The following is a 134,590-nucleotide window of genomic DNA, read 5'->3' on the forward strand; positions in this document are numbered from 1 at the left end:
TTATTATTTGACAGCCATCCTCATGTATGAAAGCCTCTTCTTTAGGATTTGGAAACTTAGTTTTGTTTTCTCTTTCAGTTTATATTTTATCCCTCTTTCTATATTTTTATCCTAATATATTTTATGCTTCTACAATTGTATTATCATTGGATGCTTGTCTACAACAACCAAAAAAATGTACTTAATTTGAAATTTTAAATAGAAATGTGAACGTTTTATTTCCTGTGACCATAAATATTTTTCGGACTGAGTTATGTTTGTAGTTATTAGTAGTCTGTAATTGAGCAGAACTACGTGCAATATTAAATATTTTATATATAATTACTAAACATAAAAAGTAAAATTTTAATGGATATTTATCTCTGTGGTGGGCAGGGTAATAACCTCACAGAAATATCCTCACCCTAATACCTGAAACTGCTGAATGTGATTCATTACATGGAAAAAGTAACACAGCAAATAGAATTAATCTTATGGACCTTAAAATAGGAAGAATATCCTGCATTATTTAGGTAGGCCCAATCTAATCACATAAATCCTTACCAGTAGAAAGGGAAGGCAGAAGAATTGGTCAAACAACAGAAATTTGTTTTCTCATAGTTCTGGAGGTTAGAAGTCCAAGATCAAGGTTCTGGTTAATTTGGTTTCTGGTGAGGGCTCTCTTCCCGGTTTGCAGATGGCCTCCTTATTGCTGTCTTCACAATAACCTTTCTCATTTCTCTTTCAGAGACAGAGACAGAGAGATAGAGAGAGAGATTTGCTCTCTCTTATCATAAGAACACTGGTTCTATCAGATCAGGGCTCACCACCATGATCTCATCTAACCTTAATTACTTCCTTGGTGGCCCCATCTCCAAATATCGCCACACTGGGACTTAGGGTTTCAGCATGTGAATTTAGGGGGGAACAGAAATGTTCAATCTATAACATTCTGCCCCAGGCCCTCAAAATCCATGTCTTTCTCACATACAAAATATATTTATTCTATCCCAACAGCCCCCAAAGTTTTACTTCATTCCTGCATTAAGTCTAAAGTCTAAAGACCAAAGTCTCATCTACATATCTGGCCAGGCCCTGTGGTTCATGCCTGTAATCCCAGGACTTTGGAAGACCAAGGTGGATCACTTGAGGGTAGGAGTTCAAGACCAGCCTGGCCAACATGGTGAAACCCTGTCTCTATGAAAAATACAAAAATTAGCTGGGCAACCTTCGGCCTCCCAGGTTCAAGCAATTCTCCTACCTCAGCCTCCCGAGCAGCTGGGATTACAGTCATGCACCACCATGCCGTTAATTTTGTATTTTTAGTAGAGATGGGGTTTCTCCATGTTGGCCAGGCTGGTCTTGAACTCCTGACCTCAGGTGATCTGCCCACCTTGGCCTCCAAAAGTGCTGGGATTACAGGTGTGAGCCACCACACCCGGCCACCAAATGCCTTTTAAATGTCCCCTCCAGGAAGTTTGCAGACATTTTGGAATAAATATGTCTAAACACAGTGAACCATACTCCCCAGGAACACCTACAAGGTGACAGTCACATTAGTAGACATTCTGCTCAACACTAGAGGGGTAATTTCAGAGAATCATCACAAGCCAGGTTCTGTTATTATCATCTCCATTTTACAAATGAAGAACCCCAAAACCATTTGGATGTTGAAGATATTCATGCAAAGGGGTTGAGATGGGTTTGAACCTGGGTGGTCAGAGCCACGGGAATGTTCTCTCTCAACCACAGTGGTACAGACATTTACCTGGGGACCTGTTCCTGCTTCAGGCCACCCTCCCATTCTACCCCCCACTCAGGGTTCATTATCTCAGAAAATGACACCACCATTCAGCCACCTCAAGCAATGGCCAGGCGTCAAAGATTCTCTCTCCCAAATGTCTCTAAATCACTTCCTTGCTCTCTCTTGTGTCTACTCAAAACCTTGGGTTGCTTCTCGATGTCGTCAAGATGCAACCCTTAATTGCTACAGGAGTCTACTCTACCCTGTCGACCTGGCCTCTTCCTCTCTCTCCAATGACATTCTGAGGCTACTTTCCTTCTCGCTTTCTAAACTCTAGCTCCACCTGCCTTCATTTCTTCCAGAGTATCAGGCTCCTCTGTGCCTCAAAGACTTTACACGTACCTTTTCCTTTATTCTTACCTCTATGGATTTAAATAACCCCTACACTTCATTTGGATCAAGTGACCCTAACCTACAAGACTAGTTTATGTCCTCTCTTATGCTCTGATAGCACATTGTATTTAATACTTATATCAAGATGACAGGAATTTGCCATGGTTTCCCTAGTGCCGAATGATAGTAGCTGAACAGCAGTCACACTCAACAATGTTTCTTGAATAAATTAAAGAACATATGAAATAATGAGTGTCTTCTAAAATCAACAGGATATGTCTTTGGTGTATAGGTATATTGATTCTGAAGAGAAAAAAACTAGGTGAATAAAACACAGATTTCCAATGAGATCATGTTTTCCCTCCATTATTATTGCTTTCTAAAAACATTATTGCAATACAGACAGAAGGACAATTAATTCTGTATATTTAAAATGAATTCTCCCCATATTTTTGTTTCACTTTTTAATTGAATCATGTTTACCTAAATAATCACCTCATCCACAAATAATCATTCCTTTGTTTTCTCCTTTTACACATTTGTACCTGGACCAGGAGACTGAAGAGTCTGAGGCAGAAGAATCGCTTGAACCTAGGAGTCAGAGTTTGTAATTAGACGAGTTTATGCCACTGCACTCCAGCCTGGGTGACAGAGTGAGACACCATCTCAAAAAATAAATAAATGTCATCTGAAGCAAATATGCAAGGTACGATTTATCCTGGGGCAAACAAAATTCCTCTCCAGCTGTGAACTTGTGAAACCAACAAGTTACGTGCTTCCAAAATCTAGTAGTGGACAGGAATAGAATAGACGTTTCCATTCCAAAAGGAAGAAATCAGAAGAAATAAAGTGGTGATGGGACTCAAGAAAAGTTCAAAACCTGACAAGGCAAATTTCATTAGATCTTGAGGCTTGAGAATAATCCTCTTTGGTTCTATGCTCTGCCCTCCAGTACCACTGGAGTGACAGTGTCACCCCACTGGCTCCATAGAACAGCCACCCCCTTTGGCTCTGCAAGGAGGCCTCAACCCCACACCTGGCCCACTGAAGTCAAGGAGGAATCAGACTTACCCCCAGGCCTGTGGGGGCAGCGGAAGTTCTATGGTTTCCACTGAATTGCCTTAAAGGTCATTCTTCCCTTTTCTTAAAGGACAATGTATGTTCAAAGCCAGATAGCTCTATGGACCTGTCTTGTAGAATCTCAGAAGTCTGACCGTCTCCCTTCATTCTGTTCTACTTTCTCTGTCCTTTTTAGTTCCAACTGGAGTTTCTCTGCTGTTATGATTGCATCTGTTTCTGGCTTCTGCTGCAATGGCTGCTTAGACCTGTGGGTCACACCCATGCTAATATCCTTATCAAATGGTTATTCAGCCACACCCTTACTGCTCTCTTCAGAACATACTCTATTGTTTTCTGCAACATAGGCTGAAAATTTTCCAAAATTTCAAGTACTGGTTCCTTTTTGCCTAACAGTGCTTTCAATATATCTCCCTCCTCTCACATTTTCCTCTAAGCTGTAAGGAGAAACAAAGCCAATCCAATACTTTGCTTAGGAATCTCCTCAGCTCAATACCCAGTTCTATCACTTGCAAGTTTTACCTTCCACAAAACATGAGAATACAATTCAGCCAAATCTGTTGACACCTATAACCACTTTATGGGACAGGTGGAATAGCTGTCTGCTCTCTTTTCTAATTGTATCCAATTCACACAGGAGTCCCCTAATTCTCCCACTGATTTCTGAATTCAATTTTAGAATGTCTGATGTAAAGGCAACACAGTTCTGTGGGTTTCTAATGTTTCTCTACCTATGAGAGAAACTTACCACAAAGAAAATCGCCTTTCCTCCAGCTTCCAAAAACACATTCTTCATTTCCGTCTGAGATCTCCCCAGAATGGCCTTTACCGTCCACGTTTCTAGCAGCATCCCATGCATGGTGACAGATGTATTTTCTAAGATGATAGAGCCTTCCTCCATACCTCCCCTTTTCTTCCTGAGTGTTCACCAGAATCACCTTGAATAGTCTTTAGTTAAGCTATGTTGCCACCCAATGAAATGCTACATAGAAGGCATCTCAAGATCAAGAGCAGTTTAAATTGTAAACAGGTAAATAAAGTGACCAAGGACTTCTCCATGGCTGACTTTTTCACTGGTTTGGAAAAAAGTCCTTAAGAGTATTGGTTCAGGTGGAATCGCCATCTGCTCTCTTACTTCTCTAATTTTATTAGATTCATGTAGGAGGCTCCTAATTCTCCCACTGAGTTCTGAATTCAATTTTAGCATGTCTGATATAAAAGGCAACACAGTTGTGTGTGTTGCTAATGTATTTCTACCTGGGAGAGCAGAGATGACAACTCCGATGGAAGCTTCTTTTTTAAAAAAAAGTGCAGAGAAGTAAGTTTTGCATTTTTTTTTTTTTTTTTTTTTTTTTTTGGTAATGAGAAGACAGAACCTTCTGAGGCACAGAACACACTGAAGAAAAGGCCATGTGGATGAGCCATGGAGAGAGGCTAAGCTCCCAGAGCAGGGAAGGGAGGACGACATTCAGAGCCCGTAAGACTAATACAGAGAGAACATAGCGTTGCCAGGACACCTGGAGTCTAGCCTTGCTTCCCCAATAGTTAACTGTGTGACTTAAGCAAGTCACTTAACTTCCCGTTTTTATTCCTTCTTCTATTAAAAAAAAAAAAAAAAAAAAAAAAACCCAAGGATTAGATTAGATGGCTTTTAAAGATTTTATTTCTAGTTCTAAAATTCTACAGTTCTTACTATGTTCAGACATTCTTTCACATGCTCTGACTACTAGAAGCTCCACCTTCTTTTAATAAATTCTATTTACTTGCAGGTGGTTGAACTATTAAGAAAAGCAAATTGTTTAAATAATGTCTGACTTTTTGACTGACTTGACTCTCTTAACAGGCTATATATATATATATACACACACACACACACACACACATATATATATAATTTTTTTTTTCTGGGTAACAAATTTTTAGGTACATCAATCAAGCAACCAGTATTTATTGCATGGAGCTAATTAACTTTCAAAATGACATTTTCATTTGTAACATTGGTTGAGATTTGAACTCAGATCTCATCAATGAAAAGCAGCTGCACTAATAACCCAAGTCCCAACGAGCCCCCTAATTCTCCCAGCTTACCCTCACCATAAATGTGTGATTAATTGCAGGTTTATGGGAGCTCTCAGTTACTGTGAAAACAAATCATTACCAGAAACTGGCATTCCCAATTTATTTTATTTATTTTATTTTTATTTTTATTACTTATACACTATTCTCCATATTTTCCATATGTTTTGGGTCCTTCTCATCCATTCAGGACCTTATGGAAAGCTCAGCTCACCCCCATCTCCTGATAAACAAGAACATCTTGTCATTCTTTCTTCACTCTTTCATTCTTAAGGTGTAGAAATAATGGCACTTTGCAGGAAGAGGTGAGGGAACAATGCAGTTGAGAGCTGGACAGAGTGAAGACAAAGATGTATGTGGTTGTTCCTCACTTCAGGTCAGTACAGCAAACACAAAACTTCATCCATCTATAAGATTCAGGCATGCAAAAGGTTAGGAAGTTGGAAGTGGGCAGAGGGATCTGATAGTGGCTTCTCTTTACTAAATTCTCATTCACTTTGTTACTATTATGGTAAAACAAAAACAAAAACAAAACAAAAAACTATATAAGGAAATCTAGAAAAACAATTTAACCTCTTTCCTCTAGTTTTCAAGCCCCCCAAATAGTTAGATTGAATCACGTTTGCTTTGAGGGATCTGTAACATACATTAAGACATGTAGCAGGAACTACCCTGAAAACCCGATGGAAAGAGACACATCTTACTAAGATGCCAGGAACAGAGAAAACAACCAATGCAGTCAAATATAACCCTAAAGCTGAAGTCCTAGAGGGCAGTCTCTACTACCAGTCCTTAGTGTCCAGTGGAGTCATCTCTTAACTCTGCAACTCTGTACATATCAGCATTTCTGGTTGAGTAGCAGCAGGAATCAACTTATTTGGCAACAGTGAATAAGACTCCCCATCAATATCAGGTCAGTTGTTTAATAAGAATGTGTTTATGAGTGTGTGTGTGTGTGTGTGTGTGTGTGTATGTGTGAGAGAGAGAGAGAGAGAGAGAGAGAGAGAGAGAGAGAGAGAGAGAGACTTATGCCTTAGACTCTCAGATCTCCCAAGTCCTTCAGCTTTGTCAACTGTGACAAAGGTGTAAAGCCAACCTTTCCATGAGTATCTACATAAGTTGCCTTGATACCCTACCTTCAGAGACAGGCAAGGGACCTCTTTCCTAAAATATGTGGGCTTTCTAAAGGAACTTAAGCTTCTCATAGTCACTTCTTTCTCCAAGTTCCTGATCTTGCAGAATGTTCCATTTCATTTACGTCTCATATGGGTGTTCTCCTGTCCCCGCCCCATATAAACCTAGAACCTCTTGACTTGACTTTCTCCAACTACCACTATCTGGAGCCAGTTCTGTATGATCAGTGCATACAGAAGTTTGAAGTTAAACAAGTTTGCAACAGTGAAACAAAGTAGTTTCATCACAGGGTATCAGAGTAACCCACTGAGCACTTCACTTCATTAAAATTCCACTGGCTGTCAGGGGTGGGGTGGTGGGGTGCAGTGGCTTATGCCTGTAATCCCAGCACTTTGGGAGTCTGAGACGGGCAGATCACTTGAGGCTAGGAGTTCAAGACTAGCCTGGCCAACATAGTGAAACCCTATCTCTACTAAAAATACAAAAATTAGCTGGGCATGGTGGTGCACTCCTATAGTTCCAGCTACTCGGGAGGCTGAGGCAGGAGAATCACTTGAACCTGGGAAGCAGAGGTTGCAGTGAGTCGGGATCACGCCACTGCACTCCAGCCTGGACAACAGAGCAAGACTCCATCTCAAAAACAAAACCAAAAATAATTCCATTGGCCGATCCACATTCGGAAGTTTCTCACTGGCTGTCTCTTTGCCTTGTGCCTCTGATTTTGACTTCCTTCTTTTTCTCATGGCCAGCCTAAAGCTTCCTCTTCTTCATGGCTGGCCATTCATTTCTTCTGCAAAACACTGCAGCCCTCCATCCCCTACTTCAAAGGCACCTGGCCCACTTTAGCTGTCCCAACACTCACTAAGGTTGTTCTAGAAAACAAAGGTGGTGTTACTTTCTACCATGGTCAAATTCTTAGGTTGGCCAAAACTTCCCCAGCAGTCTTTGTAAGCAAAGAGGAATGATATGAAAATGTTATCTCCCCAACGTAAATAATATGAGCATCCTTGGAAGGTGGAACTGCCAATAGGACCATTTCCCTTTTGTTTTCTTTTCTTTTCTTTTCTTTTCTTTTTAAGATGGAGTCTCGCTCTGTCGCCCGGGAGTGCAGTGGCGCCAAACCCGGCTCACTGCAACCTCCGCCTCCTGGGTTCAAGCAATTCTCCTGCCTCAGCCTCCCGAGTAGCTGGGACTACAGTAGTATGCCACTATGCCCGGCTAATTTTTTGTATTTTTAGTGGAGACGGGTTTCACTGTGTTAGCAAGGATGGTCTCGATCTCCTGACCTTGTGATCTGCCCACCGCAGCTTCCCAAAGTTCTAGGATTATAGGCATGAGCCACCGCGCCCAGGCTGTTTCTAATAGTATATTTTGTTTGCCACTTAACATCTCTCAGAAGCACTCACACTCTTATGATCTCTCTTTCTTGTACACATGCGTGCACATACACACACACACACGCTTTAACTCACATTCTTTTTAAAACCCACACACAGGTAAGCAACAGAAATCGATGCACTACTCAGGTCATTCATACTCTTTCAGTGTCTACACTAAGAGGACAGGGGAAGGCAGGAAAGAGGAAAGTAAAAAAAAAAAAAAAAAAGCAACAGGAAATGCAATAAATGGAGGCAAAAATGGAAGTAGGAAGAGAAAGGAAGGAAGGAAGGAAAGAAGTAGTGTGTTAGTGCGTTTGACAGCAGAGGATCAAGGAGTCATGGGAAAGTGAGGTTTTTTGTGTGTTTGTTTGAGACAGAGTCTTGCTCTGTTACCAGCCTGGAGTGCAATGGTGCAATCTCAGCTCACTGCAACCTCCACCTCCCGGGTTCAAGTGATTCCCCTGCCTCAGCATCCTGAGTAGCTGGGACTACAGGCGTGCACCACCAAGCCCGGCTAATTTTTTGTATTTGAGTAGAGATGGGGTTTCACCATGTTGGCCAGGATCGTCTTTATCTCCTGACCTTGTGATCCACCCACCTCGGCCTCCCAAAGTGCTGGGATCATAGGCGTCAGCCACCGCTCCCGGCCACAAAAGTGAGTTCTAAGTGGGTGGGATGACTGCCCTGTCAGCTGTTTCTCCCTGCCACCCATCTGGATCCTGGCATCATCCCTAGTGTTGGGCCAATGTGTTGACATAAAGCCACATGCAAAGGGAACATATCCTTGCAGAGGCGTCACATGGACACACATATGGGGCTCCCCCTCTTCCCCTGCAAAGGAAGACAACCAGAGGGGAGCGAGCTTCCTGGGATGCAGAAACAAAACACACACAGCACCAATAACTGACCTTTTTAAATAAATTGTTTGGCCTATGTTAAAAGGTCATAAGGCATTCAGCTGATTCTCTATAATAAAGAAAAGCTTTATTTTTATGTTTTCCCTGTCGTTCAGGCACAACATAGACCAGAAGTTGGGACTGCACAAAAGAAATTCAACACATCCAGATCAGGGTCTGCGCGTACAGGCGAGGAATGGGAAGCTACGTCTCCAGGAGGTCTCTTCTTATACTATTTCCAGCCTTCTAATTCACCCTTTTGAGGTTTAGTAAAGTAACCACAGTAGCCAAAACTGAGGGTGTTAACACAAACTAAACCTCAGCCCCCTTCAAAGCTTCCTCCTTGTGACTCCAGAGCTCCCTGTAAGTCCTCCACTAAGCCACCACCACCCGCATTGAGACCAGGACTTTGGAGAGGATCATGCCACAGACACGTCTTTCTATGTGTGTGACACAGCCTCTGCCAACTTGCAGTGAGACCTTGGAGGCCAAATATAACCAGTTACAGGAGTCCCCATCCTGTGTCTAAGGCATCTGTGTGTGTGGCGGGGAGGTTATTCCCTGGATGCTGTTACAACTGGGGTTAGAGACCGCTGGGCTCTGGAAACCTGGAAGGCATCTTATTCAAGCTGGCATTTGCTCCCAGTATGCGTGATCCTTCCCTCCCACCAAAATATACAACTGTATCTCTCAGGCTTTTGGGCCACTCATTATTCTCACAGTAAAATTTCTTTAATCTATTGGATACCACAGCCTCCAAAAAAACTCAGACAAAAGGGAAAATGATAGAGTAGACACAAAAACCAAAATTGAGAAATCACTTGAAAACTGTCAAATTACAGGGGAACATTTTTTTTTCAAGTTCATCCTTGTGAAGTGTGAATTGCATCAATTTCTTCTCCAATTTCATGACACTTTCACCTGGATTCTTAAGAAATCTTTGCCATGTTCTAGTTTCCTCTAATATCCCTGTCTTTCATGTTATCAAGTTACCATTCTGCAAACAAACATCTAATTATATTCATACCTTTTGTCTTTAGTGGTTCCCTATTCTCTGTACAGGGGTCCCCAACCCCCCGGGGCCGCAGAGTAGGAGATGATGGCAGGCAAGTGAGCATTACCGCCTAAGCTCCTCCTCCTGTTAGATCAGAGGCCAGCAGCATTACATTCTCAGAGGAGCACGAACCCTGTTGTGACCCATGCATGGGAAGGATCTAAGTTGTGCACTCCTTATGAAATCTAATGCCTAATGGTGGAAAAATTATCCTCCATGAAACCAGTCCCTGGTGCCAAAAAGGTGGGGGAGCCCTGCTCTGTAGCATGAAATATAAAATTTTAAACAAATGCTTTTCACAGACATTAGAATATTTACATGTTCCCACCCAGGCTATGAACATCCATGTCACTATTCCATTACACGGTCTATATGACTCCTTCCAGAATGTTCTTCTTCCATTTCTGGTATTGACAAAGTGTTACTGCTTCAAAGGTCAACCTGTTTGGCCATCTGCTCTGTAAAGTATTCCATAATCCTTCAAATAGAGATACTTCTTCCTCTCCTTTTTTCCTTGATGTTTGCCTATATGTATCCTATTGTGAACTCTTGTAATTTTAGCTAATAGTTTGGTTCCTGTAATATAAAGTAAGCTCAAGGTGAGCATAAACCGCATTTTTAGGTCCCAGTGTAAGACATGGCATATAAAAGATGTTCAATAAATATATGATACATATCAGAGGAAAATGAACAAATCCATAAACAAATGCCTCATTCAGTGGCCCTAAAGAAAAACACACTTGATCTGGAAAATGTTAAAGAGTGGCTAATCCACATGTAATTCTGTGTATTTACATACATATGTAAAATAAGACAGTTAGTGTAAAAACTAATGTACAGACACACATCAGATTCAGTGCTTTATATATTCTGTGGGCACATGCATGCAACTTGAATGTTTCAGTGAAAAAAGAATGTACCCCAAAGGTCTTTCAGAGTCAGGTCTTTCTGTGCTGTTTTGGTTTTTCTTTTTGATTTTCTAATTACTACTAGGGATTCAATGACAAGCTATATTCCATTTTTTAGCTATCCTCCTTGGCTGAAAGATAGCTTAAAATTTTTTTTCCTATTAGGAACAATTGCTGCTATGAAATCCTTGGGCTTTCTACATCCTTGTGCAAATATGCATGTTTTTCTTTTATTTTCTTTTTTTTTTAGACAGAGTCTCACTCTGTCGCCAGGCTGGAGTGCGGTGGTGAGATCTCCGCTCATTGCAACCTTCGCCTCCTGTGTTCAAGCGATTCTCCTGCCTCAGCCTCCTGAGTAGCTGGGACTACAGGCATGTGCCACCACGCCTAGCTAATTTTTGTATTTTCTTTTTTTTTAGTAGAGGCGAGGTCTCACCACGTTGGCCAGGCTGGTCCCGACCTCTTGATCTCGTGGCATGCCCACCTCGGCCTCCCAAAGTGCTGGGATTACAGGCATGAGCCAGCGCACCTGGCCATAGGCATGTTTTTCTTAAGGGTAACTAACATCTGAGAAAAAGAGTTGCTAGTTCATAGGAAATGTCCATTTTAAATGTTAATAATGTCCACAAATTTACCCTACAAATTGGTTTACAAATGTAGCTACTTCAATCTTTCTACTCTTTCATACTGCCATTTTACCCTTCAGTAAATTCCTCATTGATATCTTCTGAAAATGTAGTTCCAGATTTTTTTCAATGAATGCTTATTAAACTTAACATCGCATTTTCCTAGTATCATTGCTTACCTTTAGTTCTTCTATCTCATTAGTTTCTCTTGGATTCACCTTTCTTGTTGTTGGTACATATCTTCTTATAATACCTTCGGAGTGTTTGCAGGAGTTTGTCTTCTTACTCATATGTAGAAAGCTACCTTCCTTTCAAACTCATGCTTGAATAATAGCACTAGGTAGAGAATTACAGCCTAAAATAAATTTTCCTGTAGCATTTTAAAATTTAAATTTCTTCCGGCATTTAAAGTGCTTACTGTATTCTTCTGTCCAATATTGATGAGGACTCATATGTCAATATGATTTCTCTTCTATTATAGGTAATCTTTATTTTTTTTCTTATCTGATAGCTTTGGATATTTTTCTCTTGATTCTTTCTAAAATTTTACTACAATATGTCTAGATGAAATGGTAAAGGTTGGTAAATAAGAAACTTTGAAATATTTGGATGTTTTATATTAGGTGGATGTATAAATGACTAAATACATACTTACTAGCTATTATTTTATTAAAAGGACAATATAAAAGGGCATAGAATAACAGCAGAATGGAGCTCTGATTTTAGCTCGGCAGTAATAGGCTGTGACCACTATCTGGATTTATAACCGCTCTAGGTATCACTGTCTTTGTGGGTGAAATGAGGGGGTTATAGGAAGTACCTCCAAGATGATTTTCAGTCATAAAATGGTGTGCTAGGGGCTCTGAGTTTTTAGAAACTCTAAGCGTTTTTATGTGGTTATTTCTTTTTTCTCAAGACAATATGGAACCTAAACGATCTCAGTGATGTTGCTGTTTGTTAGAGCTATTTCCTTGAAATGATTTCCAGAAATCAAACATCTCTTAACTCTCTTCTCTTGTGTCTCTTTTGTATGATTTTTCTTAAGTACAATAGATAAAATCAGGAGAATACATGAGTATAAAAATGTTGTTAAATGTTTCTTTTAATCTTAGAGCTGAAGTAAAAGGGAGTGTGTATAGGTGAGTGAATTAAAAGATTCTGTATGAGATACTTTATATATTCAAACTTTTGCCAAAAGGATACTTAAAACAGTCACAAAGGGAATTCTAAGAAGCCAAAAGATTTCTCCCTCCAAAAAGGCACAGGACCCCATTGAATTAAAGCTTCCGACCTCTGAGTACCAGGCTGCCCCTGATTAAAAACAAATGGAACACGTGCTATGGACCATAAGTTTACCTGATTTATGGCTTGGAAAATTAAGTTACTATTACTTATGGGGCTTGGAAGCAAAGGCTCAATGCAATAGCTAATTGAGAGTAGAGAAGGGGTATATGCTGAAATTGGGAAAATATATTTTAGGGAATGGCTGAGTGAAGACATCAGGGTATGTAATTAAATGGCTTTAAAAAAAAAAAAAAGTCACACTCCCAACAACCTCTTATATCAAACAATTGGAATGTGTTAGTTTTATTAACTGGTCTTCTGCCATTAGCTCCATCAAGCTGGGTATTACAGAGTTCACTTTCTTCATGGCCTATAGTAAACATATTAAAACTTGCATTACCAGGTGTCTCATAATAATGGAGTATTCGTTTAGGAGAAAAATTTGTGGTAGTTCTCCAATAATTAAATGCAATTTGAAATGCAAGCAATTACTGGGTTTTGGTAAACTACCCAAATGACTAGGTAGTTTCTAGGTTCTTCATAGTCATAACGGTAAATTTTGATAAGTTTTCTAATTCATCAAAGGAATCACCATTTAATCTCAAGAAGAAATGTTTTTTTCTTAGGAGTTAGGGATCAGGAAGTTCTGGTTATGAAAGGTCAAATGCAGGAAGACAAGAGAAAGAATAAGACTATGCACAGGACCCTTGCTATCAACTCTCATTCCAGTGTAAGTCTACTTTCCAAGCCATTCAGAAAGTTGCGTGGTAGGGAACTAAAAATCTCATTATTTCTTACAGTTGGGCTGTGACTATTTGAATGATAAAATTGATGACACATGGAGGGAGTTTTTGTTTTTATTAGACGATCAATTATTCTAGACTGATGGCCGTAATTTGTTCAAATAACTACTGAATGTTTTTTGAAATTGAAGGGTGATGCTGTATAATACAAACTGATTTTGCTATCATTGAACTTCGTTACTGAGGAAATATGAATACATACTTATTTAGTTGCAGTGAAAGAAAATTTTGGCAATTGAGAGTTATTTTACTCATTAAGACACTAAAAGAGTATTTCTCTTACCTAATCTCGCTTTTAAAATTTATACACTTTATCCTATAGTCGTGGTTCTTATCTGGGGGTGATTTTGCCCTCCAGGAGACGTTCAGCAATATCTGGAGACATTTTTGGTAGAGGCCAGGGATGCCGCTAGCCATCTTACAGTACACAAGACAACCCCTATGATAAAAAATAATTTGTCAACCCAAAATATTGGTAGTACCAAAGGTGAGAAACTCCAAAGGAACTTTTAACCATTCAGTATATAGTTCATTAACTCAATAACTGAAAAGTCACATAAATGCAAATTGATTACTATTACTCTAAATGGACTCCATTTTTTAAAATGCAATTTACATACAATTTTTCAGGAGCACATTATTGTTGAACATGAGATACAGCTGTACACATTTAAACCCAACAAACACCAAAAAGAAAACCCACTCACCATACCGTCTACTGCGGGGAGGAACTTGTCCTAAGCCTGACCTGGTACTCTGCCCACAATAAGATCTCAATAAATGCTTGCTGAAAGAGTTTTTAAATAATCAATTATTTGTTCAAAATATAAGGATAGGCTTTCTTAAGAATGTCTATACTTTCTTTTTAATAAAGATCTAAAATGTCCAACGGGAGAAAAATTCATTCCTAAAGAAACTAGATTTGTATCTTAATTTAAAATAAAATTATTTTTTAAAAATTGTTTGGTTTTAAGATTGTTGACTTGGTTGAAACAGAAGGTAGCTCCGTGGCTATTTTAATCACAGCTCTGGTTCTGTTTCCATAAAAAACACTGACTGTTTCCAGATATAGAAATATTTGAATGACCTTCGGAAGGACGTTCCAGAGTAGCTTTCTGCTGTCCGCAAGCCAGGCTGTGCCCAGGGATGCACTTTTCTCTATCAATCTCTAGCAAGAATCAAGTCTTCACTTTAGCTCAGTAGCCTGGGGAAGCAAAGATGTGTCACACCCACTAATTAGGGGCTGTCAGGTAACCCAGGTGACCCCCGAGATGCCAAGCACATGGGTAATGAATTGTTTGGTCACGCTTCCTGCCACTCTGACTCAGAGGTGCTCACACACCAACCGCCCATCCATGAGTCTCTAACATTTTGCAGGTTTTCTGATCATGAATTTTGAGGAGTAGGAGAAGCCAGAGAAACAGTGACAAACACAAAGAGATCCTGAAAGGCCTGAAACCAGAGATCAAGAGCCACAGACAGCTGATTTGGGATGGAAGTTTTCAGCCTTTCACTGAAGTATCTCTCACACACGTGTAAGCACAAAAACTGAAATGTCCTTAAGCAACGATCTATTAGTTTAGTGTATCTAGCTGTGTGTAAACATATCTAGAAACCATGCATCCCATTTTCTTGATCACCTGACTTAAAAAATTGGCTCCAGACTAGTATAAGCAATTTTTCTTTATGACAAAGGATTTAAAAAGACTATAAGAAATAAAGGTAGAATTAAATATTAGGATAACAAGGTTTGGAGTGGAAGTTAAAGATGTAACAACCCCTCCCTCCCTCCCTATTCCTAATCTATAAAGTAGAAAAAAAGTATACTAACATTTCTTCCCATGTGCAATGATACTAGTAATATTTTATTTCTGGCCATTTTATCTGTACTTGAAAATAAATTAATGGCTCCCCGATGAAAGTCAAGTACAAGTTAAAGATGGAAAATAATTGTATTAAGAAAAATGTATCATACAGACTTAGCGAATTTTTAAAAGATGTTTTCCCAAAAAACCACTGAACCTAACTTCACTTGTGAGTCATGGCATAGAGCACAGGGAAAGGTCAGTCAGTATTTATTTATCAAAAGTGAGTAATTAAGGTCGATGCCATGAGATGTTCAGTCGTTTGAAAAGAAATCCAGCCTAATGTTTGCTTGTGTAACGACTTTAACCATGTGAAATTGATGAGTTTTTAGGCCAACAGTAAATATCAACAATTTTACACAATGTAGCTTTGTAGCATCATGGTTTTTTTTTTAATTATTAAACAACATTTTAAATCTCCCTTCTTACTTTCGAAATCATCTGCGAAAGGAATCTTCAAAGCTAAATTCTGTCTTCCCCTACTGTTGGCATGGAAGGAAATCTTAGAAATAATTTTCTCCTCCCTAGGCATCTAAAATGAATTTTATTTCGAGAAAGAACCAATTATTTCTGGATAAATTGGGATTATGTAGGAAATGGGCCTGTGGGTCCGCAGCCACGTTGAGCAGAGTAGGCAGAGGGCAAGGAGAATGAGAAACGGCTAACACAGAGCCAGACCTGATTCTCACTTTTTGACGTATATTTACTCATCTAAATCTCACAACAAACCAATAAAATGGTATCATTATTGGCCCCATTTTATGGATGTAGTAACAGAGGCACAAGCAAGTTAATTCTTCTAAAGTCACACATTAGTGGATATTGAGACAAGATTCAAACCTAGGCAGTCTAGCTTCAGAACCCACGTACTTAACCCAGGCACTGTATTTTTCCCCAAACAATACCCTGTCCTCCTTCTATATCCCCTTCCTCTGATTTGTGTTTCTTTTTTTCACCTATCTCCACCTGGTGAATAAATTTGCATGGGCTCATACAATTATTCTTTGTCTCTTGCTGCTGCAATGTCACGTTTCTGACAATATGCACTGTGTCTGTCTCACTTGTTAAGGCATCTTCTTCTGGGTCTAGATGTGGGAGATGCTAAATCATTAGTTGTTGGGGTAAATTATTGTGTGAATGAATGAATGGTGTACTCCACCCTAGGCTAAGGAACAAGGGAAGATTTAAAGCATCAAGTCATTAAATTGAAGCATACAGTGCCAATCATAGGCAAGACACAACAAAAGGGTTTGGGGGCCAGACTTAAAGACATTCTTAGGGCCAGTCTCTGGGGTGAGACTGCGGAGGGCACATTTTATACCCTGCCTTGGAACGAGCACATGATATCAAGCCAGTTGGGTCAAAAATGTGTTCCATTCTTTCCTGTGTGCCTGGTCCCCACCGCCAACACCATGAAAGCAGCTTTCCTTTTCAGCTGCTTCCCAGCAGAGCCAAAGCACTGAGTCATGCACACTCTCCTTCTGATGCATTTCCAAGAAGATTGACCAATATTCAGATTTTGCCCTGTGGCCCCCACCCCAGAAAATTTCTCCATGCAATCCAAATGGCCAAAACAAGAACTGAACCTGTGCCTTGGTCTTGATTAGCACCAAAAGGTGGCCAAAGTTCCCACTGTGGAGAGTGGAAATAGAAACAAGCAAGGTATTGCATAATTGAATGTGAAATGTTTTCATGAATTTAAATGAGAACTATTTAAACGAATTTACACTTTTCTGGATATGATTCTGACTGCTTACTGAAGTTGCAGAAAAAGGCCAGGAGCAGTGGCTCATTCCTATAATCCCAGCCCTTTGGGAGGTTGAGGCAGAAGGATTGCCTAAGACCAGGAGTTCAAGACCAGCCTGGGCAACACAGCAAGATCCCAGCTGTACAGGAAATTTAAAAATTAGCTGGGTGTGGTGGTGCGCTGTTAGAGCCCAGGAGTTCAAGGTTGCAGTGAGCCATGATCACACCATTGAATTTCAGCTTGGGCGACAGAGTAAAACCTTGTCTCTTAAAGAAAGGTACAGAAAAAGACAACAAGATTAATGTTACACAAAATAGGATGATGGACAGCCAGGACCCAAGGAGACGCAGATGAACACATTCCTACGGATGCTTTTGTAGGAAGAGAGGAGAAGAACGTTGAGTGTTTGTGCTCATTTTCACACAGCCCTTTCTTTATCCCCAAGAAAAATAAATATTATAGCTGGAGCATTTCTTATTCTTCTCTTGGTTCAGAGTAAGGATGCTTTCATGTGTACATGCACACACAAGCATATGTGAAAGTTGGGGTCTATTAAGTATGGAGACCCCATATGGTTCCTTCATACCTCCCCCTATTCCAGGGTTGAAGCAATCATGGAAATGGACGGAGTCCAGAGTTTATTCCTCAAACTACATGTCCAGTCTTGAGCTTTATTTCTTTAACCAAAGAGTCCTAATAAGCAATAATTATGATTAAAGGGTAATTAGATACAGATTTAAAGATAAACCACAAGGAAACACAGTGAATCCTCTGCAATTTATTTTTAAGTCTACGTGCACTAATTCAAATGTTACATATTTCAATTAAAAAATAATTCCTGCTGCTCTATCTCCAAAGGCCATTTTGGATGGCATACTGCCTGCCAGTGTTTGGAGAACTCTGCTACTGAGGGTGGTTAGGTGGGTGTATTAGTCAGTTCTCATGCTGCTAATGAAGACATATCCAAGACTGGGTAATTTATAAAGGAAAGTGGTTTAACGGACTCACAGTTCCACATGGTTGGGGAGGCCTCACAATCATGGCAGAAGGCAAAGGAAGAGCAAAGTCACACCTTGCATTGTGGCAAGCAAGAGAGAGCGTGTGCAGGGGAATTCCCCTTAGTAAAACCATCAGCTCTCGTGAGACTTACTATCACGAGAACAGCACGGGAAAGACCCACCCCCATGATTCAATTACCTCCCATCAGGCCCCTCCCATGACACGTGGGAATTATGGGAGCTACAATTCAAGATGAGATTTAGGTGGGGACACAGCCAAACCCTATCAGTGGGTGTGGACTTTCCGCAGCTGTCACAGCATTTACCCCAGGAAAACGTGTGCCTGTGCGTCGCTCTGTGTGTTCAGGTGGTTTTCATTCGTCATTACACATTCTCATAGATTGCCTCTCTTCTCCTTAGGTACTGCTGGAGGATTGTCAAATATAAGCTAATTCCTTACTCACCCATCCGTTGAGGCCCTGTTAGATCCCAAGCAAGCATGTCCTACTCTCTTAGGATACAAAGATGACTCAGGCAGGGTCCCTGTCCTCAAAATTTTACAGTAACATGGAGGAAACCAGGCCGGGTGCGGTGGCTCACACCCCTAATCCCAGCACTTTGGGAGGCCAAGGTGGGCAGATCATGAGGTCAGGGGATCAAGACCATCCTGGCCAACATAGTGAAATCCCATCTCTACTAAAAATACAAAAATTAGCGGGGAGTGGTAACACATACCTGTAATCCCAGTTACTCAGGAGGCTGAGGCAGGAGAATCACTTGAACCCAGGAGACAGAGGTTGTGATGAGCCAAGATCATGCCACTGCACTCCACAAAAAAAAAAAAAAAAAAGGGAAACTAACCAGTTATGAAATATGATCAAGTCTGGCAAGTACCACAATAAAAAAAAACATGAGATTGCATGGGAACACAAAAGGATGTGGACTGCAGAAGCTGGGTGGAGATTGACAGCCTTAGAGCCACAGGGGGTCTGAAACTTGTTTGGCCTGGACGCTGCATATAATATACATATACCTGAATTTGAAGACACTTAGGGCTTTGAACTCAACAATTTGCCACAGTCCCCATCCTGCCTAATTGCCTTCATTTACTTGGGTGGCCACTGGTGGTGACAGAATGAGAAAACGGGCTGAGTTCACAAGGGAATGAAGAAGTGATATTCAAGCTGGCTAACCCTAGGCTCTACATTAGCCACAAGGAGGAAGGCATGGAACTTGTGAAGAGCAAACGTTCTGTGAAATGGAGTGTGAGTGTAAATGGGACCCACTGCTGGAAAAGTCACATGGAGTTCCATATTTCTGAAGAGGGACAGTGGAGAACACTTTAAAGGACCACTAAAAATTCAGAGTAACTTTGGAAATTAATTAGATATAGAACTACAATTAACATATATAATTAAATCGTATAACATATATAACGATTTAATGTATATTAAATATAATTATATAATATATTACATATAATTATAATATATTAAATAGAAATATATAATTAATATATAAATTAATATATAATTATATATTAAATATTCTTTATATCATATATTAAAATTAATATGAGTCATATATTAATTAATTAATATAATTAATATATAAATATAAATTAATATAATATAAATTAATATAATATATAAATAATATAATTAATATAATATATAAATGATATAAATTAATATTAATATATAAACAATATGATTTAATATAATTATATAATTATATTAAATATTATATTTATATAATTATAATGTATATATTATATGTATTTCCTATAAATATTATTTACAAATATAATATATATTTACCTCTTCATAGCCATTTGTTATAAATCTCAAACAAGGCTTTTGTTTAATTTTGTTGTGTTTTCCCTTTTGAGTACAGGGTCTGGATTGGGGTCACCAAATCAAATACAGGATGCCCAAATTTGAATTCCAAATCAACAATGAATTTTTAAAATAAAAGTATGTCCCAAGTATTTACATAGGAACATACACTAGGAAAAAAATAGGCCCTAAATATTACACGGGACATACTTATACTGAAAAAAATGTTGCTTCTCTGAAATTCAGAATTCACTGGATGCCCTTTATTCTTGTCTGCGGAGTCTGGCAGCCCTGGCATTCATACTGGAGAGCCCCTCAGGGCGGTCCTGTTTCCATGACGTAGCTTGCAATTGGACAGACATTCAGATGCTTTCAAAAAGCCTAGGGAGTCTGGTGAGCACACATTAACTTCTTTTAGCCCACAAACGGCTCCCTGTTCAGTCTGTAACCTCTTTCCTCCCTCTGATATCACTCCCTATCCTTGGGCCACACTCCCAGACATCCTGAGAGCAGTTAGGAGGAGAGTGGGTGTGGACAGGTAACCCTGAGAATTTGGAGGCTGAGTGGGAGAGAGTAGGTAAGGAAGAGGGTAGATTGTCAACAAAATGTCAGCAGCCTGCTGGTGGAAGTTCAACAATGACCATGTTGCTTTAATACAAAGTGTGGGCTGGGCGCGGCCGCTCACACTTATAAGCCCAGCACTTTGAGAGGCTGAAGTGGGCAGATCACCTGAGGTCAAGAGTTCAAGACCAGCCTGGCCCACATGATGGAACCCCATCTCTACTAAAAATACAAAAATTAGCCAGGCATGGTGGCTGCATGCCTATAATTCCAGCTACTCAGGAGGCTGCGGCAGGAGAATTGCTTGAACTTGGGAGGCAGAGGTTGCAGTGAGCCGAGGTTGCACCACTGCACTCCAGCCTGGGCAACAGAGTGAGACATGAGACTCTGTCTCAAAAACAACAACAACAACAAGAACAACAACAACAACAAAAAAAAACAATGTGTGGCCCAGATCCTGCAAAGCCATCCATGCTTTGGCCTATCAAGGGTTCCATACAGAGGAAAGCTGGCCAAAGAGTCTGTTCTTCTAGATGCAACTCAATCCCAACACAGATGAGATGGCTCCTTTGGCGATACTTCCCCGAAATGCAGGCACATCAGTCCCCAAGCACTGGTTACCAACCTCAGAACCCGGTTGCCAGCAGCATTGCAAGCAGTTGACACCCTTGCAACAACCGTTTTCCATTTTTTCTCTAATCCAGACACTGATCCTTGAATTCGTGTCATAGGAGCTGTCTTCAGAAAAGATCGAGAAGGGACTCTGAAATCGCCAGAGGCATTTTGACTCAATCTTCCAAAGTGGAATTAAAATTTTAATCTAATTTGAGACAGTTATTTGGTGAATCTGCGGACTTGTCATAAGGCAGATGATTAAAGCAGAACTAAGGGATTTGAGCCTTTCTTTGTGAGGAAAATGTAAACATGTTGGAGGAATTTGTTTTGTTTCTCTTTTTATACATCCCATACAAGAAAATTACATGATAGACACCAGGCAATGTACTTGGTCTCAGTAACCAGGCTGGGCATGGGGGAAAAAGGAAGAAAATAAAAGATTCTTTTTCATCAAGTTGTTAGTAATAATGCTTTTTAATTAATTAATTAATTTTGCCTTTGTCACTAGCCAACTTGCCAAAACACACTACAGAATACAGTGAAATGGATTTACTTTATTTCTTTTAACCAAAGAGTTCTTATAGCTTATAAACAATAATTATGATAAAAGGTCAATAGATACAGCTTTAAGGATAAACCACAAGGAAATACATTCATTCATTCATTCATTTTGAGACAGGGTCTCATTCTGTCACCCAGGCTGGGTGCAGTAGCACAATCACAGCTCACTGCAGCCTCGACCTCCTGAGCTCAAATGATCCTCCTACCTCAGCCTTCCAAGTAGCTAGGACCACAGGCACACACCACCACATCTGGCTAATTCATTATTATTGTTTTGTAGAGATGAGGTCTCACTATGTTGCCCATGCTGGTCATGAACTCCTGGGCTCAAGTGATCCTCCTACCTCAGCTTCCCAAAGTGTTGGGATTACAGACATGAACCACCTTCCCTAGCCAATGATTTCTTTTTAAACCCATGTGCACTAATTCAACTTTTACATATTTCAGTTAAAAAACAAAAAAACTCATGCTGCTCTATCTCCAAAAGGCCATTTCAGATGGCATGCTGCCTGACAGTTTTAGGAGAACTCTGCTACTCAGGGTGGTTAGATGGGTGTGGACCTTCCCCCAGTGTGAGGCCCAGAGCAGCTTACCTGTCATAGCATTTAACTCAGGGGAATGTGTGTCTGTGCATTGCTCTGTGTATTCAGGTGGTTTTCATTTGTCATGACATATTCCCATGATTCCTTATCTTCTCTTTCGGTATACTGCAGGAGGATCATTAGATAAAAGCAAATTCCTTACTCAGATGAGGACAGGACTAACCATTTTGGACATCTAAATAATTTTTTGGCTCCAAGGCCAGGCAAACACCAATGTTCAAGGATCAGAGAATCATCATCTTTCCTTCCACTATTCATCAACATTAAGAAACAAGAATGTTATGTGTGAGGAACAACTGTTCTCATTTGGGATGCCAGCAGAGGACTTGAGGTTCCTAAGGAGAGAGTCAGTAGTTTCATGTAACTCACACAGGGGACATGGGATGGGGTGGAGGTGGCACTTCCTGAGGTCCTGACATCACATCACTGTTTTTATTGAAGTCTTCCCACTCTTTGTCTGAGAACTTCATTATGTCCCCTTCTGGAGAGGCCCTAAAGACCAACAGAGAGGTGTTGTTCTTCCCTGGGTACAGAGACTCCAAGACCTTGTTTTGACCTTGAGCAAATCCCATAAAGTCTTGGGACTCCATTTTACCATCTATAAAATAGAAATAATTCTACCTGCTCCTCCCAACTTCACAGGGTTGTTTTAAGGGCAAAATGTTGAGATCATCAATTTTAAAGCATTCAGAAGTCACAATTAATGCAGCTTAGCATTCATGTAAAACTGGTTGTTATTATTCTGACAAAAGTATCAGCGTTCATCGATTTTGTCAATGGACAGCTATTGTATAATCCCCTGAAGATATGCCTAGTCCCATTATACAACAGATTGCTTTTATCTTCTCACTAACTGGTCCTTCTGCCTGGGATATTCTTCTGTCATGTAGCATCATGGTAAGTTTCCTCACCTTCTTCAAGATTTGCTGAAATGCCATCTTCTCAATCTCAACCTTATCTTCTGCTCTAACTATTCTACTTAAATTACAACCCATCCCTCCACTCCTGGCATCCCTGATACTCCATGCACTGCTACATATTTTTCCATAGAACTGATTTCTTCCAACACACTATGTAATATATTGTGCTTAATATAATTATGATTGAAATAATACATTAATTTGTATCATAAACACGTCACTTATTATGTAGATGATCTATTGCCTGTCTCTGTTTCACAAGAGCAGAGACGTCTGACTGCTTTATTAAAGTACTCCAAGCTTATTAAGGCCAGTACCTGGCACAAAGCAGACACTTAACAAATATTTGTTAACTAATAAATTAAAAGTAAACCCAAGGACATCCTGTGCACACTAACTATATGAACTCCGTGTTCCTTGGCTTAGAATCCAAGGCCATCTACAATGTAGTCTAAATGACCTTTTCAGTACCATCTTCCTCTTCCCACTCTTTGGTTTCCTTCTTTTATAAGCACACATCCCAGCTAATCTGGTTTGTTCCAAATATCCTATGGAATTACGTAAACATTTAAAATCTTGTTTCTTTTGCTTAGAATGCCTACTCCCCAAATGTTCTCATTTCAAATCCTATTTATCTTTCAAGTTCAAATGCCTTTTCGTCTATGCAGCCCTTCTGGATTTTCAAACAAGGACATCATCTTCCCCTCCTCTTAACTCAGTGCCTCTAGTATGGCCCTTATATTTACATTGCACTGTAGTTATTTGGAGACATATGAGTCTGCTGAGGCTGCCATAACAAATGCCACTGGGCTTAAACAACATACATATATTTCCTCACAATTATGAAGGCTGGAATTCTGAGATCGAGCTGCTGGCAGGGCTGGTTTCCTCTGAAGCCTGTCTTTTTTGCTTGAAAATGGCCGTCTTCTCCCTCTGCCTTCACATTGCCTTCCCTCTGTGTGTGCCTGGGTTCAAATTTCTACTTCTCACAAGGACACCAGTCATATTGGAGTAGGGCCCCTCAAAGGACCTCATTTTAACTTAATTACCTATTTGAGGTCCTATCTCCAAATACAGTCACATTCTGAGGTACTGGAGGTTAGGACTTCAACATATGAATTTGCAGGGAACATCATTCAGCTCCTAATGGGCACCTATCCCTTACTCAAGGAGCTGTGAGTTCCTTTAGGATAGGCCCTTGGTCTCATCTATTTTTGTAACTCACAAGCAATCTAGCACAGTTTCAGATCTAATTATTTCACAAAAACTGTTGAGTGAGCCATGTTTCCCAGCACGATCTTACAGACACCAGAGTATATGATGAAGATTATCTTGACTCCTTCATTTCGTGCTCTCGGCACCACCTGTCAGATCAACAGGATCTTCCTGAGTTCCTCTCAACTTAGTTCTTTATCAATTTTCCTTTCCTCCAAGTTTGCTCCCCTAAAGATCCATTCCCAGCTGAGGAACTATTTGCTTCTTCAATTGCTTTTTTGCAAATGAGAATAAATTAAGCATTTGTTTTAACTAAGCACTCACACAGCTTTCAATGAGGGCAAATTTTATGTGAATGGGCTCACGTCATAGTAGACAGAATATGGTTAAAATTTAGGGAAAACTTCTACCTGAACAATGTTATAACTAAACATTCTAAGAAAAGTTAGAACCTGTCTGTTTTGTATTTAGTACTTGTTGACTTGGAAGCACCTTGACAACCTTTAGTTTAACTGTAGGATTTCTGAAGTTCTAATTAGAACTTTCGAATTGTGCATTTCAGTCAAAACGTGAAATGCCATTAGCTAATACAGGATTCCATCTTGTGAAAACATTCGTTGAAAGAACTCTAAAAACCTGTGTTTGGTGATTTACAGTATGACTACTGTGAGACTGGAAACACAGAGAATACTTGATTTTCTGGAAAATAGTTGACTTTTTATAGCACAAGTTAAAGATCTCATGTAGAAGTTCAGTTATTTATACATTAAACACTCCAGTTAGCATTTACAAACAAAACTGTGACTCCCAATTTTCTGTTACTGAAACAAACATACAGCCCCTCAGTAGTACTGAGGCCACGGAAGTAATTTCTTGGTTTTTAAAAAAAGCATATCATTTGGAAGTTTATGCTGAAAAACAAGAGTACCCAAAGCTCTGAAATTAAACAAAATAATCCCTGCAATAACACTGAAGACTAGAAAGTAGTGTTTACAGGGAAAAGAAGACTGGGTTAGGTTAGAAAATTTTAATTATAGCTCTGTTTCTACCAGACATTTCTATTGTTCAGGTGAGCTGGGTAACTGATCATCTGTAACTGATAATTGGGTAATCTATGGGCTTCAATATCCTCATCTGTAAGAAGAAAGGGCAGATGAAATAACTGTCATCCTTAAGGCAAGGCTGAATTGTGACCTTTGGGAACTTCTCCATGAATTTGGATCATATTGCAAAACCTTTCTCCACTTGATGGAAACCCCACTGATTACCTCAAGGAGTACTTAGATTGGGTAGAGAACAAAAGGCAGAGTTCATAATACAATGACAAGGAAAAAGGTCCCAGGACACACCATTTCTATGAGGAACCTTGACCACAAACAAGGCTTTCTGATCCTGTTAGTGCCTCCCACCTGCTAAAGTGAAGACACTTAGACTATTCATCCAGAGGTCCCATGGTAAAGACAGTAAACACCAAACACCCACAAGACATTGTGATGCTGAAGGTATGTTAGTAAAACAAACTTAATCCCTTAGGTCACACTATGTCACCTCCCAGCTATTTTATAAGGTGTGACATGTAAAATACAATAACCATGAAGATGCTTTTGAAACCATAGGTCAAGTTCATATGAAAATAAAGAAGTCAAGAGAAAAATTGACTACTTTTCCACAAATTCCTGGATAAATGGGATATTGGTCTTGCATTGTTTAAGTGTGCTTCTCCTAATTAGCCTAATTTTTTAGTGAATTAATTCTGAAACAAAAAATCTGAGTACCTCTATAGCAAATGCTGGGAGCTGCTGACGTAGGCATTGCCTAACAGCTCCTAGAAAAACCTGCCTGTTACCATTCCTGATAGGTTGAGCATCCACCAGCTGTGAATAAAAGACCACACAACCTTCAAGCAATCTGTCTATCAGGAAAAGCCCCATATATGATCAGATCACAATGACATTTATTTGGGGTATTTTATATTAGCATGGCATTCTCTTCTTCTTTTACTTGGCAAATCTCATCAAGCCCTAGGTGTGCAAAGTAAATTTATTATTAAGAGTTGACCCACTAAGCTTTCAGAAACATGGAACCCCAAAAAAGCTCATTAAGTTAGACATCTACTAATTGAATCCTGTTGGCTCGTAAACTCCAACAGAGGAGTATCTCAAAGTTTATAGAAATAGTAGTAATAATTATGCATGGCATCAGGCAACAAATAATCTACTTTCCATTATTATGCATTGACCTTTTCTTGACATTTCATACAAATAGAATGATACTATTTAGAATTCTTAACATGTCTTTTGCATATGACTTATTTCATTTAATAAAATATTTTTAAGGTTCATCCATGTTGAAGCATGTATCAGTACTTTGTTCCTTTAAATTGCCAAATAATTTTCCACTGTGTGGGATACGCCACATTTTGTTTATCCATTCACCAATTGATAGACATTTGGATTGTTTACATTTTGAGGCCATTTTGAATAATGCTGTTATGAACATTTACATATAAGTCTGTGTGGATATACGTTTTTATTTATTTTTTGGTAAATACCCAGAAGTAGAATTACTGGGTCATGGTAAACTTATGTTTACATTTAAGAAACTGCCAAATTACTTTCCAATATGGCTACAATATTTTGCATTCCCAAGGATCCATGTAGGAGGCTCCAGGTATCTTCACATCCTTGCCAACATTTGTTATTATCTGTCTTTATTATACTGGCAAGAATTTTGACACTCAGCTTATATTTTGGTCCATTCAAATCTGGATATTCTCTAAGTAAATAAATATGCACAGCAAGAAAAAAATTTTTAAGCTATTGATAAATTGCCATAAGTGTATGCACACTTAAAGACTTCCTGATAGTCCATAATCATTTCCTCTATTACATCAAAAGTTCCCAGATTACTATCTGTCACTCACTTTACCATGTGAAAATAAGCTATTGTTCTTCTCTCTGCATCTTAACTATTTGATTACCTCCAATGTTGCCTAGTATGAAAAAGTTTCAATCGCAGCCAAGAAAAAATAACCCAGAAGGGTGAAAGAAGAAATGACAAACTGGAGTTTTTCAATAGACACAGAAAAGTATGTAGCCTGATGTTTCTAAAAAGGAAATGGAAACAGCTCAAGATCATAGCAGCAAAATCTAGACTGCGAGCCTTGGTCCTTCACATTTCATCAGTTACCAGTGGCTCCACTGAAATAGAAAGGTTAGGGTTAGTCATTACTCAGTGGAAAGTTTTGTTGAAGGAAAAAATATATACACTTATGAAATATCTTGTCCAGACTACAAATCACTTTACAAGTGACAATCAATTAGGACCCATAACGTATACACAAGGCGGTTCTACCCCACGTTCCAGCAAAACCTTACTGAACCTAATTATTTCTTTGGACAGATATTTGAAGGAGAGTACTGGGACACTGAAATTTCACGAAAACTTTTTTAGAACAGATAAAAGCCACTTATGCATGTTGAGAGAAAGGACATTCCCTTTGTTTAAGCCACCTAGAAAAGTAGCAGAATACATCTAATAGATTTGTCATATATTATAAGCGCCTCCTTTTCAGGGAATATGGGTTGAGACTCTCCCCACTTGGTTTTAAGACATTTAATGGTATTTTTCTCATTTTTATAATATCTAACTTTGACCAACACAGAGTAGTAATAGTGGTAGACTCTTTAGTTTGCAGTTTATTCAACAAACATTTATTAAACACTAACTGTATGCAGGCATTGCACTTCCTAGAATTGTCAAATCAAGTATTTTTTGTAGTAGTAGTGTCACAGCACTAAGGTTGTTGGCAGTGGGTGCTGACAAGGTTGGGCGTGGGAGGTGGAAGAACCACAAGATAGATTAAATCACGAAACTTTTGTGGTATAACAGGAGTTAAACAGAGAAATTCCAACTCTTATTCTCTAGGTTTATAACATCATTAGTGAGTCCATTAAGTACTTTGTTGATATTGGGGTGTTCTATTCCCCCCAAAATCCAGAACTTTCCCAGTTTTGGTCAATGCTCGAGCCATCAGGCCAAGTGCTATTTTCAGCTCCAGCAGCTCCCTTGTTTTGTGAGTTCAGCCCAGACAGGAAACCACCCAGTCTGGGAAGGTTCAGTTAGATCCCAAAAGAGCACATACACTCAGGTGCAAGATCCTCAAGGCAGCAAGGGATGTTACAGTTAATCACACCCTGCCTTAGAAGTGAACAGGCAGTCATTGTTTTTCCAAGAGATGAATGCTACTTAGTGTGTGTGTGTGTATGCATGCGTGCAAATATTCGGGGTAGATCTAAAAGGTGTTTTATAAATCCTGCTGCTCTGCTCCATGTAGACTATGTAGATTTCCCATGGATTTCCATAGAGAATTGGTGAAAAGCTCAGAAATAGTTTTATTCTAGAAAGCCTTTTTTTCCCCACTGGAAGTGGCTCTGATTAAAACTTTTATATGTAGGGAAAGAATGCCCAGCAGATTTTGCAAACAGACAAATACTCTGCCACATACAGAATTGTGGTCTAGGATGTGGAAAACTTCTTTAAGGTGTTCTTGACTTACAAGGAAGAGAGCTTATCTGAAGAGCCAATTAAATAAGTCCATCTGGCGTTGCTGGTCCTACCAATGCCAACAGTGGCGTCAGAGATTAAGGAAGAGAGGAAGAGGGCACTAGGAGTCATCAGATCATCCAAAAGTATATGTGATATTTGATACATGCTTATACTAAAAAATTACTTTGTTTATCTGAAATTCAAATTTAACAGAGTTTCCTGTGTTTTCTCTGGCAACTCCATCATTGATACTCATCACTCACCTTTGTGACTGAGGACTAAGCTCTGTCTTTTGTTTTGTTTTATTATCTTGCCCAAATTCCTATCTAAGGGGTCTGGGGAGTCAGGCCCTATAAACCATAAGTTCTCACCAGTTGGGTTTTACTTAACCCTATATATTGTGTTCTACTTTCCAATCTGACTCTGGCATAACATAATGAGACAAGGAAGAAAACCAAAATATTTTCCCCCCAGACATGTTTCTTTGCCATATCTTGAAATGGCTCTGCAAAGCTGTCCTTGGTGGGGGACAATGTGCATCCGTAAATAATCTGTTAACTTAGTTAGATCTTTTTCTTCCAGGCCTTCCCAATCCTGAAGAGATTAAGTAAGAGCCTAGCACCTTTTTGAAAGTCTGAATAGGTAACATTTGTCATCTATTGTCTCTAAGGGCTGCCGCTATAAGACTTCAAAAGAACCTTCGTCTCCACAATCTTTTATTTTAACCTGAACATTTCCTTTCTATTGATCGCAGGTCTTTAGACAAACTCAACCAATTGTTGATCAGAAAGTGTTTGAATTTACCTAAAGCCTGGTAGTCCCCCCACCTTTGAGTTGTCCCATCTTTCTGAACCGAATCAGTCTATTTCTTAATTGTATTTGACTGACATCTCATGCCTCCCTGCAATGTATAAAACCAAGCTGTACTCCAACCATCTCAGGCACATGTTCTCACAACCTCCTGAGGGCTGTGTCATGGGCCATCATCACTCATATTTGGCTCAGAATAAATCTCTTCAGATATTTTACAGAGTTTGACTCTTTTCATTGACACAACAATCCTCCTGCCTCTGCCTCCCAAGTAGCTGGGACTACAGGCATACGCCCCCATGCCCAGCTATTCTTTGTATTTTTTGTAGAGATGGGATTTTGTTGTGTTACCCAGGCTGGTCTCGAACTCCTGGACTCAAGCAGCCCTCCCACCTCAGCCTCTCAAAGTGTTGGGATTAAATGTGCCTGGCCTGTCTGTTTGATCTTTGTTTGCCCCAAGGGCTTAGTCTAGAGTTCAGAACAAAATAGATCATCTACTAATGTTCACTGGATGAGTAGATGGATGGATTATTAATATAATTCAAATCTTTAATTCTTGTAAGTTCTATATTTCACATTAAGTGTCCAATTTTAAGTTCATTGGGGAAATAAAATCCACGAGAACATTCAGATATATGAATTAAGATCAGACTATTTGATATAGGAGTTAGTTTCTGCATTTGGCAGGTTGATACCAAATTGGGGTGAAGTGCTCTCTTGGAAGGTGAAACCAAGAAGTTCTATTCAATCATGAGTAGCTAACACCGATTGAAGCCTCATTATAGGCCACTATATCTTTATATTAACATTTAATTCTCACAAAACCCTAAAAGGTAGGAGATTAACTCTCTTTCACAGATGAGAAAAGACACAGAGAAGTTAAGTAATTTACTCAAGATCACATAGCTGTTAAGTAGTATTAGAATTTGCAGCCAGGCAGTCTGACTTCAAAGCTTGTATCATAACTATACAGCTACCCAGCATCTCAAATAGAAAGATACTAAGTATTTAACTATGCTGGCTCCATAGCTTTTGCTTCAGGAAGTAAGTGAATTTTTCTGGAATATCTATGTCCAGATTTTTTTCTCTACTAGCCAATACTATTCATGAATAGAGCTGTCAGACTCATCTCCTTCTGCAACACTCCCTCTCCCTCTCCCACATATAACCCTCAGCCAACATTGCAAATGGCTTTCCAAAATGGTGACAACATAGAAGAGAACCTCCCAATGGAAGTTATGCCCCAACTTCAAAAATTGAAGTAAATCCTCCCTCTCTCCAACCTCTGCCCCAGAAAAGAGAACAGGGTAGAAAAGTAGGAACAATTCATACAGTATAAGAAGACATCCTTTGTGAAACTTGTGCTTGTTGGGTGGAGAGCATGGGACTGAAGATATCTCATAGACTGTAGACTCAAGTCCAATAGGTAAACAGAGACCCAGAAAGCTGGACATAATTTATGTTATTAAAAGATGACTCAGGTGATCTCAAGTGACTCATACCACTCATGTTTTAAGGAGAAAATAATTTTGGAAAATTTCTTAAGGTCATTTCACATAGAGAACTATAAAAATATTAGGTGTCATGCTATTTTATCTGCATTTGATGGAGATGTAATATGCCTTTATTATTCAATTTAAAACTAATATTTTAGGTGATGACAGGTTGAGAAGACTGGATTCACAGAACTGGAACTGGAAATTATCAACTGGGAAAATCTAATGCAGCTTGACTGATGGCTGGAAGTAACAGTAAGCTTGAATTAGCATTTTGGAAGGCCAATTCATCAGCTGTCATAAGCCAATGTTAAGGGGAAAAATAAAGTGTTAAAACATGAGATCTTTCACTTGGAAAGAAGGAAAAAATGCTACAAAAGGCCAATGGCCTCATATTAAGAGACATTTCCAAAGAAGAGTGTCCAAAGTATATCCTAAGATTTGTTTTTCTCCAGAACTACTTCTAAAGAAAACTAAATAATCATTCACTTGTAGTGAATTGGGTAAAATTCTCACTGGGCAAATAGGGATAACCAGAGTGATGCTTTATTTCCTAAGATTATTTGAATTTCATGTCAGGGGGCTTTCAGTTCAATGTACAGTGACCTGTATTCATTTCTATTCCATGATCTACCCACATCTTGCCACAATAGCCCACTGGATTTTGGTGTTCCAGGGCTTAAAAACACAGCTGAGGGATCTGCTACTTCAGAAACATTGAAAATCACTGGCACTGTCTTGGGATATCAATGTCCTATGTTCCATGTTCCTCAACCAAACAACCAGATGCCTCAAATCCACGACACTTTCAACATGCCAAGTATAGTCAGGAACAAGAGAAATGCCTGCTCTATTTAACCAACGCCACCCAGGCCATAGGGTCTTCTCACAGTCAAGCTCAGTAGATACAAGCAAACCAAAACACAGGATGCAGTAGGGTACATGATCCAGGTGTGTAATTGCCCAGGTCTGTTGATCCATTTCATCTCATCAGGATGCAAAACCTCATTTTCTCAAAGCAAAACTCTCAGCTTCACTCCTGGGTGGAGGTGAGGGGGGGCACATAGATCAAAGACAAATAATGAGAATGCAGAATTTCCTGTGCCCGCCTTTCATGGAAGGGAAACTCTTGAGTAACCTTATCAAAGTGGATATGACCAAGGGGTACCATTCTTTATGCTTTAGATCTGATGCAGTCAAAAGTCAAATTGATTCCCTCATTAAGAAATATCAAGAAAATTTCACACAGAGAACACTGATGGCACAGGGAGATAAAGAATAGAAAAGGAAAAAGAAAAGAAAAAATCAGAGCAGAGTGGGTAGAGAGGTTCCCTGAAGCCTTGCTCAGACTGAGACTCTGAATCTCTGCCAGACCATGTGAAGCTTGCTGTTGTTTTTTAAGTCTCTGTTTCATTAAGACCAGGAGTTGGGCAAAGTTCCCTCTTGATCATGGGGCCAATCTGCTTCTCTGTTATTGCTACCATTGAGAAGGAAAGAAAAAAAAACATATTTGGCATTATAGCTTAGACAAATTTACATTTCATTGTGGAAGATTTGTGTTTGTTCAACTTTACTCAGTTCCGATCTGTTCCAGCCAAATCACTTTTTTTATCCTTCTTCCTCATTACAGTAGGGAACAAAAGGAAAAGACAGGGGATAGAGATGGAGATGGAGATAGAGATAGATAGAGAGAGAGAGAGAGAGAGAGAGAGAAAGAGAGAGAGAGAGAGAGAGATAGAGACAGAGATAGGGATAGAGATGGAGAGACAGGGGAGAAATAGAATATAGGCTCCTTAGGGCCCAATGAATTCTGCCCAGCCCCCTTTGAAAGTGGTATATTTCCTATATGTGTTCAAAGATTTGGAATTTGGGTTAAACTGTTTCTTGATCACCAGTTGTTTCAAAAATGGAAAGAAAATAAAGAGTCCTTATGGCTTGGTTGTTTTTTAAAGAAATAAAAAATCTTACATGAGGCTCAATACAACACAAATAGGACTATCTTGGTTTCTACCCCCAAAATAAACCCTTGTTTCTAATATGACAAAAGAACTTCATTATAGAGTGATTATATCCATCACACTATTCCATGTCTTGATCTTTTAAAGGAATGTTAACAGAGCGCCTCAGGCTTGACCAGTTGTAGACAATAATTATGCTTAGTAATGCCTCAAGATCCTGTGATCAAATGATTCATGGCAAGCCCCATTTAGCATTTATCAGTGTATTTGCTAGTGGCACAAAACAGTCCCTATTTCAGGAGAAGGTGTAGACCACAGAAAACGAAAGACAGAAAACCTGGAAAATAAAAACTTCATCTTCGAAACTGGCATTAGCAGACTGTAATATTTAACAACAACAACAACAAAATCTAAATAAATAAAGTAGGGCTACAGGACTTCAGTTGAAACCAGAACCAATTGTCCAAGCACCTTATCAGGCATGATCCAAGCCCCGAGATGGAGGTGAAGTGAATGAAGTAAGCGATCTATTAAAATCAAATCTTCAGAACACGCAAATCAACCCTTCTCAGGTTCTTATGCATTTGGCAAAGGTCTACTGCATTTGGAATTATTTGACTTTAAAAAAAAAAAAACTGGTGACTATTGACTTCATTTTCCTTAAAAGTACAGATAGACATGTGTACACGTATAGCTCTACAAATACACATTCCAAATAAATTAGGAAATGATATAATTAGTTTAGTATGGTGGTCACAGTCACTTGAACAAAAGAAAAAAAAGGAAGAAAGATCTAACTGCCTGTTTCTGGCTATTTAAGGAATTTAAAGGACTCCACACAGGTTTATCCTAGTAATGCGTTCTGAGTTTGGGAACTGAATATCCGCCATCCTGATCAAAAATGACCAAAATTGATTTAGCCAAGTCTCTGAATTGTAGAATATTTCAGAGCATGTTTTGAATATTACCTGTTATTTGTCCTACACAGCCAGAAAAGGCCAACTCAGGAGGTAGGGGGTGGGAAAGGAAATAAAAAAGAAGAAGAAAGAGTAGGGAGTGCAGGAAGAGACGTGGAGAAGAGGAGTAGGGGGAGGTAGATAAGAGGAAAAGAAATAAATAAAAATTATTGGCCAGGCACAGTGGCTCATGTCTGTAATCCCAGCACTTTGGGAGGCCGAGGCGGGCAGATCACGAGGTCAAGTGATCAAGATCATCCTGGCCAACATGGTGAAACCCCGTATCTACTAATAATACAAAAATTAACCCAGCATGGTGACGTGTGCCTGTAATCCCAGCTACTTGGGAGGCTGAGGTAGGAGAATCACTTAAACCCTGGAGGCGGAGGTTGCAGTGAGCCGAGATTGTGCCATTGTACTCCAGCCTGGGTGACAAGAGCAAAACTCCGTCTAAAAAAAAAAAGGTACATTATAAGAAAGAGGTGATATATTTCCACCAATCACCGCTAAGAACCTGATATTTTCACCAACCACAGTGCAACGTGCATGACTTAGATCCAGCCCCTTTAAGCCATTTACCTAAAGAATGATTCATACCTCAGATCAAACCCAAGTTACAAGTAGCACATTGAATTAACTTAAGAGGGATAAAAGAACCCACTCTAAGCTCTCTTCCGCTTGTTTCAAACTGAATTCCAAATCTCTTTCACTTTCTTAGGAGACTCTCAAAAACTGACCTGTCAGTAGCACACTGAGACTTACTGCATGTCCAGAGGATATAAATGTTAGTCATGGTACAATTTTTTTTCCTCAATGCATTTCACTGTATAATTGTTATAACAGTTTTTTCTTCATCCACATTTACCTTAGCAGACAAATGACAAGACAGGAATTCCGAAAGAATTAGAACTTACTTGATACCAGTAAGTCAGTGGGAGAAGTGTGAAGTCTTATCTTGATCGGAACATTCTCATTGACTGCTTAAGTAAACCACATCACCAGAGGACTACACCAACCCCACCTAACCCAACACTGCTGTATGCTGAAATAAAACAGAAACCAGAATAAGTGTCTGAACCACATACTTCCTGGGTGCCTACTGTTCTAAGCACTATGCTGGCTGTTGGGCGAATAAAAGCTGGTAAACAAGAGAGGCATGATCATTGGTTTTACAGATTTTTCATCTAGAGAGTGAGAAAGTCATTCAGGAAATAGTCATCCAAATGTGTCAAGTACTGTGAAGGGCAAGTGCTGGGTATTGTGACAGCATGAAGTGGGAGGACCTAATTTAGATAAGGTAGAGAGGGGAAAGGTATCAGCAAAGGTCTGAACACGTTGCAAACACCTTATTTTCCATTGCACACTCAAAATCTCACAAAAGTGACATAAAAGACAGTCTGAGTGAGCAAAGGAGTGAGGGTTGATTGATTCATTGGATTTTTAAGTTTTATCTTGTTGGAAAGAACTTTATTTTTCTCCAGGTAAATGGGGTACAGGATTCCATCGAGAAAACAGAATCAATGAGAGAGAGTAGACAGAGGCTTTCTGAACTGGAAGTCAACATGAGGCATCTACCATAAAGCCATGGAGTAACTATCAGTGAGTTTCTGCCATCAGGTGGGAAGAATTCTCTTTGCTTACGTCATGGTGAAGGGATATCAGGTGACTGAAGCAGAACCTCACCCAGAAGCTCTGAAGCTGGAGGCAAATGCTTTCGGTCTTTATTACAATTCTCAGGAGCCCACATCCTGTTTTCTCCCAGGTTTTCTCCCAGGCTCTGAACTCATCTGCATAGTCAGAATGTTCCTTCCAGCCCTAGGTCTCTGTGCTGGGTTGGGAACTATTTTAACAGCCCCTTGATGCCTCATAGGTTTACTATGAATGGCGTTGTGCAAGAGGGGCCCAGCTCCTGGTGTCTGTTAAATTATATTACTATTTTGCACTTGAATTCCCACACACAGAGCAAAACGTAAAGCCCCCAGTCCTTCTTACCTACAGAGGAACCAAGACTAGGACTCAGGTTTCCGATTCCTTACCCGGAATCCTTGCTAAAGCATTTATTTTTGTATCTGTGGGTAGCAAGGAGAAAAAGGCACTTTCTCTTTTCCAGATCTGAGGTTTGTAAAATATTATGTGCCCTTGTCTAAATTGCAGTGTCACTTTATACAATATGTTTGTATTATTAAAAATGGATCAAGTTAAATGACTGGTAAAATACGTGGTATAGCACCAAACAATTGCCGAGTGAGCTTAAATGCATTTCCAGTACCTGATGTCACAGAATCTCCTGTGAGCATCAGAAAAATGGTAAGGTTTTATTTACCATAATAAGAGTCATCTTAAACATATGCAAAATGCATTTAGCCTAATATAGGCTATAAGTGGATAACTGTTTAAACTAAATGTTTCATTTAACTGCCCTCATTAAGTGCTCTGAGAACACAGGATACACAATCACAAATTGCAGACTTGGAAACGGTCATCCAGTCCAACTTCTTATCAGGTGTTTAAATGTCTCTAGCGATAGAGGTCTCACTACCTCCTAAACAGCCCATTAGGCAGCTTTGAATTTTAAAAGCTACAATCCAGAAGAGTAATAAGAAAGAAAAAAAAGTCTCCAACTCAACTTCAATGTAGAGAATAGACAAGCTACCAAGAATACAAAATGGCATTTTACCAGGATTGTTAAATGAAGAAATCATCTGTTAAATAAATAAAACATTGCCTTAAAGGCGAGCAGAACCGACATAGAGCTAATACACCAAGACATTAGTTTAACAAATGTTTATTGAATATTTATTATATACCTAGCATGGCTGTAGGCATTAGGGACAAAATAATGAATAAAATGGACTATGTTCTGGCAGCTTGTAATAGAATAGGTTGTGTAAGGATAGCTTGTACAAGTAATGCTAGTAAGCAGTTTTTGTGCTACGTGCCAAGTTTTGTTCTAAGCATTTTATGTACGTTAATGTATTTGAACTTCACGACGATCCTACTAAAAGGTACTTTTATTACCCTGTTGTACCCCTCTATATGAGAAGAACGGAGTTTTCCCCAAAGTCCTGAAACTAGTACATGAAGAGACCGTGTTGTGCATCCAGGCATCTTGGTCTCAAGCTTCACCTCTTAGTCATAGTGCTTGGATGTCTTTTAGAAAAGGAGGGGAGGGCCAGGCAGGGTGGCTCACGCCTGTGATCACAGCACTTTGGGAGACCGAGACAGGCAAATTACCTGAGGTCAGGAGTTGGAGACCAGCTTGGCCAACACCGTGCAACCCTGTCTCTACTAAAAATACAAAAATTAGCTGGGTGTGGTGGTACAGGTCCATAATCCCAGCTACTCGGGAGGCTGTGGCAGGAGAATTGCTTGAACCCGGGAGGCAGAGGTTGCAGTGAGCCCAGATTGCACCACTGCTCTCTAGTTCCAGCCTGGTAGATAGAGCAAGATCCTGTCTCAAAAAAAAAAAAAAAAGAGTTTGAAAGGAGAGAGAGAGACAGAGAAAGAAAGAGAGAGAGAAAAGAAAAGAAAAGAAAAAAGAAAAGAAAGAAAAGGGAAGGGAAGGGAAAAGAGGGAAAGGGAAAGAAGGAGGGAAGGGAGGAAGGGAGGAAGGGAGGAAGGGAGGAAGGGAGGAAGGGAGGAAGGAAGGAAGGAAGGAAGGAAGGAAGGAAGGAAGGAAGGAAGGAAGGAAGGAAGGGAGGGAGGGAAAGAGAGAGGGAAGGAGGGAGGGAGGGAGGGAGGGAGGAAGGGAGGGAGGGAGGGAGGGAGAGAGGGAGGAAGGAAGGAAGGAAGGAAGGAAGGAAGGAAGGAAGGAAGGAAGGAAGGAAAAGAAAGGCTAGGTGTGGTGGCTCACGCCTGTAATCCCAACATTTTGGGAGGCCAAGGCAGGCAGATCACAAGGTCAGGAGATCGAGACCATCCTGGCTAACATGGTAAAACCCCGTCTCTAGTAAAACACAAAAAATTAGCCAGGCGTGGTGGCAGGTGCCTGTAGTCCCAGCTACTCGGGAGGCTGAGGCAGGAGAACAGTGTGAACCCGAGAGGCGGAGCTTGCAGTGAGCCAAGATCATGGCCACTGCACTCCAGCCTGGGGGACAGAGCGAGACTCGGGAAAGACAGACAGACAGACAGACAGACAGAAAGAAAGAAAGAAAGAAAGAAAGAAAGAAAGAAAGAAAGAGAAAGAAAGAAAAGAAGGAAGGGGAGAAAGGAAGAAGGAAGGAAGGAAGGAAGGAAGGAAGGAAGGAAGGAAGGAAGGAAGGAAGGAAGGAAGGAAGGAAGGAAGAGAAGGAAGGAAAGAAGGAAGGGAGGGAGGGAGGGAAGGAGGGAGGGAGGGAGGGAAGAAGGGAAAGAGAGAGAGAGAAAGAAAAGAAAGAGAGAAAGAAAGAAAGAAGGAAGGAAAGAAAGAAAGAAACAAACAAAGAAAGAGAAAGAAAGAAAAAGAGAGAAAGAAAGAAAGAAAAGTAGGGGCAGGGGTAGTGCTTGTTTGATCAAAGGGAAAATACTGATGCTATGGGGAGGATGCCAAATTCAGTTTTCAGTATAAGATCTGTAAAGGCTTCCTGGAGGAAATAACCTGATAGTCAAATAAGAAATAAATGAAGTTTGCTACAGGTGGAGGCAGTAGAGGGGAGTTCTTCCACCAAAGCAACAGCAGGTACCCAGGCTCAGGGGAGTAAGAGAGCCCGACATGTGCAAGAACAGAAGGGCACAGGGTGCCCAGGTGTCTGAGGCCAGGATTAAGCTCAAGCTAGACGGTGACTCAGTGGGGATGAGTTCACTTTTTGTTGCTTGGATCATTCCTTCATTTTGAATTTTATTTAATTTTTTTTTTTTTTTTTTTTTTTTTTTTTTTTTTTTTTTTTTTGAGACAGAGGCTCACTCTGTCACCCAGACTGGAATGCAGTGGCATGATCTTGGCTCACTGCAATCTTCACCTCCCGGGTTCAAGCAATTTTCCTGCCTCAGCCTCCTGAGTAGCTGGGATTACAGGTGTGATGATGCCCAGCTAATTTTTGTATTTTTAATAGAGACGGGGTTTCGCCATGTTAGTCAGGCTGATCTTGAACTCCTGACCTCGTGATCCGCCCACCTTGGTCTCCCAAAGTGCTGGAATTACAATGTGAGCCACCGTTCCCAGCCAAATTTATTTATTTAATGATCATTTGTTTACTAAGATGTGCTAGTCACCCTCACAAGAGCTCCATCTCCAGTGCCCCTGCCAGTAAGGTGTTCCTTGTTCTGGATGATATGAGGAGTTGAAGGACCAATAAATACACAAACAAGCAATATAGCTTTGAAGATGGACGACAATATTATAAATGTGTCTTTTCTTTCTAAGTTAATCTATAGTTAATCAATGTGGTTAATGTTTGCCCAATCAAAACACCAAAACTATACTTTGAAACTCGAAAGAGTGATTCTAAAGTGTATCTGGTGGGCAGCGAGGGATGTGCAAGAAGAACCAATAATTTTCTGGAAAACAGAAATAAACAATCTGGGGACCAAACTACCAGATAATACAATGTATCATTGGGCCATAGTAACTTTAAAAAGAGGTACCGATGCAAGAACAGACAACTGGCCATCACATTGCAGCCAGCCTGAACTTAAAATTGACGTTTAAAAATCGTTTAAAAATCACCAATGATTGGTGAAAACAGAATGTCACATTAATTTTCATTTCTTTCATTTTCGTTAACATTGGATGTTTTCCATTGGTTTTTTTGGCCATTTTGTGTGTGTGTGTGTGTGTGAATTGTCTGTTTTATTCCCTTTGCCTATATTTCTGTTACTTGGGGTTTATTCATAGATTTGAGATTTTTGTGTAACAAGAACATTAAGGTTTGGTAGCGTTTATCTTTTGGAAATGAACCCACGCATTCATTTTATTTGTTGACACGCCAGTACTTACAACTATCTCTAGCCTTGATGTGCACACATATGTACTTGTACACACACAAGTACTTGTCCACACACAATTGCTTGCCTAATCATTCTTTCTCCACAATGATAACAAAGATGAGGCAACTGAATAAGACAAACATTATCATGGCACACTTTTGGGATCCAACTTGAGCCAAGGAGTGAAACACCAACAACATAGCTTCCTTTTATGAGAAACCTCAGACTACCTGAAAAAGACACAAAAACTTGGACATTTGAAAAATATGTGTCAATTTTAAGAATTTTTTCTAAGCACTTATCATTCACCCTCTTTCTACTATCTATCCTTGACTATTAAAAAGTGAACATATGCTTTATTTCTTTCTAAAGATGATTTCTGTACAGATTCAATGATATTTTAGAGTAGACAAGTAATTAAATGGGTAGCCTGACTCTCCACTTGTCTAATATCTGAGTAAATAAACACGGAAGTGTCTCCGCAATGCACTCGCTCACAACACTAAATCCAGTGTCTATGAGTCTCCCTCCCTCAGAGTTGATTGACTTCTGTCCTCAAAGCTTCTTCTAGGGTTGGGTGCCCACTGGAATCCTGGATTACAGCATGTGGTATATTTATCTACTGAAATATGAGCTGTGGGTACAATGAGCAATGCCTTGCCACAGACACCCCATCCATCTGCTGAAAATAATCAATCTCAGAAAATAAAAGTCCAGGGAAAAGTTAGATTTGGGTACATGCCGAGGATTAACAAGGGCGGAACGGCAGTTATTTTATTAACTTGGAATCAGTGCTTGCAAATGGATTTGGTTATTTACTATTTGGTCTAAAAAATGCATCTGTGATATAAAGGCTGGAGTTTCAGTCTGCACAGCAGCCAGGCAGATTATACAGGGTCTCCTCTTGGATGGGAAACGGTATATTTGTCAGTGATGGTTGGTTATTCCTACTCCTGAAATAACTCATGCTCCAGATTGCTCAGTTTGTTTAAAGGGCCATCACACCATCTCCGCATGTTTCCCTTAAGCTTGACTGAACATAGTATTAATGACAAATAATAATGATAATAGCTCACAACATTGAGTGCCTGTGATATACCAGAAAATTGAGTAGCAACAAAATAAAAATCTCATTTAGTTCTCCTGAGACCCCTTTGAAGCAGTTATTATTATGTTTAGTTTATGGACTCACTTATAAGCCAAGGCTCAAAGAATACGTCACTAGTAAATTATGGAAATGAAGATTTGAACCCAAGCCTCCATGACTCCAAACCCAGCCACTCTTAAGGGAGCACCACACTGTTAGAAAGTTAGGCAAGATTGAGTGTTTGTCCCAGTACAATCTCCCTTACTGGAAAAATAAGAAATATCCTCCAGTTTTAATTATGCCAATCTCAGATTGACACGATATTGGCTAACCAGTGGAAAGAAATATTTCCAATAATATCATCTCTCCTGGAGAGTTGGGGAGGTAGAGGATTAAAATCCTTAGTGGCTCTCCCTACATTGTGAAACTTAGGAAGAGAACACACATGACCAAGCCCACCATTCCTCTGGGCAAGGCTGTCTGCAGGCATTTTGCCTTTCTACCCTTGTTTGTGGGAAGAGCTGCCTGAGCACCTCTCATCACTTCCCAAGTTAGGTTTCCATACGTTTACTCCTGCGGGGAAGAATCTGGTTCAGATATGATGGTTAATACTGAGTGTCAACTTGGTTGGATTGAAGGATCCAAAGTATTGATCCTGGGTGTGTCTGTGAGGGTGTTGCCAAAGGAGATTAACATTTGAGTCAGTGGACTGGGAAAGGCAGATCCACCCTTATTCTGGGTGGGTACTATCTGATCAGCTGCCAGCGGGGTTAGAATATAAAAAGCAGGCAGAAAAAATATGAAAAAGAAGAGACTGGCCTGGCCTCCCAGCCCACCTCTTTCTCCTGTGCTGAATGCTTCCTGCCCTTGAACATCAACCTCCAAGTTCTTCAGTTTTGGAACTTAGACTGGCTCTCCTTACTCCTCAGCTTGCAGACAGCCTATTGTGGGACCCTGTGACCATGTGAATTCATACTTAATAAACTCCCCTTTATATATATATATATATATATATATATATATATATATATATATATATATATAAAAACTCCAATTACTGTTTATATATGTGACTCTAATCACTGATCACTATAACTATCTGTATTGCTCTCTGTATATATATGTATATGTATAATATATATATATTATACACATATCATATTACTTCTCTCCCTCTAGAGAACTCTAATACAAGGTGGAAAAGTAGATGTAAAAGAAAAAGAATAAGAAGAACTTGAAGCAAAAAGTGAGGAGAAGCAGTGGGCTCTCTAAATTTCATCTTGGATAATAACATAAACTCTGAGTCAGCTTGACTTGGCTGTGAATCCAGACTCTAACTTGGAAAACTGACTTTTCTCTTCATCTATAGAAATTAGGCAAGAATAGAACCTACTGAATGGGGTTGTCATCTGGATTTAATGAGATAAAGCAAGTGAAAGCTTGGAACATCAAAAAGATTCAATGTAGGACAGTTATTATTATTTTTATTATTATTATTATTATGTTCCATCCATCCCCCTTTTAGCATCTATGATACATGTTGCAGACTTTCCTTTTCACCTGCTTCATACATCAAAGTGTCACAGCCTCTTAGTTTTGCAGAGTTGGCAGGACAGGCTTATGGTGAGTAAGAGAGAATTGGGTTTCCTGCTTGCTTTTAAAATATTTTACCAATTTTGCTGAGTTTCAGATACGGCCAATGACGAATGAACTTATTTTCATAATTTTCTCATCTGAAGTAGACGCAGAAAGAATGGAATTCTGATGGTCTAGCTATTCTCAACTCTTATTTTTTTTTCTTAATATAAACAATGAATAGCTCCTAATTTGGCATGTGAGCCACCCACAATCTGCCATCTCATATTGAGGCAGAGGTACCATCTCCTTTAAAGATCTCTTTTCCCCCTATAACATGTCAGGCTGCCATCTTCAACATACTGTTTTCATAATGCTTTTCCTTAAAACCAATTGACCAAATTGTTGAAGAAAATGTGGGGGAAAAGATGTAGGCTGGCAAAATACAGTTCTTAAAAATCAGAGCTAGAAGGAAAGATGTTTAACTTGGAATAACAATAGGAGACTCACACAGAAGCACAAGGGGTTTTAGCTAGAGAAGAAGGCAACTGGAAGAGAACAAAGAAAAGTGACCTGATCCTCAGAGAGCCTGCCCGAGTTTCTGGAGGTTAACCATCCTGCTCAAGGAAGGCACTTCATTTTGGTGCAGAACTGGATCACCACTATTATATATTCATAAGCATAGCCTTCTGATTATATTCTTACAAACTAGAGAATCACTTCCAAAGAGTTCATATGCCAAAACAGTGTCTTTCATAAGAGGGTTCACAGAGATAGGCAACATAATTCACTGCCAATAAAAAACTCAGATCAGCAACATTATGGAAGAAAAATCCAAATAAAATCAACCCGGGGGTTTCCTCTGCCGACGTGGAATCGCAAATTATATTTCTTATCCCACACAGAGAGGCTTTCCCCTGTACGGTCCCAGAGATGAAGCCGAAGTGTCAGCTTCAATATGAGAATTTAATTCTACATTTCCTTCAGCGGGTCACTAATTCCAAGGTTCAGCATGCCTAAATGTTCTGTGGTTGAGTAGATTTTAGTGGTCTTTAAGAGATTACCTCAAATGCAACAGACTCTCAATATGAGACCAGAAATATTTTGAAAGAAAAGAAAAACTCTCTACTTCTTTATAATTTAGCTTTCAAGAACTTAAAATTATTTTAAAACATATTTTTGTATCAAAATTTTGCCAGCTTTCAGACACAAGAGATGTCCTCTCCTTGTTTTGCAGACAATGTGTCATCAGTCAAGTATTTATTGGATCTTGAGTCATGCATAGCAATATGCAAAGGCAGTTGGAGAACATGATAAAGAGGGAAGAGCTGCCTGCCCTCAGTGCACTTCCAGTTTAATTGGAAGCCCTTTGTTTTATATATTTGTCTTCTAATTATTATCATTTTCTTCTTCTGGACATACAATTGTTTGACATACAATCAAACAACAGAAGAATCTTATCAGTTGATTCATCTCAATTTTATAGGATGACTCCAATCACTGATCACTGGAACTTACTATCTGTATTTCAACCTTTTTTTTTTTTTTTTTTTGAAACAAGGTCTTGCTCTGTTGCCCAAACTGGAGGGCCATAATGCCATCATATTTCACTGCAGCCTTGAACTCCTGGGCTTAAGGGATCCTCCCACTTCAGCCTCCAGAGTAGCTGGGATTATAGGTGCATGCCATCACACCCAGCTAATTTTTTCTTATTTTTATTTTTTTGTAGAGATAGGCGGTCTCACTATGTTGCCCAGGCTGGTCTCAAACTCCTGACTTCAAGTAATCCTCTTGCCTTGGCCTCTCAAAGTGATGATAGGTGTGAACCAATGCACCCGGCCTGTATTGCAACTTTTTACATGAAGTTACCCGAGGATGTTTATTTTGTAAGGTGAGGGACACAAATGCATATGTGTCCATGAGTGAAGCCAAAATCAATGAGCAGAAGCGAAGGAGAGGGAGAGTGCCAAGCAGTGACAAGTTAGGTCAGAAAGGAGGTAACGGGCGGGAGTGGGGTTGAGAAGAGAGGAAAAGCATTCATTCCAAGGGAAGAAGGTAATAGATGCAAAGACACGAAGTGAGAACGAGCCAGGTGTGCGCGACGGCTGGGAAGCCGAGTGGGCTAGCTGTTCTCTTTGCTTTGGCGAAGATAAAGTTGTGCGGAGACACATTCGCACTGAACTTTAAAGTGTAGGAAACAGAAAGTGTTTTGTCCTCTTCGAAGAGTGTCCCATTTTCCACTCAGGCCACAGCCCTGACTCGGCGATCCTCCTTCAATGGGCGCTTATGTTCTCGCCAGGAAGGGCAGCCCTTGCTAAATGTTATGGTTTGGAAGGATCCTTCACAAGGATGGAAAGCCGAGTTAATTCAATTAAGGCCTGGGGTCCTGGGCTTTGAACCAGCCACGGTCTCAATTTTATGAGAGGATGAAAAGTTAATTATTTGCCGAGTTTGAGTGAAGTCTACTTTGAAAATCCCTTTCCAAAAGAGTAATTTCCACATCAGCTGCCCTGTGGAAAATCAAGGCAGGTTGAACCAGGGTCATAAAGAGAACCTCAGGAACTGGGTCTTCAGAGAGGTCCAGCACTCGGTGGTTCGCCTGTCTCCACACCACATTCGAAGGGCTGGATGGTGTCTGAAGCCTCTATTTGCCACCACAGTTTACTTTGAAAAATATCTGGAAGTTGAGTTCAGAAAGTCAAGGTTTTTAGGGTGCTTTTTTTTTTTTTTTTTTTTTGACAGAGTCTTGCTCTACTACCCAAGCTAGAGTACGGTAGTGTGATCTCAGCTGGCTGCAACCTCCACCTCCCAGGCTCAAGCAATTCTCCTGCCTCAGCCTACCGAGTAGTTGAGATTACAGACGTGTACCACCACGCCCAGCTAATTTTCGTATTTTTAATAGAGATGGGGTTTTGCCATGTTGGCCAGGCTGGTCTTGAACTCTTGACCTCAGGTGATCCACTTGGGGAAGGTCTTAATAATTCATGTGATAGAGCGTTTCACTTCCCAACTGGCAGCTTCCTGGCTACTTTTAATGTTATTGTTTTATTTAACTTTAACATTTTAACTTTAAAAATCATGCACATATATGTATGTTGATAATATAACAATAAAACAATTCTTCTGGCTGGGTGTGGTGGCTCACACCTATAATCCCAGCACTTTGGGAGGCTGAGGTGGGTGGATCGTTTGAGCCCAGGAGTTTAGGAATAGCCTGGGCAACATAGTGAAACCCCATCTCTACAAAAAATAGCCAGGCACAGTGGTGCATGCCTGTAGTCCCAGCTACTCAGGAGGCTGAGGCAGGAGGATCACCTGAACCTGGAAGGCAGAGGCTGCGGTGAGCCAAGATCACAACACTGCACTCCAGACTGGGCAACAGAGCCAGATGCTGTCTCAAAAAAAAAAAAAGAATATATAAATAAAACAATTTTTTTGATGTAGAAAATATAAAGATAAACCATTCATAAGCCCACCGTCCAGATAATAGGTTAATGGTTTTGGTGTATATACTTCAAAAACTTTAAAGTATCTATACCCTGTTATATATACACACACACACAAACACCACACAGGAATAAGCATGGGATCATATTTAAATAGTTATCCTTCTGGCTTTGTTTTGCTTGTCGCAGCAATATATTATATCAGAGATTTATTTCCATGTAAATTGGGATAACATACAAATAAAGTGCATGAGTTCTAGAAAACACACACACACACACACACACACACACACACACATACCTTTGAGTTAATTGAGAAAACTTCTCAATGTTTTTAGCCCCAGTAAAAGTACAACCAGTCTCTGGTGTGGTTCTGTGGCTTCAATACAATATTCTCTGTAAGGCTCTTAGTACTGAAACATAATAAATACTCAGTGTCTTTGTCTTCACAGCAATGAATATAGATTTATGTCTTTTTTTTTTAATGACAGCAAACTATTCTGTTGCAATTATGGATGTACCAGGATTTGTTTAAGTTCATCCTTGGTGGACACTTAGATTGTTTCTAATTTCTCACTCTCACGAATGGATCTGCAATGCATATTCCATATATGCAACTTTCACAGCTTTGGTGTTGATGCAGGAAATTGGAAAGAAATGCTTTCTGAGAATAAAAAACATAATTCGTGCCCCTTCCTCCTCAAAAAAGAGATTTAACCTTACTAATACATGTGCCTGGGTAATTCCTAGGAGTATGCTAGAAATGCCACTAAAGGACCTAAATCCAAGGAAAAGAACATTTTCAAGTCAACACCTCCTGGCAAGAAGAGTGGACTTAAAATAAGGAGAATCCAGTTCTAGTTCTGCTTTAAGTTTTTCATCAACCCCAAAGAAATGACAAACTCTCTAGGCCTGCTTTCTCTTTCGTAAAAGGAAGCTGAGTGAAGTGAACTAGAAGTTTCCAAATGACTGTGGAATTCATACTCTGCGCGCATTGCTTGACAAGAACTCGTGCCATCAATGCTATGACAAAACCTAAGTCTAAACGAACTCTGGGCTAGGCCTAAAGGATTCCGTGATCATTTGTGTCTTTGCATTCAATTCTAGTGAAATGAGAGAAAATGAAATGCAAAATGCAAGTGTGTTTTTTTTTTTTTATCCCCATGCTGAACCCTGGGCAATTGAATCTGCATTCTGTAACAGAACATTTCTATGACAGAAGCCTTTTAAAAAAAGATAAGTGCTTAGAAACATCTAGCGAACAAATTGTTGAATCTTACCACGTACAAGAAGGATTTCAAAGAGCTATGGAGGGACATTATGAAGTTAAAATATGATTTCTTGCCTTAAAATTGCCACTATGTGGTAGAAGAGCAAAAGTATGCTCATAAAATGATCCCTGAAAATAAAAACGTTAATTATTTATGATTTTATACCATATCTTTTTTTAAATAAAGGACTTAAAGACACTTTAGAAAGTTGCATATACTATCCAAAAGGCATTAAAATAAGTTAGAAAAACAATACTTACAAAATGGCAAGTACGGGTGCAAGATTAAGATAGGAATAATGTTCGTACACCCAATTCATTCCGTCAAATGCTGTATGCCACATCTTTAACTACGAATTCTGCCATTCCATCCAGCAAGAGAGACAAATGTTACATACAGTTATTAATAACAGCAACTAAAATCATTGTAATAACAGTTAACGCTCATATAGGGCGTTACTACGTGATGTGGCAGTAAACGTTTTAAGAATTTTCCATATAAATTAATTCATTTAACCTCATGATAAACTACAAAGTAAGCACTGTTACTATCCCCAACCTACCAGGGGAGTAACAGGCAGAGAAAGATTAGTCAAGTAAATTACCGAGGGTCACCCAGCTGGGAAGTCACAGAGTTAGGATTCAACTCCAAGCAATTTTCCAAGTCTCTAAACTTGAAGCATCACAAAACTCGTCTCATATTACCTCCAGGTTATGAAACCAAGGAAGGGGGTTTTTCACTTTTGTTTTATTTCTTACATTTTCAATGCTCCAGTTTCTCTGGAAGCAAATATGTCAATATATATTTTTGTAACCAAAAAAAATTAATTTGTTTTTTATAAAAACGAGCAAGGCAGGATAAACTTTGGGCCTGTTCAGCAAACTCACCACAAAGAAACAGGAGAAGGAGTCACCTGTGATGGCAGGGTGACTCCTTCCTGCCTTCCTAGAAGAAGGAAGAAAGCCTTCCTAGAAGAGGTAAATCTTAAAGGACAGGTAAGGCTGGGGAAGAAAGAATGGGGGAGACGGGAATTATAGGTAGAGGAGTATGTTCTTCAAGAGTAAACTTGAGCTCCTGAGCAAAAGTCACATGAAAATTCAGCTCAATCCCCACACAACTGAAAGACGTTGACCTTCCTGTACTGATAGATCAAAGACAGAAAAATTAACTCAAAGAACCACACATTTTCCTTGCGCGTATTTTCATATGTCCACAAAGACTCCAACGTCCTTTCAAGAAAATGGTAACCACTGGGGCCTGTGTACTGTCTTTGCTTTTCCTTTTTCTTCTCACTTATCCATTCCTAATGTCACAAATCCACGACTCAGATGAAAATGGCATAGCAGCAAAGGGAGGAGTTGAGGAGTGGGAGAGAGAAAAAGAGTTAAAGGCAATTAGTTTTTGGATCCTGTTCCTTGGTGATTTCTGCCATGACACCAAATTGCAAAGATACAAAAACCCACTCTCATTAACAGTCTGGTGATGGATACGAGAAAGGTCACCCAACTGAAGCTACTGGAGGTTCCTTGTCTCTATGAATCCCAGGCAAACCAGAAAGGCCCTGCTAACAGATATTTTCAGAACATTCATTCACTTCAAAATCAAATCAGTGAAAGGTTGAGAATATTCTCTGGGAAATCTGGCCTGCCTTTAAGCAGAGGGTTCTAAATGCAGTCATTGACGCAGTGATTAAGGAGAATAATTATCTCTTCCCTTTATTCTGCCACAGAGAATTGCTAGAGGCCAAGAACCGATTAGTGCTGGCTAACAAATCCTACTCTACCCCTCCTACACCTCCCTGCACCCAATGGCTCCCAAATGAAAACGGGCAAAATATTTTTCAGCTGAACTAATTCATGAAGCTATAAAACTAGCAGCCTTGCTTGCCATTCACCATTTGGGATTTAAAAACTCAAGAATAGGAGATTAGACAGTGTCTTGGCTTTATATGCTGTTACTACAATTAAATAAACAGCCCCGTGTGTGAATTAATCGCTTTGGTACAGGCTAAAATAGTGCAAGAATCTAGGTGAGATTTTGAAAAATGTTTAGACTGATTTAGATCGACTAGGAATTGCTAATGGTTTTTATAGCTAATACTTTCAACTCCCTCCATCCAAAGCAAACACACACACACACACACACACACACACACACACCCCTCAGGAAAGCAATGGTTGAGTCTCAGTTGTGTAAACTTGGTCTTGCAAAATGAAATTTTTTGTCTCTTGCACCTAAACATCCCAACATGGCTCAGGAGACACAAAGACTGAAATGAGAATGTTAGTCTTTTTTCAAAATTGAAGGCATACGTTTTATAACCCACCTGGTGTTCATTTTATCATGAGATCTTGGACCACAGCCTTCAAGTGATTGTCAAGTAGTTATTGAAATAAAACATCAATGTGATAAAATGACTACAATTTACATGAAGACAGTCAGAGAACCTTAGCCCCGAGAAAATCTCCAACCTAAAACCGAGAGGTTCAAAATATAAACTCCAAGTGCTTTTAAAGACTCCCTTAAGAAAGTGGAGAGACGGAATTAAAGAATAGCAGTGTGTGTGTGTGTGTGTGTGTGTGTGTGTGTGTGTGTGTGTGTGTGTAAAGCCTATCATATTAATTTTTAAAAAATCTTTTTTCCCAGCTTCATTAAGATATAGTTGACAAATAAAAATTGTCAATATTTATGGTGTCCTATATGATTGTTTTGACAGATGCATACATTGTGAAATGATTAAGTCACCCTAATTAACATGTCCATCACCTCGATATCTTTTTTGTGTGTGTGGTGGCAACACTTAAGATCTACTCTCCTAACAATTTTCAGGCACACAATACAACAACAGTCTAGTTGTTGCTGGAAAGGGGTTCCAATTCAGACTCCAAGAGAGGGTCCTTGGATCTCAGGGAGAGTCCATGGAGTAAAGCAAAGGCAAGTTTATTAGGAAAGTTAAGGAATAAAAGAATGGCTATGCCATAGACAGAGCAGTACCGTGGGCTGCTGGTTGGCTATATTTATAGTTACTTCTTGATTATATGCTAAGCAAGGGGTGGATTATTCATGAATTTTCTGGGAAAGTAGCTGGCAATTCTCAGAACTGAGGGGAACCCCCAACACCCGCGACCTTTTTAGACCATATAGAGTAACTTCCAGATATTGCCATGGCATCTATAAACTGTCATGGCACTAGTGGCAGTGTCTGTTAGCAAGCTAATGCATTATAATTACTGTATAATGAGCAATGAGGACAACCAGAGGTTGCTTTCCTTGATATCTTGGATTTGGTGGGTTTCGGCTGGCTTCTTTACCACATCCTGTTTTATCAGCAGGGTTTTTGTGACCTGGATTTTGCGTTCATCCTCTAAGAATGCCTAACCTGCTGGGAATGCAGCCCAACAGGTCTCAGCCTCATTCTACCCAGTCCCTGTTCAAGATGGTACCTCGAATAGGAACCCCTGTTCATTCTGGTTCTAACGCCTCTAACATAGTCACCATGTCATACAATAGACCCATAGAACTTATTCATCCTGTCTAACTTGACCTTTGTACCCTTTGACCAACATATCTGCATTCCCACCACATCGTGTTAATTTGTTTTCATTAAAAAATAAAATGAGCCTGTAATCCCAGCACTTTGGGAGGCTAAGGCGGGTGGATCACGAGGTCAGGAGATCAAGATCATCCTGGCTAACACGGTAAAACCCCGTCTCTACTAAAAACAGTACAAAAAAAGTAGCCAGGTGTGGTGGCTGGCGCCTGTAGTCCCAGCTACTCGGGAGGCTGAGGCAGGAGAATGGCGTGAACCTGGGAGGTGGAGGTTGCAGTGAGCCAAGATCGTGCCACTGCACTCCAGCCTGGGCGACAGAGCGAGATTCCATCTCAAAATAAATAAAATAAAATAAAATAAAATGAGAGAAAAATTATACCCAATCCTTATGGGAAAAAAGATACAGATGCACTGCCTCTGCAGAGGTGGCCTGATGATCCCAGCAAAGAGAATAGCGACCCTGAATTCAATTAGCTTAACTCTAGCAAGAAAAGAATGGAAAGCCGTATATACCACAAGCAGCACATGTAATAGTCCTGGGGATTATCGAGGGAAAAGAATGAAAAATGAACAAGTTCAGCAGGAACTGTGATAGCCTGGAGTAATGAAGGAGAGTGGGACGCACTCGATGAAAGCCCCAAACACAGCAGCAGGTGGAGAAGTTGTTGACTTTATTTAGCATTAATTGCAGGAAAGCGTCTATAAAATGTGGTCAAAAATTATTAAACCCCTGATGTTATGCCAACATTATACTATCCCCTGTTCCAAGGCAGGTGTATTATTCCTGGTCCCTAGGATTAAAGTAAATCATGGCTTTTCCATGTATTCTGAATATTGCATTTCATTATTTTTTACTGCCCTGTTTCTCTAGGTTTTTGTGGCTAAATAGGCTCTGCTATTTATAAACTCATCACGGGTTCCCTGGTGGGGGAGGGAATGTCAGAAAAAGAATGTCCCTTCAACATTCCCTCTCCGCCCCTAAATCTCTATGGAACATACTCTACATACATTTCTGGAAACCTCTCAAGTCAAACATATTTACAGTGATGGCCACAGACACATCTCTCTCCTCCCACTGGATTTGGGATACTTGCTTAGATTTAAGAGACTGACTTCAAGATACTCACTCGTGGTTATCTGAAGAAGCCCAGGCTTGCATACTTGATGCCCAAAATTTTGTTCTAGAAGCCACAAAACTATGCTAATCCTTTCAAACAAAAGAGGAGCTTGAGCTTACCCACAAATTCAAAATGAATCCAAGCATACTTTTTGTATGTGACAGGGTCTTGCTCTGCCAGCCAGACATACTTTTAAAATCTCAACTAAAAAGTAAAACATTCAAGTAGCATTTTTCAGAAGACTCTCACTATTACCCAAATATTCCTGAAGGCCCCAAAATGATGAGATTCTACAGGTGGGCTGAGAAAATAAAACAATGAAAAGCATGCACGAGACATCTGGCGAAGCCACTGTGCACACTGACCTGCCCAACCATTGGCCAACACCACCCAGGACCCAAGAGTCACACCAGATAGAAAACAGCAGCCTCCCTTCCTTATGTGTCCTGATTTGGGAGGTAGCCAAAATACTGCAACTGCAAGCCCCTTCTCACTCCCACTCCCTAGTCTCCCCGTTTTCTGTATCTTTAGTTCTCAGAAAACAAAAGGACAGGCAGTCAAAGACTAATCTGAAAATGTTTCTTTGCTTCCTAGGATGCAGAGTGGCAGGAAGAGAAATAGAGAATGAGCAGCACCCTAGTGACAGCACAGCTGGAAATGGAACTGGACGTGCATGCCAGTGACACTTGTTCAAATGCCGGTCGCAGTGCAGAGGGTGGAGGAAGAGAACCCACGCTTGCAATCACGCTTTCTCAGTATTTCCCAGGTTTTTTTTTTTTCCCTTTGTTACCTCCCTCCCAAGAAAACCTTTTAGATTTTTTTTCCCCTCATTGCCTCCCTCCCCATGAAATTTAATGCCACAGATAAATGGGTATATATGTTTTTACACTCAGTCACAAAGAACCAAATTTTGTCCTCTTGGTAGTATTTATCTCCCCTCTTGAGAATGCATGTGCCAGCCCCTTAGTCCCTGGGAGTCAGGTTATGTGTCTACAGTGAATTTGTTTATCCTCCACAAAGCAGAGTTTCTAAACCTTTGTACCATTGACATTTGGGGCAGACAATTCTTTGCCGTCCTGTGCGATGGAGAGTGTTCGGCAGCATCCCTGGCTTCTAGGTGCCAATAGCACTCCTATCCCCCATTCTCCTTTGTAACAACCAAAAACGTCTCCAGACCCTGCCAAATATCCCCTAACAGGGCAGAATGGCCCCTGACCACTGCTTCTCTAGAGGTTAGGAATACAGCAGTGAATAAGGCAGGCAAAGTTTCTACCTAAGGTTTTGCTGCTAAACAGTTGCTTGATCTTAATACCTCTTAACAGCTCTTAGTTGCTTTACCTCTCCAAGAAAAAAAAAAAAAAAAGATTAAATAATACCCAAAGTCCTCTCCAACTTTGTCATCCTATGGCACATGATCTCATTGTGTGTTTTTAATTAAATATAATTGTTTAGAATGGCTTTTTCCCCCTAAAGGTTTGAACCCAAATCACATATACAATGGATTTTTAAAATAAACAAAAAAAGCATTTGATAAATAAATCTCTTTTTAAAACAAATAGATTCTTCCAAAAATCAGTGTGTAAATGATCTTATCCAGAGAAAGTTATACAAATACCATCTCCTTGTAGCTTTCAGTTCTGAGCAGCCCGAGATCTTGTGCAGAGCAGAGAAACATACAGAATTGGACATACGGTAGATTTCATGCTAGATGGTACAAAGCCATTGAAGAGTATAATAAAGTCACATTGAGCATGGTTAGAGATTTCATTGACTTTTTGTTTTTTTAAAGGCTTCTCTTTCTCTTTTTTATTTGCTTTTGAATATAAACTCATGTTTTGCAATTCAAAACCCAGGGCCAAATCAAGTGACTAGAGTGATAATAAAATGACAACTTATGTTAGCATCCACCTAATACAAAAATCACTTGATCTGCACAAAAAAAAAAAAAAAAAAAAAAAAAAAAAAAAATCTTGTAGTGTTGATAGTGAAAAAGGTGTTGGTCCAAGTTAGAAAGTGATATAGAGAAGTGAGGCTAGAAGAGTTAAATGTTGGACAGGAGGCTGAGGCAGGAGGATCACTTGAGACCAGAAGTTAGAGACCAGCTTGGGCAACATATTGAGACCCTATCTCTAAAATAAAAAAAGTTAAATGATGAGAATAGTCTTCCCATAGGCCCTTTTGGCAAGTGATATGAGAGCGCTTTCAAAGTCATTAAAAATGTCCTAGATATTTTTGCTACTGCCGAGTCTTGTTTGCCCAAGGTCATGGAAATATTATATCCCTGAAGCTAGGAATAAACTCAGAATATCTCTGGGTGAAAAGGGGATTTAAATCAGTTTTTGATCTAGGAAACTGCATGATATGTTGATGAACAGAGGTGAGAGTTATACGGATTCCTTTATCTGTGACCATGAACAGAGAATTCTATCTAAGGGGGAAACTGAATTAATGTGAGGGACCAAAACTAGGTCTAGGAATCGTTTGCCCTTTGGAGTGCTAATGCGCCACACTTGCTTGATGTTTTTAATGGCAAAACCATTATCTAAGAATATCGGTCCCAGCACTTTGGGAGGCCAAGGAGGGCGGATCACGAGGTCAGGAGTTCGAGACCAGCCTGACCAACATGGTGAAACCCTGTCTCTACTAAAAACACAAAAATTAGCCAGGCATGGTGGCACGTGCCTGTAATCCCAGCTATTTGGGAGGCTGAGGCAGGAGAATCACTTGAACCCGGAGGCGAAGGTTGCAGTGAGCCGAGATTGTGCCACTGCACTCCAGCCTGGGTGACAGAGTGAGATTCCGTCTCAAAAACAAACAATAACGAGTATTGGTGACCCACGTGCTTTGGAAATTCTTTTTTTTTTTTTTGGGGGGGGACAGAGTCTCGCTCTGTCACCCAGGCTGAAGTGCAATGGCACAATCTCGGCTCTCTGCACCCTCCGCCTCCTGGGTTCAAGCAATTCTCCTGCCTCAGCCTCCTGAGTAGCTGGGATTACAGACACGTGACACCATGCCTGGCAATTTTTTGTATTTTTAGTAGAGACGGGGTTTCACCATGTTGGTCAGGCTGGTCTCGAACTCCTGACCTCATGATCCACCCACCTCGGCCTCCCAAAGTGCTGGGATTACAGGCGTGGGCCACCGTGCCTGGCCAGAAATTCTTAAACAATTGAGGAAGTACATTGAAGATCAAAATGACCCTCAAATTTTTTAAACTAGATCAATTTAGAACAAACTAAAGAACTACTCATGAAAACACCATTGCTTTCTTTTTTTGTGTAGATACAGAAAGGAAGTGGGTTTCTCTTTTCCTCCTTGCCTGGCCGAATAGAATAAGCCAATTTTGATGGCCAAATCATTTTCAAAGACGAGGATGTTAAGTTCTTAGAGCTTACAACTTCACTTCCCATCTTGAGGCTGGTTCAGCATCTAGGAAGCTTTTAAAGGTAGTCTGCTGATTTGTCTCTAAACAAAGCATTTTAGTGCTGGATCTCATTGAAAGGATGGAGGGAGCCCCTCAAGGTCATATTCCCATAGCCACTGGACTTTATCTCCCTATCCAAGAGGACCTAGGAGTAGAAGTCTCATGTTGGCAAATTCAAATATTCCACGTGGGCTAATTAAGTACCTGCTAATTAAGTGCCTGCTGTGGTCAACAACTGAAGAATGTTACCAGAAAGCCTAAATGGTTATTATCCTATTTTGAAGGCTTCTCACTCCCTGGCCAAAAGTTAAAATAACTGGCTAAAGAACCAGGAACTTCTCCTAAAGAGGCATCCAAAGGGAAAGTCAAATAGCTCATAAAATCCTACTCCAGTCTGTAAAACAGCGAAAGAGACACTTAGCATTGGGTGTTGTTTCCTTGGTTCTCTTTATTTTATGAGGTCTCAATAAGTTTCCTGGGGCTGCTGTAAAAAAAGATTTCTTTATAGTGGTTTGTAGGCTGCATTCCCCCACCCACCCTCACACACACACCCTCATTCCCGCCTCCTCTGCACACCTCCTCTCCCTTTGTTTGATTTATAAAACTTTTTCCATGTCCTGTGTTCTTTTTCCATGCTCTGTCAACTGACCCTTTTGCTCAAAATGCTTCTTTCCTCGCCAGGGCAGTGTTCACTGCTGATTGAGCCTGTCACAGTCCAAATTATAGTCTCACTGAGGCTCTCTGTTTGGACTTTTATTAACAGATGAAATATGCCAGTAATTCCTCATAATTATCTGAAGTGGACGCGGTCATGTGCCGCTCAGACCTCCCTTCAGGAATGGAAGCTTGATTTCTTCAGTTGAAGGTTGTGCTGGGATGGAAGGTTGTACTGTCAGCCTTCTTCCAGAAGTGCCTCCACTGGAGAAAGCTGCCTCACTGAAGGTTGTGCCTTATCCCAGAGAAGCTCATACCAGCAACTCATCGACATGAAGTTCAAAGGCCCAACCTCCTCCCCCCAGCCCTGGCCAATTCAGAAGGCAATTCTAGCTCCAGAGCTTCCTGCGGTTGCTTCTGCATTACAGCCCAGCATTTCCTTCTGCCCAACCCTCCTCACTTCCCCTTTTGGTCACAAGATGTTGATCCCAGGAGCTCTGTCATTCCTATCCTGCACTGTAATCTCTGTCTTGGAGTCTGCTTCCCAGGGAACTCAGCCTGTGACAATTGGTGCCAAGAATGGGCTGAGATAACAGACACTAAGATGAGACTTTGGAACTTGATCCCCTTTCACCCAACTGGCAGTGAGGACCCCTTCACTGGTGACAGGTGAAGCACAGGTAGCCCTGGCACATGGAGCGGTGTTATTTTTAAACTTTCACCACTGGTGGACTGGGGTGGTGTAGCTGTGGAAGGGACTATGCCAGTCAATGCAATGTATGAGACCTTTGAAAAGGGGCAACCATAGGACAGTGGAGTTGGGAGGCCATTGCTCTGCTTGACTGACACTCCAGAAAACAACAACAAAAAAAAGCTGAGTGTGATGAATCAGCAATTAAAAGCTAAGTGGGAAAACCAGATGACTTCCCTGGTCACATCAAAAGAGGCTCTTGTTGCCTCTAGAAAAAGGTAAAGCAGAAGACTGGGCCAAAGATGGTTACTTCCCAACCAAGTCAGAGTGGCTATGCAAGGCCATGGCCCCAGCCCCTGTTGGAAAGAATGGGGCCTCAACTCATAAGATGAGGACGTCTGGGTTGATGCTACTCACAAATCTTGGATCCCCAGGTTCCCCTGAACCCTTTGATTTTGAAGAAATTGTTCACTCTTCAGAAATGGGCTAATGCCTGCCCCTTGCTTAAATGCAATTCCCAGTCCTTTTTCCTGCAAGACAGCATGTGTCATCCTCAGGATCTGTTCCCCTCTCCTGTCCTGGTTAGTGGGTTAATCACTAGGGTAGAGTCACAGCACAGCCCAGTCAGAGATGTACTGAACCTGATGAAGGAGGAAAAGGATTATACCCTAAAGGCATTCTAGGACCTCATCAATATCTCCAGGCAAGAGTTAAAAGAGGACTCATGAGACAGGCAGATGAGTGCTAGAATAAGGAAGCAGGACATAAATTTAGACAAAAGATAGTTGTGGCATTTTGTTTTTATATAGAGATGGTGATATGGTTTGGCTGTGTGCCTAGCCAAATCTCATCTGGAATTACCACATGTTGTGGGAGGGACCAGTGGGAGGTAATTGAATCATGGGGGCAGGTCTTTCCCATGCTGATCTCGTAACAGTAAATAAGTCTCACAAGATCTGATGGTTATACAAGGAGCATTTTCCTGCACAAGCTCTCTCTCTTTGCCTTTTGCCATCCATGTAAGATGTGACTTGCTCTTTCCCTTATGCCATGATTGTGGGGCTTCCCGAGCCACATGGAACTGTAAGTCCAATTAAACTTCTTTCTTTTGTAAATTTCTCAGTCTCACGTATGTCTTTATCAGCAGTGTGAAAATGGACTAATACAGTAAATTGGTACCAGTAGAGTGGAGTGTTGTTGAAAAGATACCCGAAAATTTGGAAGCGACTTTGGAACTGGGTAACAGGCAGAGGCTGAAACAGTTTGGAGGGCTCAAAGACAGGAAAATGTGGGAAAGTGTAGAATCTCCTAGAGATTTGTTGAATGACTTTGACAAAAATGCTGATAGTGATATGAACAATAAGTTCCAGGCTGAGGTGGTCTCAGATGGAGATGAGGAACTTCTTGGGAACTGGAGCAAAGATGACTCTTGTTATGTTTTAGCAAAGAGAACCAGTAGCATTTTGTCCCTGCCCTAGAGATTTGTGGAACTTTGAACTTGAGAGAGATGATTTAGGGTATCTGGCAGAAGAAATTTCTAAGCAGCAAAGCATTCAAGATGTGACTTGAGTGCTGTTAAAAGCATTAAGTTTTATAAGGGAAGCAAATCATAAAAGTTTGGAAAATTTGCACCCTGACAATGCTATAGAAAAGAAAATCCCATTTTCTGAGAAGAAATTCAAACCAGCTGCAGGAATTTGCATAAGAAATGAGGAGCCAAATGTTCATCCCCAAGACAATGGGGAAAATGTCTCCAGGGCATGTCAGACGTCTTCACAGCAGCCCCTTCCATCACAGGCCTAGAGGCCTAGGAGGAAAAAAGTTGTTTTGCTGGCCAGGCCCAGGGTCCCCAGGCTGTGTGCAGCCTAGGGACTTGGTGCCCTGCATCCCAGCTGCTCCAGCCATGGCTGAAAGAGGCCAACATAGAGCTTGGGCCATGGCTTCAGAGGGTACAAGCCTCAAGCCTTGGCAGCTTCCATGTGGTGTTTAGCCTGTGAGTATACAAAAGTCAAGAATTGAGATTTGGGTACCTCTGCCTAGATTTCAGAAGATGTACAGAAACGCCTGGATGTCCAGGCAGAAGTTTGCTGCAGGGGTGGGGCTCTCATGAAGAACCTCTGCTAGGGCAGTGTGAAAGGGAAATGTGGTGTAGGAGTCCCCAGAGTCCCTACCAGGGCACCAGTGAGTGGAGCTGTGAGAAGACAGCCACCATCCTCCAGACCCCAGAATGGTATCTCTACTGACAGCTTGCACCCTGCACCTGGAAAAGCTGTAGACACTCAACACCAGCCCATGAAAGCAGCCGGGATGGGGGCTGTACCCTGCAAAGCCACAGGGGCAGAGCTGCCCAAGACCCTGGGAACCCACTTCTTGCATCAGCATGACCTGGATGTTAGACATGGAATTAAATGAGATCATTTTGGAGCTTTAAGACTTGACTGCCCCATTGGATTTCAGACTTGCATGGGGCCTGCAGCCCCTTTGTTTTGGCCAATATCTCCTATTTGGAATGGCTGTATTTTTACCCAATGCCTATAACTTTATGGTATCTATGAAATAACTAATTTGCTTTTGATTTTACCAGCTCATAGGCAGAAGGGACTTCCCTTGTCTTGGATGAGACTTTGGACTATGGACTTTTAAGTTAACACTGAAATGAGTTAAGACTTTGGGGGACTGTTGGGAAGATACGATTGGTTTTGAAATGTGAGGACATGAGATTTTGGAGGGACTGGGGCGGAATGATATGGTTTGGCTGTGTCCACACCCAAATCTCATCTTGAATTCTCATGTGATGTGGAAGGGACCTGGTAGGAGGTAATTGAATCATGGGGACAAGTCTTTCCCATGTTGATCTTGTGATAGTGAATAAGTCTCATGAGATCTGATGGTTTTATAGTGTGTGGGGGGGTGGTCCCTGCTCAAGCTCTCTCTCTTTGCCTGCTGCCATCAATGTAAGATGTGGCTTGCTCTTCCTTGCCTTCTACCATGATTGTGGGGCTTCCCAAGCCATGTGGAACTGTAAGTCAAATTCAACCTTTTTCTTTTGTAAATTGCCTAGTCCTCGGTATATCTTTATTAGCAGTGTGAAAACAAACTAATACAGATGGGGTCTTGCTATGTTGCCCAGGCTGGTCTTGACTTCCTGGGCTCAAGCAATCCTCCTGTCTTATTGGTATGGGGTGTACTCTTTCAGAAAATAGGATTTAACTCCCTGGAAGGACCCCTGGGAGACGGCATGCATGCATTGTTTGTATGGATCCCAGGTGTATAGGAAAGTGATGCCCCTGCCCCCCCCCCCACCCACTGAATGAGGTAGAAGTGCCAGAATTGCCATGGCAGGCATTGGAAGAAAAGCTAAAAAGTCAGAGAAAGGGACACCTTAAAGTGGCTGAAAGTCCAACCAGGGGGACAATGTTCATGAAACAACCCAGAAGAATGACCGTTTTCAAAGCAATGAGGAATGTTCTGCTGAGATGGACACCAGCCTCTCTAAGAAGTTCAGTGGTGACTCTTCCCTGTGGGACAGGGACAATGGGAGAAGATGCTGATTCAAAACTGGGTGCACTAATAGCAATAGGAGGATGAGACTACAAAACAATAGAGGCCAGGTGATAATGCTTAGCTGCCAGAAGTCAGGTAGATACAATTAACGTCACAAGCAGCAAAGTGAAAGGGCAGCCAAGGTACCCTAGCTTGTAGAGACTGCCAGAAACTGATGGACGTGGAAAAAGAAAGGAGAAGCCAACAAGAGCATACTCAACTTTTATAATAAAAATAGATCAAAGATGGCTGATGAGATGAGGCCAGTTGCCCCAGAACAAGCCATAATCTCTTTCCTACCTTTCTAATCTGAGCCGGTTTGGGGCCCTGGAACCTATAGATTGAGGAAGAAGCAGGATCCCCAGGAGGAAAGATGCTGCAACACCACCACCAAGTGTACGCAGTAATGATTCCCCCAGTTCTTCCTCAGAGGAGCCTATTGCCATTTACTCAGGCACTGTACACAGGAGAAAAGGAAATCCCCACACATTTTGAGGATTGTTGGACATCGAGTCTGTGCTGACATAGATAATCCACACATCTGAAACAGACTCATGACCTCCAATGTTACAATAAGAGCAAAAGGGGACCGGGAAATCAGTATGGTCCTGGCTCAAGTTGAGGTAACAAAGAGTTCACTAATGTCTTCAGCATCTCTGGTTGGTTAATATGATTTGGATATTTGTCTCCACCCAGATCTCATGTTGAAATGTAATCCCCAGTGTTGGAGGTGGAGCCTGGTGGGAGGTGTTTTGGTCATGGGGTGGATGCCTCGTCACTTGGTGCTGTCCTCGTAATAGTGAATTCTCACAAGATCTGATTGTTTAAAAGTGTGTGCTGCCTCCTCCCTCTCTGTCTTGCTCCTGCTCTTGCCATGTAACACACCTGCTTCCTCTTTGCCTTCCACTGTGATTATAAGGTTCCTGAGGCCCTCACAAGAAACCAAGCAGATGTTGCTGTCATGCTTGTACAACCTGCAGAACTGTAAACCAGTTAAATCGCTTTTCTTTATAAATTCACAGTGTCTTTATATATAAAGCGTTTCTTTATAGCAATGCAAGAATGGCCTAACACTGTGGTCATTTCTCCAGTCCCTGAATGTATGAATGGAATAGATACGCTAGGTATTTGGCCCAAATTCTCAAGGTGGGTTCTTTACTTATGAGACAAGACCCATTAAAGTAGGGAAGGACAGGTAGAAGCCTCTGAAACTGCCCTCCTGGACAAGATAATAAATCAAAATGATATATTATCTTAACAAGTCCAGCAGAAATTAGTGCAACTTTGAAGACGTAAATAATTAAATCAGGGGTCAGGAAACTATAGACCACCCTGGCGTGCTGCCTGTGAGCTTTACACTTTTGATTGGTTGCATTTTAAATGATGATGTAAGTACCTACATAATAACCTCCGTTTTGATGCTTGGCTCACAAAAGCTAAAATATTTACTAGCTGGCAGTTTACAAGAAATGTTTGCCAAGCTCTACATTAAAGAGGGGTCCCCATCTTTTCTCGTTTTATTTACCAGTCTGTCTGTTGCACAAAACAGAGAGATCCTGGAGGTTAACAGTGAACTACTACAAACTCGACCAGTAGTAGCCCAGTTTTCAGCTACTTTGTCAAATGTGGTAGCTTTGCTAGAGCAGATTAACATGGGTCCTGGAGATGGTATGTGATCATTGTCCTGAGGAACGTGTTCTGCTCCTCTTTTGTTAGAAAAGGTGGTTAGAAACAGTTTGCTTGGCTGCGCATGGTGGCTAACGCCTGTAATCCCAGCACTTTGGGAGGCCGAGGCGGGCAGATCACAAGGTCAGACCATCCTGTCTAACACAGTGAAACCCCATTTCTATTAAAAATACAAAAACTTAGCCAGGCATGGTGGCAGGTGCCTGTAATCCCAGCTACTTGGGAGGCTGAGGCAGGAGAATGGCATGAACCTGGGAGATGGAGCTTGCAGTGAGCCACGATCACGCCACTGCACTCCAGCCTGGGTGACAGAGCAAGACTCCATCTCAAAAAGAAAGAGAGAAAGAGAGAGAGAGAGAGTGAGAGAGAAAGAAAGAGTTTGCTTGTCTTGAAGGGATAACAAAATAAATTCACAGTTTTGCTCAAAGTGTATGTTAACTCCCTCACCCTCTGTCATCACAGTCTGAGGAGGTCTGGGCCATTTAGACAGTTCACAGTATTACGGAATTACACACTGGTCCGTGATATTTATGACAATGTGCTAATCAGACCAGATGATCAAGAAATAACCAGCACACTGCAGGCCATGGTAAGATCCATGTGCTCGGAGGATAAGCGGAAAATCCTACAGAGATACAGGGGCCTGCCATGTCAGTAAAGTTTTTAGGGTCCCAGCAAGGAAGCATTTTAGCACAGAGGTCCAGACAGCAGTCTTGGCTGTTCTCTACTAAACAAAGAGTAGACGCTCAGAAATTGAGAGTTAATGTGATTATAGTACTGATGATAATTATATCTTTTGAAGTTTGGAAGGCCTAGCCCTGCATCTGCTGTTAACCTCCCCATATCTTTAAGTTATTAACTTTGTTAACGCCGTGTGGCAATGTGATGCCTTGGATCTAGAATCCTGGAGCTTGATCAAATGTTGGCTCTGCCCCCTTAGGAATTGTGAAACTCTGAGCATGTTACTTCACATCTCTCTGAAATATGTACATTCTCCCCTGTTAATGATCACTTTGGATTAGATAATATCTAACATATCTTCCATCTTGAATACTCCATTGTGGTAGCTGCTACTACTTGCTTCTATTTAAACTTACACTTAAATAAATTTAAATTAAATTAAAATTCAGTTCCTAGGTCATACTAGCCACATTTCAAGTGTTCAGTAGTCACATGTGGCTAGTGCCTACCATATTGGACAGTAGAGATAAGGAATATTCCCATCATCAAAAAAGTTTATTTGCACGTTGTTGCTCTAAAATGTTATAATATATTCCAATCTTTTTAGGTTCAATGAACACACACACACATATGTAAATAAAATATACCCTAGAGCTAACAGACTACTAAATCAGTCATACCATAAGGGCTTAGTACAAGGACATTAATACATATTACACCAAAGTTATAATTACAATAACCTTATGAAATGGTTGTAATCATTCCATTTATAGTTAAGAAATCTTAGTTTTCAAAGTTACCCCTCTGCTCACTGAGTTAAATGCATATCTGATTGCCTCCTTTGGAGAGGCTAATCAGAAACTCAAAAGAACGCCACCATTTGTCTCTTATCTACCTATGACCTAGAAGCCCCCTCCCCGTTTCGAGTCTTCCCACCTTTGCTTTGAGTTGTCCTGCCTTTCCAAACAGAACCAATGTTCATCTTGCATATGTTGATTGACATCTCATATCTCCCTAGAATGTATAAAACCAAACTGTGCTCTGACCACATTGGGAAATTGTCAGCAGGACCTCTGAAAGCTGTGTCACAGGCACACATCCTCAACCTTGGCAAATTAAACTTTCTAAATTAACTGAAACAAACAAACAAAAAAGAAATCTTCATTTTTTCAAGTGATACTTGCAGCCTTTTGCAGCTCACTTGCAGCCTCAACCTCCTGGGCTCGAGTGATTCTCCCACCTCTGCCTCCCAAGTAGCTGGGACTACAGGTGTATGCCACCACACACCACACCTGGCTAATTATATTCCTTCTTTCCTTCCTTCCTTTCCTTCCTTTCCTTCTTTTCCTTCCTTCCCTTCCTTCCTTCCTTCCTTCCTTCCTTCCTTCCTTCCTTCCTTTCTTGACAATGTCTTGCTATGTTGCCCATGTTGGTCTTGACTTCCTGTGTTCAACCAACCCAACCCACCCCTGTCGCAGTCATACATCTAGGAAGTGGTGAAGTAAAGATCCAAACCCTTTTTTTTAAGTCCTCATCCTTGGTCACTGTTTCCTACTGTCCTCTAATGTGCTTGGATGCTGATTGCAAGTATAATGCAATGATTTTCTAAATTCCATCAAGAGAGATTCTCAGGGACTGGAACTTAAGCAGCCAGGAACTGGCTTTCAGGCCCTTGGAGGCAAAGGCTTGCCTTGTTTTCCTCTTGGCTCTCAGGGCAGCGTGTCAGAAATAAAGGGAACATTGCTTGGAAAGGCTTCATTCTTTCTGGCTTTCCAGTCAGTTACTTGCCTCAAGCTGACATTGTGACCACTTTGTGCATGTCTCCCCCGGTCTTCATGCATATCCTCCTTTGTTAACACACACATTCACACACATGCACACACACATATATTTTTTTCTTATACTCTAGCCTGAAAATGGCATAGATGTCTGGATGCTGTGTTGTTCCATTAATTCCAAAAAATATTTTGCTTTCATCCTATATGCCTCTTTTAAAGTTTGCATAAGTGCACACGTTTGTGTGTAAAAAAAGACTGCCTCATTTTTAGGGTTGGAGGTTCAGAAGAATTCCTCGACACAGGCAAGTTGAGAACTGAATTTTGTTTTGGAAGGAAAAGGGGGAATCCCGTGTGTGAGTTGTGAAATCTAACTGACTGAAGTTCAACTGGATTTAAATATTTTTGAGATGAAATGGTACTGTGTATTTTGAGGGACAATAATGTTGCTTAAAAACAATCTGGCTTGGAATTAAAAGACCTCAGTTTTGGTACTAACTCTGCCATTCATAGATATAGGACTTCAGGCACACAGTTAACTATTGAGTCTCATTCTCCTCATCTAAAATGTTAATTGTGGTAATACTGGCTTTAGTAGATGCTGTAGTGTATGGCTACATCCATACTGGATGTAGTGAAAGCTGTAATATGTGGCTCAGACTCCCATTCAAGACCAAGATAATTATTTTCTAGGTGGAGGAAATGATTATTTTAAAATTTTTTAATTAAAATAATTGTACAGACAGGGCCTTATTCTACCACCCAGGCTGAAGTGCTCAGTGTGGCCTTGAACTCTTGGATTCAAGTGATTATCCTGCCTTAGCCTCCCAACTAGTTTGTCTTACAGGCATAAGCCATCACACTTAGCAAGGAAACATTGCCTGCTGACAGCTCACAGGCAAGTCTGTCTCCAGGAATTGCCCTTAGCCTAAAGCAACACCTTGCCCAAGCTCATACACCCTTACCAAGAATAGCCCACATCCAAAGACTGATGTATGTACAATACAGAGATCCAGTCTTTTTACCTCAATTTGGGATCTCTGAAGTGCTATCCCAGCTCTAGATCCCAATGGGATCAGCTGATAACTACATTTCAATCCAGTTCCTCCCTTTGTCCAATTCTGCTTTTCTTACTCCTTTGCAGATGGTAGCCTCATGAGCCTTCTCCAATAAATCACATGTAAGCAAATCTCCACCTCAGAGTCATCTGGAAATCACCTAGATCCATGCTACAAATCAATGTTTTGTTTTCTCATGCCATAACACAAACATCAAGAGAAATGTACTATTAAAAATATGTTTTCTTTTTATACTGAAGCATTTTTTTCTGAAATATTCAAATCAGGAGAAAACTTCGAAAGATTTAACTCCTTATGTACCAATTACATAACTGTGTTCTGGATGCAACAATTGAAATATTTAGCGTGTTGGCCATTCTAATAGCATCTAAGGTGAGAGTTAGCATGACATAACCTGTTTTAGAATTTTTAAATAAAGTCATCAGAAAAAGGTGTTTTTTATATTACCCAAGATACCTCATGCTGTAACACCTACTGCTACACACTCTCCATTTCATGATTATCTTTCCCAGCACTCACAGTCAAAATGAAGCATTCTTTCCTTACTGCCTCTGTAAAAGACAAGCATATTTATTTTCATATATGTTTTTCTCCCCAATGGGACTGTGATATTTCCATAAACTATTTATTATTCACATTTTATCCCCCAGAATTAAGTACATTAATTTCATTTAGGAGGCTGCCTACAAATGTTAGCTGAATGTCAATTTGGGTAATTATAATTGTTATAGTTTACATATATTTAGAGGGCCAATTTTTCCCAATGTTCTCTGAAGACTACAAGAAGAAAAAATGTCTTAAACTGAGGGTTGAGAGATTCAAGTATGAGGTAAACAAATATTTTTATAAGTATGATATAAACAAATTTTTTTTATAATTGTAAGGTTTATTGTATGTTAGAAATGGCTACTAAAACCCAAACATTTCTGGCCAATTGATTCTTGACAAGGGTGTCAAGACCATTCAAAGAGGGAAAGAATAGTTTCTTCTACAAGAAGTGCTGGGACAACTGGATACCCATAGGTGAAAAAATAAACTTGGACTCCTACCTCAAACCATATACAAAACTTAACTCAAAATGAATTCATGACTTAAATACAAAAGCTAAAACCATAAAACTCTGAGAAGAAAACACAGAGTTAAATCTTCATCACCTTGGATTTCTCCATCGATTCTTATATATGACACCAAGAACATGAGCAACAAAAGATAGGACAGATAAACTAGACTTCATCAAAATCCACACTCCTTTTTTTTTTTTTTTTTTTTGAGACAGGGTCTTCCTCTGTCACCCAGGCTAGAGTGCAGTGGTGCTATTGCAGCTCACTTGCAGCCTCAACCTCCTGGGCTTGAGTGATTCTCCCACCTCAGCCTCCTAAGTAGCTGGGACTACAGGTGAGTGCCACCACACACCACACCTGGCTAATTTATTTTTTCTTTCTTTCTTTTTGTAGAGACGAGGTCTTGCTATGTTGCCCATGTTGGTCTTGACTTCCTGTGTTCAAGCAACCCTACCACAGGGATGACAGGTGTGAGCCACCACATCTAGCCAAAATTCAAAACTTTTGTGCATCAAGAGACATTATCATGAAAGTGGAGAGCAAATCCACAGAATGGGAAAAAAAATTTCCAAATCACGTATAAGAATCAAGTATCCATAATATATTAAAACACTTATAACTCAACAATAAAAAGACAAATCAATAGAAAATGAGCAAAGGACTTGAATAGACATTTTCCCAAAGAAAATATATAAATGGCCAACATGTACATGAAAATATGCTTAACATATTTGCCATTAGGGCAATGTAAATCAATGCCACAATGAGATACTACTTCACACCCACTAAGATGGCTGTAATATAAAAAAAGAATCTCCACCAGTGTTGGTGGGGATATGGAGAAAGGAGTACTCTTGTACATTGCTGGTAGGAATGTAAAATGGTTCATTTTACAAATATAGCTGTGATGGTTTGTTGGTTCCTAAAATGTTAAACATAAAATTAGCATGTGACCCTGAGATTTCGCTCCTATATATATACTCCAAAGAACTGAAAACAGAAGCTCAAACACATACGTGTACATGCATGTTCATAGGAGCAGTATTCACAGTAACCAAAAGGTGGAACAGCCTGAATGTCCATTTATTGTAATAAATGTATACACAAGGATATTACTCAGTCACAAAAAGGAATGAAGTACTGTACTAGTTCATTCTCACACTGCTATAAAGAAATACCTGAAACTGGGTAACTTATAAAGAAAAGAGGTTTAATTGGCTTATGGTTCTGCACAGCTGTGGAGGCCTCAGGAAACTTAATCAGGCATGTCTTAGATGGCCAGAGCCAGAGGAAGAGAAAGAAGGCGGAGATGCTAAACACACACACACACACAAGATCTCCTGAGAATTCATTCATTATCAGGAGAAGGGCAAGGGGGAAATCCACCCCCATGAGCCAATCACCTCCCACTAGGTCCCTCCTCCAACACTGGGGATTGCAATTTGACATGAGATTTGGGCAGGGACACAAATCCAGGCCATATCAAGTACTGACACATGCTCCAACATGGATGAACCTCTAAAACACACTAAATGAAAGAAGCTAGACACAGAAGATCATCTGCTATATGATTCTATGCACTCTCTCTCTCTCTCTCTATATATATATATACACACACCCACATACACACACACACACACACACACACATATGTATGACGTTGGTGCAAAAGAAATTGTGGTTTCTTTTGCACCTACCTAATACATAAAACATCTAGAATAGATAAATGTAGAGAGATAGAACACAGATTGATGATAATCAGGGGATAAAGGGAGTGCAAACTAAAGAATAATTGCTTAATGTGTTTTCCTTTGGGGTGACGAAAATATTACAGAACTAGATAAAAGTGCACAACATTGTAAATGTAATAAATGCTACTTAATGGTCACTTTAAAATGTTTATGTTCTATGAATTTAACTTCAATAAATTACAGTATTTAAAAATGTAATGATTACTAAGGGAAGTTTTGAAATTTCTTATGTGTTAGCCGTCTAGACTTTGTAGGATTGTTTGGAGGTTTTATTGCTCTAAAGTCAAAGGAATGGTAATCCTTTGCTCTTCCAGGTCCTTTCAAAGTTGGCAGATAGCAAACAGTATTATTCACTAATATCTTCTTCTCCTCTCTTTTCGGATATATGAAGAATGACACTTCCTTGTGCCCCCCTGCATTAGGAAGGGTCATGTAACTAGCTATGGCCAAGGAGATGTAAGCACAAGTTATGTGTGTGATTTGAGGGGCAAGAGACTGTCCATGTTCTCCTCCTCTGCCATGATAATAGGAAAAACAACGCCTGGGTGGAGGTAGAGGTATCACAACATTGTGTACCTGGACCTGAAGTGAACTTTAAAAATGCAAGAAACAGACTTTTACCATGTCACACTACTGAAACGTTGGCAAATGCTTGCTACTCCACAAAATAGCCTATCCCTAACACAAGCGGCCCATGGAAAGAGAAGGTTTGTGTTTTCTAAGATTGTTCAGGTTAAGACTGTGCCTCCCACTTAATAGGCTGGCTAAAAAGAAATAAAACATACTGGTACAGGGTTAACAATAAATGTTAGATTTTAGATACATCATTTGTAATGCTTGAGAACTAACAAACAAACAAAAAAAAAACATCATAAGGGAGAAGAAGCCTTGCAGAGAGACTTTCAGAACAATATGTAAATATCTATGCCATTCAGGAGAAACCACATCTCTCTCCTTCTCTGCTAGCTCACCAGTGGGGCTGGAGTACAGGGTTCATAGGCTGTTCCTCCTCAGGGCATCTCTCTCATAAATTGTCTGATACACAAAACCAGGAAGAAATATCTAGACCAGGTGAATGTCACCTCTTTTTAAATATAGCCCTTGGTTTATTTATCTCTTTGAGAGTATTTCAAAATCACATCGGTGAGATTTTGAGATATCCATCTTGAAAGGATACAGAAACTTCCTTGGACTCAGATAGTCTCTGATTTCTGGTTGTCACTCTACCAAAAGGTAGGGAGAAGACAAGAATAAAATCAGGCTGCATGTCTGTCTCATTTTTAGAAACGAAGAATGTGAACTGAATACTAAAAATACAAACAGTACTGGGTGCGATGGCTCATGCCTGTAATCCCAGCACTTTGGGAGGCTGAGGTAGGCTGATCATGAGGTCAGGAGATCAAGACCATCCTGGTTAACATGGTGAAACCCCATCTCTACCAAAAAAAAAAAAAAAATCAGCCGGGCCTGATGGCGGATGCCTATAGTCCCAGCTACTCGGGAGGCTGAGGCAGAAGAATGGTGTGAACCCGGGAGGCAGAGCTTGCAGTGAGCGGAGATTGTGCCACTGCACTCCAGCCTGGATGACAGAGCGAGGCTCTGTCTCAAAAAAAAAAAATGCAAATGGTATCTGCTGTACTAGATGTCAGTTAAGGGAATCTGGAACAGAAATTTGAGGGTGAGTTGTTTCATCCAGAAGATAACCTCAAGGCTTAAGTGAAGCCCTTTATGTCTAAAGAAATTGCTATTGAACCATGTTAATTCATCTGGAAAATCCAAGAGAAAAAGTTTATTGAATTATCTTAGAATTTAAGCTGTGGAGTCAGATTATCTGACTTCAAAGACTAGCTCATGTACAAACTACACGTGTAATCTCAGGAAACTTAATTCATCAGTTGATACTTCTGTTTTATCATTTATGAAATGGGGTAATTATGTTTACAAGGGTTTGTTGTTGTTGTTGTTGTTTGTTTCTTTGTTTGAGACGGAGTCTCGCTCTGTCGTCCAGGCTGGAATACAGTGATGCCATCTCAGCTCACTACAAGCTCTGCCTCCTGGGCTCACGCCATTCTCCTGCCTCAGCCTCCTGAGTAGCTGGGACTACAGGCGCCCACCACCACACCCGGCTAATTTTTTGTATTTTTAGTAGAGACGGGGTTTCACCATGTTAGCCAGGATGGTCTCAATCTCCTGACCTTGTGACCCGCCCACCTCGGCCTCCCAAAGTGCTGGGATTACAGGGGTGAGCCACCACACCCAGTCGCTTACGAGGGTTTTTGTGAGGATAAAATGAGTTTATGGGTCAAGTGTTTACAACAGTTCCTGGCACACAGAATGTCCTACATGAGAGTTTGCCAACTATTATAAGGATTTAATGAAACACCTGAAGGCTTTGGTGGTGAGGACTGGCTTCGAAGTCATATCTGAGTTCGAGTCCCACAGCTGTGTGACTTTAGCTAGCCAAACTCTCTGAGTTTTAATTCTTCCCCTATTACATGCACAATATATTTGGGAGGGATTGAGCAAAGTAAGTATTCAAATAGTTTAGCACAGCAGGTGATAATGAGTGAGTTCTCACGAGATCTGATGGTTTAAAAGGGTGTGGCAGGCCAGGCGTGGTGGCTTACGCCTGTAATCCCAGCTCTTTGGGAAACTGAGGCAGGTTAATCATGAGGTCAGGAGTTCAAGACCAGCCTGGCCAACATGGTGAAACCACATCTCTACTAAAAATAAAAATAAAAATAAATTAGCTGGGCATGGTGGCACATGTCTGTAATCCCAGCTACTCAGGAGGCTAAGGCAGGAGAATTGCTTGAATCAGGACCCAGGAGGCAGAGGTTGCAGTGAGCTGAGATTGCGCCACTGCACTCCAGCCTGGGCTACAGAGTGAGACTTCATAAAAAAAAAAAAAAAAAAAGGTGTGCCTTGCTTCCCTTTCACCTTCCACTAAGTTTGTAAATTTCCCGAGGCCTCCCCAGCCATGCAGAACTGTGAGTCAATTAAACCTCCTTTCTTTATAAATTACCTAGTCTCAGGGAGTTCCTTAAAGCAGTGCAAAAATCGACTAATACAGTATACTAGTTCAAAAATACACAGAGTAAAAATTTCTTCCCATGAGCTCTATCAAAAATCTCAGAATTTACTCTCATTAGACTAACATGATCACACACTCACCTTTGGACTAATCACTGTGACCTACAAAAATGTACATGCTAATTAGTCTGAGTTAGACAGAGTGGTCTTTTCCTGCTCCAATCTTAACCCAGAGTCTGAGAATTCAAAAGGAGTATTCCAAGAAAAAATGGAAACACCGTGTTGCTATTTGAAGCAGGGAGAACAGAAGCCGAGTGGGCAAACAGACCATCTTTCTACTAAAAAAAGGTATGAATGGAGTAAAGAGAAAAATAAAAGGAGATATCTGACAAAAGATTCAGAACAGCTGGGGCATTAGAAGTTGCAACCAGATTTTCACATCCTAAAATCCATGGTGGGATTTTAACGTGGAGTTGTGTGTTCAGTGGTAGGGAATGGATTTTTCTGCTGTTGTATTCAGACAGGTTCTCTTGCCTGGCTCCTATTGATGAGCAGCCAACAGGAGTTAGCTGGGGAGTTTTTGGTCACAGGGAACAGCATTGTCTACTGTATTTTATGGGAATTAAACCTGTAATCTAACTATGAATAATCAGAGACTGAAACTTGGGATAGCTATTTGCTATAGAACCAAAGGAAAAGCAAATTTATCAGGATGTATTAGTTGACAAGTAAAAGAAACCCCACATTCAAAAGGCTTAAATGAAAAGGAAATTTATTCACTTATTTAGCTAGGAATACAGAGACAGGGCAGGTTCCAAAAAATACGTAAGCACTGATTTGTTAAAACTTTATTTTCTGGCCAGGTGTGGTGGCTCATGCCTATAATCTCAGCACTTTGGGAGGCTGAGGCAAGAGGATTGTTTGAGGCCAGGAGTTCAAAACCAGTCTGGCCAACATAGTGAGACCTCATGTATACAAAAACAGAGCAACTTAGCAAGGCCTGGTGGTACGTACCTATAGTCCTAACTACTTGGGAGGCTGAGGGGGGATGACTGCTTGAACCCAGGAGTTCGAGGCTGCAGTGAGTTGTGATCATGCCACTACAGCCTGGGCAACAGAGCAAGACCCCGGTTCAAAAACCCCACAAATCTTTATTTGTGTTTCCACCTTCAATATCTGCTATAACTTAAGACTGATGGTCACCAGATGGCTCCAAGTAGTTTCATGCTCCCTTGCTCAGGCCTAGCATAAGAGAGAAAAATCTCTTTCCAAAGCACGAAACTTAAGTTTTCTCTTTTGGTCTCTTTTGGTCTGCAAGAATTAAGGAAGGTCATGCAATATGAGGGACATGCTTTCTCTAAAAATAACATTGATTATTTATCTGAAATTCAAATGTAACTGGGCATCCTGTATTTTATCTGCCAACTCCAGACCTGATTGATTTAGACTTACGCAAAATGCCCTCTAGAGGGAGGTAGGGAGGACACAGGAACAAAATCAGGCTTCAGTGTCTGTCTCATTTTTAGGAAGGAAGACAGTAAACTGAATGCCAAAAATGCATACAGTGCCTACCACACTACATGTCAGTTAAGGGAATTTGGAACAGAAATTTGAGGATGAGTTGTTTATCCAACAGATAATCTCAAGGCTTATACCCTGGATTAGTAAAGTATTATAACTCAGTCTAATTTTACAAGTATGTATTTAATACTTTTTAATCAGCAAGACACTCTTGAAGATTCCAGGGGACAATTGAGTCTCTGCCTCCAATGTGTTTCCAGCATAATAGGGGGAATTAAATAAGCACAGGAGGTGAGGAGCACCCTGAAAAAGATACAGAGAGCCATAAGGCTCCAGAACAAGGCTTCCTTGGCAGAGCCAACCTCAAAAACATGCCTCAAAGGATATTGAATATGAAGGGACATAACAGAGAACTGGGACATAAAGACCAGAAAAATATTTTAGGGCTAATTTTTACAGAGAAATTTCAATTCAAATTGGAAATGTCTACAAATTATCCAATAGTGAATGTGGCAAGGAAGATTTTTGAGTGGTGGTGTGGTACGATTGAAGCTGCATTTTGAGAAAACTCAATCTGATAGCAATATGTAGGATGAATTGGGATAAGGATGAGACCATCAATGAAGTGGTCTAGAACAATACTATCAGATCTAACACCCTCTTTTGGTACCTAGATTTTGTAAAGGCTAGTTTACTACCTTGAAATGAAATTCAGAGAACATAATCATCCTGTAAACATAATTCTAGGAAATTTAGTATAAAACTCTAACTGTAATAGAAATAAAAAATAAATTCTTTAATAAAACTTATATTCTACTATGAGTGTCAAACTACAGACCCAATACATCTTTCCACCTATTTTTATATTGTGTATGATAAAAATGCACAATATAAAAACTGGCAATATATAATGAGAAAATGATTTACCATGTCCAAAATGGAATGTAACAGCCAGCAAAACCATGTCTTCAATCCACCAGGTCCTAAAGGTCTTGAGAACACTTACACCCTAGCCTTACACCCTAGCAGAGTGAGACAAGCTCCCATTCTAAACAAATCTAAACAGACCCAATACAACTTTCCACCTATTTTTATATTGTCCATTGTTTCATTTTTAAACGCTTTATTAGCCTGCTCTCATGCTGCTAATAAAGACATACCCAAGACTGGGTAATTTATAAAGGAAAGAGGTTTAATGGACTCACAGTTCCACATGGCTGGGGAGACCTCACAATCATGGTGGAAGATGAAGAAAGACTGAGCAAAGGCACGTCTTACATGGCGTCGGGCAAGAGAGAATGTGTAGGCAAACTGCCCTTTAAAAAACCATCAGATCTCATGAGACGTATTCAGTATCACAAGAACAGCATGGGAAAGACCCATCCCCATGATTCAATTACCTCCCACCAGGTCCCTCTCACAACACATGGGGATTATGGGAGCTAAAATTCAAGATGAGATTTGGGTGGGGACACAGCTAAACCATATCAAATGCTTATATTTTAAATAATCATGTAAGTTGCTGATTTGCAAAGCATAAAGTATTTACTATCTGGCCCTTTACAGAAAACTATTGCTAAGCTCTGTCAGAAATAACTGCAGAATGTGTGTGACCCACTGCAAAGTAAAATTGAGGGCTCCTTTTTCAAAAATTACTAAGAACAATAGAGCAGTCAACCAAGAGCGGAATTCACATCCATGAAGCCAGCCCTCTCTGTTCTAGTATATAAATACTCAGACAGAACTCCACTACCAACATAATGAACTAGTCAGACATCTGTACCTGTGAATGCACCAGTTGCAACTACAGATGAAAACAAATAGGACCACGCGTACTGCACAATCCTGGGTAGTAGCCCCAATACAAAAGTGATTTATTGGCAGCTCAAATACCAGGGTGGTGTTTCCATTCCTGATATGATTTTTTTTAATTGCAAACAACTCTTAGGGAATTTGCAAATAATATAAAGTATAATCTTGGGCTGGGCACAGTGGCTCACGCCTGTAATCTCAGCACTTTGGGAGGCCAAGGTGGGTGGATCACGAGGTCAGGAGATAGAAACCAACCTGGCTAACACAGTAAAATCCCGTCTCTATAAAAAATGCAAAAAATTAGCTGGGCGTGATGGTAGGTGCGGGTAGTCCCAGCTACTCGGGAGGCTGAGGCAGGAGAATGGAGTGAACCCGGGAGACGGAGCTTGCAGTGAGCTGAGATCGCGCCACTGCACTCCAGCCTGGGCGACAGTGTGAGACTCCATCTCAAAGAAATATAGATAGATAGATAGATAGATAGATAGATAGATAGATAGATAGATAGAGATAGAGAATAACCTTTCTTCAATTTACATGAAAGTTGCATTTCTGGAATAGTCGTGGAATATTAAAACATAAAGAACTGCACTTATGTGTGAAGTAGAATTAGCTTGTAAGCTCAGATAATTATCAGCAACTTTTACATGACTGTTCAATGACATCTTTGAAGGGTTGTGTGGGGCTCAGAACAATTGTTTGCTGTGAAGCGCTGGCCAATACATTGCAAAATGGATAGCGCCACAGTCATTTTCAAACCACCCTGTCAGAAGCGGTGCTACCCAAGTTGAAAATTATCAGTCTAGATGATCTAATAATGATTCGATGTTGGGTGGTAAGGGTGAGATATTGTATAAATGAAGTTTTGGGCTCTTGGCTATTGCGTTACAATGGCACAAGCATGAAAAAAAAGTTAAAGATGAAAAACATAACATCTTGCCCTGGGACAGCCCTTTTTAAAATATGTCTAGTCAAAATTGCACAGGTTATCTCACTTTCTCTTTGCAACATTCTTTTGAGATAGGTAGGACAAATGCTAATAATATCAGTACTTTAGATCAGGAGTCCTCAACTCCTGATGTGCCATTCAGTGGCCTGCTGGGAACAGGCGAGCATTACTGTCTAAGCTCTGCCTCCTGTCAGATCAGTGGCAGTATTAGATTCTCACAGAAGCACAAATCCTATTATGAACTGCATATGCAAGGGATACAGGTTGAATGCTCCTATGAGAATCTAATGCCTGATGATTTGAGGTGGAACAGTCTCATCCTGAAACCACCCCCAACTTCCCACTGTCCACGGAAAAATTGTCTTCCACAAAACTGGTCCCTGGTGCCAAAAAGGTTGCGAACTGCTGCCTTAGATCAATGTCGAGTTAACTTTTTTTCAAAATTTTTTTGTTTTATATTTCAGAATGCAAATTGGTATTATTCAATCTATTAAGATATTTTAATTAAAAATGCATATTCATTTCAAAGTTAATTGTAGACATTCATTCTATGTAAGACATATAGTTTGGGAATATAGAAAAGAATCTGAAACCTACAAAGTAGAGGCAATTTGACCAAGTTCCCATGACATGTAGATAGCACTAGAATTCAGTTTTCATGATTTAGTTCTGTGTTCATTCAATTTTCTTCCCTTCCTGGGGTACACTGATTGGCCCAGTGCCTGCTTTGAATAGACAAGCATTTCAACTTGCAACTTATACATAAGCAAAGAGAATACAACACCATCAAGAATGATGATCCCCAGTTCTCTTCCAAGTCCTAAAAAAAGAACCCACTTGGCATCCTTCTCTAATCGAAAGAGAGAGAGGGTAGTTCACAAACAGTTGGTAAGAACTGCCAAGTGACTCCCCATGAAGAGAGTATTCATATCTGTACTTAAGTAGAGCCCATGGAAAACACAGAGAAATGAGATGTTGGAGTGTTTTTTAAAATTATTGTTGTTGAACTGGGCCCAGAACCCCACTACAGATCATGTATGTCTGGAATTGGCAAGACCCAAAATTAATGGTGCCATATATATATATGTGAAATTTCTTAAGCCTTGTACCAGAAAGGAGGCTCATATAGGGTAACCACCTTAGCCTACCCATAAATAATCCATGTTACTGTCCTAAGAGAGGTTCAGGGACTGGAGTAATGTGCTGACATCTGCCTGCTTCTGGCAGAATGGCTTGTACGGTCTAAACAGATGGCCTTTAATTGGTAGTGGGTTGTCCCAGCAGAGGGCAGCTTGAGCAGAAATGGTTATTTGGACTACCCACCTCATGCCTGGCTCCTAGAACTCCTGGCATATTGTCAGAAGGGCCATGGTGGTTACTGCCAAGAGGTCTAATGTCACCAGAGGGCAGCCTTTTGGTCTACCATCGTCATTGGAGGGAGGGCTCTTTGTAGATTTTAGCAAAGATGCCATGGTGTAAATGGGCTTGGGAAATTTGGGAGGTGGATGAGTGACAAGAGAATCCATGAACTAAACTTGCCTCCAAGGTAGTTTCCTAATGAAATCTTTGGGTTTTGGAACACCGATTGCTACTTATTCTTTTTGAATGTGACACATTCTAAACGCTTCCAGCAGTAGGAAGAGATATGAACTAGGGGGTGAAGATTTAGACTTCTTTCCTATAACATATGAGTTAAATGGCAGAGGAAAATGCCCACAGGTCATTGTAAAAAGCCAAGCTGCTGAAGGATCACAAGTTCTATTGTGCAGATGTAAAACAATCAGGTTTCTGTTTCAGATATAATGAGAAAATGACTTACTGTGTCCAAAATGGAATGAAACAGCCAGCAAAACCATGTCTTCAATCCACCAGGTCCCAAAAGTCTTGAGAACACTTATGCCCTGAGTAAAGTGAGGCAAGCTGCTTTTCTAAACAAATCTAAACTAAACTATAAAATATTCCTATAGTACCTGACCCTTAGCTGAGACCTTTGGAAATTAGACACATTATGTACATTCAAAATTAGGCTAGTTGTGGGTGAGGACCAGAGCTGAACTCTGCTATCCACAGTAAAAGCATGGGATGATTTGTGGACATGTGAGCATTTAGTCAATTTCCTGTTGGGTTTTTCCAATGATGGCCTTGGAGTTTACTTTTTAGCATTTGATGGTAGTGAGAATCATTCTCAGCCAAGTCACCATCCTCAAGCTGAATAGAAACAAATGAGCAACATGATAATAATCTTAGGTGTCTTCAGAGCTTCAAGCAAATACCTTCATTCACTCATCCAGTCCTGCAGTATCTTAACAACTGTCATAGGCCAAGGTTTACTCTTGTTGCAGTTTCCCAGACTTAAGAATTGGCATAATATACTCCTTTATACAGAAATCCTAGAAGGTCAGGAGGGATATTTATACATGCAACTTACAGGACACTGTATTGCCTTGGTGAGAAAAATCTCTTCCCTTCAGCATGAAGCGTTCTGTACGAAGACCTAATTATAGACGAGAGGCCGCCTTCTGTTTCAGACAAGGTGACCTTGAGGGAGGCTGAGGGTGCAAGGTCAGAGCTCCTAATGACTGGGAGCTTTATAAAAGCCATGAGGCCCTTGGGAGGTATATAGATAAGAAGAATCTGGTCCCTAGAAAAAGAAAAATCTTAAAGTTTTCCATACACATAGGTGGAATATCTTCAATCAAATATACTATGACATGGGCTGAAAATACCCAGGATGGGAAAGATTGCAACGATTCAGATGTGAATTTCATGGATTTAAGTTGAAAGTCATGTCAGGTCAAAAGTTATAGGCCAGTCATGGTGGCTCATGCCTGTAATCCCACCACTTTGGGAGGCCAAGGTGGGCAGATCACTTGAGGTCAGGAGTTCAAGACCAGCCTGGCCAACACAGTGAAACCCCATCTCTACTAAAACTACAAAAACTAGCTGGGTGTAGTGGTGTGAACCTGTAATCCCAAGCTGAGGCAGGGAGAATCACTTGAACCCAGGAGGCAGAGAATTATGTAGATATATTATCTGTTCATTCATTTAATTGATATTTAGAGCATGCTAACTGTATTTTGGGCACTGTTTTAGACGTTAGAAATTCTGCAATGAACAACAAAAGACAAAACCTCTACTTTCATAATCTTACATTCTAGTAGTGGAGCTAGATAATAAATATATTAATAAGTACCAGGAGAGTGGGTAGAAGGTGACTGGGATGGTGGGGATGCCATTTTAAATTGTTTGGAAAGCAAATTCTCTCTCCAATAAATTAAATATGAGCAAATATCAGAATAGTGTGACAGAGCAAGCCATGAGGATATGTAAGAGTAGATGCAGAGGAAACAACAGATGCAAGGACCCAGATGCTTGATGTGGATGAAGAAATTTCAGGAGGTAAGTGGAGCCCCCATCAGATTGAGGTGGGGACCAGAATACACAGGGTCCCACATACATGTTTCCCTTTGTGAGATTCAAGTAAAAGATTTTATGTTCTCATGTGTGTATCTTGTAAAGCTCTGAAGCTACAAAAACAGCTAACATTTCTTGTGGGCTTGCAACGTGCCAGGTTCTGTGCTGAGAGCTTGCCTGCAGTCACATCATCTGGTCCTCACGACAACCTTAAGAAGTAGGTACGATTATTATCCCCTTTTACAAGTCAGGAAACTTAGGCTTAAAGGTTAAGCAACTTGCCAAAGTTGCCCTGCTAGTAAGTACTGGAGATTCCAAAGTAAATAAGAATAAACCACAAAGGGGTTAAATGGTTCTCCCTGTTATTTGAAACCCCCTCCTCTGTGACAAAATTCCAGTAGACTTGAGCTTGGCTGTGCTCTTCTCAAACAAAGAAGCAAGGTAGGGAGAAACCAAGAGATAAACCCTTTGCAAGAGCCACACTCTCTCTCTCTCCAGACACTCACTAGGCTTCTAGACCCCTCATTCTGCAGAAGCTTTAGCTCTTTGTGGGTCCTTGGGTTTATGTTTCCACTGATGCTGGGAACCATGTTGAGTGCTGAGAAGCCCGCAGTATTCTTCTCCCCGTGTGGTTAGAGGTGGCAGAGAGGCTGGGCAGCCATGCCAGGGACCACACCTCTTTGTCAGGAACATGTAATTAAAAAGGAAAGAAAAAGGGGAGGGGGGAGAGCAAAGAAATCGCCACCCAGCCCCATTTTTCTTAAACACATGCTCCTGCGTGTGCATGCACACACACACCAAGCCAACAAACGTCCGTCACTGGGGTCCTTGGGATTCTGATGAAAACATTTTCCACCTGGCACAGCTAGGCATTAAACACTCCTCTAGCCCAACCTGAGACTTGGACCGTCAGTGGAGATATTTTTAAAACCATGACACAGAGGCGTGTGACATACTCGGTTTTCTCAGTGGGTGGGTAGAGTGTTGTTTCATGTTGTTCTTGTCACTCGGCCCAACATTACAAGTGTGCACTTTATTACTATACAGAGAGTGCTCTGCAGCCGGACCCGCCACAGGGTGTTCCCAGCCAGGGGAAGGCAACCTGGACAGGCGCAAAAAAAAGAGGGAGGGGAAAGCTGCAAGGGACAGAGGCTACCCTTCTGGGTTCTCCCCCAGGCATTCCGCTCATGGAAGCAGGATATAAAGTGTCCCAGTTGCTGTCATTTAATACTCTGTATCCGTTGGTTGCTGTCCTTCGGCAAATGCTAGATATTCAGATATTTTGTGGCATCCAACCCATTCCTTCACTTTTGAGTATCTTTCTATCACTCTCTTGTTCTTCACCTTTTTCTTTTCCTTAATGGGAGTTTGTTCTTAACCTCACACACACACAAAATTATGGTGGAATGAGGACCAACTATCTGTGTCACCCTACTTACATGCAAAGGTGTGAGTAAGGGGCGTTATTGCTTCCCTGGGACAGAAGCGACAGTGATGTACGGAGGGAGCAGAGGAGAGCGGTTGCATCTGCCCTGAGCACAGGAATAAAAAGGTGAATTGCAAGTAGAGAATTTAAAAGTAATTGAGGAAACAAGCAGGCACCACAGCTCACGCCTGTAATCCTAGCACTTTGGGAGGCCAAGGCAGGTGGATCACTTGAGGTCAGGAGTTCAAGACCAGACTGGCCAGCATGAGCCATTGAGTAGGATGGGAATAGAAGATTGGCTTTAAAGAGAATATTTTATTTCCACAGAAAATCAAGGCCCTCTGGATGGAATTCACCTTATTTCCCACTAAGTGAACTGGACACTTATTTTTCCATCGATAGCAATCTTACTTTATCAACTCACAATTGAATCATGGGGGCAGTTTCCTGGTCTCATTGTAGTGAATAAGTCTCACGAGATCTGATGGTTTTATAAGGGAAAACCCCTTTCCCTTGGTTCTCATTCCCTCCTGTCTGCCACCGTGTGAGACATGCCTTTCACCTTCTGCCAATGATTGTGAGGCCTCCCCAGCCATGTGGAACCACGAGTCCATTAGACCTCTTTTTCTTTATAAATTACCTACCCTTGGATGTGTCAGGAGTGTGAAAACAAACTAATACAGCCTGCAAAGGCTGAAATATTTACAATCTAAACTATGATTTTAAAAACTTTGTTCACCCCTGCTCTAAAATACATTGCAATAAACTCCTAGCTGGACACACTGGCTCCTCTTGGTCTCTCAAAATCCATTCTCCACCAGGCAGCTAGCATTACCTGTAAAACGTAACTCATGTCATGAAACTCTCCTGCTCAAAACTGCCCATTAGTTTCCATGACACTTAGAATAAAATGGCCGGGCATGGTGGCTCATGCCTGTAATCCCAGCACTTAGGGAGGCCGAGGTGGGCGGATCACGAGGTCAAGAGATAGACACCATCCCAGTCAACATGGTGAAACCCCATCTCTACTAAAAATACAAACAATTAGCTGGGCGTGGTGGTGTGTGCCTGTGGTCCCAGCTACTCCGGAGGCTGGGGCAGGAGAATTGCTTGAACTGGGAGGCGGAGGTTGCAGTGAGCTGAGATCACACCACTGCACTCCAGCCTGGTGACAGAGCAAGACCGCATAGAATAAAACACAAACATCAGGCTTTTACAGGCCAAGATTTTTCACAAATCTGATTTTTCTGGCCTCTGTCTACCTTTGTAACTCCTTGTTATAAACCTAAATGTGTGTCCCCCCAAAATTCATATGTAGAAGCCCTAACACCCTAGGTGACTATATGTGGAGACAGGGTCTTTAGGAGATAATAAAGGTTAAAAGAACCCATAAGAATGGACCCTAACCCAATAAGACTGGGGGCCTTAAAAAAGAGGAAGACAGAGATCTCTGTTCTTGCACACACCAGAAAAGGCCACGTGAGACACAAGAAGATGGCCATAGGCAAACATGGAAAAGAGCCCTCACTGGCAACCAAATTGGCCAGATTCGATTAATCTTGGACTTCCCAGACTCCAGAACTGTGAGGAAACAAACATCTGTTGTTTAAGCCACCTATTCTATGGTATTTTGTTATGGCAGCCGGAGCTAAAGCACACCTCAATTGGCTTCGGGCACTCTAGCCTTGCTTTCTTCAGACATGATGTATTTTTGACTGCCTCATGACCTGCACACTGGTTCTCTCTGCTGGACTGCCCTTCCCCTATATGCTGCTAAAGCATGTGCTTTCCTACATTTCAGTAAGATCTTTGCTTTAATGTCACTTTCTCAAAGAGTCTATCCTTGACCATGATTAACAAATAATACTTCCACGTGGCCATGCGCAGTGGCTCAAGCCTGTAATCCCAGCACTTTGGGAGGCCCAGGTGGGCGGATCACGACGTTAGGAGATTGAGACCATCCTGGCTAACACGGTGAAACCCTGTCTCTACTAAAAATACAAAAAGAAAAAACTTAGCCAGGCGTGGTGGTGGGCACCTGTAGTCCCAGCTACTCGGGAGGCTGAGGTGGGAGAATGGCATGAACCTGGGAGGTGGAGCTTGCAGTGTGCCAAGATTGCACCACTGCACTCCAGCCTGGGTGACAGAGCGAGACTCTGTCTCAAAAAAAAAAAAAAAAAAAAAAAAACCAAACAAAAAAAAACGAAACTTCCATTTTTCACTCCCTTCTGGTACATTCTATCCCCACACCCTGTGTCATAGTGTTGACCAGTTCCTTCCCTTTACATGCATTGTAGACATACTTAATAGACTTCTCTGTATAATGGGGAGAAAAGAGAGAAGCCAAAGATGTCTCCTCTACTTGATACCTGAACAGATCCCAGGAGAACGGTGACACCTTTTACTGAGATGAGGAAACCTGTGGGAGGAGAGTATTTTAGGAGAAGAGTAAAGGGGAAAATTAAGATTTCCATTTTGGACATGTTATATTTAACATATCTATGAGATGTCAGGGTGGAGATGCCTGCTGGGCAGTTGGATATATGAGTCTGGAATTCAGGGGAGAGATTGGTTCTAAAGATAAAAATGTGTGAGTCATCAATATATAGATGGGTATGTAAAGCCATGATCCAGCCGATGAATTCCGCGAGGGAGTATAAATATTGGAGAGAAGAGGGCCAAGAGCTAAGCCCTGGTGTGAGCAACTATTAGAGAATGGGGGAAAGAAAGAGGCAAAACAAAACGTAAGAAATTGAGAGAGAGATTCTATTAGGGCAATGGGAAAACCAGAAGAGGGTAGCATCCAAGAAGCCAAGTGAAGAAAGATTGCCATTCCCAGTGTTGCTGCAAGCTCCAGATAAGGACTCAGACTTGGTCCTTCAATCTGGCCAAGGGCAGAGACAAGAGAAAAACAATGGCAACAAAACTCGTTTGCGACAGGGTCAAGAAGAGCTCATAAGGTGAAGGTGAAGAGGGGGAGGCAGAAATTATAGATGATTTCAAGGAGTTTTGTTAAAGGGCAAAAAGAGAATGAAGTGGTAGCAGGAAGAAGCTATGAGGAAAGGGGGAGATTATCTAGAATGGGAGAGATCCCAGTGTATTTGCAGGCTGATGAGAATGAGACACGAGAGAAAAGATGGTACAGAGGAGAGAAGAGATGATGGCTGGAGCAAAGTCCTTTAGCAGGCAATTCAGGGTGAATCTGGCCCACCAGCAACGGAGTAGGCCTCTGATGGGAGCAGGTACAGTCTGCAGGAAAAGTAGAATATGTGGGTACCCAAGGAGGTAGTGTGTGACTCATTTGTAGGTGGATGAGCATGTTCCCTTCTGCCTGCTTCTGTTTTCTCAGTGAATTGAAGGTGAGGTCATCAACTGAGAGTAAGGAAGTGAATGTCAGGAGAGAGGGCCTGTGACATAGCAGCCCTGGAGAGCAGGATTGTGAATCAACTGGGGAAGCGCAGTAGGACTGCCAGGCAGTGCGGGGGCCCTAGCGAGGTTTGCAGTCAAAAATCAACACGTGATCAGACAGCCTTGCTTTCTGTTTTTCTCCAGCCAGATCCAAGTACTTTGCAGGAGCAGAGGAGGTGAAAAGTCAGGCTGATGTATGGTAGATTTTCAACTCTGTAGGTGGGAGGGAGACATAGAACCTGAGAGTTTAGGCAAGGCAGGGATTATAACAAAAGGAAGAAGACAATGAGGACATGAAGGAGTTGAGGGAAGAGTGCCAAAGGGAAGGGACAATGGCTTAAAGGTCTTGGCAGGGTCAATGAATCACTGAGGTCAGCATAGTAGAGAGAATCCTCTGGAAGAGAGTGGGTTGTTGTTGGAGATGGAGATCCTTAAGAATGAGATTTGGGAGAAACAGAAGTCACTGAATGGCTGGGTAGGACCTTAGAAGGAGTGGCTGATGGAAGCATAGAAGACAGGGTCCTTGGAAGAGAACAGACAAGGGACTGAGAGGCCTGAAGAGTGAAAGACCTATGTAATTGTTGAAACAACTGCGGGTGACGACAGGTGGGGTGCTTAGGGTGAAAGTGAGCCAGGTACAAAGTCTTCTGTAGCTAACAGGAAGGTCCAGGTTAACTCACCAAAGCAGAGGGTAGTTATGGCGTGGAGTCTAATACTGTGATCTTCAAAGGAACTGGGGTTGGGCATGGGGTAGAAGATGGAGAAATGGTCGGGAGGATGGGATGTGAAGCAAGCATGACACATCATCACCTCCTAGGCCCTACTTCCATAGCAGAAAAAGAAAAGCCATAGCTTCAGAAGGCTGGAAGGGAACCCAAGACCTCCAGGGATGACTGGTTTTAGTTGCAGCAGGCATTTGAAGAGAATATTCTTATTAACAGGTGAAGACATCGGTCATTTTGATAAGCAACTCTGAGCTATAGGGCACAGTGAAAAGGTTCTGAGGGAGTAGGGGATGGGGACGGGGGTAATATGGTTTAGCTCTGTGTCCCCACGCAAATCTCTCTTGAATTGTACTCCCATAATTCCCATGTGTTGGAAGGGCCCGATGGGATATAATTGAATCATGGGGGCAGTTTCTATTTTCGTGGTAGTGAATACGTCTCACAAGATCTGATGGTTTTATCAGAGGTTTCCGCATTTGTATCTTCCTCATTCTCTCCGCCTGCTGCTATCCATGTAAGATGGGACTTGCTCCTGCTTGCCGTCCACCATGATTGTGAGGCTTCCCCAGCCATATGGAACTGTAAATCCAATTAAGCCTCTTTCTTTTGTAAATCGCCCTGTCTCGGGTATGTCTTTATCAGCAGTGTGAAAACAGACTAATACAGGAGACTTACTAGATTAGGTGATATAGAGAGCTAGAAGATGATAATGGTCTCTGTTTCCTAGGGCTGTTCTAACAGAGTACCAAAATCTCTGTGGCTTAGGACAACAGACATTTAATGTCTTGCAGCTCTGGAGGCCAAAATTCTGCAATCCAGGTGTCAGCAGCACTGTACTCCCTCGAAAATCTATAGGAGTCCGGGCACAGTGGCTCGTGCCTGTAATCCTAGCACTTTGGGAGGCTGAGGAGGGCGGATCACCTTAGGTAAGGAGTTCAAGACCAGCATGGCCAACATGGTGAAACTGCCTCTACTAAAAATATAAAAATTAGCTGGGTATGATGGCACAAGTCAGTAATCCCAGATACTTGGGAGGCTGAGGCACGAGAATCACTTGAACCCGGGAGACAGTGAGCCGAGATCGTGCCACTGCACTCCAGCCTATGCAGAGAGTGACACTCTGTCTCAAAAAAATAAATACATAAAACCTGTAGGGGAAACTTCCTCACCTCTTCCAGCTTCTGATGGCCCTGGATGTTGCTTGGGTTGTGGCAGCATTGCCCCAATCTTCACAGGGTGTTTTACCTGTGTGTCTTTGCACAGTTCTCCTTGGACATGTCTGTGTCTAAACTTCTAAGGACACCAGTCATATTAGATTAGGCCCACCCTCATGACCTCATCTTAACTTGGTTAAATTTGTATCTTAGTCTATGCAAGCTGCTAGAATAAAAATACCATAAATGGAGTAGCATATAAGCCACAGAAGTTTATTTCTTACAGTTCTAGAGGAAGGGAAGTTTAAGATCAAGGCTCAGGCAGGTTTGGTGCCTGATGAGAGCCCTCTTCCTCATAGAGGGGACCTTCTAATTGTATTCCCCCATGGTGGAAAGGGAAAATTAGTTCCAATGGGCTCCTTTTATAAGAGCTCGAATTTCATTCATAAGGGTTCCACATTCCTAACTTCGTCACCTCCTAAAAGACTGTCTCCTAATATGATCACATTGGCTATCGGGTCTCCATGTATACATCTTCGAGGAACACAGACATTCAGACCACAGCCATCTGTAGAGACTCTATTTCCAAATAAGGTTACATTCTGAGGTGTTAGGGGTTAGGACTTTAACATATCTCTTGTGGGGGACACAATTAAACCCATAACAAGGTCTGAGTGACCAGAGATGTTTCTGTAGGCTTGGACTTTTAAGGGTCAACTGCAATGTAATACATGATGGGATGGGTCTTGATGGTTACTTGGGTAGGCAACCACCATTTTTCTCAGGATGCTTTCTGCAAGAGCTTATAGGGTAAGATGAATGGTATTACAACAGGGGATCAGTAGACTCAGAGAGGATACATTAATTCCAGGATGAACAGACATCTGCGGGCCTTATTTGCAGAAATTGTGTGGTGGTAGGCAGAGGAACTTACACTATTCTTCTCCCTGTTCCCTCTACTCACTATACTTCAGCTCCACTTGTCTATCTCTGCCTCAAAAGACTACAGATTGGGCAGCCCTAACCTTTCCAAAATCCAAAATGCTCCAACATCCAAAACTTTTTGAGCATTGACATGAGGCCACAAGTGGAAACTTCCATACCTAAGTACTTAATGAAAAATTTGTTTTATACACAACATTTTAAATATTTTATAAAATTACCTTCAGGCTAGGTATATATAAAACATACGTTTTTTGTGTAGGTTTGGGTCTCATCTCCAAGATCTCATTATATGTATGCAAATATCCCAAAAATCGGAAAACAATCTGAGATCCAAAACACTTCTGGTCCCAAGCAATTCAGATAAGGGATGCTCAACCTGTACCTAGGTTGTTCCAGCCTCAAGGCCTGTGCACTTGTCATCCCTTTGCCTGGAATATTCTCTCTCGGAGCTTCCTCACGGCTGGCTCTCTCTCATCACAGAGAGCTCATCTTGGAGGCCACCTGCTTAGAAAAGCCTTCCCCGGCCATCACACCTAATGTACTGCCACCTCCTTCACTGTTGTCATCATTTTCCAAAAACATATTATTTTCATACTTGTTCATCTGCTTAATGTTAGTCTCTCCAATTATAAGGTTCACAAAAACTATTGTCCCCCACCGTCTTTGTTCAGCATTGACTCCCAATGCACAGAATAATGCCTGGTGTGCACAGGGGCTAAATAGCAACCAAAGGAGCAATAGGAATAATCCTCTTTGATGGGATGAATAAATTTAAGCACACACAATGCGTAAGTCATGTAACCTCCCTCGACCTCATTCATAAATAAGACTTTGACCCAGGTCTTATCTTTAAGATCCCTTCCAATATTATAATGCCAGTTATATAACAGCCTGATAGAATCTGAGAGACCCACAGGAATGTTGCTGCTCAACATGTACATTCCTATCCCAAGCCAAGAGAAGAAAGGTCCCATGTATTAGACCTTTTAAAAAAGTCTCTATCAGGTCAAGATAACTGATCCAATTTGAGCAAAGAATGGTTTAACTTACACACATTTCCTTAGACTTCACATTAATCCTTTAAGCTGCAGTTAGACCACATGCTTCAGAGGTAAGGCGAGGGAACACGATGATCCCACAGGTGCGGCATTGCTGACCCAGCCACCATTTTGGACCATTGGGTGAGTTCCATTTGGCTTTGACTTTTCTTATGTGTTTAGAGTATACATGGAGCTTCCTAAACTGTAGAAGTCATCTCATTGATCCAAGAATCCCTAAGACCTTTATCAATAATCTTAGTCCAATTTTTTGTTAAGGCATTGAAACTGACTGAGGTCAGCCATTCACTTCTTTTTGCAGCCATGATTAATCTAGTGCCAACTATGGCCCAGGTCCCAGGTCTTGAGCTGAGGAGGTGAGAATTCCATTCTTTTTCTCAAGCTCCAACATGTTTAATACTCCCTCCCTTCTAAACTCTGCTGAGCATAGGATCATCTGGTGTTCCACCCCCCTACTCACTTATGCTTTGGCCAAAAGATTCAAATGCCTGGAGAGGCAGTTTGAAATTTCAAAGGTCACAGTTATTTGGCAAAAGTCTCACTCTGCCTCACCGACTGTGGTCCTGTGTTGTCTCTTTTCCCGTTTCCAACTCTATGCCATTTCACTTTATTACAGAGGTATCTTTCCTTTTCCCCACATAGTTGCAGCGTAAGCTCCTCTCTTCTCTTCCCTTTCCCCTAATTCCAAAGCACAGATCCAGAACCCCCTCCTAGGCAGGTTAATGCCCCATTTGGGGTTGTAGGATCTTTACGAGGCTGAGAGATGGAAGCCAGCAGCCTAGCAGCTCTGCCGGAGAGAGGAAGCCACAATGCAGGGAAAGCAGCAGAAAGAGTCCGGGAGGCAAAGTCTGCCTTTTTTGATGACTGATCTAAGGGCTTCGTACTTGAACTTTTAGTTTTATAGTTCTATAAAAGGCAGCTGACAAAAGAGAACCCGTTTTGGGATGGTCCAGCTGGCCGGACTGAGCTGGGTGGGGCGGTCCCAACATATGAAAGCCAGGGCTGATTTTCATCCATGATGTCAGAGAGGCGATGGGATTCCCACTGAGCCAGAGGATAGGAGCGCAGACAGTCCCAGCCCTGGCCCTGCCAATGCCGGCAACAGTTTCAATCCTGGCTTCCTGGCTCTTCTGCAGGATCCTTTTCCTCCTCGGAGACTCTTTGCAGCGTTTGGAAGGGAAGCTCTCTCGCTCAGCCTGCGGGTGTCTGCTGAGGCAAGAGAGCCGCTGGCCTCCCTCCTGGCTCCCCCACACCTCTGCTTGGCCCAGCTCTGTTTCCTTTCATTTCAGTGGAGGATGCAGGGAGACTCATGGGGCTGGCTGGACAGAGGCCCACAGCATTTTACAGACCTATAGTCCTGAGCTCTTGCACTCCAGCCCCCCACTTCTGGATTTGGTCGGGGGCAATCTCTGCTCCCTTCTCTGACTCAGACGCAGACCCTGGACTCCAGGACTGGAGAAGCTACCCAACATATGAAAAGTACTTGGGGTGGATGGTTGTTTTCAATTAAATCTAACCTGAAGAAACATGGGGGGTTTTTTGGTTGGTGTGTATGTGTGTTGTGGTTTTTTTTTTTTTTTTTCTTTTGGTTGTTTTTCTTTTTGCTTATTCACATCAAACTATTGCGCTGGCCCAAGCCTGCAGTTTCATGCGGACAAAGCAGGTCTCTCTCCAAGCCCTGGGGGCTGGGGGTGAAGCAACTGCTACTCACTCAGCCCTGACTCAGAGGAGGTTCCTTTTTCCTGGCCAGGAGCAGCACTGCCCAGTTCCAGGGAGAGGCTGGGAGGAGCAATGGAAGGGAGCCCAGAAGGGCAGTTGCAGAGGGTGCCGAGCACTGGTTTCCTGATTCACGAAGGTTTCAGAAGCCGAGTGGCTCTGGCCAGCAGGCAGGCCCCACGACGCACCTAATTTGCATGATCAGCTCCTTCCTTTGGAGACTGACCAGATTTACCCCATGAGCCCTGGTAGCAAGGCCAGGAGAACAGGGTTACAGCAAACTCCCAGGGTAACACTGCTGAGTGGCCTAAAGTACTGAGGCCATCTATCATCAAAAAATGATCATGCTATATACTATTTAAATTTGCTTTGGTGTATTCTTGGTGTTTCTTTGAGCTGTCCAGCAACACATCATTCCCGCGCTTATTCCTTCATCAAAATGCCAGATGTTATTTTCTAGACCTACTATGCGCTTGCTAGTTACTACTGAACAACAGAGAGGCATTTGGTAAGTGAGTCTGAAATAACATAGTGCCTTATTGATGAACAAATTCCCAGAAACCAGGGCTTTAAAAAAAAAAAAAGGCTATAGGGGTATGTGTTTTCCTCTGTACCAAGTGGGGCTGGGCACTGGGGGTGGCCCTCTGACCCCCATGACCTATGTTTGGTGGTACACATGGTTCCCTCAAGACTGTCCCCTTCTTTCTAATAGGAAGGGTCCAGATTGGAGATAAAGTTCAAGAAATCTCCCAAGGAGAATGGAAATGGAGCTTCCTCTGCTGGAGCAATGAGGAGTATAGAACTTTCCACAGTCCACTTCCTCCCTTCTCTTCTTTTTGCTTTCCTTTGTTCATTTTGTATTCATTAAATATTCATTGAGTGGCAACTGATAGCCTCCTTATTATGAAGCATTGCTGTAAATTAAATATGTAAATCAAATATGTATAGTAAAAAAAGAAATCTAACAACAGAGCAACCCATAAGCTTGGTAAGAAATAAGGGGGGTGTATTTAGAGTGTTGCATAGTGTGTGGGTGCAGACACAGACCTCTCTTCTGACTATCTTAGTGAGGTCACAGAAAATGCTTGATTCAACAACATGCTTTTTAAGGCACTGTTTCATTATCTCATTTACCGTTCCAGTGGTCCTAGAGAGCAGGACCAGGGGGGTTATCCCCATTATAAAGATGAATAAGCTGTGGTTTGCAGTTAAGTAACTTGCCTTTTTGTAGCCAAATATGTAGTTCCTGGCAGAAAAAGAACTTTAGGACTTAGAGTTACTATCAGAGGACTCCAGCAGCTGCACCAGACTGGGTAAATATTGCCCCATCAAAGGATGTATATTTTTCTTCCTTTTTTCTTAATGAATACTTTGGGTAGAGACAAAACTTAAAAGAGCATGCTAGTTGATCCATGTTCTAATACTGCCCACCTTAAAAGCCAGGGAGATGGTAGCATGAGAAGGACTTGGCCCACCATTGTTGGCTTTGAAGATGCAGAAGGGGCCAGGAGCTGAGGAATGCAGGCAGCCTCTAGAAGTTAAAAAGGCAAGGAAATGAATTCTTCCCAGGGAATCCAGAAAGAAACACAGCCCTGTCAATACCTTGATTTCAGCTCACTGAGACCCATTTCAGTTCTGACTTCCAGAACTGTAAGATAATACATTCAGGTTGTTTTAGGCCGTTAATTTTGTGTTCATGTTACAGCATCTAGTTGAAACTAATACAGAAGGATAAATTTCAGTCTGGATAACCCTGGCTGAATTCCCACTGGTCACCCCACAAGCATATGTATGGATAATTGCCTGTACACGTGAGTTACGAAACAAGATGGCTATGAGGGCTTTGAGAATTTCCCAGTCTAGCTAATTCCCTGAGACCACTTACAGGATATTCCTATGCCAGGGCTAATCAGCATTAGTGAATCTGGCTCCTTGCTGCCTCCCTCCATCGTTTTTAACAGTGGTTTGCCACTGAGGCCAATACCAGGTTAAGGGGCCCAGCTGTAGAGCACATGGACAGGGTAACAACTGTGCCACACAAGAGACCTCATGGCTCCCATTTGTTGGCAAAATGCAGCTTCAACAAGTTACAACCTGTAAAAGAAACCACAAAGCCCAGAGCTCTTTGAGAAAGTCAGAACCATGGACATCAAACAGGCAAGTTTGATTGCACCTCCAGGAACTCCTGATATCAAGACATATTCTCCACCTACCTGTGGACAGAGGGCAGGCAGTCATACCTGGTATGATGCTAATTTTGGCAGTCAATAGAGGCTGAAGGTGATCATGACCCCATCTGTGAAACTCATAGGAAACCCTCAGCAGAGGTGGGCATAAGGATATACAAAACTCCAGGCTCTTTGCCTGGAAGGCCATGCAAGCACCCTGTAAGTCAGAATTATGGAAAGGCACTTGGTGCTTGGCAGATAAACTGTAAGCCAGAAGATGCTTTCTTGCTTACTTTTTCCCCTTAAGAAAACTCAATTTTATAACTTAATCGTACTGATGAGCATATGAGGAAGTGGTCCTTGTTCTCAGAATAAGTTAAGAGTTCAAAGCCCTGTGGTCTATTTCTCTTCTCTACCTCTCCCTGGTTGTGGGACCCCTCAGCCTCCTTGAGCCCCATCTGGCTCCTTTGCAAAGGGGAGATAATAATGGTACATTCATTGTGTGGCTTGGAAGATGTAATGAGAAAATGATTGAAAAATGACTAGCACATTACAGATAATCAATGAATATTAACTTCCTTGTTTCAATCCTACTCGTCTGTATAAGATTAAGGTATATTACCCATATTGGTCCTGATCCTTCACTGGGATGAAGGATCTAGCCGTCTGCCTTTAAAAGTGACCCTAAATAGTTCCCAAAATGGCAGGAACTATTATGTTTTAAAAATAAACAGTGAAGCTGGATGCAGTGGCTCACGCCTGTAATACCAGCACTTTGGGAGGCTGAGGCAGGCAGATCAGCTGATGTCAGGAGTTCGAGACCAGCCTGGCCAGCATGGCAAAACCCTGTCTCTACTAAAAATACAAAAGTTACCTGACATAGAGGTGAGCACCTGTAATCCCAGCTACTTGGGAGGCTGAGGCAGGAGAATTGCTTGAACCCAGGAGGCAGAGGTTTTAGTGAGCCAAGATGGCACCACTGCACTCCAGCCTGGGTGACAAAGCCAGACTCTGTCTCAAAAAAAAAAAAAAAAAATCAACAGTGGATCATACAGGTTCTACAGCTCCTATTGGCCCACCTTGCCTTCTGACCCCTCAAGCCCTCTTGCTTTTTTTTTTTTTTTTTTTTTTTTTTTTGAGACGGAGTTTCACTCTTGTCGCCCAGGCTGGAGTGCAGTGGTGTGATCTCAGCTCACTGCAACCTCTGCCTCCCGGATTCAAGCAATTCTCCTGCCTCAGCCTCCTGAGTAGCTGGGATTATAGGCGTGCGCCACCATGGCCAGCTAATTTTTTGTATTTTTAGCGGAGATGAAGTTGGGTTTCATCATGTTGGCCAGGCTGGTCTTAAACTCCTGACCTCAGGTGATCCACCCACCTTGACCTCCCATAGTGCAGGGCTTACAGGCGTGAGCCACCACGCCCAGCCACCCACTTGCTTTTATTCTGTCCTCAGCAGTGATGCGAACTGTTCCTACCTTCTGCCTACACAGAGTACAGCTCTTTGCAGTTCCTTGAGACTGTTTCCTCCATGTCACATGGGTGGCATTTAGGAGGCTCTTGATTGAAGATATGTGTTTACTGAAGTGTTGTTAGTCTTCAGGAATTCAAATTCTCACATCCAATGTCATGCTATAAAAAGATTCATTCACCGAGTACCCATAACACATTCCTTCTCTCCACACTTACAGGAACAGAAGGATGCCATGATGGTTTAATCAGGGAAGCATGTCCCAAAGATGATTGCCTGTGGGCTCCTGGGTCTCAAATTTGACCCAAGGCTGGGATGATGGAATGTCATTCCCATCTGGTAACTGGTTTCTTGGCTTAGGAGACAGAAACCCAAATCTCTGGGCCAGGCTCTCAACAGGCCTTCCCTTCTATCATTTTTACTTGTCCCCTAAACCTTGTCCCTGGAAGTAGAGATGACTCTTTGGTGCCTGTGTCCCTAGAACAGGAACATAATTCTTTTTAATGATGCATTCTCTGAATTATCCCACAACCATCAGAGGTAGGAGAAAGAGAGGGGAGACAGAACACTTACTGTTGTAAGCTCTTTAGGGTCACTGCCATGAGCTTGGCTCAGGGTCTGGTTCTGCTCAACCATTTGCAGCACTTTCTCTAGGCCTTGGTTTCTCCTCTGTAAAATGGCATGGGCACTAACCTGAAATTAGACGAGAGGATTTCACTATTTCCCTATTATTTCACTTTTGTAAAATAGTGGGTAGTTCTTGATCCCTTACTATTTGCCAAAGATCTTCTTCCTAAAAATTTGTACATGTCAACATGTTGAATCTACATAACACTCCTATGACTGGGTATATTTTTAATTCCTATTTTACAAAATGAGGAAAGTGAGGCTTAGCAAGGTTTGGTAACTTACACAAAGTCATCTCAACTAATAAGAGGTGAACCTAGAGGTATCATTTCAGAGAATATTCTCACCTTTACATATTTTTATCTCTAAATAGTTGTTCAAGATAGCTTCTTAGAAGTGCTATTTCTAGATCAAAAGGTATAACCTTCTGTTCTTTTTAAGGTTCTAATGTGTATTGACAAATTGTTTTACATGAACATTCCCCACCAATAGTACATGACACTGTTCAAATCAAGACACCCTGACTCCAAACACTGTTACATTATTCTAGTTTATTTTGCTGTTCTTTGCTAGCTAGTGAGGCTAAACGTCTATATGTTCGTATGTTGATACCTTTGTGCTTTCTTCAGTGAAATGTCTATTTGTACCCTCTGCCTATTGCCAACTCAGTTTTTTCAATAAGTTTGGAAGGATCTTTTTAATACTTAAGGATATGATTCTTCCCCTTACTATATTTGTGTCAAGTGTTTTGTTTCTGAGTTTGCTGTTTGCCTTTTAATTATTTTGTAATGCTTTTCATGGAAAGATGAATTAGCAGAGTTTCTCCATAAAGGGCCAGATAGTAAATATTTTAGGCTTTGTGGGCCATATGTTCTCTATCACAACTACTCAGTGCTGCCATTGTAACTGGGAAGCAAGGATAGATGATACAAAACCTAATGGGTGTGGCTGGATTTGGGCTGTGGGTCATAGTTTGCAGAGCCTTGATGTAAACAATTTTTAATTCTTACGTTAGAAAACCCACCAATTGCTCCTCTTTCAGATTTTTTCCACTGCTTTTACATGCATGTAACCCAGATACTTGAGAGGCAGCTTCTGCTCTGTGGAGACTGGTGAAATCCAGCCCAAACTCCAATGTGGTACTTGGTGATAGTTCAATATCTTGCCCTTCCCTGTCACTTCTTCCACCTACCCTCCACACACATGTCTTCACACTCCTTTCCTTTCCTTCCTTTTGTTTCTCTTTTGGGCACCTTCCTCCCTTCCTTATTGGAGTATCAAGCAAACTCTTCTCCTTGTCTCCAGCAGGGAGAGTTTATCACACTCAGGCCCCTTAGTTGCCTCCCGTTCTAGTTGCTGGAACATTTTCTAACAAATGAGTTCCATTCATAAGTAGAAGTGGAATTGTGGTGAATACAATTTTCCCCATCTCATCATACACAGGCAAACTAATCCAAACTCAAGATCAGAGATCTACCCATCTATGTTTTATTTTGGGTTCTTTTTGTGCATTCGACTATTTAGCCCTTTTGGTCTTTATATTGTGGTGTATGCTTTGAGAAAAGATGCCAACTTTACTTCAAATACTTAACCACTTATCCCAAAAATAGACTTTAGTATACAAAGAAAAATGAGTTTATGATTACATTTGGCATTCAAAATTAGAGCAGAAAGAATCGTTAAATAATGCAGGGACATCTCTGCACATTTCTCTGCCTATCAGTTTTTCTACCACCACCATGCTGTTTTGATTATAATCTACCATAATAGCTCTAAAAATTTCCCTTGGCTACTTTACCATTTCTCCTTCCAGATAAATGTTAGAATCACCTTGATCCACACTATTAGGATTTTCATTAACATTATTTAAATCATAACATAATGGAAGAATATATATCCTTAATCATTTAATCTTCTGACCAAGGAATACCTATGCAAATCTTTTTGTGTGATTTTTACATCAATCATGGTTAGTGAAAGAACCTTTTATTTCCTTTTGTTTAAAAATGGCCATAGTTCTTTTATTGGGTCTTTGTTTTCTCCCCTCCATGTTGATCATTTTTCTTTTTGTCTTGTCTCACTATTTTTAACCTCTCTCTCTGCAGTCTGGGAGTTTCTTGAATTTGCTTCATATCATTGATTACATTTTTTACAGTATCAGTTCCACTCTTTACCATCTCCAAGACAAACATCATTTCTAATATTACAAATTCTGCTTCTTTGCAGTTATTCTATTTCTCTTCAAACTCCTTTTTATTCTTTACTGACTTTGTTCTACTCAGAGGAATTAAGAATGATTGGACTCTATGAAACCAAAAGTATAATCCAAGAGGAGGAAAGAACACGTTAAAATGAAAAGACTGAGAAACAAAGTGGTTTTTTTATTCTTTTTCTTTTTGAATTATATTGCTTTCTATAGAAAGTAATTTCCAGAAGTATACTTTTTCTTTCATTTTCAGGGTAAAGTAGTTTCTTAGTGTGAGACTTTTTTCTCCCATAAGTATGTTGTCTTTTTTTTCTCTTTCTCTTGGAATGAAGAGACTTATATCTCTCAGGAGTGTTTGCAAGTGGCTTCTGCCTTTGGATTTCCCTCAGTTGCTCTCACCATTCACCTACACACTGATTGAAACTGCATCTTAACTGGAGGGTAAATTGAAAATGTAAATGAACCCATAAATCCACGAATTATAGAGGGACAGGTTAATGAACACATTCCCCAACTCCCTCTCCAAAAACACGATGAAGATTCCTGCCAAGATGTTCATGGACTTCCAGGTCTAAGACTACAGTATGCTGTGATCTACAGATGGTGACATTTGTTAAGTGCTCCTCTGAGATGTCGGAGATATACCCCATATAACTCTGCAGCAGGACTGCAGAGAGCCATGGGAACCGGCCAGGGGTGTAGGAGGCAGAACTACTCTGGCCCAAGATCTCATTTCCAGGCACAGAAGATGCAAGCAGCGACTCAGCCTGTGACTCAGTGATTCCTAGCTGTGTGGGTGCTGATTACATGAATCCCAAAGGTTAAACACGGGCCACAGGGCACTGAGTATTGGTCTTGTGCAACACAAGAGCTAGGTGGGGGCCAGAAGGACCCTTGAAAGGAGGTACTAACTATGCCCCCTTGGGATCCAGTGGCAGGTGTGGTAACATTAAAATGGGATGGGAGAAAGTGAATTATGAAGCCCCACACAGCTACTTTGTATCTCTAGTCAGGCATGAAAGCATTTTTCTGAAGGGCAGTATCACGTAGTGGTTAAAAGCTCAAAGTCTGTCTCAGACGTAGGAATTTCTATGAGTCTGCCATTTTGGTTTGCCTCCTCATGAAGGGGAGGGAGGAGTACCAGCTTACCAGCTTGCCATTGGGCCGTGCGGCTAGTTTCAGCCAATAAGCTGTGAGCGGAAGTGATCTCTGTCTTTCCCGGAATATGACCGCTGGTGAGACTTCCCAGCACTCTTTTCCCTGCTACGGCAGCCATGGCGCTGTGTTCCCCGGTTGTGACGTTTCAAGGTAGTAAAGCCTCCCTTATTCTGGGCCTTTGAGTAATTGTCTAGGTGTGTAACGTAAGTAACAATAAACCTGTTGCATCGTGCCATATAATTGGAGGGTTGTAGGTGAGTTTTGAGTGTTATTGGTGGGTTTTGATTACTGCAGCATAACCTAGTTTATTCTTACAAATACAATCTCTTATTAACTGAGTGATCATGAGCAACTCCGAACTTCTGAGTATCGATTTCCTCATTTGTCAAAGGGAGAAAATTGCAGCACTCGCCTCATAAAATGGATAAAAAACATATTGCTTGTAAAGTGCCTAGGGACATGTCCAGTACATAATAAGTGCCTTACAAATGTTACCTCTTAGCCAAATTTGATTGTCCAGGAGATAGAAAGCAAAAAGAGAACTCATCTGTCAAATTATCTCAACTCATGTCTGAAAAGAGAATCAAAAGTCTGAAAAAAGAATCAAAAGAGTGAGAGAGAGAGGACAAAAAGGAGAGAGAAAGGAGAGAGAGAGAGTAGATGCCCTTTGAAAACATATCTCATTTACAGAGCGGTTAATGGGATCCTCATCAAAACAACCAACACTTTATTGCCCAAATCACATATGCCAATGTGTTCAAAGCCCCATGAAATCTGAACTACTTCAACTATTTTCAGATAAATAGCTGCCGAGAAAAAAAAAAAAGCTTTAACTCCCCAGACCAACATTCTTCTGCGTCATTCCTCTCCCTCCTAAATATATCCCAAGATAGGCAGTGGCAGACCTCTGGGAAAGCAAGAATGATTTCTAGAAGCTTTTCCTTAGGTTCTCACAGCAGGGAGGAAAGCAGGCTCAGGGTGTGGCATCCCTGCCTGCCTTCTCCACACACACATTCTCCTTGGGGTGTCTCAGCATACCAGAGGTGTGGTTAAGGTGAGTATCACTCCACCCATCAGATGTCTTCTTGGCCAAGCCTCATATGACCCAAACTCTCATAAATAAAACTGTGCAGTAGCAGGAATGATGGGGAAGTATTGACTGTCCTCTGTTGCCTTCCCCAATAGACTGCTGCATGTGTCAATAACAATCTGCCCTCAACAAAATCATCTTTTTCTAAACAATTCCTTGAAAGTCTCCTATTCAAGTATCCCCTGGCCCAGGCAAGCTTGTTGAGTGAGGCCTGCCACCATCACAACCCAGATGTGGTGACAAAGGGCCACAAAGCTCGGGAAGGCCTCACTCCGGGGCTGCAGGGTGCTTCCCAAGCATCACACTTGGGAGAGCCAGCTTCTCAGTGGGTGCTGTTCTGGTTTGTCCTGACTGTAACCACATAGTGGGGTCACCAATGTCCTGGGACATTTTTGCAGTTCTTTGGAGCTAACGTGGCATAGTTTAGCTCAGAATCTGAGCCCCTTTCTCTGGTGAGGATAATATCACAGAGATCAAGTTTTCCCAAACACCCAGCCAGCTCCCTACTAAAAAAACACATGAACCTTCCATTTACATCCGTGTTGGGTTACCAACATCCTCCTCTGAACCAACATCCAAGAAAGACTCCCCTTAAGAATTAAAGACACAGCCTGCCTGGGAACCTGGACACAAAAATTATTTGCATCCATAGAGACAGTGTCCAAAGCCCATGCTTAGGTCTTTCAAAGTGGCAGAGTCAAAGATGAAATCATTGGACCCCAGGCAGAATTTTTTTCAACCTCACTTCAAAAGGAGCAACATTTCTGTAGGCCCTCCACAAAAATGGGATAAATGGTCCTATTATCTTGACTTGATTGGTGGTGGAGGATAAAATGAAGACCCTATTTCCTCCACTCCCCATCTATACTTTGATTCTTGTAGATATGCATCCGTCTACCTCTATCTGTTCTGTCAAGTGCAGAGAGAAGATGGGAACTTTTCCAAGAAGTCTAAACCAAGTTAGAAAAAATCTCATCACACAAGACCTAGAAGCCTCCAGTTGTGGAACTCTCCAGTCCACAAGCCCAATTCCAATAGCAGATTGAAGGGTCTGGAAAGAAAAAGAGGTGGGAAACTCATTCATTCTTCTGTATTTTTATGCTCTCTCTGCCTCTTAGATGTTTTTCATACTACATTCATGATTCATAGAATTCTAGGATTCATGAATTCATACTAGATTCATACTACGTTCATGTTGAGACCTCTAAAAGGGCATCACTAAGCCTGGTTTCTGTTTTATGCACTCAGTGCTTCATCAGACTCACAAGAAAGTCCAGAAACATCCTGGGAAAGTGGAAAGTAGAATGCGGAGTATCCCCTTTTGTTTCTCCTCACAGTCCTAAATTTCTTCTCTTACCCATAATGACTCCAAGAAACTATAAGATATAAAATAATAATTGATGGACTATAATTTCTTTTATCATTCTAAAGTTCTATAGTTCTAGATTTTAATGATATTAAGATCATCTGAATCTAGTCCACAACATAGCAATCAGTCATTTGACATTTCTCACTGACCCTCCCCACAACCTCCGGCCTAGTAGTGTAGCTCAAAGATAAAAAGAACTGGTTCTTCCTTGCTAAGACTGTTTATCTAGGGTTAAATTTCTGAAATGGATTTCTATAATTCATGGAACTCATTAACAAACCCCAAGTAACTAACATCCGCTGATCCAATGTTTTCTTTCCACAGGCTGCTTCTATCATTCAAGACAGTAAAAAAAAAAAAAAAAAAAAAAAAATCAATGACATTTCTTTCCTGAACTTTTTTCCAGTTGATTTTACAGATGGGGCCCTCACTATGTACAATGCCATGTAGTTCACAACTAAAAGAATGCATTTCTTTTTTTTTTTTTTTTTTTTGGACGGAGTCTGGCTCTGTCGCCCAGGCTGGAGTGCAGTGGCGCAATCTCGGCTCACTGCAAGTTCCGCCTCCTGGATTCACGCCATTCTCCTACTTCAGCCTCCCAAGTAGCTGGGACTACAGGCACCCACCACCTCTCCCAGCTAATTTTTTGTATGTTTCGTAGAGACGGGTTTTCACCGTGTTAGACAGGATGGTCTCGATCTCCTGACCTCATGATCCACCCACCTCGGCCTCCCAAAGTGCTGGGATTACAGGCGTGAGCCACCGCTCCCAGCCAAAAGAATGCATTTCTATGTGGACAAACTTGTAGCTACATTGAACTCTATCAGATAATGTATAAATTTCAGAGGGGAAAAAAAGGTCCTTTGCTTGTAAAGGCTATTCCGACCCTTTTGGAAGTCCTCATATTACAAATAACAAACATTGAGCACATACTGTGCACAAAACAATTTTGGTCTGTATATTTTTCCCATAATATTTTCATATTTTGTTTATTTCTCTATGTCTTCTATTCCCCTAAAAAGCTCTTATTCTGAAATGAAACTTTTTTTTTTTTAAAGAAGCAATGCTTTCTCACCTTTCAAGCCTAGTCCATGTTCTTAAAGTCGCAGAGAGTTGTCTTTCAGAGTCCTCTTCAATGCCACCCCCTGTCCCAAACAACCACCAATTTTCAAGGGACAGTAAATCATCTATTTCCACACTGAAACTGAAACTGACAACTGCTGAGAGCATCTGCCAAAGGGTGTGTCATAGCCAAAGGCAGTTAGAGTCCCGACCAGCATCCTGTTCTCAGACTTGGGGACCTGAGATGCCACTGGAATTTGCCTAAATGCCAGAATCAATAGCAGAGCTCCCAGTGGAAAGTTCAGGACATCCCCCTTACCACTCCCTCAACCTGCTGAATACAACACGCTTCTTGCAGGAAGATGCCGTGGTAATCAACCAGGGGACCCCTAGAGATGCTGTACTTGTAACCAGTCAGAATCCACCATCCCCCATGGCAGTGTGCTTATGTATTATTTATCTCACTTTTTAAGGTGGGAGAACCTGTCTAGTCTGTAATACTATTTGAAATAATCACCTTTGGTATGCATCCTCCTTTATTAAAGGTGCTTATATGTTGACATCCTGCTTTCTCTGTTTACATTTCCTTGACTTTCAGTCTTCAAGAGAATACATGAAAACCTAAAATATCACCATCACAGACTTCAAGGCAAGTTTTAAGACAGAAATGCTTGATTTAATTTGGTGTATTACATCTATTTAATGGATGAGAAACATGTTCCTTAGATGGAATGAGTTGAAGAAAGAAATCAATCAGGATTGATGAATAAACCAGATTGCCTTCCAGGTCTTTCCAAGTTACTGGAGCCACACTGTGGCTTTGTTTGGCTTAGAGGAAATTCCCACTACGTCAGCAGAAACACATAGAATGATGACACTAAACAGAACTTAAAAAAAAAAATCTGCAATTGTGTTTATTATCTCAAAATTCAAAGTATCTAATTTGGAAATTTTTTTATAATTGTGTATACATGTACACACAAGAGAGGAAAGTGATATAGTGATACAAACAGATCATTAGTACTCCAGAGAGGTGGGACATTGAAGATAAATTAAAGAAGCCTTTACTAAAGTAAAACAACTTGGCTGAAGTCTCACCATAAGAGAGATCCATGGAATCAATGCTAAAGTCTCAGCAACAGCCTGCAAGAATTAAGGAAAATACTCTGCTGAGATATACACCATGTGCTAAGACTACTGTCTGAAGCTATACGGTACACACAAGCTAGCTTCTTTTTTTACCCATGTGATGCTACATTTGACAAGGGAAGATAGTAGTTTGAGTAAGGCATTAATTGCTTTAGTAAAGCGGTAAAATAGAATTTCGAATATATGAGCTACTTAACTTTTACACCAGATTATCATGTACAGTCTGGCCAGTCTGCAGTGTGTTCTGTAACACTCCATTTTTAACCTGCTTCTCTTCCTTACGCTTCATTAAACACAAATGCCTGCAGAGGATGTGTACTTCTTTTAAATGCATGGAACAAACCAGGTATAAAAGAGAGATGACCAGCTACTTATGTTGCAACTAAAGATGATAGGCCATCTTGCATTGTCTTTTAACACTAAACAATGCCTGCCTGTCTTCACACTGTACATATGAGGCAGCTAATTTTAGATTCTCTGCTTCTACACACTCATGCTGTGAAAATGTAAGCACACCCTCAGCTTTAACTGTCACTTGTATGCTGTTGGTTGACAACTCTCCAATCTATTTTTTCCAGTTCTTATATTTCTGCAAAATTCTACAAGTTCATCTGACTGTCTGGTAAACATCTCCACTTAGGTGTCTGACAAGCATCTCAAATGTAATATCTATCATGCCAAACCAAAGTCTGCTTCACAAGGAGAATTAGAGCCTCATGGCATATATATTAAGGGAGAGTCTGCAGTTCAATTAACATCCAACCCCTAACCCTTTCCTATCATATCCTACAAGATCCCTCCTTATCTTCTCTCGCCCTCCCTGACACTCGCTCTGCCCCAAGCACATGGGACCTTCATTACATTCACAAGTCTGGATCACTCCAACCAGGAAGACTTTGCATTTGCAGTTCACTTTCTAGATGCTTCTCTAATATTTACATGTCTGTGCTCTGATAACCACACAAGTCTCAGCTCAAAGGAAGCTCTTCCAAGAGGATTTTCTTGTTCCAGAGGCTCCTCTTTCCCTCTCTATTGCTGTACCCTGATTTATCTTATTTATGTTATCTTCAATATCAAAAGCTCTTGTTCCTTTTAAAAATGCTTTATTCCCCCCAACGACAGCAGCAACTTTGCCCACCTTAGTTAATATTACGTTGGAGCAGTGCTGACATGTAGTGGGCCTTCACTAAATGTGTTGAACAGATGAATGAGTGAATGAATCCATGAATCATCATTCCCCTCTAGACTTCCCCCTTCTTCCTCCACCTTGGCAAATGTTGCTGCCATTCACCCAATTACTCCAGCCAAAAAGCTGGGTTTCATCCTAGGTACTTCTCTTACTTAAACCCATTATAAAATTATCCCCCAAAATTTTCTTCTGAAGTATTTCTGAAATCTAACCCCTCCCCACTGTCTCTGGGTCACTGACTTAGTTGAAAGAACCCTCTTTGTGCACCACAAAGATCATCCCTCTTGATTTCAATCCCTTCCACTCAATTGAACCTTGCTAATTTACCGTGTTGATCTAAATTTGATCATATCACTTCCCTTCTCAACAGTCCTTCAATGGCTTCTCATTGTTTAAGGGTAAAATATGAATTCCCTATTATGTTCTGTTAGGTTTTTCATGAGCTGTACCCTGTATGCCAATCTAGTCTCTTCCCCCACTACCTCTTGCCTATCGACTTCAAGCATATGGCATGTGCTCTCCTTCCACTCCTTGGTTGGCTCTGCTCAGGAGCTCTATTCTACCTGAAAAGCCCATCACACATACATGGACCTACTGTGTGATAAATTGCTACTAACTAGTAAAGGCTTAGCTCAGGCATTTTCCAACTTGTCCAATCTCACATATCAGATTTTTCACATCGTAATACTCTTTTTACATGTCTGTTTTCTCTTCTTAGACTATGAAGTCTTTGAGGGGCTGTGGCTTCTTCTGCCTTTTTTTTAGAATCTAGTATATGACCTAGCCCTTAGAAGGTACTTTAAAATGTTTGTTCTCATGGAATTAGTAGGTAGAGATATGTCATCAAATATCCAACAGATGGCCAGAGAAGGTGGCTCACACTTTAATCCCAGCACTTTGGGAGGCTGAGGCAGGCGGATCATCTGAGGTCAGGAGTTCAAGACCAGCCTGGCCAACATGGTGAAACCCCATCTCTACTAAAACTACAAAACTTAGCCAAGCATGGTGGTGCATGCCTGTAGCTCCAGCTACTTGTGAGGCTGAAGTAGGAGAATCACTTGAACCTGGGATGCAGATGTTGCAGTGAGCCAAGACTATACCAGTGCACTCCACTCTGGGCAACAGAGCAAGACTCTGTCCCAAAAAAATAAATATCCAACAGATACATGTTATGGTGAGTTTTAATCAATTATAATCCTCTGGAATTTCTTGATGATATATTGACTTCTAACTAGGAGCCATCATTCAAATCCTGAAAAGATCACAACTCCCATAAAAGCATCTATTTTAGGCTGGGGAAGTGTGGAGGACATCAGTAATCACTACAGAATGTGATAAAGAGAACCAAACCCAGGCTCTGCTGGCTCTGAGCTCTCCTCACTTTAATTATTCAGAATTTGTACGTGCTTAGTCTTATTACAGCATAGCCATCTGCTTTTAACTTTTAAATAATGAGAGAAGGCTTCTGCTTCAAGCTCTGATAGATAACTCATATTGGAATTGCTCTCCTCTGTAAACGATGATAAAATTGAATAACACATATAAGGCACCTGTTTCTAGGCACAGCAAACTAGACAGCCCTCTACTGAGACTTTTTTTTTTACTTTTTGACAGAGTCTCACTCTGTCACCCAGGCTGGAGTGCAGTGGTGTGATCTTGGCTCACTGCAAGCTCCACCCCCCGGGTTCACGCCATTTTCCTGCCTCAGCCTCCCGAATAGCTGGGACTACAGGTGTCCGCCACCATGTCTGGCTAATTTTTTGTATTTTTAGTAGAGATGGGGTTTCACCATGTTAGCTAAGATGGTCTCGATCTCCTGACCTCGTGATCTGCCCACCTTGGCTTCCCAAAGTGCTGGGATTACAGGTGAGATTCTTGAAATAAGGGAAATGGATAAAGTAAGCCCCATGTTTACCTGGGCTCCCTGCCAGGGACAATTTCCCAACTGTGGCACATGGAAGTAGAACCCAAAGAGCATAGCATTCCTGCTGAGCTGAGGAGGCAATGATCTGAGTTTGGGAATACTAATGAAAATGGAAATTTCAGGGCAATATCCTAGAAAAAGTGGAAGTGCATGTGTTGGGGAAAGTAAGGAGTAGTATGAGACGTCTGTGTAGGGTTCTCTACAAGACCTCAGTTAAGGGCTGTGCTGTAAATGTGCATGGTGAGACTCCATGAGGCTTTGGACACAGACTATTTTGAGGTTCTCAATAAAAATCAAGACTTTAGAGATCACTGCTATGGGTTTGAATATTTGATTCTCCAAATCTCATGTTGAAATTTGATCCCCAGTGTTGTACGTGGGGCCTAATGGGAGGTCATGGGGCAGATTCCTCATGAATTTCTTGGTGCTGGCCTTTGGGTAATGAGTGGGTTCTCATTCAGTTAGTTCCCATGAAAGCTGGGTGTTAAAGAGAATCAAGCACCTCCCCTCTCTCTTGCTTCCTCTCTCTCCATATTATCTCTGCACCCTGGCTCCCCTTTGCCTTCCACCATGAATGGAAGCAGCTTCAAGTCCTCCAGATGCAGATGCTGGCAGCATGCTTCTTGTACAGCCTGCAGAACTATGAGGCAAAATAAACCTTTTACTTATGAATTAACAAGTTTCGTGTATTCTTTTATAGTGATATAAAAATGGAGGGAAGGAACCCAAGATGATATAAAAATGGAGGGAAGGAACCCAAGTGATATAAAAATGGAGGGAAGGAATAGATGCAGCCAGGAAGAGCATCTTTCACCAGGATACCAAACCATCAAGAAGACGGGCACTCTCTGAGCAGATCTTCAAGGAGGAAGGCATTGAGAGTGAACAGAAGGAGGATGTAGACTGAGGGCTGAAGTGGGAGGAAGCTGGGAACCCTGCACAGGGCTGCTGAACATAAAGACTCATTCCTGGCCCCCAGTGACTCCTGGGGAAGGGGTGAGTTCAGTAGGTGAGGAGTGGCCCATTCTCACCACAGACCTCCAGAATCCTAGCTACAGGAGACCCCAGGACCCCCATGGATATTTGATCTGACAGAGAGGGCTGCTTGGAGAAGTGGCAGGGACAGGACTCCAGCCTGTGCAGAGCCCAGAGGGTTTGGCATAGGAAAGGCTGCAGTGGAGCATGGTCAGGGATGCCCATCCTCCAAAGCTTGCAACGTACCTCTAGGTGGTTTTGACCCTTGTTGACTGTCACACCTGGATAGAGCAGGGTTATTTTGCCCACTGGATGGAACCTGTGTGATCTGAGTGTCCCCATCTGCCAGCCTTTCCCGGAGTTCCTGCTTGGCCACGCCTATTTGCAGCACAGCCTCAGATGCCTAACTGAGGTTGTTCCCAGTGGCCACCACCACAGCTCCTGTCCCAGAACACTCCACCTAACAATCATAGCTTCAGCAGGGCAGTCTTCACTGAGAAGCACCCCCCTGCAGCCTCTTCCCACTGCTTGGCAGGTGCACAATCACCAGCAGTCTCCCCCAACTGCTTGGCTGGCATGCATTCACGTGCAGCCTCCCCACACTGCTTTGCCAGCACATACGTAGACATCACAGCTCTCCCACCACTGGCATGAATGCACTTGTGTGGGCCCCAGTGCCCCACTGACACTGGTGGGAATGTGCATGTGCAGACCCCGCCACCCCACCACCACTGGCGCGAGTGTGTATAGCCCGCTGCCCCACCCCCATCTGCACATGCACAGTCCTGGCTGCACTCCCTCCACCATGCACATGCATGGGCACCACCACATAGCTGCCAGCGGCATGACCGCAGGCATGCTGACACTGCTGCCAGCAGACCGGGAACACCTTGGCCCCTTCAGCACAGCGGGTGCTTTACCTCAGGAGGAACAGAGAACAAAGCTGTGGGTCTGGTACTACTGTCAGAGCACACAGCCTGGAAGGCAGAGTTGAGCACTGGACCCCAATATCATCCAGAAATGAAGCCAGTCAACTGAACTCAACTTTTACCACAGTCAAACCCTCAAAACCATTAAAGAATAGAAAAGCAAAATATCCTATCCAGAGGACAGCAACTTCAAAGATTAAAAGAATATCACCCCACAGAAATGAGAATGAACCAATGTAAAACCTCTGGCAACTCAAAAAGCCAGAGCGTCCTACCTCCAGATGACTGTACTAGCACCCTAGCAATGGTTCTTAACCAGGATGGAATGGCTGAAATGACAGACACAGAATTCAGAATCTGAATAGCAACAAAAATGATTGAGAGTCAGAAGAAAGTGGAAACCAATCCAAGAAATCTAAGGAATCAAATAAAATGATGCAAGAGCTGAAAGACAGTCTTTTTAAGGAAGAAATAAAGTAATCTGATACAGCTGAAAAACTCACTACACAATTTTCATAATAAAATCAGAAGTGTTAACAGCAAAGACCAAGCCGAAGAAAAAACACTAACAATAAATACCAATATTTAGATTCTGTGAACTTTTTTTTAACAATTGGTTTGGTTTGTTTATGGATAGAGGACTATAGTGTGCTATCTAAGCAACTAGATGGAATTGTTTCAAAATATGAATGAGTATATTACATGTGATTTCTAGCTTTGAAATTTCAATAAATCTCTGTCCATCTCTTATGACAGCGTATTACCCAGCATATTATTTTGCTTACATGTCTTATCTTCTTCCTAGATTAAAAGCTCACTGAGAGTTCAAATGCTGAATAAATATTTACCAAGCACCTATCACTCAGTAAATATGTCAGACATTGAAGACACACTAGAAACAAGTTTCACCAGAAGCTTACAGACTAGTGGAGGAAAATTGCAAGTGAGCAGACAATTGTAAGAAGTAAGTCAATGATTATAGATATGATAGATATTTGACAGATAGAATTAATAAATGGGCAAATAATCTCAATTTAGTAGTTTACATTTCTAAACTAAGTCCAACCGCAGCCTAAAGAATCCTGAGGCATCTCTATGCACTGGCAGTTAGCAGAGAAGAAAGCAAAATATCAAATGGGAACTAAAACCCCTTAATAGGATTTGCCCTGAAAACTTGGCATTGCATAAAGCAACAAAGTAAAGGCATTCTGCACTCTATTCCGGTAAAACACAAATAATATCTTTTAAATACATCATATGAACGATAATGTCTTTGTCATTCCTTAGCCTTAATTTAATTGTAAAGAAATGTAGTATGTTTTGTTCCATAAAGAGGAAAATAATCCATGCATAATTCCATCCAATGAAAACAACTCAATATGAGGTCTATACTCCTAAATATCTATTTCCCAATTATATTTTCCTCTTTTCTTTTTGTGGATTTGGCATTAAACCCAACTTGAGTCCTGATGCAGGTCTTACACAGTATTGCTACTGTTGCTCCTGTTAGAAACAGGTCTCCACCAAAACATTGAAAGGACACTGATTCATCATGTTATGGCTTTGTCAAAGACAAAATTGCAAGAATTCAATGACACTTCCAGTAACATTACCCAGAAAACCAATGTCATAGTCTAATAAGGACAGACAAGGGCAATCAAATAATATGGAATTCAGAATCCACTTATCTAAGCACACAATCCTGAGTATTTCAGAAAGGATACTTGGCTAAGTTAAATAACCTTTGTCATCTTTCAGAAGAACTGTTTTTACCCATATCAGTGAAAACATCCCATAAGCACCCTTTATTGTATATTGTGCTGTAGAGCAGCCAACTCTCCTTTATTGACCACATGACTGACCCTTTCCTACCCTTCCATGCTGGTCTGCCCCTATTTTGTTCAGCTCTTCATTCCTCCTACATGTGACTCAAAAGTGATGAATATTGACTAATCCAACTCTATTATGGTATTTCTTTTCTCCTTGAGAGGGATTGATTTGAAAAAGGATGCATGACTCAATTCTTACTAATGAGACATAAGGAAAGTCTGAGGGGAAATGTTTCAGGGAAAGTTTTTGTTACTATAAAGAACTAGAAAGCAAAGGCTCCTTTTTGTATAGGTTAATGTCTATGACCCTTGAAACTGCAGGACCCATCTTGTACATGCCAGGAAAGCTGAGAGACAAAGATAATATGCTAAGAATGGGCTGGGCGGGATGGCTCATGCCTGTAATCCCACCACTTTGGGAGGCTGAGGCAGGCAGATCACGAGGCCAAGAGTTCAAGACCAGCCAGTTAGAGACCAGCCTGGCCAACGTGGTAAAACCCCATTTCCACTAAAAATACAAAAATTAGCCAGTTGTGGTGGTGCATACCTGTAATCCCAGCTACTCGGGAGGCTGAGGTAGGAGAATTGCTTGAACTCAGAAGGTGGAGGTTGCAGTGAGCCAAGATTGTGCCACTGCACTCCAGCCTGTGTGACAGAGAAAGACTTTGTCCTGGAAAAAAATATTATATATAAATAAATTTTTATACATATTTATATATTTTTTAAAATATATTTTATATATAAATTTTTTCTCTATATAAAATCTCTATGTGTATATGTATATATGTGTGTGTGTGTGTGTGTGTGTGTGTGTGTGTAGAGAGAGAGAGAGAATGACAAAGCAGTTGCAAAGAACCCAAGTCCCTGAAGAATGTCTTTCAACTGAAGAATTAATCAAACCTACATTTCCCTATCAATAGGATATTTTATTGTGTGACTTAATCTTTCTTATTGAGACAGTCTTGTCACATATTTTTTCCCTGAGCCTAAGGGGATCCTAATACAAGTCTCTCTTTTTGTCCACTTCTAGGATGATCACTCTGATTCAAGACTGCAGAAGATCAAAGATGAAGACCTGCAGTGGGGAATATGTGGGAGGAAAGGGGACTTGAGTTACCATGGCAACTGAAATTCAATGTAACATCACTCCAAAAATATTCTATTAGTTTGGGGAGAATTTACCAAGTTAGTATCTCACAATTTGTATCACAACCCACAAGCTACCAGGAAGGAATGGGGCATAGGAGTGTCATCCTGAGGCCAGTAATTTCATTCTGGTGGAAATCAGCAGGCCAGGAGCTGGAATGAACCTCTGAGAAAGTAACCAGATTCCACTTTCATCTTTTTTCAACTTCAAGAAGCCAAACTCTGCTTCCAGAATAAATCTGACATCACAGAAAGACAAGCTTTGCATGTTCTCACTCATTTGTGGGTGCTAAAACTTAAAACAATTGAACTCAGTAAGACAGAATGATGGTTACCAGAGGCTACAGTCATAATTATGTACACTTTAAAATAATGAAAAGAGCATCAAAGGATTGTTTGTAACACAAAGAAATGACAAACAAAGTGATGGATACCCCCATTTACCCTGATGTGATTATTATGCATTGTATGCCTGTATCAAAATATCTCATATACTCATAAATGTACACACCTACTGCAAACCCACGAAAATTTACAAAAAAAGAATAAGCTGGATATTTGAGAACTAACTGCTTTGCTGGTCTTGATACATAATAAATGGCAACTTTTAATCAATACCTTCCATTCTCAGCCAGTACCAAGTAAGCAACAAAGTTATAAACCAAGCAATAGAAGCACAAGACCAATAAGTAATTTTGTAGTCATTTTTAATATGAAATCAGGTAAATTCACACTAACAAGCATTAGGTAGTTGCCTATTGTATGATTGGCATGGTCTTAGATACTATCATTCCTTTGATTGACATAGCATTAGGCCATAATCCTTGCCTTTTGAATGATTGTCTGAAAGAGAAGAGAAAATAGGTATGTGTCAAATAATTATAGCCGGAAAGAAAGCAGGAGTATTATAGTCCAAAATACGCACAGAAGTATGAATGCAACAATGAATAAATGGGTCATAAAATGCAGTTGGTCAAGCAAAGTGTTTTGGAGGATTTAGGCATTGAACTAGGTTGTGAATGAATTGATGACTACGAATCTAAAGACTGAAGTTACTGACTTCGGTAAGAAGATCATTTTGAGTAGGTGATTCAACAGGAGGAAAACCATCCAGCAGAAGCAAAAGACAAACAAGCAAACAAATACAAGCCCACAATACATCCAGGAAAGCATAAGGAAGACTTAAGTGCCTAAAACAAAACTGGCCACATTTTGAACACTGAAATACGAACCCTGACATGGAACTAAGCAGCTAGTATATGCCGAGTGTACACATACATTAACCCATTAATTCTCAATACAAACATAAGAAAAAATACAGCTATGAGGGAATTAAGGGTCAACAAGTTTGAGACCCTCGCCTAATTGGGCACAGCTGATAAATAGAATTCAAAATCCAATTTATTTCTCCTTGATACTAAAATTCACATTTTCCAGAGTATCTCTACTTGTCAAAAAATATAATTATCAGAGGTCTCAAATGCCAGGAGGAAAAAATAATCTATATCAAAGATGCAAAAGACATGTCCAGAAGTAGTACTCACTGGAGTGTGTTCACCCAGTTCACCTCCCCACTTCTTATGTAAATTATACGCAAAGCACTTCACTTTAGATGTGTTTTTATTTTCCTAGACATGAAAAATGGCCAGTGTAATGTCATTTTGCAAAACAGCACAAGACCATTTCTTATATCTCTTCCTTATATATTATCTCTCATGGCTTCCTAACATCTCAAAATTTCCACATTATTTGCTTATTTTTATAAATCCGGAGGAAAAGTAGGCTCTCTAAACACCATCCTGGATTAGCCATCTTATTATTATTATTATTATTAACAATTTAAGAGAAAGATTTGGTAAGACATGTGACTGATGAAAATAGGTATATGGGAGAACTCAGCCAGTTTATCTGCAGTCTGCCTTCAGCCCATCTAACAAGGGTTTACCTGCCCAGACACAGTTGTGATAACCCAACTCTTGAAGCCATCATACAAAAGTAAATTGGGGCAGAGCTGATTCCAAGGAATTGAATGCATAACTTATGATAAAGTCACCTAGAAGTCTCCCATTAAAACTTTGTTTTCCTGGAATGAAGACATGGGATGGAGGGAGTTGGGGTACGGAAGAATGGAAATGTATTTGTATGCCAAAATCTGTATTTAAATAACTTTTTATTTCATTCTCATTTGAACCCTCTAGTTTAGGGTATTATTACTCCCATCTTATAGATGAGAAAAATAAGTATCAGAGAAATTAAATAATTTGTCCAAAGTCATCAGTGTAAACTTAATTTGGGATGGGTGTGGTGGCTCACGCCTGTAAGCCCAGGACTTTGGAAGGTGGAGGTGGGTGGATCTCTTGAGCCTAGAGGTTCAAGACCAGCCTGGGCAACATAGCAAGACCCTGTCTCTATAAATAGACATTTTTCAAAAAGCAGCCTAATTAATCTAACATCTGAGCTAATAAATCGTCCACGGAAGAACTTCAAGAACTTTTACCCAAAGTAATAGAATATATGGAATATACCTTTTCATTTTGTTACATTTCCTTGAAGAGTAATATACGAGTTAATTGAAGTAGTTTTTAAAACCTGAAACTTTATCACAATAACAGAGTGTTATCTTCAAATAGTTTCGTCTTATTCAAGATCTACTATGTACTTTACTTGGTGCTGAAAACAGGATTCAAAATGCCCTGATGAGATCTAACCTCTCATTTTTCTCTAGGCTGGTCAAACCCACAGCATGCATATAAAGGTTGAAACCAAAAAAGCACTAACCATAGAGTTCAGGTTTACAATGTTTAAAAAAAAAAAAAAAATCCTGGTATTTACATATCATTCACATCAAATGAATAAATGACATGAATTAGCATCATTTTTCTTAGTTAACAGCTTAACCACTTGATTCTAGAGTTGCACCAATTTATCGTGGATAGACTTAAGAAAACCTATGCCAGAAAGCTACTCGTTTCAAATCAGACTCCAGGAGCAATTAGGAAGAGAGCAAATAGAAGCATTTGGTTTTCAGGAAACAATTTCTGGTCTGTCCCATTTGCACGCACAAGAGGCAGCAAAACTGCATCTTACGGAGATCTGATTGGGGGGAAAAGGTGGCGAAAGGTGGGTGGAGAATCAGGAAAAAGGCAGTCTGGGTATGAGACCCCCTGCAGTCAGTCAGATTCAATTGCTAAGTCTCAGGAAACCCTGAACTATTTCTCCTGGAAGTTAAACTGAGATTTAAAACTAATGAGGGGCCAAAGTATAGAAGAGTGTTGGATAGCATGTGCAGCTAATTATTTCATTCAGGGAGCCAAAGGGACCTTGGGACATTTCCATACAGCCTATAAACTAGAGAAATTAATCCTAAAAGCTTAGAGGAAAAAATTAGGTTCCCATCATAAAAGTGCAGATATTGAATTTGCCAATAATTTCACCTCACCCTCCTAGGAGGTTACACTAAGACCAGGTAAATTTCATTCTCAATTAAGATCAATCTGGCTCTCTAGTGAAAATTTGGCTGGGAACAGGAGTGCTCTAACAAGGTAAGTACTAGGCTGCCATAATATCTTCATCTAAGCATTCAGCGTTCTATGGGTGCAATGTTGTTTGCATAGGGGAATTCTGTCATAAGAAGGGGAAGGGAGTCAATATATGTCTTCAGCAATCATGCTATCTAGTCATTCAAGTTACTAATTTAGGCACTGTGTATATAGGGTCCTATCTTGCTACTTCAATAAGGGATAGAAGGCCGAGCACAGTGGCTCACGCCTGTAATCCCAGCACTTTGGGAGGCCGAGGTGGGCGGATCACGAGGTCAGGAGATCTAGACCATCCTCGGTAACACAGTGAAACCCATCTCTACTAAAAATACAAAAAATTAGACAGGAGTGGTGGCAGGCACCTGTAGTCCTAGCTACTCGGGAGGCTAAGGCAGGAGAATGGTGTGAACCCGGGACACGGAGCTTGCAGTGAGCCGAGAGCGTGCCACTGCTCTCCAGCCTGGGTGACAGAGTGAGACTCCATCTCAAAATAATAATAATAATAATAATAATAATAATAATAATAATAGAAAGAGACTGAAAGGCTATAGATTTTTTTTTAACAGGGAAATCAGTTTCTCTCTGAAGGAGTTTCAAATCAGGTGCTATCTACCATACGTGACATATCTCTCTGAAACATGAAATTATAGTTCTGTGTCATTTAATGACAGAGATCCATTCTGAGAATTATTTCTCTTCAGCTACAATCCTATACAATATATTACTGTGCTGAATGAAGTAGGCAATTGTAACACAATGACCAGTATTTGTATATGCAAATATATCAAAACATAGAAAAGGTTCAGTAAAATACGGTATAAAAGAGAAAAAGATGGTACACCTGTATAAGGCACTTATACGTGAACAGAGAGTTTGCAGGACTGAAAGTAGCTGTGGGTCAGTGGTAAGTGAATGTGAGGGACTAGGACATTACTGTACATGACTATACACTTTATAAACACTACACTTAGGCTACACTAAATTTATTTTAAAAAGCGTTTCTCGGGCCGGGTGCTGTGACTCACGCCTGTAATCCCAGCACTTTGGGAGGCTGAGACGGGCAGATCACCTGAGACCAGGAGTTCAAGACCAACCTGGCCAACATGACGAAACCCCATCTCTACTAAAAATACGGAAATTAGCTGGACGTGGTGGCGCATGCCTATAATCCCAGCTACTCAGGAGGCTGAGGCAGGAGAATTGCTTGGACCCGGGAGGCGGAGGTTGCAGTGAGCCGAGATCGCGCCATTGCTCTCCAGCTTGGGCAACAGAGCGAGACTGCCTCAAATAAAATAAAATATAAGAGTTTTTCTTTCTTCAATAGTAAGTGAACTTTAGCTTACTATAACTTCTTACTTTATAAACATTCCAATTTTTTAAAACTTTGACTATTTTGTAATAGCACTTAGATTAAAAACACACATTGTATAGCTGTATAAAAATATTTTATGTCGTTATCTTATAAGCCTTTTTTCTATTTTGAAATTTTATTTATTTTTGGCTTTTAAAACACTTTTGTTAAAAACTAAGACACAAGCACACACATTAACTTAGGCCTAACACAGGATCACGGTTATAAATACCACTCTCTTCCACATCCACATCTTGTCCCACTGGAAGGTCTTCAGGGGCAATAACATGCATGGACCTGGCATCTCCTGTGATAGCAACGCTGCCTTATGGAGCACCTCCTGAAAGACTGGAGGCTGTTTACAGTTCACTTTTTAAAAAAATGTAAGTAAAAGGAGTACTCTCTAAAATAGTGATAGAAGCATAGTAAATACATAAATAAATAATGGTCTTTTTTTTTTATCACTATCAAGTATTAGGTACCAAACAAACTTGTACATGCTAGAGCTTTATATTATTGGCAGTGTAGGTTTCTTTACATCAGCATCACCACAAACACATGAAGAGTGTCTTATGCTGTGGTGACTACAATGTCACCAGGTGACAGAAATTTTCAGCTCCATTATAATCTAATGGGACCATTGTCATATATGCAGTCTGCCATTGACCAAAAAGCTGTCATATGGTGCATGACTGTAGCTTGTCCAGTTGTTTCCAAATCAGGCTGATTCTTAGCATCACTGGTGGGACTTACAAAAATCAAATGAAAGTCCTGGGTTCCATCCCCAGATCCTGCTTCATTAAGCGCAGGCTCCAACCCCGCCCCGCCAACCCACAAGAGGGAGTCTCACTCTGTTGCCCAGGCTGGAATGCAGTGGCGTGATCTCAGCTCACTGCAACCTCTGCCTCCCTGGTTTGAGGCGATTCTCATGCCTCAGCCTCCTGAGTAGCTGGGACTACAGGCGCGCACTGCCATACCAGCTAATTTTTTGTATTTTTAGTAGAGATGGGGTTTCACCATGTTGACCAGGCTGGTCTCAAACTCCTGACCTCAGGTGATCCACCCCCCCTTGGCCTCCCAAAGTGCTGGGATTACAGGCATGAGCCACTGCGCCAGGCCAGCACAGGCATCTTTTAAGATCCTCTGGTGATACTGATGATCAGCCAGTTTTGTGAAATACTTACCTGATTTATAAAGCATCAAACATCCGGGAATATGTTAAACTTTGAAGGATTTTTACAAATCTCCTTCCCAATAACCATTAACGTGTAGAAGAGCCTAAATCTAAAGGAGCAGAAAAGGGTAGATGACAATGCTATAAACAATTTTTTAAAAGTAATTTCGTATACTACATGTGCCAATGGGGTAGTCAATATACACACCTAGCACAAAAAAGCAATCAGCAGTTGCTAGCTACTGTTGTCATTATCAATAGCATCATAGTGTATGGGCCATCTAGAGCAAGGGTGTGCCAACATTTTATGTAAAGAGACAAATAGTAGATATTTTAGTTTTTGTTGGCTTATAGACACTGTCATCACTATTCAGCTCTGCAATCATGGTACAAAAGCAGCCATAGACAGTACATAAACGAATGAGTATGGGTGTGTGCCAATGAAACTTTATTTATAGAGACTGTCATTTGAATTTCATATAATTTTTACATGCCATAAAATATTGTTTTTTTCCTCCAACCATTTAAAAATGTAAAAACTCTTCTTAGCTTGTGGCCATACAGAAACAAGCTATGGGCCTGATTTGGCCCACGGACTTTAGTTTGTCAGCTGGTGGTCTAGAGTCTAGGTTGTTATTCATGGAACAGTCTGCAAAGAAATTATTGGATTTGGGTGTGGGGTGATCCGATAATCATCCAATGGTATGTTCCATCACAGCCAAGAGTGGACATTTTCTGTGTCAGAGGAAGACATAGAAAATTTTAGACATAGAAATTCATATTTTTACTGAACCATTGTACTCTTTTGACATTAGCTAAATTCTAACTGTTAGTCACAGAGTCAGCATTGGTGAGTAGCTGGTCCCCATGATGTCATGGGCATGGTACACCTGCCATTGAAAAAGAAATCTTTGCCATCTTTAAAGGTTTTCCCAACCCCAGCTGCAAAGAACATCTGATTTTCAGCACAATGTAAATCCCAGCTTTGCCTGCCAGTAAATTCGTGTACATCATGTTAACATCAGGTTTATATTAAACATTTACATTGAGAATTGGAGTGGAAGATTAAATTGTTTGCATGCGTTGCAGTCACAGAAAGAATGGCCTCATCATCCTCCCTGCCCATGGTGCTGAGTGCCAGCAGAATAATGATCAGACAGTTACCCATCAGAAAGGCAGGTGAGACACTAATGCACAATCCTTGTCAAAGCTGGGCAGCCTTTGCCCACTCTGCCTGTGCCCTTGGCAATTATCAGGCAAGCTGTGAGCTATACTACCACCCCCTGCCAAGTGACGTTTAATTTATGACACCAAGGACAATGATTCGCTCCAATGCAATACTCAGAATTACTGTCTTTTCCTCTGAATTAGAATTCTTCTACTCACGAAATGATGTGCTTTTTTGTTATTTTGATTCAAATCAGTTGTGATGATGGTGGATGTCGCAGGGTTAAAAACATTTGGTTGTGCAACTTGAATATTCTGCAAGAGATTAAGCTGGGGATAGACCAAAGGTGGTTCTAAGTCCAGTCTCTAAGGAGCACTGCTGTCCTTTCCCTCTGAAATTCAGATCCAGAGAGAGAGAGGACTCGAAGAGGAACTCAGGTCTGCAGGTTTTCCTGGACCAGTTCTCCCTGCCATGAATATGAAGAGTTGCCCAGGACACTCTAACAAGCAAATGGTCTGCAGAACAAATGTTTTCGTGGGGGGGAGGAAAACCAACAACCATGGACGCCAAGTCAAGTGGCTGGAGAAGAGTGATGTTGTTAAAGTGTATGATTCATTAAGTCTTGTCTGCGTGTCAGATGTTCAGCATTTGGTGCTATTGCCTCCAATTTAAATCATTTTTTAAAGAAGTGCCGAAAAAGGTGCTGAAAGGCACCTCACTCTGTTCCCGCACTTGAAAAACACTGTCTGCTTGTGCGCTGTGGTAAAACTTTGCATTTTGGCTAGACACCCTGTGTGGAGCTGCGCTGAAGCTGGAGGGTTTTTGTTTGTTTGCTTTTTGTTTTTTTTTTTTTTTAAATTTGTACAGTCACCCAAAGGCAGGAAGAGAAAACAGTGCTTCCCCAAGCCAAAGATCCCTCCTGATGGCATCTGTGAAATAAAAAGAGAACGCGTTGCCATGGTGAGCCTTCCTCTGCAGTGAGTAGCCCTATCTCAAGGTTGCATGTAGTGACTGCCTGCACGTAAGAGCTGAGGGCACGTGCTTTTCTGCTGGGAGTCATTGTCTCCTAGAATTCTTCTCAGAACCCCTGGCATGTTGAGAGCTGCTGATTGTGGTTTATCATCACCAATTACAAGTAAGGCTAGCGTTGATACCTCACCTTGGATTGTTGTCAGTACCCAGTGACCTCACGGAGACTCTAAATGTGTTGGTTCCTCGACACCCCCTAAATGCTTCTAGGAGTGTAGCTACCACTTCCTCCTCATGCAAAAAGGGGTGATGCATGTCCCAAGGATGAACCTTGCGAACATGATGCTAAATGAAATAAGTCACAAAAGGAGAAATTGTGTATGATTCCACTTATATAAGGTACTGAGAGTACACAAATCTATAGAGATAGAAAGTAGAGTGGTGGCTGCCAGGGGCTGAGGGAAGAGGAATAGGTAATTAGTGTTTGATGAGTACAGAATTTCAGTTTTGCAAGATGAAAAGCATTCTGGAGATGGATAGTGGTGATGGTTGCACAACAATGTAAATGTACTTAATTCCACTGAATTCTACACTTAAACATTAAGATGATAAATTTATGGTCTGTGTATTTTACCACAGTTAAAAAAAGATGGTGCAGGTCAGAAAGTGGTCAGGAAAGTCCCAGTTAAGACTCCAAGGACTTCCCCAGGTTAGTGTGATTTGGCATTCATGAATAAAATGTGGCTTTCTGGGTATTAATCTGAGATCTAGGCCTCCATATTCTCAAGCACTTTATGACAGGCATGTTATGAATTTCATTAGAACTGCAATTCCTGCTGATAGAAACTTCCCCAGCTCCTCAGGCTCTTGATGACCCAGGCCTTTAGCAGTAGCTATAAGATGCTTAAGATTTACCTAAAATTGAAGGTGATGTGTTTCCTCCAATTCAAAGAACACAGCAGGTGGTAGGCTAGGGCTGAAGCTTGGTTGGGGAGAGTAGTGTATTAGTCCTTTCTCACACTGCTATGATGAAATACTCAAGACTGAGTAATTTATAAAGGAAAGAGGCTTAATTGACTTGCAGTTCTGCAGGGCTGGGGAGGCCTCAGGAAACTTACAATCTGGCAGAAAGGGAAGCAAACACATCCTTCTTCACATGGCAGTGCACGGAGAAGTGCAGACTGAAGGGGGGAAAGCCTCTTATGAAACCATCAGATCTCATGAGAACAGCCCCCATGATCTAGTCACCTCCCACTGGGTCCCTCCCACAACACTTGGGGATTATGGGAATTATAATTCAAAATAAGATTTGGGTGACGACATAGTCAAACCATATCAAGTAGGTAGACACAGGCAGGTAAAAACCCACCTAAGGCCATTTGAATTATAATTGCACCGAGGACATAAACAGACTCTTTTCAAAAGAAGATATACATGTGGCCAACAATCATATGGAAAAAAAAAACTCAATATCACTGAACATTAGAGAAATGCAAATCAAAACCACAATGAGATACCACCTAATACCAGTCTATTACCAGACTAGACTATTATTAAAAAGTCAAAAAATAACAGATGCTGGCAAGGTTATGGAGAAACAGGAATGCTCATCCACTGTTGGTAGGTGTGTAAATTAGTTCAACCATTATGGAAGACAGTGTGGTGTGTCCTCAAAGACCTAAAGACAAAAATACCATTTGACCCAGAAATCCCATTACTGGGTATACACCCAAAGGAATAGAAATCATTCTGTTATAAAGACACATGTTTTTGGCCGGGCACGGTGGCTCAAGCCTGTAATCCCAGCATTTTGGGAGGCCGAGACGGGCGGATCACGAGGTCAGGAGATCGAGACCATCCTGGCTAACACAGTGAAACCCCGTCTCTACTAAAAAATACAAAAAACTAGCCAGGCGAGGTGGCGGGCGCCTGTAGTCCCAGCTACTCGGGAGGCTGAGGCAGGAGAATGGTCTAAACCCGGGAGGCGGAGCTTGCAGTGAGCTGAGATCCGGCCACTGCACCCCAGCCTGGGCGACAGAGCAAGACTCTGTCTCAAAAAAAAAAAAAAAAAAAAAAGACACATGTTTTTGCACCACTGTTCACAATAGCAAAGACATGGAATCAACCTAAAAGCCCACCGAAGATAGACTGGATAAAGAAACTGTGGTATGTATACACGATGGAATACTGCACTGATATAGAAATGAATGAGATCATGCCCTTTGCAGGGACATGGATAGAGCTGGAGGTCATTATCCTTAGCAAACTAACACAGGAACAGAAAACCAAATACTGTGTGTTCTCATTTATAAGTGGGAGCTAAATGATGAGAACACATGGACACAGAGAAGAACAGCACACACTGGAGCCTTTTGGAGGATGGAGAGTGGGAGGAGGGAGAGGATCAGGAAAAATAACCAATGGGTGCAAGGCTTAATACTTTGGTCATAAAATAATTTGTACCACAAACCCCCATGACACAAATTTATCCATGAAACAAACCTGTACTCACACCCCTGAACTTAAAGGTTAAAATATATATATATATAATTGCACCAAGAAATAGCAACGATGCATAATTTAACAATGCATAGATTTCCAAATATTTTCACAAATATCAATTACATAGTCCTCACATCAAACCTGTAATTAATGGCTACCATTGAGGTCCTGTGATGTTCTAAGCACCGTGTTTGCATTACTTCATTTTCCATCTGGATTAAGAGGCTCAGAGAAGTCAAGGCCATTTAACCATCGAGTGAAAGAGATATGATTCTAAGATATGGTTGTTCAGTGGTGATGGTGGTGGTGATTTTTATGGGTTTTTTGCTTTTGTATTTGTTTTGTAAGCTCCAAATCAGGTACTTTGCCTTTTTCTGTAATACAGGAGTCAAAAAGGAAAGGAGAGGAGGATGAAATCCCGGAGGTCTCTAGGTGATGAATCGATTTTAGGCTTTCAAATAAGCTATAATAGCATCTCATTCATTCCAATCTCTCCAAATCTTTGGGAAACATCCTTTTTAGTAAGGAATCAAAATCAAGTCCCCTAAATAAAGCACTGGTAGTATGAAATACTAAGACATATTTTTAGTCTCACTGTGTCCATTTTTTAGCAGCACAACATATGTGTTGAGCAAAAATAAATACAATGTTTAAAAACAATAAAACGATCACCCTTATTCTCACCATCTGATGGCCAGTTGCTGTGATGATTCATACTTTAGGTCAGCTTCTATGTGCCGTCATCTAAAGAGCAAACCGCTTCACATACCTACCCCCCCTCCCCTCCTACCCTGAGTGCAGATGCCCACCTACCCTCATCTTTCCTGCAGAATGACCATGGACAGATATTCCTAAATCACGGACTCACTAAACAAGAAGGAGCCGCAGAACAGACCTCTGCAGGGCTGATCTTAATCCTTTCCAGACAAATGAGATATGATTTCAAAAGATCTTCAGGAAATGTGAACTCCCTTCCTACCTTGGTGACTTGTGTTGAAGTTTTACGTATATAATCAGAAAAACTTTCCTTATCATTACTGTCAGCTTCATCCTGCTGCAATTTCACCTCCTTAAAAAAAGTAGTGTCCAATTATATGGAAACCCTTTGAACAGAAAAGTGAATTTGTAAACAAATATACTGAGCTGTGGTAGTTAACTCACAGAATAAAGTCATAGTCTGCGAAAGAACAAAGTGTAGGGAGTCTTTTAATAATGGCTCATCCAATATGTTTAAAATATGATTCAGTACAGAAATATTTGTGATATAGAAGATGTAATAGAGGCACAATTATTGAATCAGTTTCAAGACTTGGGCACATCTGAATATATGTAGACAATGCCTTCTTCGTGTCAGTTTCATGTATCTGTCCCTATCACATGCTGTGCCAGCAAATGAAATGTCCTAGCTATATCCACATCGATGAAGCTTTGCTGGTCTGCATGAATCTGCATCTGCCCATGAATGAGTCCATTTCAAGCACATGTACGTGTCTGTGCATGGGTAGAAAGATAAGCTTAGCAATTGTGTGATTTGTTTCTGCTTAGGCAGTAAGTTACTAATCTCCTGATTGGAACCAGATTTGTATGAATTAGGGGTTGAAATTGGAACAGTCACTGCTGTGTGCAGGATGTAAAGTGAATAAAATGAATGGGGTATTAACCTTCAACCACTGAATATTAATCAGCTTTTCATAAGAAAGAAAACACAGAGCTTGCCACACTAAATATTTTCAGCGCTTATTGACAGGATATGATTTCTTTTCTCCCTCAGCCCTGTTACTTCCAGTCAAGGGGCCTGAACATACCGGACAATAGTCAGCTTGACACAGATTAATGTATGATTTGAAAAACCCCAGGTACTGAGGGTGGGTCGGATTCTGAATGTGTCAAACCTGATGAAATGATATGCCTTTATCAAAAGCAAGCCTGTCTTCCAGTCACTCCTGAAAACACTTCTTTGGGCCAAACTAGGCCCAAAGGGAATTCACAGAAAGACCGTGGATGGGAAACCTTGATGACCACAAAATGAACATGTAAGAAAAATATATTTTCCGTTGCCCTAGAAAGGACTTGCAATTAGGAAGTGATTCTGCTTGGATATTTGGATGAGACCTACATCCATTCCAAGGGGAATTAAGAGTCATGTAATAATGGAATCTGAGTGAAAATAAAACTTGTAATATTGCAGTTACTGGTGCAATACTTATGTAATACTGCAATTGCTTTTGTTCAAGAATGCAAAGTCTAGTATTTATGTCCATATAACATGCATATGTTAGACTTTGACATTTAGCCATATACACATATATACATATATACACATATATATATATACACACATACACATATATACATATATATAGAGAGAAATATGTCTCTATAGGTAGAAATATGGACAAATAGAAATATATATGTATGTTATATCACCAAATAAGGCAGTATATTTTTGTCCCTGCAGATATTTTGCAGCAGCAGATATTATATGCTAACATTATCTGTATCTATAAAGCTACTTGCACAATCCTACAAAGAGTACATTTCATGTGACTAGGCTTAAGTTGTAATTGAACTCAACTTTTAAAACTAAGAAAGGGAAAAGGGAGAAGAAAAGGATTTCTTCTATACCCAGCTCATGCAAATGTCTTCAAATCTTTTCTCAAATGTTTAAGAAATTCAGTTTTCTTCATTTTAAAAGCTATACTTCAAATGAAGATAATGTATATTTCAACAGTCGTGTATTATTTATAAATCAGGAGGTACTTCTCAACCTCAAACATATCAGAGTAGTGTTAAGAAAATGACTGTTTTTCCCTTTGGAAAAAAATCTCTCACCATTTTGTGCTGCTCTAGGGAAAATTTCTCCCTCTATGCTACCTAGCTTAGAACCCCACTGCCCTCCGTACTCTTGCCAAAACTTTCTAACCCCTGACCATCTCAAACACTGAATTAATCTCCCATGTAATTTCTTATGTAGCAGTTTTTAAAAAAATCATCATACTCCTTTTAGCTGGTAGTGAAACTGGAAATCCACCCATTAGGCTAATTCCACAAAGGTGTTAGTGACTGATAATTACTTGATACATTACTCTGTAGTGTGGTGCAGTACAAAGGATTGTAAAGATCCTTTTCTTCATCCCAAGATTCCCGTCCCTTGGTTATTCAAACACTCACCTTGGTACTTCTGTGAAGGGACTTTGAAGATGCAATTAAGGTTGCTAATCAGCTGACCTTATAGTAGGGAGAGTAGCCTGGATTATCCAGGTAGGCTCAATGTAATCACATGAGCCCTTAAAAGAGGAGGAAGGAAGAGGTACGTGCAAGTGAGGAAGCCAAAGGTGAGGTCAAAATGAGAATTTTGACTTGACTTGCTAGCTCTGAAGAAGGAGCGAGAGAGACAGAAGCCAAGGAGTGCAGGTGACCCGGCTGACAGCCAGCAGGGAAACAGGGGCCTCCATCCTGTAACCGCAAGGAAATGAATTTGACAACAATCTGAATGAACTTGATTCTTCCCCAGAGCCTCTAGTAAGAAACAGCCCTGCCAATACCTTGATTTTAGCCCAGTGAGACCCATGTTGGACTTTTTACTTACAGAAATTAGGAGATAATAAACGTGTGGTGTTTTAAACCACTAGGTTTACAGTAATTTGTTACGGCAGCTATAGAAAACTAATACAGGCAAGCACAGAAGGCTCCAGAGAAAGAAATTCGTTCATCCAGATGAATAAATCTCAAGGAAGCCCAAGAATAGCCTAGGAAGGAGATAAGTGTTAGGGGAGAAATAGATTGCTATGATAGGGCAATCTTAAATCCCAGCTCCAAGTTACCTGTATTTACCATTGCCTCTAGGAAATTATACCTTCTCACCTCCATGTCATGGCTAGAGTGTGATTAACTCTTTTATTAAAAAATATTTGCAAAAAGAAGAACTAAGCGAGGGTGACATAGAAATCAGTGGCACCTTCCATGGCTTTCTTACATGGCATCTTAGCCCATCCAATTCCCACTGAACATCTCAGACGTTCAGAAAAATTAGATGACTTTTCTAAGGTCATACAGCTGGTTATTAGTAAATCAGAAACTTGATTTCAAGTCCTCTACTGTCTTATCCTAAGTTTTTCATGTCATTCACCTTAATTCTTACCTATTATGAAAACTGGCTGGAATTCAAAGAGAATGCATTTAATAAATAGGCTACAAGAAAGTATGTTGTATTAGCACATGGAAAAGGAATACAGGCACTTATCTGGATTATTTATAGCTCAAGCCACATCATCAATAGGTAATCCTGGGTGTCTGACTCACTGATAACTCAGGAAAAAAACTACCAAAGATAGCTAGATACTTGGGAGAAGGAGAATTTTCGTTGAGATGACACAAATCGATGCTTCAGTAATTCTCTATTACACTTTTCCCAAGATCTCATGGCCACTTGGCAACATTGAATAACCTTGGTACCAACAAGCCTGAGTCTGCCTTAGCAGATAAAATCAATTTGTAATCCTGGAAGGCAAATTGAAAAGCCTTAGGAAGCAAATGAAATGATTCAGCATGCATATTGAGAATGGAATCCAGGAACTCAAGACAGGCAACTGCCCAGTTATTTTAAGGGAGCCTTATTTGGAGCACACTGGAATCCTCCCCACTCCCCACCCATCTGAATTCCACCAGCATTGCCAGCATTATCCTTTTGGTGTCCTGTATTCGCCCCTTTCTATCACTCTCAACCAAGCACCTCTCAACCAAGCACCTCTCAACCAAGCACCTCAACCCCTCTGTCACTCTCAACCAAGCACCTCAAACCCCACAATGCTGAGGCCAATAACTCTTGTACTCTGCTGAGTTGTGAGACCCAACCACAGATCCATCCCCATTCCAAGTCACCTCATTCAAAACATCCAGAGCTAGAGAAAGATTCAGGTTTCTGCTGGAGCTGATAGACAGCTATCCAACACATGGAGGGAACCCTTAAAAAGGTGAAATCATTTATGTAACATCTCAGCTGAGATCATAAAGATGTGGAATGCACATCCTCCACTTTCTAGAATGAGATCCATAAAGAAGCAAAATGATTAGGGAAATATCCTCGAAATACAATTGAGATATGTTCACTTTAGAAATTCCTGTCGATATTTCAGTTTTGGTCTAAGAATTGCATTTTAGCTTTCCAGAGCCTTTACATCTCTAGCTGAGCTTAAAATAAATTCTTCAAGGACTACCCAGACTTCTGCACATGAGCACACAAATACAAATCCATTCCCTAAATGTTAGTGGCAACAAATAAATGGAAATAATCCAAGTCATTTATTATAATTGGTCTCACCAAGAATGCAATACTAAAGAAAATTTGGTAAATTATTCACCTTCGTTGAAAAGAATATTTGTAAAAAAGAGACACCATCCTGTCTTTTGGTTTTACCGTTTAAATTTCAATAGAATGTTTAATATAAAGATAATATGCAGCTGGAGACTTTCCATCTAAGTTAGCATAATTTCTTGAGTACTTATTTTAGACTTATCTCAAGGCTAAATTCCAAGGAGTGTGTGGAGGAAGCTGCATCAATGGAGAAGAGAGAGGAGAAAGAGAGAAAAAGAGAAAAATAGAAAGAGAGAAAGAGAAAAAGAAAAAGAGAAAGAGAGGAGAAATAAACAGAAAAAAGAGAAAGAGAAAGAAAGGAAAAGAGAAAAAAAGAGAACAGAGGAAGAGAGAAAGGGAGAGAAAGAGGAGAGAGAGACAGAAACAGAAAGAAAGAGAGAAAGAGTGTGCAAATGCATACACAAGCTTCAATGTATGGAGAGGAGTGTATTTATAAGCTATCGAGCCTAGTTTCATCACTTCTTGAGGACAGCTATACTCTGGTCTTATGTTCAGAGAGATGCTACTCAAAACAAAAATTATCTTCTTTTGCTTATATTCATTCTCGTTGATTTCTGGTGAATCCTTTCAAAAGTCCTCGATGTTGCACAAAGCGATTCCTGGCAGGTCAACCTTCCACTGATAAGTTATATTCTACGTACATGCAAAGAGCATACAGTAAAACACAATTAACTCGTATAGAAACATATTAGGAATTAAGGAAGACCCAAAACCTGGCCTTGATTCTGATGATTTTTTTTTCCCTTTTTCTTTTTCTTTTCTGAGACAGTCTCGCTCTGTTACCCAGGCTGGAGTGCAATGGCACAATCTCGGCTCACTGCAACCTCTGCCTCCTGGGTTCAAGTGATTCTCCTGCCTCAACCTCCCGAGTAGATGGGACTACAGGCATGTGTCACCACGCCTGGCTAATTCTTTTGTATTTTTAGTAGAGATGGGATTTCACCATGTTAGCCAGGCTGGTCTCGATCTCCTGACCTCGTGATCTGCCCTCCTAGGCCTCCCAAAGTGCTGGGATTATACTCATGAGCCACTGCACCCAGCCTCTGAAAATACTTTTTATTTTCCCTGGAAGAAAGTCACTTAACTTGCTTGAACCTGAATTTGTTTATCATGAAAATGATGCTCTCATATGTCCCCACTGCTAAATGAAGAAGATGCTCTCCATTCTTGGGAGATGGTAACTCCATGAATACCAGACTGTCCTGAAGCAGGGAACCTGGGAAGTAGGTGAAGAGAGACTTGAGACATTCATCTGATTCTTTTAAAAAAGCATAGCCTCATTATCCAATGAGGAAAATAAAGGGAAGAGAGAAAGTGCACTTGGACAAAGAAATGGAGTGGTATTAGACACATCTCCAACTTTCCCTCCACCCTCCAGTTCCTCTAGCATCACCCACTCTCTAACATCATTAGAAAGAGCTGCTAATAATGAATTAGAAAAGAAGGGAAAAAAAAAAAGAAGGAGTGTCTTGATGTTTATTTAGTTCTTTTTGGCCAGAGAAAGCTACACAAGTCTCCTGGGATGCCATTTTTTCACCTCTGGGTCTCTCTACATTATTATTTGATATTCTTTGGAAGCCAATACTAAGAGCAAACTCTCAAGCATGACATTGGCAGTCCTAGACCGCCAGCTGTCACTCCTGCCATACACCACAAAACAGTGATCTCCAGAGCACTGCCCTGATTCTTCCTGCCTCAAAGACACATAGTTATATGAGTTAACAGGACCAGATATAAAAGTGTGGCTTCTATAAAGACATGTGCACATGTATGTTTATTGCAGCACTATTCACAATAGCAAAGACTTGGAACCAACCCAAATGTCCATCAATGATAGACTGCATTAAGAAAGTGTGGCACATATACACCATGGAATACTATGCAGCCATAAAAAAGGACGAGTTCATGTCCTTTGCGGGGACGTGGATGAAGCTGGAAACCATCATTCTGAGCCAACTATCACAAGGACAGAAAACCAAACACCGCATGTTCTCACTGGTAGGTGGGAATTGAACAATGAGAACACTTGGACACAGGGCGGGGAACATCACACCCCGGGGCCTGCCATGGGGGTATAGGGGGAGGGATAGCATTAGGAGAAATACCTAATGTAAATGACGAGTTAATGGGTGCAGCAAACCAACATGGCACATGTATACCTATATAACAAACCTGCTTGTTGTGCACATGTACCCTAGAACTTAAAGCATAATAAAAAATAAATAAAGTGTGGCCTCTTATCCCTGCCATACTCCTTTTCTATGTCACTTTTAAAGCAACATCATTCAATAGTTCTACAAGAGTATAGAATGTTGTCAGCTTTGAAAAATACAGATTTCCTCAAAATGGGAAGTCTCCAAGTCCAGAAAGATTATGGAGTAAGCATGTTCTGTCCTTGGAAACGTAAAAGTCCAGAAAGATCATGGAGTAAGCATGTTCTGTTCTTGGAAACATAAGCCATAGAAAATGGAGAAGAGTGAAGGTCAGGGACCTCTTCTATGGCTGTACAAGCCTGTTCCAGAAGGAGAGACCTAGGATGATTAAAATACTGTTTTTGCAGCTGTCACACAAACACTACTTAAAATTCCCGTTCCCTATCCCAGGATTTAATGCAAATTGCCCACATGACAGAGGGTCAAAATGACAATTTACATGCAATTAGCCAGATGTGTTGGAATGAAATTTCTCCCGCCCACCCCCCAAAATTATCTGAATAATTTACACATACATAATCACCTTACTCCAGTGGGAAAATAGTATGCCTTTATTTATTTCCTTCAAGTATCTAGATTTTCCAACAGTGTTACAACCAGAAAGTGTCATGTCCAGAAAAGCAAATAAGATAACTCTGTGAAGCCAGGCTGTCCCTCTTTTAAATGCAGACAGAATTAATTTGTGTTCATTAACTCCTTATCAAGTTACCTGACTTTGATTCCCAGCACAAAATGTATTTTAAAAAGGGGTTTGGGGGCAGTGGTAGATTTTCAGGAAATAGCGAGTCCTTTTTCTACTGAGATAAAAATCATTTGGCAAGCCAGGGTGAAATACTTCTAGTTTTAAGAGAGAAAAAGAAAGAGAAATGTAGAAGATGATAATGAACCACAAAAGGAAAAGGTTTTTAAAAAAAAAAAAAAAAAATTTTAAACCAGACCTTACTTTTGAAAACAGCTCAGTTTGCAGCAAATTTTTAAAGAAATGCCGAAGTTATTCCTTTGGGAATATGTCCGAGCTAAACCAGGCCATAGGATGACTGCAATAAAGGAGTGAGCAATTCAGGTGACTTTAATTAAAAAGCTTAGGCTCATCAGAACTGACCTTTCAGACCCAGCCTTTCATCCCAAAAAGGATTAAGTTGGTAAAAGCTAGTGATATGGACCTGAAGGAGGGGGTCTTGGAGCCTTGGGGACCAGGTTGCACTGTGAGCTAACTGTGGCTGACTGGACAGCAGATTGCTCCTTGGGAGGGCAGTTGGTTTTTATAATGAGGCAGTTGAAGCAAAGAGGGATGTCCCATAAGTTAGTGAGAAAAGATGAAACCCTCAGATGACTCCTAAGTTTCACTTGGCATCTTTTAATTGAGAGGCTTTAGAACCCCTTGGCTCCAAAGTGGCCACCCTCAGTCTGCTCCCCAGGATTCAGATGCTGTGTGGGAAGAGATGGTCAACAAGGGCTGGGGAAGAGAGGACAGGAAGGGAAGCTAACAGCCAGGGTGATCGCCCTGCAGAGGATCAGCTCCATGCTTGGAGCTGTTTTCATGCCAAGAGCAGCAAGGATTCACTCTGAAGACAATCCAGATGTCAAGGCTGCGCACAAAACTCCCTATGAAAGCAGCCCTGAGTCTATGGGTGGGAAAGACCATAAACTCAGCTTCTATTGCAGTGAGAAGACCGATCCTTGTTAGTTGGGATCCGGGTTTGAAGGAGAAGTGTAGGAATCATGGAGTCTGGAGGAGGAGAAGGGATTGTATAGTCTGACTGTTTGCATTTATTCAAATGCAAGGGGGAGCTACCAGCTTTCCCTCCTCCCCATCTGGGAAGGATTAACACATTTGAGGGCTCTGAGCACTGAAAAAAATTACTATCCTCTTCACTCCACTACCTATCTGCAAAATGGTGACTGTGAAGTTGTTCCTCAATATGATGGTTTTTCTCCTTCCATGCATATGGGGGCAATGCCACTCCCCATCTCCTTGAAGTCAGGTATGCCATGAGATTTGCTTTGGCCAAGGGAACATGAACAAGAAAGGAGACACTTTCAGGCAGAAGACTTTAAGAGTCAATACAAACCTTCCCGTACTGCCTCCTCTATGCCACTGAGGCCAGGGATATTCCAGTTGGTGGAAGGTCTTCCATATTGCTTCCCCTGATGAGGACAAAGTGGCACCAAACCCACCTTACCCTACCCTGTTGTCCCATACTCTTGCTGGCTGACCCATGGTATATTAGTCCGTTTTCACAGTGCTGTAAAGAACTGCCTGAGACTGGGTAATCTATAAAGGAAAGAGGTTTAATTGACTCACAGTTCAGCATGGCTGGGGAGGCCTCAGGAAACTTACAATCATGGTGGAAAGCAGAAAAGCAGCAAGGCACCTTCTTCACAAGGTGGTAGGAAGGAGAAGTGGTCAGCAAAGGGGGCGGGGGGAAGAGCCCCCTTATAAAACTATCGATCTCGTGAGAACTCACTATTACGAGAACACATAGGGGAAACCACCGCCATGATTCAATTACCTCCACCTGGTCTCTCCCTTGACACACAGGGATTATGGTGATTACAATTCAAGATGAGATTTGGGTGGGAGCACAAAGCCTAACCATATCACATGGTGAATGTGTAGTATAAGTAAACAATACATCTTAGTTATTTTCAGCCACTGAGATTTTGACATTGTTTTTTACTGAAGATACAAAAATATAAAATACCTAACCAAGAAGTCCAAAAGATTTCGGTTTCCTTAATGACTACTTTGATCATTTGGATTTCCATGAATAACCAAATTCTTTTAAAAACTTCTCTTTTGATGCTTCTGATATGATGCGGTACAGTGAGTATGCACCTCACCTGGTCTGACTATTGGGAAATCTAACCCTTCTCCCCTTAGAAATTCTGCCCTGTGGCAAAACACAGCAGAATACACTGACTTTTGTAGACTATGTGAGTATCTCCTCTCTGCTGTCATTTACCAGAGAGTCACATGTTTTTAGAAAATTTATTCAAACTCTCTAAATTTCAGCTTTCTTAGTTATAAAATTAGCACCATAATTCATATCTTTTCAAGTTATTGTGCCCCAGGGAAGATAAGAAGTACACCAAGTATAGGGGCTCTCCCAACCCACTCCTGACCACCAGTAGACACATCATTCAACCCTCTTGAGGAAGGGTTTCCTTTCCATAAAATGAGACAATACCTACCTCCCAACTTGGGGTCAGGATTAAATAAATCAGTCAACATAGGGCTCTTAGCAGGCCTATGCACCAAATACACAGCAGGTGATATAATCATTGTGTTCATCATTAAATTATTAAATTGCATAGCACCTAATATATAGTCAACAAATCTTAGCTGCTTCCCTTGCCCTTGGAGAATGAGAGCTTCATGTTTAGGAATGGAATCATTTGAAACAACATTATCAACAGCTAATCAGCAGGGTGGCCAACAACCTACTATGAAGAGAAAAGGACTCAAAGAGTCTCTGCTTTAGACCTGTTTATGGCAAGACATGTCTGGGGCCTTAGGATGCCAGGTTTTTCCCATTCTGCGAACACATGGCTTCCATTAGTTTACTGATACTGACATATCCGAGGCTTCCAAAGAACTCTGGGCCTCTGATGAGTGAAAGGTTTGCATGCCCAACAAGGAAAAGACAGGCTTCACAGGCATAAAAATGCTGCCAGGGGAGGGGCAGAGGAGGTGTTGAGTTTAGGTAGGAGACCAAATCTGGCTCTGTTTTTAATGACCATCCTGTCTACACCTGAAAATAAACTAGCTACACCTGGGGAAATTTCTAATGCTTCTGGAGCTCCAATGCCGATGTCAGTGTGCATATATAGCCTTCATTAATCACAGTGAGCGTCATGTGGGTGTGTGCACACAGGGACTGGAGAATAGTGAATAGTTTGCACAGTGCTCACACACCGTCTCTGCTGAACTTTCTAATCCAAAGCAAACCCAAGCTCGAATGATCAGCTTATTTTACTATGTGTTCTAAGGACATCGTTGTTTGGTTGGCTTCTTAGAAACAGGCCTGAATTCTAATTAGTTTTCAGTTTAAGGCTGCAGAATGGTAACTCAATACCTGCCTAAACTTTATCATCTGTTTCCCATCTTCAAAGCGGCACGGTCCACTTTTGTGCTGAGCAAAGGTGATGCCGGGGACCTCATTTTGTGTTTTGCGTCTCGTAGCAACAAGTGCTATTTGAAAGAGGGGGAAAGGTGGGGCCATCGCTGACCTAAGTTTGGGACAATTCTTTGCTCTAAGTTTCATCCCCATGGGGAGGGTTCCAAAGAAATAAGGCTTTGTTTCCCTAATTACAGAAAGGATCTACCTCGTTGGGGCAGTCCTATTGTCTCTCAAAATGTTTGTCATTTCAGACTATACAGCAAGAGTGAGCAAATAAAAGTCTGATGAAAAAATAATGAGGGCATATTTGCCTAATATGTGAAAACTAATAACGTGTTTTCCTGTACACCAAATCATCTGATTCTTTCAACAGCCCTACGAACAAGGTGAGCAGTTCGTATTGGGGCATTTTATAGGTGAGGAAAGTAAGACTGAAAGTGGTCGGTCCTCCTCGATTTGCATCTTGTCTCCTGACAACTAAAATCTTAAACCCTGGGCACATTTCTCCATCTCTCTGTGTCCTCATCTGCAAAATGGGGAAAACAACAGTTGCTACTTCATGGGTTGCTGTTAGGTTTAATGAGTTAATATATGTAAAAATCTAAAAGTGATTAAAGATCACCTGGGACATAGAAAGAGTCGAATATGTGTTGGCTATTTTGATGATGAAGAAAGGTATTGGGTTGGTACAAAAGTAATTGTGGTTTTTGCCATTACATTTTTTTTTTTTTTTTTTTTTTTTTGAGACAGAGTATCACTCTGTCACCCAGGCTGGAATGCAGTGGTGTGATCTCGGCTCACGACAAGCTCCGCCTCCTGGGTTCAAGTAAATCTCCTGCCTCAGCCTCCCAAGGAGCTGGGACTACAGGTGCCTGCCACCACACCCGGCTCATTTTTTGTATTTTTAGTAGAGACTGGATTTCACCATGATAGCCAGGATGATCTTGAGCTCCTGACCTTGTGATCCGTCCACCTCAGTCTCTCAGAGTGCTGGGATTACAGGCATGAGTCACCACGCCTGGCCACCATTACTTTTAATGGCAACTACGATTACTTTTGCACCAACCTTATAAAGTTGAAAATGTGGTACCCCAGAAGCTTAGGACTGAAAGTATCCATAGGAAGAATTGGGCTGAGATGAAATCCACATCAGCATAGCACAGAGAACATGAGAAAAACAAAATGCCCTTGTTTATGTGACTGTTCAATTCCCATCCTGTTTACATTCCACACTCTACCCTGGATGGATGACACACTGCTCCAAGTCCCTCAAGGTCATCAGGAAGATTGTGACCCAATCTGACATCTGGTCGTAGAAAGTTGCATTTCCTTCTTATTTTATGAAATGCATATGTTGGGGAGCTGGGGGAAAGAAGACCAAGTTTGACCCCCTCCATTTAATAACAGCTAACATAAATTGGGCTTTTCTTATGCGCCAGGCACTGTTATATATATTGCACACATTTTCGCATTTGTTTCTCATAGAGGGTGATAAAATGTATGTTTGCTCAGCACTGATGGGTTCCCTGGAACTTGGCTGTGTTTGTGTGTTCTCATGCTACTAATAAATACCCAAGACTGGGTAATTTATAAAGAAAAAGAGGTATAATGGACTCACAGTTCCACGTGGCTGGAGAGGTCTCACAATCACGGTGGAAGGCAAAACAGGAGCAAAGTCACATCTTACGTGGTGGCAGGCAAGAGAGATTGTGCTGGGAAAATCTGATTTATAAAGCCATCAGATCTCATGAGACTTACTCACTACCACAAGAACAGTATGGGGAAAACCACCCCCATGATTCAATCATCTCCACCTGGCCCACCCTTGACACATGGAGATTATTACAATTTAAGGTGATATTTGGGTGGAGACACAGCCAAACCATATCACTGGCTATAACTGAGTATCCTGGGCAAGCTGGGACTGCTGGTCACCCTCCACGAGGAAGGTGCTCAATTCCACTTTGCAAATGAAAGAACTGAAGTCAGAGGAGTACCAAGGGTGGCGAGGCCAGTAGGGACTTTTCAACCTGTGCTTTTAAATCACTATAAGATACCAGTTATGGAGAGCATCTTCCTATGGGAGAAAGTTGTAGCACATCAGTGAATGGATGAAGTTAGCTGTTGCTTTATCTTGTTTTAAACTTTTAGGTTCAAGGGTACATACACAGGTTTGTTAAATAGGTAAACTTGTGTCACAGAAGTCTGATGTACAGATCATTTCATCACTCAGGTATGAAGCCTAGTACTCAATAGTTATTTTTTCTGCTCTTCTCCCTCCTCCCGTCTTCCACCCTCGAATAGACCCTGTGTCTGTTGTTCCCTTCTTTGTGTTCATGAGTTCTCATCATTTTTCTCCCACTTATAAGTAAGAACATGCAGTATTTGGT

General features: G+C 41.0%; 3 long non-coding RNA genes across 10 annotated transcripts; 1 reads left to right on the forward strand and 2 right to left on the reverse strand.

Moving 5' to 3' along the window:
- Nucleotides 1-5,105: 5,105 nt before the first annotated feature.
- On the reverse strand, nucleotides 5,106-97,241 carry LOC139359680 (uncharacterized). 2 transcript variants are annotated; one of them, XR_011615972.1, is made up of 4 exons: nucleotides 97,116-97,240; nucleotides 93,707-93,826; nucleotides 90,929-91,028; nucleotides 5,106-5,676 (listed from the first exon to the last, which is right to left on the reverse strand). It is a non-coding gene; the product is annotated as an uncharacterized lncRNA (long non-coding RNA). The 2 variants fall into 2 exon arrangements; XR_011615973.1 differs by lacking the exon at nucleotides 5,106-5,676 and adding an exon at nucleotides 69,444-69,562 and having other exon boundaries at nucleotides 97,116-97,241.
- LOC105469080 (uncharacterized) lies at nucleotides 10,061-14,651 on the reverse strand. 3 transcript variants are annotated; one of them, XR_011615976.1, is made up of 5 exons: nucleotides 14,441-14,651; nucleotides 14,061-14,140; nucleotides 13,637-13,792; nucleotides 11,485-11,602; nucleotides 10,061-10,308 (listed from the first exon to the last, which is right to left on the reverse strand). It is a non-coding gene; the product is annotated as an uncharacterized lncRNA (long non-coding RNA). The 3 variants fall into 3 exon arrangements; XR_011615975.1 differs by lacking the exon at nucleotides 10,061-10,308 and having other exon boundaries at nucleotides 10,970-11,602; XR_011615974.1 differs by lacking the exons at nucleotides 10,061-10,308; nucleotides 11,485-11,602 and adding an exon at nucleotides 12,620-12,920.
- On the forward strand, nucleotides 97,182-110,550 carry LOC105469081 (uncharacterized). 5 transcript variants are annotated; one of them, XR_011615968.1, is made up of 4 exons: nucleotides 97,182-97,274; nucleotides 99,137-99,281; nucleotides 107,617-107,775; nucleotides 109,671-110,460. It is a non-coding gene; the product is annotated as an uncharacterized lncRNA (long non-coding RNA). The 5 variants fall into 5 exon arrangements; XR_011615969.1 differs by having other exon boundaries at nucleotides 97,197-97,274; nucleotides 99,132-99,281; nucleotides 109,671-110,549; XR_011615970.1 differs by lacking the exon at nucleotides 97,182-97,274 and adding an exon at nucleotides 97,287-97,378 and having other exon boundaries at nucleotides 109,671-110,550.
- Nucleotides 110,551-134,590: the final 24,040 nt, after the last annotated feature.

This window comes from Macaca nemestrina, chromosome 17 (genome assembly GCF_043159975.1).
Source record: "Macaca nemestrina isolate mMacNem1 chromosome 17, mMacNem.hap1, whole genome shotgun sequence".
Lineage (NCBI taxonomy): Eukaryota > Metazoa > Chordata > Mammalia > Primates > Cercopithecidae > Macaca > Macaca nemestrina.